Source organism: Aphidius gifuensis, linkage group LG6 (assembly GCF_014905175.1).
Source record: "Aphidius gifuensis isolate YNYX2018 linkage group LG6, ASM1490517v1, whole genome shotgun sequence".
Classification (NCBI taxonomy): Eukaryota; Metazoa; Arthropoda; class Insecta; order Hymenoptera; family Braconidae; genus Aphidius; species Aphidius gifuensis.
The window spans coordinates 5030804-5152699 of record NC_057793.1 but is presented as its reverse complement, the minus strand read 5'-3'; the positions used below and the strand labels follow the sequence as shown (position 1 = coordinate 5152699).

Sequence of the window (121896 nt, the reverse complement as noted above, 5' to 3'; positions counted from 1 at the left end):
TTTGTTCAAGTGTATATAGAATTTGTACCTCCCCATAACGAAGTCTGCAATAGACGGTTCCAATATATGTATACAACGAGGAAAATAATACAATGACAAACGATTTTGCGGGATTTAATATCACAAGAATATACGTTGATAAATATCATGTTGATTAAATGAAATACAGTGGATAAATATTTTTTATCAACATCATATCCGAGTCATATGCATTTTATACAATATAAAAAAAAAATAATAATTTTATATTTTTCATAACCGTTCGTATTGTAGATATTAACTTATCAAATATTTATTTGAAAAACAAAAAAAAAAATAATAATAAAAAGATAAATAATAAATTTAAAATAAATAAAATACAAAATTGTAAAATTAATTGATATATATTTCAATTGAATGATAAATTTCTAAATTTATTTCTCAATTTAATAAAATATATTTGGATAATATAGTCCAATGTAAATATATTTTTAAATAATAATTTTAACATTTATTTTATACTTATTTTGTATATACCAATGAAAAATTTAACTACATATTTTTTACGTAATTTAAAGCCACAAATGAGGACACTCAAGGACAGCAAGAGATGAAAAAAAAAAAAAAAAGAAATGTCAGTTGAGCGTTCAAATGCATATTCGTGTATGGAATACCTCTTCTTGCATTCAATTTATCTACCTCACTTTTAGTTTTTCTCCAACTCCTTGCTAACTGTGCCATCTTTTTTTTTTTTTTAAATGACCAAAAAAAAAAAAAAAAGTCCTATTTTTTGTGACAGTGTATATCCATCCATCTTCTGTCCTTTTTTTTTTTTCTTTTTTATTATTATTAAATACATATATTTTTATTTTTATTATAAAATAATTTTATTTATTTTTTACTCCAAATCTCATTTTTAATTTATTTTTTATTGTATGATAATAATTTTAAATGAAAATATAATTTTCATCAAACGCTATGAATTAATATAAAAAAAAAAAAAAGCATAAGTCAACACAAAATAACAAATAAATTTGAATACAAAAAAATTTAATATCTATTGAACAATTAAATTTGATGATTTTCAATTATCATTATATTACACAATAATAATTCATTTTATTTACAATGTTGCAATGTTTAATTTATGCACAAATAACATTGAATAGTATACGTGTTGGGTTTTAACCATTTAAATTAACGATTCATACACTCCAATGCGTACTCGTTCATTTGAAATGGTTCTCGTATACACTCCTCTACCGTTTTTGGCATCGAACTTTATCGTAAATCGTCGTATATTTACCAAAGTTAAAATTGTAGTAAATATATTCATAGATATTTATTATACGAATGAATATATATATAAAAAAAAAAAACCTTAACAAAAAAAAAATATCAAGAATATATATACATGCAAAACGAATTGTGGAATTGAGCAGATTGTTGGCTATCAGAGAGTGATAGGGAAAAAAAAAAATTATTGAAAGGGGTATGGTATTGGTATATACGAGGTTTCTATTCAAGTTGATAGTAAACAATTTTACACTAGGACATTTCTGATGGCACTGCAAATAAAGAACGTTTATTGTTGGTTAAGTGCAAGTGATATAATATTGGTAGCTGTTGAATTGACAGTTCCGCAACTCTTGACCAACAAAGATCGGTGACAGCAAACATGTTAAAACTTTTATTTAACTAAATAATTGATTTAAAAATAGTTAAACTAAAATACGTCAGTCGTATATAATTTTTATGCCATGCAGAAATATACTTTTATCGTTCGTAAGGTAATTTAAAAAAAGTATATATGAGAAGACATTCTGTGATATTTGCTTAGAAATAAAATTTTAAAAAAAATTGTAGATATAGTAACAATAAAATGAGACAATTTACAAATAGACAAGAGGAAAAAAAAACATATGCTCAGGACATAAAGAGAAAATGAGTGTAATTTTCCGGGATGCTATCCGTTGACGGGTCAATGAGTCAGATAAAACTGATGAAATAATACATCATAATTATTACATCGTAGTTTTGGAAAATATAATACTTAAAAAATATAAAAATAATTTTTTTATTTATATTTTTGTATTAATTTTAATGTTAAGGAAAATGAAGATATAACAGTAAAAAAATTTAAAAGAAATAGTCACGTTTTGTTTATGTAATTTTATTTTTTTTTATTTACTCTTGAGTCGAGTACTTTTTTGTTAGTATTAACGTGACATATAAATTGCACTAATGTTACTTGTAGAGAGCATAACGAAAGACGTTTTTCTCCAACATTATTTTCTTGTTAAGGAAAAAAAATAAATAAAAATAATGAACACAAAAAAAAATTTGTATAATTACTCAAAGCTTTAAAAGAAGTTGTCGTATGAAAAACATTGAAATAAATTCAGCATCATTTTAAGTATCATTGAATTTTAATATTATTTATATTTTATTAATATCGTTGAGAAATAAATTTAATATTACGATGCAATTTATGTATTTCAATTTATCTATTTCTATATAAAACCATATTTTACAAACTCATTAAAATTTTTAAGCTTGTTTTATAGAATTACTGTCGACATGAATATAAAATTTTTGTACAACTTGCTTTTACATTCTACATATATGCATTTAATAGAAGCTCCTTCATCTGTTCGTCAATTGATATGTCGTTTAAGTGAGAATCGTCTTTTCATTCTTGGAAAATTGTCTGGAATTTATTACATCTTGCTGACGAGTAATTACAATTTTAATTAGTCAAAGATATTTTTGTATAATAATTAATCTGCAATAGATTCTTAATGAATTTATTTTGACGTACCAAATGACATTTTTTTTTTCTCACTATATAAATAGTTTTGAATTTATTTTTTAATCTTTTATTAGTCTCACAATTGAGATATCAAAATTTCTAAAAAATTTAACAATTTATTATTTGATAATTTTTATTAATTTATTTTTATTATTTTTTTTATCGAAGATAAACTAAAAAACAAAAAAAAAGAAAAACTATTTGCTCGAAAAAATTTTCAAGTTGACTTTTATATTATTTCGTATGATTGTAATTTTTTTTAGATTTTGTGCTTGAGCTTATCCGTGTTCAAAAAGTTTGTACAACAAAGTTTTAATAACGACTTGAGTTTCCTCCTTCTTTTGTTCTCTAAGATAGAAGTGCTTTCAAAAAGAGGGTTCAAAATTTTTATTCTATTACTATGTAGGCCTCTTATTATTCTGCTGTAATAACGAGCAAATTTTTTCACCCCTATAGTTGTATTTTTATTTTTTTTTTTGTTGGCAGAATGTATTATGATGGAGAAAAATATTCATAGGCTGTGTGTCGATATTGCTATGTTATGCATACGCTCGAATTTACGATACCCAACATCTCAAACTGTTTTCATCGAAAATGCCCATCTGACACCAGATATTCTGAATTATATTCCACATGAATCCCACATCTATTCTACAAATAAATATATAGTAGATATCTACATAACAAATGATGGTATAGAGTATAAAAATAAAAATAAAATCAAATGAATTTTATGTTTGGTTTGCTGAACGTGAATTTTTTAAAACCATAAAAAAACTTTTATTTATTTATTTTTTTTTTTTTTGTTGCTATAGCTAAAATTTTAAGCTCTATTTAATGTTTTTTTTTTTTTTTTTAGAATAAATAGAAAATGAAAAATAAAATGTATAGGCAGATGATGAAAAATTAAGTTATGTAATTGCTTAAATTATAAATTATAAATTTATAATTCGCAAAGTAGTCTAGCAATGTAATTTTTTTAAAATAAATATAACAAATAGTGTAGAAAACTTGAAGGAAAAGCAAACAAAAATATTAAATATATTTAGAATATATATGTCTGAGGATTGAATATGAAATAATTTTAGCATAATTCAAAAGTAACAAAATAAATTAATAAACATGAAATAGGTATAAATAAAAACAAAATAAAAAAATTTGAACTATAAATGTATTTATTTTGTGGAGAAAAATGGTTTTAAACTGCTCAAAATATTATTGCGATCACAGTTGTTTATTAAACATTCACGTTGCTATTTACAGAATAAAATAAATATATTTTTTTTCAAAATAAAAGGCTCTTTATGTGAATAAATTTTTCATTAAATATTTTTTCCAAATAAATAGACAGCTAGTTCGATTGAAAAATCTAAACAAACATTATTCAAAAAATATTACAAATGTAATACTCGGGCATAAACTTGTTATTTGTTTTAACAAGGTTCAGAATAAAAATATCTTAGTATTTCCGAAAATATTATTATTAATTTTTAATCAAAAATTTTTCATTTGATTCTATGTTTGATATATAAAACTAGGATATTAAAAATATTTATTTGAAATAAATTTACAAGCGGAAAATATTCATATACTCACTCGGACTTTTTTCGAATTATTAAAAAGGATATGATAGCCTTATCATTGATAAACTTTTTTTTTATTTGTTAAAAAAAAGTCTTGTACCAAACAAGATCGAGATTCACAAACTTTTCCTTACAAGTTTCTGCTTTCAAACTGTATATATATATAATAAGTAAACGAATTTGTTCTGAACGAACAAAAATTGACTTCCTTATTTTCTAATTTATTATTTTCATGTAATTTTTTTATTTCTTATTTTTTTTTATAAAATATATTGCTTCTTGTGTTTTTCGTAGAAAGTCAAAGTATATATCAACCTGTATAGAACATGCTGGAGTGAGTTTTTGTTGATAGTAAAAAGGAAGAATATTTCAAGGGAAATAAAATTAAGATGCTCCAAAGAGATGCGCTAACTAAAAAGTCTTGTATATATCATCCACCTTAATATTTCGATTACAAGGTAAAAGAATAGTTAAGGTAAAATACTTAAAGAAAGTAATTTTTATGCTGCTTCATTTTATTATTGGTAAAACGTGCAAAGTGCCTCGTTATATTATATATTTTGTTCTTTTATCATTTTTATTGTACTCATCTCTTTAAATGATACTTTTTCATAGAATATCTCTTAACTATCGTGTTATTTAAATGATTATACGAACACTTAAATGATCGTGATCAAAATTCTGTACAAAATTCTATACAAATGACTGAAAAAGGATTGTACTTGACGATAACACTCTTCACAATATTGGCAACATTCCAATTTACTAAATTCAATCGTATCTTCATACTTTTTTTTTTTATAATTTTTTATTTTTGCTTGTTAAAATTTAGATGAACGTACATATATAAATAAAAATTATATATTATTTTTTTCAACGACTCTGCCAAGTCAAGCACACACAGGTGAAGTGATTATCTTGACTGCATTGTTTTCTTTTTTTTATTATTTAATTTATTTTTAAAATTTTATTTATTTAATAATTATATTTTCAATTTGATTATTAATATTTATAAATATTATATATTTAATATAATATCAACTTTATAATTATTTATTTGAATTTTTATTAACTGCAAATTGCGACATTATCGGCCGAAAATAAAAAATAAAATTCTTGACCTTTATTACCTACCATTACACGACTTTTTTAAATATATTTATTTATAATTAATAATATTTATTTATATGTATGAATATTTATAAATTATAAATATTTAAATTATAATATATTTTCATTTTATATTTTTTATTCGTAGATACATTCATAATTACATTAATTTATTTTATTTCAATTTTAAAATTTAAGATTTAAGATTATTTGCACTAGTTTTTTTTTTTTTTCGTTTCTCTGTTTTCTCCCTCTCCCACAACTGAAAAAAAAAAAAAAAAAGTAAAGTTGCCATTTGTCGTAGTCCACACTCGCATCACTCTGGAAGTTATTGTCATTATATCAGTGCAAATTAATTATAAAAACAAAAAAATCTCAGTTTTGATATGCCTCATAAATTCCGGATGGATTGATTGAATGCATTAGTGATTATCGACTTTTCATTTACAATAATCAATTATATTGTTACTGTGATATTCACTGTTGTCAGTTTTTTTTTCCCACGCGTTAATCCAACTCTGGCCGCAGAGTAAATAAATAATCCTATAACCGTCGTTATAATGTATAATTATTTGATTGATTGCGAAAAATACGTGTGCGTAATAAAATGTGATTATTTAAGTGACATTAATAATATTTCTTAGTTGTTTGAGTTCATCAAGAAAAATAAGGAGACAATTTGTTGGCCAAGCACGGTAAGAATTTTATTTTTTCTGTAATATTTATTTCAATCATGTTTATATTTTTCACTGAATAAATATCATCATTTTTTCTAATTAATCAATACATGTTTTATCAATTGTTTATTTTTTCTTTAATAATAACAATTGTGTTTTATATGAGTGTGATTTTTTTCTCACGCCATTCCCCACCATTTCGTGAAAAAAAAAAAAAAAATTGCATTGTCATCCGCCATTGCATCAAAGTTGTTTACATGTCGCGATTGGTAAATAAACAAACTCGCCCAAATACACACACACACACACGTCTCTATACATCATCATTCGTATGTTATTTTGGAGTAAAAAAAATATGATACAATACTGAGTGAGCTTAAAATTTTTATTTAACATTTGAACGTTTTATTTTACAATTAAAAATGAGATGAAAATATAATGAATAAAAAATTAATAAAAAGTAAATAACAGAGTAGATTGGAGTATATATGAGAAAAATGTGTCAATACAAAGCAAATATAATAAAAATAATATACACAATATAGTCATGTAAAAATAAAAACAATAATTTATTTTACTTTTATTTATAAAAAAAATATTAATTTGTTAACGAGAAAAATTTAGTTTAAACTTTACTAGTGACTTTGTTTATAGTTTTTTATTTTTTTTTTTATTTTATACAATGTTCACGTGTTTACGTAATATTTTTAAAACACTGCTGACAATTTTTTAATTTAAAAAAAAAAATATATATAATTATTTTCTTTATTTTTCATGATAAATTTCATTTTATTTTTTAAATAATTTATTTGTTTATTGAATATATATATTTTTTCTTAATTTTAAAATGTGAGTTTCGTATAATGTAGTTTTAGTTTGAGTGAACGATTTCTGTATAATAGCCGAGAGCCTTGTTGCAACTTGATCTCTATTTATTTTCATTCATCAACCTGACGAATTTTAATGTCACGAGTTGGCACATTCACTTGACACATTTCGTTTGAAGGTGTCATGGATCAGCGCGTATTTTTTTAATTGCATCTCTATAAATTGATATTGAACTCTTTTTCACTTAGTAAAATATTTAGTATAGATTTGTAAAGAAGGAACACTATAGAAACAAAGTATGTAATAATTTCTCTGTGTCTGTTATCCGGATTTTTGCCTGCATTTTTAAAAAATATTTTCTAGATTCAGGTATCAAACAATGAGCTTTGCATCTATAGATTGAAAACAATTTACCTTCATGCGATAATTAGCTTTGAAAAATTAAAAAAATTAATTAATAATAAAACTTTTAATGAAATTAAACATCAATTAATTTTAATATAAAATAGATTTTAATTAATTATCAATAATTAATTGCTTTTGTTCAATTTGTTTCAATTACAGTAGAAATCTATCGAAAACATTTTCTATTATTTATAATGTTTTTATATTATAAATAATTATTACTCGTCAAAATTTATTTTCGATAATTATCAACACTTTTTTATATCATTTGAAAAATAATAAATTTTTGATAATATCGGTTTACTATTATTATTTGTTTTTTCGATTTGAATAGAACAATAAAAAAGTGTAATTTTTGCATCATCCAAATCGGAATAAAAGAGCCATTGTAATGCAACGAGAAAAATAAAAAAAGGCTAGTGTAGGTTGTAGCAGATTGAAAATCACCATCAAGCTAGGTGGACAGTCGAAAAAAAAAAACAAAAAAACCATCTAAAACATTTTCAAATAATAAAATAAGAAAAAATAAATAAACTTTTTTCTTCTTGCATTCACTATTGAATTTTACTTGTCTCTGTAAATCGCCTGCAGAAGTTGGAAGCTGTTTGTTTCATTTTTTTTATTTTTTTTTCTTGATTATTCTTTATTTTTTTTTTCGTTTCACACGAACAATTGTTATCATATATATATTCTTTGATCTGCTGTTATAACATCAGTTGAATTTAATTAATCATCTGTCAAAAACAAAAAAGGACAATGTTAAAAAAAAATGATAATAATACTAAAATTGTGGTTCATATCCATCAATATCTTTTTTTTTTATTCGTATTTTTTTCCCTTCCTTTATTTTATTTTTTCTCATTTACTCTCGTCTTTTTGAAATAGAATATCACTGACGTAAAACAATGCTAAGACATGAATGATAAAAATAATGATAATAAAAAAAAAAAATCTAAATCATGGAATGACCCACTTGGGACCTTTGTTCATGAGTTTCTTCAATGCTCATTGATCATGTGTTTCGTTTTCTCTTTGGTCCTTAATCTTATTTCTCAAATAACAAATATACAACATCAGAAAAAAAATATAAAAATAATAATTTCGTTATCTTTTTTAATGTACAAAAAAAAAAAAAGAACAAAAAATAAATTATCAGTTATCTTTTCAAGAAGAAGAATTTTATAATTATTAATTATAATTCAATTTTAATTGATGAACATCATATATACTTAACTCATATTCAAATTAAATGTCCATTCAGCTTGATTATGCATTGTCTGTATAGTTTTGTATTATTTACAAATGTAAAAGTTGTTACATTGCGTATCTAAAACTATACCAATCTACAAATTACCATATAATTGTTGAAATCGAATTTATATTATAGTTGAAAATTACAACAGTTATCGTACTTGCTTTTGAAGATACGAGTTAAACAGCTTAATGACGGTAATTTTAAAGTAGGTGGATTCGTGATAGTAGCTGGCAGTTAATGGTCCCAGTACCATCCCAGTAATAACTGCCGGCTTCACAAGAAGCCTTTCTTGCTTGAAATTGTGTTGGTGCGATACTCTCTTAGCCAAGCAAACGTTGTCGTCGTTGACGATGAAATTGTATAACTTTGTCTCTCTATCTATGTCTCTCTATGTATATTCGAATATTGCATTGTGACTGGAATTTTCCTTTTGAGTGTGTATGTTGTGTTATCCACTGTAACAAAACTATGGAGCAACTGAGAAAATCGTAGAAATGTTGAAGTTAAGTGAGTTCGAGTCAGTGCTGAAGATGTAGAGAAAAAAATAAAATAAATAAGTTAAAAAGAAAAGAATAGGAAAAAAAAACCATAAAATAAAAGAAAGAAAAATAGAATGAGGCAGGATGAGTCAAAAGCACATTGGAAAAGAAAGCCAATTGGCTTTCTCAAGCTTGTAGAAGAATGTTGAGTATGAAGGGGTTGGGGGTGGTGAAGGAGGAGGAGAAAAGAAAACGTTAACGAGTAGCCAACGAGTATCCATTTCCTAGATGAATGTACCAGCACTGCCACCGATGAAAACTACTATGTGATTATCCCATCTTCCGAGTACCCTCATCGTTGTAGATTTGTCTTATCAAATTACTTGACTCAAAATATTTCTCATAATTCTTTGTTAACGTTCAACTTATATATATCCAAGTTGTTGATTACTTGAAAACAAAGAATCTCAATTAACAAAAAAATAATTAAAGATAAAGTAGATATTGATTATTCAGAAAAAAAAAAATAAAAAATAAAAAACAATTGCAATGTAATGATGTTTACGAGAATTCAGTGAAGGGGGTGAACAAATACTATTGTTCGATTCTCTTTGAAGAAAATGAAACTCTTGATATTCTATTGTGAAGAAAACTACAGAAAAACGAAAAATCATAGTATGCACTTTGATTTTATTATTGAACGGGGTATATATTATTACCCACTTTAATTTAAAATCTTATGTATCCAATGTATTAGCATTTATATTGAGAACGGTTTTTCATTGTTTTATTTTATTTATTCATTTTTTTTTAAATCATTCTGAATTCTTTTTTTTGTTTTTTGTAATGTTAATTGGGGTTTTTTTTGTTTTTATTTTCTTTGCTAGAAAAAAAAAAAATATATAGAAGCCTGAGAAAGAAAGAGGAGAATATGATTTATAGTTACAGCTTAGGGCCCAAAAATAACGAGTATCCCGTAGATGATTAATTTTAAGAATTAATTAGCTGTGACGGTAAAGAGATCCGTTGCATATAACTTGAATAATGAAATACGAAATTTCACAACTTCCACGAACGTGGCTGTTAACTTTAAAACATATTTGATGCATAACTTTTGTGAAAAAAGCATTAAATTAATTCATCCAGCTCATACATGTTGAAAAAAAAAAAGAAACAATAAATAAAACCAATAAAAAATAAAACCAATAATCATAAAAAAAATATAAAAAATATTAAAATTAAAATAAAAAAAATATTGAAATAGCTAAATACCAGTAAACTAAACTATAAAAATAAATTTTTTAATTTTCATTTTGTTGATATAATAATACAAAAAGTAGACAAAGTGTCGCCTATCACATTGTTGAATAAGTGTGCCGTAACATTTATCTCAATTTGCACATGCGCAAAATAAAATACATGGTTATTCTAGAACATAAAAAATAATAATATTTAAAAAAAAAAAAAAAAAAAAATTTGTCACTTTCATCAAGAGCTGTCTTGCTCCATAAACATTCATCTCATTTGTTTCATTTGACATTTAAATTTTCCGTGCTTTATTTACAGTTAAAAGCCAGAAAGAAGAGTGGTGGGGGAGAGAAGCATTTTAAATGAGATTTGATGCCACAATTATGATATGAATGAGGGGAGGAACAGTAGAGTACTGTTGAATACAATTTAGAATAGATTTATTTGAAGAGAAGTGCTACAGATAACGAAGGCTTGATGTGCGTCTGAAGGCTGAATCACACAAAGACGTTTACTTAAACTAGTTTTTTTTTTCATCAAAAGTAAAAAATTAACAACAATATAAATTTACAAATAAATAAGTAAAGTAAATAACAATATAAATAAATAAATTTTTAGAGAATTAAAGAAAAATAATTTATATTTTATATAGATAAAGATATAGAGATAGTCGGTCTACTGTTATCCCCTTGATGAGCTCAATAAAAAATATCTGAAAAATTAGTGACAAATGTGTGTATACAAAATAACAGTATACTGTTAAGAAAAATCAAAAAAAAGATTGAAAAAATACGAGTGGAAGCAAGAAAAAGAAAGGGGAAAAAAATTATAAGAAGAATGAATGATGAGGATCGTGTCTGTTGATATAAAAATGTAGTAGTCTAACGTTCACTGTCCCTCTTGATATCCTGAAAATATAGTTTTCATTGCTTGAAGGGAAGAAAAAATAGCGTTGCTTGTATATCTACCCCCAGCATATAAGTATATAACATTCTCCAAATGCCATACAGTCCAAAATATACTTATTCTTTGTTCAATTTATCCTCGTATATTTTTGCAAGAATTTTTTTTTCTTGATAAAATTAATGGTGACTCATCTGGTTGTATAAAAAGAATCAGAATAAAAAAATAAAAGTAAATGTCAGACATGATGCTCAAAAATTCTCTTGTTTATGCAAGAATCTTTTCTACAGTATTTTATCCATTAAAAGCAACTACGTCACTCGAGGCAAGAAATATTGCACTCTTGAGTATTAGGGTATATACAAAGCTTTATACACTTTTCGAGTAAAGTAATCCGGCTTGAAAACTTTTAGATATTTTTTAAATAAATTAATTTTCTTTTTTTTATTATTAGGGTGTTGATTTTTGTATTTGTTTTACTATTATGTTATTATTTTTTAAATGTTTTTTTTTGTTTATTTATAATTTATATGAGAAGAATGAATGAAAAGTCTAGCGAGTCGAAAAGATACGTACTTTTTTGTAATTGTTTCTTAGATACGATTTTGTGATACGTTAGCTAGGAAAAAAAGAAAAAAAACATTAAAAAAAAAAATTGATACTGATAAAAAAATATCAAGAAATAAAAGTAGAGTTCTGCACGATAAAATGTAGTGAGGATGAGTCAAAAAAAAAAAAAAAAAAATTAAATAGAGAGGCCACAGAGAATGACCTGGACTTGGCCAATCGCATTCTAACAAAAGTAACGAGCGGAAAAGTCTTTTCCACGCGTTGCAAGATACGAGCGTAAAAGACTCTTTTTCTCTTCGAGATACTGTGTATACCCTAGTTATTTGGCTGTAGAAAAAAATAAGGAAAAAAAATCAATAAAAAGTTTGAAAATACAATAAAATAAATTGAAAACAAATAGAGACAGAAAAATAACAATTAAGAAAAAAAAAAAAAAAAAACGAAAATAATTAAAGATAAAATATAAAATAAAAAATTTTGTCAAGAACAAGTCAAGTATAAATATATAGCTCAATGTGATTTCTTGAGGTATATCCCTGAGTTCGTTGACATAAAAAAAAAAAAAAAAAATTAAAAAAAAGTCGAAAAGGCATTCTTTGGTTTTATTGAAGACAACATAACGAAATAGAAGACGTCTAGTGCAGGTGACTTGACTCTGTGTTCTGTTGTTTCTATTTTTTTATTTTTCTTTATTTATTTTTTGCGTCAGTAAAATGTTTTGCAAGTTTTTTTATTTTCACCACTTGTTCAACTCACCACAGTCATGTTATTGCATTGACCCCTTGTCACGATTTGATCAAAAATTTTATCTCTATAATTCGTGTATCTCTTAACAATTTTGTAGAAGATTTAAAAGTAAATCCAAATAAGTCACTGTAAATTTTCATCCACCTTTTTTTCTTAGGGTTTTAAATTTTTTCTCTATTTTCCTGTAATTTATTTCCAACTGTTATTCATTTCAACGGTCCGATTTTACCAAAAGACTTTTATCCATGCAATGTTTTATTTTTTATTTTTTTTCTCACTTTAAAATTCATGGGCGGATATGTTTTACGATAGAAAAATAAAGTTTTGTGATATAGTTTGTTTTAAATAGAGAAAAAAAAAAACTGGTATATAGTAAAAATAATAAAAATAATAAAAAGAAAAACAATAAAAATAATCTGAAAACAGGTAGGATAAAATTTTATAGCATGTGAATGGTGACAAGAAAATACGTGTACGAAAATAGAGTAGCGTATATAGAATTCGAGTTTCTCGTAAACATATATTACAACATCGTCGTTCAGATAGTGATAGTAGTAGAAAATTGTGTACATTCATATTTTTTTTTTTGTCGTTTTTTTTTTGCCTCAGTTTGCTGTTGTATTTTCGCTTTGTTGACAGCGTGTCTCGTCAGCATTTACTTCATGTTCAATTTTTTCATCATTTTTTTATTTACAAATTTCATACAATAAGTCCTTCTTGACCAATCGTATACAACGTACAGTTTTATTAGCACTTATAAGTCATATTAAAAACCAATTTGTCAGTTATTTTTTCCCCTTTGTAATTTACTATCGCTTATGTGTGCTTTTTTAAATGTATTTATTTGCTTTTTTTGTTTTTAAGCTGTCGAATTTATTTATTTTCTTTGTGTCCTCTAAACTACACTCCACTTCTCTCCCAAATTGGATGGATATCGATTAAATGAATCTAGTTAATATGCAACACGTTGCGTAATAGCCTAGCAACACCTCGGTATCGAACGTGCTGAATGTGTTTTATATATGTGTGCATAAAATATATACATATGAAACAATCGATAGTCTGCATTTTACAAAGTTTTATAAACAGTTTGTAAATTTTGAGAGATCAAATCCACGATGCATACAAATTAATGACCAAAAAAGTAACAATCAACTTTTTTTTATTAAAGAAAAAATAAATAATATGGTTACCTCATAATATACAAATGAATGAATTGAGCTTATTGTTGTGTAAAAAGTCACTGCTTGTTTGGCAACCGGAATAACCAACTTACTGTTGTTGTTATATTGTTTTAATTTTTTTTTTAAATTTTTATTTTTGTTGGTTTAATTTAATTTAATGTTATTCTGCTTTTTAAAATTATTATTATTATTATTATTTTTTTTTATGTATAATTATTTGTTATTTTTTTTTTTTTTTTTATTCATGAAACAAAATTAAGCCCATCATCCTAGTCCACACCGCTTGAACTTTAAACCACACGTGGCTCTTGTGGGCAAAGGCGCGAAAGCGAGCCAAACCACTAAATTATGAGCGTAATTCCGTTCACCGATTTCAACATCTCTACACTCACGAAAGCCTTCCTAACTACCCTTCTCACTTTTAGACCAACTCCCCAGCTCTTTCATCATGTCGTTCGAATGAAAATTTTCGTGGCTATTGCGGACAATAATTTCTCAATTGAGAGCGTACAAATTTTATTTTTTATTTATATAGTTTATTATTAATATAGACAGATATAATTATTTTTAGTTGTGAGCAAATATTATTTATATACGAAAACGGAAATAAATAAAATTCACGGGCGCCAAATTGGTTCATTCAAAACGATAAAAAAGTCTTTCAGTAATTTATTTATTTAGTTGATATGAAATGCCAAATTCAGACTGATGCCATTTTGAATAATAAATAAACAAATAAATAAATAATAATTCCAGTAATTATATAAAGTATTAAAATATACAAATATCACATAAATTGACATTTTCAATTATGAAATTAATTAAAATTTAATTTTTTAAAAATATTTTGCAACTGGCAGTTTACATTAGTTAACCACTTTATCGTTGGCTAATTGAATTATTATTATTCATATGAAAATTGAGTTTATAAATTCAAGAATAAATCGATCTGTATACAATATTTTATATATAATTTTGTAAATTGTGTATATCATGCGATACCAGCAATATATTTAGTTAGAATTATATTATTGGTATATCCTTGAAAATTTTCATGGTTTATATGCTCATATATATTCATCTAATGAATTGTTTAATACCCGATAACTTGTATTTATGAATTAGGTGTTATATACATTCAACATCATGCAGAGAAATAATCTTTGTGATCTTTAGAAAATATGAAAAATAAATTTTATAGGATTAGTCTGAATATTTCCTATGAATTTTCATATTATATTGATGACATGGCTTATTTTATTGCTAATTTTCGTAAAATCTATATGATCGTTTTGTGTACTGTTGTATTTATTTAATAGAAAAATTTTATTAACATTTTTTTATTGACAATATAAATTAATTCAATCCAAGACCTTACGTAGGTAGCATTGTTTAGTAAATGTTTAATGATTGTGCGAGTACAGGAGAGTATTCATGGATATTAAAAAAAAAAAACCAATATCGTATTTTTGGTCATTTGAAAAAGTTGATGAGGTGAAATAAGAATCTGAAAAGCCTGGTAAAAATGTAGGTTGAAATGAGAAAAATGTTTACATACATTGAAGTTTACGAAGAGGTTTTTGCAATCAAGTGTCACGGCTTGTGGTGGGTGTTATATTGGAAATGTAATTTCGCGAAAAAAGGTAAAATAATTTGATAAAAAAAAATTACTTTTTTTTGTTGCTAATTCACGTATTTCTTTTTTACTGTCAATATAATGATACCATATTTATTTTATGGGTTTGTATTTTATTAAATATATTATGACGGGTGAGAAATTTAATTTTTCTTTGACTAATATTTATTAATTTTTTTTTTTTGCTTTTCTTTTCTTATTTTAATATATTTTTTATTATTTCGATTTTCTGGTTATACATGAAAAATACTCCATTACGAGGTATACGCTTGTCCAAGTTATAGTATATAAAGAAAAGCATCAGTCAGCTTCACTTGTCATAGTTGAAACGATGAATGGTGCTACGCTGGGCTGCGGACCAACGGACGGAAGTATTTACACAAAATTGCGCGGCAGAGCGAAACAACCCAACTCCCTTTTCTTCAACCAACTCACTTCCTTTCTTCTCTTGTACAACATTTTTCAACAACTTCAGAAAACGTCTCCAAATATATATTGAATATACTCACCAAGCATTTCGTCAGTCCAATGAAAGCTTGTAAATTTACTAAGTAAAATTTTAGCTGAGTAATTTGTCGTCATTAATAACAACTGTCGACCCCGTGTTGTCTAGACTGTTTATTCTTATGGAATATAGATATATATATTTAAAAAAATCTTGTTAAAAAAACTCAGAACAAATGGATAATATATGAAGAGCGGATATCTCTTGGTGTTGAAATGTAAAAACAAAAAAAAAAAAAAGTAATTTTCGTGAGAAATGACATCGCAGAAATATAAAAAATAAAATATTCCACACCTAGCATCGGGTTTTTCTCTTGTCATTATGATGCTCTTTTTTTTTTTTTTAATTAACCTTTATTACTATATTTTTTTTTACGACCAAAATTTATCAGATCTGTCTGTTTACGAAATTCTTGATTTTCTGTTAATTATTTCTTATCATCCTGATCTTATAATTAAGTCTATACGTGTATTGTAATGTTGCCGCGATAGACGATAATCACGATACGATACGATACGATAATCACGATAGACGATACGATAATCCAAATTTTTATCGTGACGATATGGCGAGACGATACGAGAATTTCCTCACGATAATTACGATAATGCGATAATAGCGTCAAAAATTTGAAATGAGCTATCCTCGTAATTTTTTTTTTATTAAATTGTGTAGGACCTCAGCAAGTCTAGAAAAAAAAATAGAAATTTTTGAAACCGTCAAAAGAGGGTAGGGAGTGGATTTTAAGGGTTTTTAATTTTTTTGTCAATGATTTTAAGTGTTTTTAATTTTTTTGTCTATGGCAGAGTTGAGCTATCCTCGTAATTTTTTTTTTATTAAATTGTGTAGGACCCCAGCAAGTCTAGAAAAAAAAATGGGAATTTTTGAAACCGTCAAAAGAGGGTAGGCAGTGGATTTTAAGGGTTTTTAATTTTTTTGTCAATGATTTTAAGTGTTTTTAATTTTTTTGTCTATGGCAGAGTTGAGCTATCCTCGTAATTTTTTTTTTATTAAATTGTGTAGGACCCCAGCAAGTCTAGAAAAAAAAATAGAAATTTTTGAAACCGTCAAAAGAGGGTAGGCAGTGGATTTTAAGGGTTTTTAATTTTTTTGTCTATGGCAGAGTTGAGCTATCCTCGTTATTTTTTTTTTATTAAATTGTGTAGGACCTCAGCAAGTCTAGAAAAAAAAATCAGAAAGCAACACTAGACTCACTGTATTGTTGGCCCAAATACCGTATTCTGTAAGCAAAATAATCATATGATAGAGGACTAGAGGAAAGAAGATGTTTTTTTAAGAGTGATGGTTATAAAAAGAAGGAAAGATGTAGCTGAGTTAGAATGCTCAAGGTTCTATTGTTCTCATATTCCTTTAAATAATTTTATTCCGATAATTTCCAACCTGGCGACGATAGGTTGCAAATTACGTCACTACTATTTTATTGCAAAATGTTCTCTAACCATGTCTGGATTATCTCCAACAATTGCTGAAATTTTCTGGCCATGTGAATTTTCTAAAAGTTTAATATATATCCCCTTTTATATGTTATCTATCTATATATATTTTAGAAGCAATTGCACTTCATAGACCTGTCTCTAACGAACATAGAAAATCTAAGCTGTTGAGAGAATATCGTATATTCTATAAAATATATTGTTGGAAAGCTGAGTTGAAAGCGTTTGTTTCGGCAATAAGTGTTCGTTGTGAATACAGTGAGGATTTAGAAATAAGTACGCTTTTAAACAAGGTGGTTGTTGATGCAATTCATGTGGCTCAGATATAAACTCTGATACCTCTTTGTTACACACTTGGCGAATATATATGGAGATTAACACAAAAATATATTAATAAAAAAAAAAAAAAGAAAAACGCTTGATTACTTTTGTATAAAAACAAATGAGGTTATATGGTATAAGCAATTTGCCAAGCAATTTTTTACTTTTCCCTATTTTTTATTTTAATTTAAATTATACAGATTCAGAAAACCATTTTAAAATTCATACCATCTATTACTGTTAAGAAGAAAAGTAACAAAAATAAAAGATAACAAATCTGATAGTAGTTTCTTATCGTTCACATTTATTACAGCGTCGATTTATTTATTTTATCCTCTTTTATTTGTTTTATTTGTTTTTTGAATGACGCTCCATTATGACGTAAATTTTTTTGGATAAATCAGATACTTGGATAGGAATATTCAATACTTGAGAAAATCCTTCCAAGCTAGAATCTCGCAGACTTTACAGTGATACTAACCAATGTATGAGGGAATATATATATCAAGTTTATATCTGTACCTCATTCACTCACTCTCACACTACGGGGCCATTTTCTCACGCCATATATCTTATTCTCATTGAAACTGCACAAGCTTGAATCCCCAACCAAGCCAAGCATCGAAAATACGAGCGTAAAACTTCACAACGACATTTACGTCAATCGAATCGAATCTTTGAGTGAGTTTAGGTGTTATATTTCTTGCAAAATCGGACCCAAGTTCAATTGGTGAAATATCTTCCAGGGTGAATGGAAAATTCGATTGAATGGTTACGTTAAATGAGCCTTCAGAACTCAGTGAAACGTTTGATTACTGTGATTGTTTCTAAGTGATGTTTAATGAACTGTTTTATGATTTAAAAAAAAAAAAAAAGAATAATTATTTTTCAATTATTTTAATTTAAACTAACTTTTAATTTTCATATATATTTTAAAATATTTTCTTAAAGCTAATTTAATTCTGTATATCGCATAAATGATATATTTTTCTTTTCTACATGTTGGATATTTACAAATCATCTCATTTAATATCTCACAGGAAAATAATATTTGTTTGATATTTACCATCAAGTTTTTGTATATTTGTACAACTTGAACAAGTAAACATACGCAATAAATTTTCCTGTTGTAATATATATATTTTGAATCATTGTTCATATGCAAAAGTAAATATTGTTTTAATTGCAATTAAACGCTTGAAAAATTTTGAGGTTTTCCAAGTATACATTATAATAGAAAATGTGTATATGAAATAGAATAATAAGGAATAAGTTTAGTTTACTTTCATATCACAAACTGAATAGAAAGCCAATAGAGTTTTCAACAAATAAGAGTCAATTTACAAGGGAAGCACTTGATGATGACACACGTTATAAATTTTATGTTTTATTAATGTAGTATCTATATACTTTGAGAAGCCATATAATCACAGTGAAATACATTCGGTATACTATTATGAAACAACCAATGAATATGGTTACTGTTTGATGGTTGCTATGAAATAGTGGTAGACAGGTAAACGCCACAGGAAACAAAGTTTATTTATCAGCTTGAAGGTCTTGTGAATAGATGTAGTTCCAGGCCATCAGTTTTACATGTATATGTATAAGTACACAAATGTGTTTATCCATGTGTGTTACAATTTACCATAGCTAAAGTATTTTCAGTATAGAGTCCTTTGGACTATCCAGCTACTCTATAACCAAAGTAAATAGTTACACAGTGTCAACCAGCTTTGTATATATATATTCTAGTCAGTTAATACTCAATCTCACTTGGAAATATCCCTTTACCCAAAATTACATTAAACTTACTTCATCATGTGTCTAATGATATGCATATCTCACTCAATGAAAAATAATAAATAACACAAAATAATGAAAATTCAATTATTACAGATTTATTATTTTTTATTTTGATATTTTTATTTTCATACACAACAATAAATATTGACATAACAGAAGTAGCAGTTTCTTAGTAAGTGTATTTTTCTTTTTTTTTTTTTTTTTACTTTTTTAAATATACATATGCGTTGTTTGAAGGAACTGACACATCGAGAAAGTTTAAATGTTCACTGAATCTCGCTTTGGTGTACACCTGAGTGTTGTATTTGTCTATGTAAGTGTATATAAATATATATATGTGTGTATGTGGCTGCTTCTTCCGGACTTTGAAACTCTGGCAGCATTACCGTATTTTCAAACAACGTGGTTTATACGTGCAAATATTCCAATAAGAACGTGGATGGGGCGTTGAGTGGTTTCAATTTGGTAAAAAAAAAATAAACCAAAAAAAAGAAAAGAAAAATGAAAGAAAAACAAAGTTTGAAAAATTTGCTGCACAGCTGGTGGTAGAAGAGTTTGTTTTACTCGGATATTTTCAACGCGTGTTTCTCATTTTAGCACAGACTGTCCTAATGTGAATGCGTGTATATTTATAAGTATGTGTGCACATTTCCCATTAGCGTTAATATCATATGAACTTTTTATTTCAATTAGATTATTTTTTATGTATTTTTTTTTTTTTCACTTGTGTCTAGATTTTTTAATTACTTTTGTTTTTGTTTTTTATTTGTAAATTTTGTTCCTTCAAAAAAGCTCTTTTTTCTCTCTCTCTCTCACACACCCACACACATACATTACGGTGTATTATCACTCAACGGCCCGTCTGAGCTTTTATACATTTGCCAGAATTTACTGGACAATATATCTACGTATAATTAATGGTTTTTTTTTTCAAAAGACACAAAGTGCCTGGAACACCCAGGAATGTCCATACAAGATATTTTTTTATACTTGTTTTTTTATTTTTGTAATTTTATTATAATTTTTTTTCTTGCATTTAAACTTAATTCAAATTTATTTTTTTATTCTTATTATTAATTAACCTTAAATTGCCGTATTATGACCAAGATTAAACGTTTCTATGTACAGTATATAATAACGATGAAATACACTTTGGTGAAAATTTATAAATGACAAAAACATAACGCAAATTTTAAGAATTTTTTTTGATTTTTGAAAATTCAAATTTTACTTTTTATTTTAATTTGTTTTTAATATTTTATAATGGCATTTAATTCAGCAGTATGAACAATTTTTTTTTTTTTTTTGAATAAATACATTTTTGTTTAGGTAAACTTTTTTAAATAAAAAAAAAAAGTGCAATTTGACATATTGCATTGTCAAGTATTGATAAAAAAAATTTTAAACAAATGGATTTTCTATAATCATTAAAATTTTCATACTGATTATATGTAGTTGTCATTTAAACAAATTGACAATAAAAAAAAATACAATTGATTTTGCCATTGATACGAAAGTGTTTGTATGTATTTTTTATTTATCGTTATTTATATTTTTAAATATTTAACAGAGGCAATGAAACAAAAATATATATACTTTTATTTATATTTATTTGTATTTTCTAAAAAATTTATTCTTATATCTAATTTTCAATGAAACTTATATAAAAAATTACATAAATTAACGTTTTTTTTTTTTTGTTAGTTTTGTATTACTTATTTTTATTTTAATTATGCCGTTTTTTATTTTTTTTGCTTTGTTTTGAAAAAAATTTTTTTTTTTTAATAATGCTGACAATAAAATCACATTGCTCATTAAGGATAATCAGCCAATTTTATTAAACTGAAAATTAACAGTTCATTTGCAATGTCATTTTTGTAAATTATATTTTTGACTAGTTTTCAACTTTTCTTTTGTGCTGTATATTATTTCATGAGAACTCAAACGTGCCATGACTATCTTAAAAGCATTTGCAGTGCACAGAGACAGAAAATTGTTAAGACACTCCCGTAGATGGTAGAGCTTCTTCCTCCCAACGTAACTGCAACAGATAGAAACAAAAGACGATGCTTGAAAAATGATAAAACTTGAGACATACATCTTGTATAAGAAGACAAAAAAAGTCTTGATGAAATCCTGTTAAAATTGTAATATAGTAAAAGCACAAAGAAATGAAAAAAAAAAATGAATAAAACACATTGACAAAGACAGAAGACAATAAAAAAAAAAATAAAAATATCGTATTTCATTGATTTTTCGATAAGAGTTGATCGGATCGTACGTCAAGTTGAAGATTTAAATATTTCGTGGGTAAAAAAAGAGAGTAAAGTGAAAAAAAAAAAAAAAATATTGAAAATACAGTTAGATCGTGTCATGAGGGACAAAGAGAGTAGAAAACTGTACAGAGAATCGGGTGATATATCAGGTAGTGAAAAACGATCTTCAATATTTTCTCGCCTGGGGGACATGTTGGCCGAAGCAACATGAAAAACCAACTGTTCAAACAGATGGTGTATGTTAAAAAAAAATAAAATATACATAATATTTTTATACATAAATTGATATACAAAAAAGGTATGAGCTACTGTACCATCGTTTAACCATTAATGTCAATTTTTCCAAGTCAATTTTTATCTAAGTAAATTGTTTTTTTTTAAGTGTCAATTTAAAATATCAAGATGATTAGACTGGCACATTGCTAACATTACACATTTGGGAATATTGCAAGAAACTGAAAGAGCTCCCATTGGAATTGAACAATTTAATGTTAAAATTAGGAATCGACCTCAAGTATAAATGTGAAATGTCCAAGTCTTGAGCCTAGTAAGATGCTTGCTATAATATACTTTACACCTTTGGGAGTTTTCCCATTATCATTATTGATCTTTAGTAAAACTTGATAGTTCTATACAGACATATATTATGAAAAAAAAAAAAAAGATAATGATAGTCCCAGTGGTGATGATAGTAGATCACACAGGACCAACTATAGTTGATTGTCATTGTTACAAACCAACTAAGAAGTTTCGATAAACGTATGACTGTATATATATATAGATTTTAGTTTGTTAAGTTGATGGTTGAGATAGATAATGTAAGATGAGAGAAATTCTTTTTTTTTTGTTTGCCAAAGGTAATATTGAAGGTAGTTTGTTGTAAAGAATAAATTTATTCTGTACATAGTTTTTTGAGAAGAACGCCCAAGTGTAGTTTACATGAGACTAAAGCGACCTGAATAATCAGGTATGCAAAGGTTTGATAACGAGAACTCGTAATACAGACAAGGTTTTACAAAAGTAAGCTTTCTCAGCTTTCTCATTGGATTCCATATACATTATACATATATAGTATTGCATAGGTGTATATGAACCTTTACATCAAGAGCATTTTAACCTTGGTTGTGTATAGTGAAAATTGTGAAATTTTCTCGTACACATGGAATATAAAGTCTTCGCGTCGCGCAAAATTTTCAATTCACAAGGGAGCATGTAGCTTGGGGATGATATGTATGCTTTGAAAAATATACGTATATATATGTGTGTAAAATATTGTATGCGCGAGAGTACAGAAAAGGGAGAATATAATCCCAGTCTGGGTCTTAATGGAAATATTATGGATTTGATGAATATATTTAACAAAAACACAACAGCTCTATTCATATATATATATAATATATATTTACATTTAATAATTTTTTTTTTCTTTTTTAAATTGAAAAAAAAAAATAAAACCTTTAGATATATTATAAAATTGAATTTGTTAACAGTATTTTTTCCCCCCCCTTTTTTTTTTGAATATTTTATCAATTTTTTTTTTATTAAATTTGTATATTTCATAATCAACATAAGTTTGAGTGTAAAATAACAAAGTTTGAGATTATTCAATACTTTAGTATACCTATGGGAGAGAAAGAGGATTAGTGATTCGGGATTTAGGTAATTCACGAAGCCAGCTTGGTAAGGGAATACACCTTACGTTATCCAAATGATATATACATATATATATACAACTATCTATGCAAGTGGTTTACGAGGTGGCAAAGTTTCGTAACATTGAGTCAGTCTCCAAACTCATTCACCCTCATCCCAATTTTGTGATAACTACCAAAACCTTTTTCTCCCTTTTCTTCTCTAGTCTCTTTATCTATCTCTCTTTATATTCAAAAGCTTGACGTCTTTACCAGTATACGTCTTTGTTTTCTAGCATCACAGCCAAGTTTGAAACAAGACTCTAAATTTGGCAGGTTGTCTGTATTTTCCTGTCGCCCGTGGGCATCGTCCAAAACACTTTCTTAAGACTGTTCAAGCAATCTCCATTTTAACATGACAATTTTACTTGTAACATGCAGACATCTATCTTGTTATTATCAAATTTTCATTGTAATTGTTTTTTTTTTTTTTTAAATCATAAAATTTATATTTTCATTTATTAAAAAAAAAAATAAAAAAATAATAATTTATTTTCATTTACTTTACCTCTTTCTGGCACTGGTTCTCTGAGGCCTGTTCCAAGATAACTTGTATCACTGACATTCCGATATATTCCTGGTATTTGTGCAATACATCGTAAATTCAACTGGCCATTTTGAAAATGAGATTGTTTTAGTTCAATACTCAGTTCACCCAACTGCAATTCATAATCATCCATGTATGCTGAATTACTACTGCCCACATAGTAATCTGATTTTATTTTTTCCTGTCTTGCATTTGTCTGGCCAACCTGAAAGAAGAAAAAATATATTTCTTTTTTAATTTTATATATTTTTTTTTTTTTGCTAATTATCACTATTACAAAGTAAATAGACGTTTTTTAATTTTTTCTTTTTTTAATTATAGAGAAATATAAAAGAACGAGAAGTCAACAGAATTAATTAAAAAATTAAAGAGCTACATTTAGTTTTTTATCGTAATTTTTTTTCCTTTTCTCCCTTTCTTTCTGTCTCTGACGCGTAATTTTTTTTGTTCTGTAAATACATAGCATACTACCCTTATTTTTTCTGAATTTAAATTTCGCTTGCGTAATCATCTCACTTATACAATGTGTGATTGTGTATATATATATAAGTATGCATACAAACTAGTCGGCGGAAAAAAATATGTAACGATCGCTTAAAAAAAATTGTATAAAAAAAAAATGATGAGAAAAAAATATATATCTATATTTTTTTTCTTTTTTATCTTTATTTTATTTCCCTTGCGATATTGTACAAAAATGATGAGCTTAAAATACACAAGGCACAATATAAAGTCTTATGTTTAATGCAATGATTTTATCGATCCTCGGTATAAAGCCAAGATAAAAAAGGGGCAAAAAAAAATAGTGAAATTATTCACCCCGCAGTTATAAATTCTCCATTCATTTTAATCATTGACCAATGGTTATACATAGAGCAAAGTATAATCTTGATTGTGGTTAGTTTGTGTGTATGTACATGCATGTGTGTATTTAATGAGACATGATAGCTAAGCGGATGTGCCATAATAGTCTTGTCTTTGAGTGATTCTGAATGGAATACGTCTGTCAAAGTGTTATGACTGACCCTTATTATGTGTTTTATTCAAAACTGTAAAAACATGCTTTTACATTCAGTAGTAGTATTCACCTGGATAAAATTTAATTCCCAGTAAACTTGCACCAAAGACAAACAAAGATCCTAGTTAAATTATTCTGAATAATACCACTTTCTAAACTGTCCTTCTATTACAAAATAAAAAAAAAAACAAAAATATAGTAAAACTGGGTATATTGGTGCACTATGAAAATAAATGTGAGACAACATCAAATACTTCAAGGTCTTTTGATCCAATGAGTACTTGGGTATATATATTATACGTTCAATGGTTTGTATTCGATGAAACGTGTATAATTATACAAACTTGGGTGTCTGTAACTGGAATCCTTGCACTCAATGGTGTATATTCACTGAAATGCACTTGAACCTTGAGTATATTCTAGGCTAGTGTTGTATGCTTCACACCACAAAGAATTGTATATATATATATTTATAAAAGCTTGAATATATATTATTCCAAGCTTCACTACAGAGAATATACATCCAGACAATATATGTCCTTTGCACTCTCTCATTCCAATTCTACAATACACATATACACATTTCAGTTTTTTGCAAAGAAGAGTGTCCCACAATGTCGTTTTCTACCACAAATTTATGCTCTTCCGGGTCTCGTGAATTTTGCCAAACGACGGAAATTTCTCTTCTGCTTATTTTATTTTTTATTTTATTTTTTTTTATATTTTTTTTCATGTTTAAATTTTTTTATTATTATTTCAAAGGAAATTTTTTATTTTTTCAAAGCCAGTGAAAAATGATGACTCGTAATACATACGTATGTTTTTATAAGGAAAAAAAAAAAAATATAAAAAGATTTATTATATTGTTTATTTATGATACTTAATCTTTAATGATATATATAAATAAAATCTTTGACCAAGTGCAATTGTATGTAGTTGTAATATTGAGAGTCCAGTTTTGGTGGTTAAAACTTGGAGAAACATCACGCCTTTTAGTCTCTGTATCATTGGAGTTTGATAGTACATACTTGAATAGTTATCTTAGTTGTGCCAAGTTGCATTGAGTTTAAAGGGTGAACTCATTTTAGAGGACTTGAGGGAGTGGTTGGCCAATCCACCTTTTACTGCTGCAAGCGCATCCACTTGAAACCTTGAAACTTCGTATACATGCAAATTTAAAATGGGAAAACGAGTAGACGAATTTCAATGCTTTTTACCGTTGAGGCTCATTCAGCTTGTAACACTCGCGTATTCTGGTCTTTGTTTTTGTTTTTTTTTTTTTTTTATTTTTATTTCTCACTCTTCTTCGTTGTACTCATTCCCCAAATACTCTTCGAGTTTTGCATTGCTCTACACTCTGTTATCCTTTTTTTCATTTGTTTTATTATTCTGTCATTTCTTTTTTTTTTTTTTTTGTTCTTTGTTTTTTCGTTTTCATCACTTGAATTTCTACTCACGTTGAGATTGCATTTCTCTCACTTTTTAGTGTGGTATATTTGAGTGGTTTTTGAGCTTGCTTTTTCTATTCTTATTTGTTTTAATTTTTTTTTTTTTTTTTTGATTATATGAGATAACGTTTACATAGATGAGAATTATATACAATAAAACAAAAAAATAAAACTAGGTAAATTGAGATACATATATTTTAGTGAGCACTTGCCACAATTATAAAAGCAGTAATTTAAATGTTGAAATACTTTGACATATATAATTATAGTTTGGATTAAAATTTAGAATGTTTTTATGAATATATATGATTTTGTTTAATTAATTATGATAATTGATAACACATGATAATTTATCATTCGAAATAGATGGTACTTGAAAATGATGTTTTTGGCCTTGAGTTGACTATATATATCGTAGAATTTACAATAACGTGAATTGCAATATTAGTGTGTATACATATATGCATGTACTTTTGTAAATGCGTGAACCCGAAAGTGCAGTATCACAATGCTGACTCAATAAATCATGTCATGAATATGAGGCGCGAGGTTGGTCATTCGAAACAGGTTGAATGTCCGTAATAACCACCGATGGCAATGCCACTTCAGTATCACCATAGCATGTGTGTGTTTACGAGCTTCAAGGGGCATATAACTACGACTATAACATACTAAAAATATTCCCGTATTCTCATATATATACAATACAACCAACAGAATATTCAATTTAGATTCCACCTCGATTCTGCGTATATATACTTACTTTTATTGTTTGGCAATGCCTCAGAGAGTAAGAAAGAATATAAAAAAATAAATGGGGATAACAAAAAAAATAAACTAAATAAATAAATAAATGAAATGTAATAACCAGCTGAAATTGGTAAATATTGAAGCCTGGAAAAACCTATCTTCTATGATTTAAAAATTTCACAATCTCATATCATTGACTGACTCAATACATAAAGATACAAACATTTGATATTGATATCAGCTCATTTTATATTCACTTCTTTATATCTGCCTTAAAACTTTTGCCATTTAAAGAAAAAAAAAAAAAATGTATATGGTGATCGTCATCTTTGTCGATTCTGGATTCATATCGCAATTTTTTTACTGAAATTTTTATGGTCATCGATTAAAAAAATAACGAAAAAAAAAAAAAACCCGATCTTTGGTTATAAAGCTTACGTTCATGGTAAAAACAAAATAAAAGAAAAAAAAAAATTTTGATGGATTTTACTGGCGATACTACTTTTTTTTTTTTTTTATGAGCATTTACGAATGAGCGTTTTCAATTCCAAAGTAAAAAGCTTGCTCATGAATGGCCAATTATCGACAAAGCTTCTGATTCACAGTGTAGAAAGTGCAGTCGATAACAGACTGTAAAAAAAAAAATAAAATATAATAAAAGTTATAATAAAAATAGTAATAATAAATAATATAGGAAAAAAATAAAAAAAAAGTAGATGTTTCATCGACGTACCTACGGCTTTTTCAGTCTTAAAATCGGTCTAGATTTATGCGCATCAAGATATCCACTTTTTCTGAGATTGCTACTCAACATTTTCACTAGAAAATATATTTCAGGTGCGAACGAGCCAAGTAGAAATTTGTTACACTCTCCAATAAAGAAAGAAAAAAAAAATATACTGAAAGTATTTTTCTAAAGATAAAAAAAAAAAAGTTTTTTTTATTATATTGCTTTTATCTACACCATCTATCTTTCACGTGGATTAGTGGTGTCCAATAAACAATGACCTTTATTTATTCTTAATTGTTATCTTGAGATCTCATCCATATACATTTTTTTTTATTTTTATATTTCACAAATATATTTATAAATAGATTTTTCATTTTCCAAAAGTATATAACTATATACAGTTGAATTTAATTAAAAAAAAAACATAGAAAAAAGTTTTCAATTTATAAAATAATAATTTACTTTAAAATTGATAAAAAAGTAATTTAAATAAAAATTTTATTTCAGTACTTATAATATTTAGTGCACTCAAAAACCATTGAGTATCACTCAACATATATACGAGTGGTGCTCTCGAAAATTTTGATATAATATTTGTGTTAATTTGTACTTGCGGTGATGCATGGCAGAGAATGAGAGAAAAAAGAGAAGAATCAAATGCAGGAAAATGAAATGTACATTTAAAAAAATATAGTTAGTTTGTAGAGCAAAAGCAAATAGTGTCATGGAAAACCAAGTGACTATGAGGTTGTAAATTTCAATTTTGCTATCTCTATATGTATACATATATTGCTTCTTCTGTTGGCCAATGTGTGGATAAGCGTTGGATTTGAGCTTGTACGATAGAGTTTTGTAGATTACTTGTCTCTAGTCTATCTAGTATATATATAAAGTTGGTTTTTGCGCGTATCCGGTTACAGTGTAATAGCTACGATTAAACTTTATGAACTCGATCGGACTGGCAAGTTCAAGCTCTCGTTGAGACAGACGGCCGACTGATTGCGGATGCTTGAATCCTCAACGACCGACAGAATATTCCGCAACGATTGAGTTTTACAAGCATCATTCTACATGAATAAATTTACCTAATATACAGATTAAATATATCTATATTTAAAAAATAAAAAATAAAATATATCAGCAAAAATTTTTATTGCTAAACTTTTTTGAAATAAATCATTTCAACTAATTCAATAGTCGAAATATAAAATTTTAAATGTATTCACAATGTATTTTGTTGGTTAGTCACTGATAAAATAAAATGAGAGAAAAATTTTATACATCTATACGTTCACCGGTTAAATATTGACATGACAAACTGACGCTCCGATTTACAATAGACGTAAAGGCCACATTCAGTTATGCAATTCGTAATCATGACTGTCAGGAGAATGTTTAGAAGCCCGGAACGTTTGGTAAATGGCAAACTAGAAACTGGTTTCATTGCTGGAATGCACTAGATATCAGAGAGGAAAGTGGGTGAGGAGGGTTGGTTGACGTTCAATTCACGCGTCGAAACGTAGAAATATTTGCTGCAGAAGCATTGCATCGCATCGATCTTCCCACAATGTTTTGAATCTATGTATGAACAGTCATACCATTTTGCATACTCAGTGTCATCTCACTTTTGTTCGATAATAAATATTCTACAGTATACATTTTTTTTTGAAAATATAGTTTCAAATATCTCAAGATAATTTAAAATATTATTTTAACTATTTTTTTTTCAACTCAAAATCACTGAAACATTACAAAATGTAAATTATCTTATTATTTACATACTTACAGTAGTATGAAAAATAAAATTAAAGAAAATACGATGAAATGAATAAAAGATTGACGTGAAAAAATAAAAAGTATTTCATTTTCAAAAATACTGTGATTTTAGTTGTTTATGGTTATTTATATAAAAATATAGATATAAAAGGTGAATATTTTTATTCTATTTACATGAAGTGAAGAAAAAATTTGACTTGCAAAAAATTTCATTTTGCCAAAACATTTTATGAAAAGTGAATTTTTTTTTTTTTTTTTTTGTTATAGAGTTATACGTGTGCAATAATAAATTTTGCATTTATTTGTAAAATTTTAAAAAGCATTTTTCCATATTAAATTGTAAGGTAAAAAGTTGACTGTACATTGTCAGCCAGATTGTTTTGTATCTGGATGGCAAACAATATTGTAACGATCTGATGATAATGGTGAAAACGTTTAGGGTTGGTTGGAGCAATCTTTTTACCCCTCAATATAACCCATAAACTTCTTGCATCTTGCCCTGACTGTTGCTATAGAAATAATAGCATTTACGTGGTACACCGAACGAGACTAGTAAAACGCATCTTTGGTTTATATCTGTATATATATAATATATAAATAAATCTGATAGAGAACAAAGCCATTTGATGAAGATAGAACACATAAACGATATTCCATTTGGCCCTATCGTATTTTCTTAACACTATATACTCAGTGAAATTTATAAGTCAAATCCTCACGTGCTTTAAGGATTTTCAAAATCTTCTTTGCCTTCTTAAAATATAGGAAACTCGTTGTTCTCATTTCCTTCAGCTTTGTCTATTGTCTGTCTTTTTCATACTTTATCATGCAATAATACCTTTCAGTGTTTGCAAATAGTGTTTCTATAACAAAGCGATCTTTGCACTGAATCCATCAAAATCTTCAAACAAGTCTCTTGCCATATTCAATCTCAATCGTTCTCTGTGATCAAAATTGTTTGATATAAATATCTGACTTATTCATATTGTTTCTATTTTTTTTTTTTCAACATTTTGATATTTTATTTTTTCTATTTTTTAACGCTTGAAAATATTTATTTTTTGTCCATTGATATTTAAATTAAATCAAAATATCAATTGATTTTTTTAAAAAAAAACCCTGCTCCCTTGATATAGTGAATAATTAATTTTGAATTCAATAGAGTTTTTGATGTCACTTTGATATTTTGTTTCATTATTAATGTATTTGTACTTTGTTTAAAAAATGTCTATGATATCATTTCACATATTTCAATATTTTCAATAATGAAATATTATTATTTATAAATTGAACCAATTTATTCAGCAATTTCTCTTGTGTTCACCAACTAAAATATTTTCCACTAAACCGCCCAATTACAGAGACAATAAATTTTACTTACCAATAAACTCAGCAATGCATTATTTGTCAAACTAGTTGGAAAACAGAGTTTTATATAAAAGTTAAATAAAATTTTATTTGAAAGTAGAAACACGCTAAAATTTCTACAAATTAAACTTCATTTGTAAGTATATATATATACACACGATATCCGACTATTCGGTAATGTAGCTTTTTCGTTTGTATACATGAGTTAAACCAAAAACCCCGAACCAAAAAGGTATAGTAGACAACAGAGTATTATAAGCGTCTGTGACGATGAAAATACATTGAAATACTACATAACATTTAAAAGCAGGCCGAGTTAGATGAGGTGAAATATAACATAAAATTTACCTCAAATATTAGCAAAGGGTAAATGCGTTTGCTAAACATAAAAGATGTAAATAATGCTAGGTCTAGCTTAAAAGCTCTTGAGTAAATTTTAACTATTTAACTTTTAATATAAAGATTTATAATGTGAAAATATACACATATACAATTTACAGAAAATTTTAATTTCAAAAGATATAATATAATTAATTATTAACTCAGAGTTTTAAAGTACTCTTGAAATAAAATAGTAAATGAAAATGGAAATTGGGTTATCGATAAGATCAAATGAAACAGTGAAAACCGTTGATGAATTTGAAATGAGATAGCCTTTCTCATTTGTCATTTGAAAATGAACTTGACTTATATATCTATAGTAAAATGCTATTTAGTTTTGTTGATAGGAGAGTAAAACCAATTGAAATTGTAAAATAGAAAATGATTATATATATAGAATTTGCCACCAATGGTTTCTTCACGTGAAAACAATAGATTCATCTGCATCTAGCTTCCATTATTCGATCAAACCTTGTCTATATATATCGAACTTTGTCTTGATAAGTAAGTTTTGTCATAGTGTCTATAATGGAATACTAGTTTGGGTTAACAAAGTTCTTGGATGAAGGACCAAACCATATCCTCAACAACGAAAAGCATCAGAGTTGCCAGGATCACTCAACTTCAACTATGCTTAGCACCCATTTCGCGGTTTCCTGCTGTTACTGTTGTTACTCTGTTGCATCCATCTTGTCTCAACATCTATTTATACTAACGTTACAGCTAATAAACGAGAACCACGATTTACCCAAAACGTGATGTGGTTCATGAATACGATGTTGTAAAATGTATATATATAATATATTTTATGGAACCTCAGCAGCCGCCCTCTTTCCCAAAATTATCTCTCTTACAATTTTGTTGCTGTTTGAAATCGATGATCAAATTCATCTCAAATGAAACTTGACCACAATTAGGGTGAGCTGATTGTATGATATATATAACCAATATACCCTTGTATGGTTCAATATAACCAAGGCTTCATATACGTGTAAATGATAATAGCTAGTTACTGGCAACTGAGTTACCCCACTCTTGATTTCTCTGTGTGGGGCTTTGGCAGAATAGTATCATGATCCTCAGCCAGCACATACTATTCATGAAACCCGAACATTGTTGGATATGCTCTAGTTCAAATGGCAATTACATGCTGTTTCATTTGAGGTTAATTCCGCAGGGGCTGTTTGCCATTAATGAAAATCTATTGGTTAATGTTTTTACTTTTAGTTTTATAATAGAAAAAAAAAAAAAAAACATTTCAAAAAATAGAAGAAAAAATATATAAATAAAAAAAACTGGCAAACAAATCCACCAGCTAGAAATAAATTACGATAACGTATATCTATATTGAATGTCTTTCATTTCTCATGGATGTTAAATGGCAAAATGTCGCAATGAATGGATCTATGTGGTGGCAATAAGCCACGAGAGAGAATCTACGAATGAATAAATATATGTATATAGTGAATTTGATATAATCGTAATTACAGTGATCAAAGGTGTATATGCGCTGTTATTTATTTCATATCATGGAAATGAGTAAAATTTATTTTCATTAAATGATGCTTTTAATAAAGATCAAAAGTCAGGCAAATAAATAAATGAAAAAATTAAATTAAAATGAAAAAAAATAAATAAAAACATTTTTTCTGTTGGATATCAGGTGAAATAAAGTTAGTTTTCTTGAGACATCTTGAAATTGTTTGTTATAAGATCCTGCGTTGAATATTTACTTACTTGAAGTAAACAATGCATTCAATTTCTCAACTCAACACAATGACCAAGCACATTGTATCATAGTATCTCTCTTTGAGTACGAACACACAGTTGAATACTTGCTTGTCGACCATGCTAATTCGTTACAGGATATACACTACAAAGTTGGGTGTAAGCTTTCATTATGTTGTGTCTACGAATTTAATTATGCTACTGTATATATAGTGGTGGTTTAAATGTGGATACTGTTTATATGTATGATAGTACTGTGTGATGGTGTTGAGAGATTGGTGTTATGCGAGAAGGTTCATCTAGAGTTTCCAAGTGAAAGCAAACGACAATGTCTTCTACGTGTGTACGCCAATGTTCAGTGAATTTATTCTTCTCTCATCTAGTCTTGATGAATGTATCAAATTATTCTCTTTACTTTTACATATATATATATTTTTTTTTTAAGTTTATTTTTACACTTATGTTTTCATATTTCAATGTTACTTTAGATTCAATTGTTTAGTCGACGACAATACAGTCCTGGTTATTTGATATACTTTTAAAAATAAAAAAAAATATCTCAGCCAATTATTTACAAAGCTTCTGTAAGTCTTCCCCTCCTTCCCACATTAAGCTATCAAATATTTAATTATTTTTAATTCATGTTTTGATAAAATAAATATACAAACTTATATATTTTTCACTTAAAATTCAGTGTCTTCCATGTTTTCATAACATGCTATAAACATTAATTTTTTATTTATTTTTATTTTTGTATTTATTTTAAAACATGCTATAACTTTTATTTTGTTATTGCATTAACAAGATCCCTAAAAGCCAAGGCCATTAAAATAAAAATTATTTGACACTTGATCTGTGTTACTATTTTTCCATCACGTACAAAAACTTGATGAATATTTTTATTTTTCTTATGTAAATATATATTCATATGTTATTCATTTATATAAAAGTAAATATTTTTAATCAAATTAGTATAGTAGAATAGTAATTGAATTTTTTAAGAGTTATAAAAAAAAAAAATAACACAAATAGATAAAAATAAATTGAAATAGAAAAAAAAAAAAAAAAACGACATCATACTTCAGGGAATAAATCCAGAATAGGAAACTGTAAGCTTGCACCCAAGAGCCATCCCAGTTGTTGTTTTACAGTCTATCAAGACCATAAGACTTACTTGGTGAACCATCACCAAGAAGAATCGTATCGTTCATAAACTCATACATCTACAAAACGTATAATCTCCAAGAAAATACGTGTATCTTTTGGAGTAACATGACATCGTCAAGTCTTGGGAAAATTAAATAAAATGAACTGAAAAAATACATCCTAAACCCAAATAAAAAATGATATAAAAATAATAATAATAATAAAGCACACAAATAATCATAATAAAAAAAGAAATAAAAGCGAAAAAAAAAAACATTCTGAGCAAATAAAAGCAGTGTTAGTCTTGTGTTGAGCTCAAGGTGACGGGAATAAGACTCATGTGTTTGGTTCCCTACACAATCGTTACCATCCCATCAAATTTATCACGAATATATGTTGTCGGTGTTTTTCTCTCTTTAGCCATGAACAAATATATTTGTTCACAGCTAAAGAATAAAAAAAAAAAAAAGGGCATAGTTTGCAAGTACCATAACCAATATGACTCATTCGAGGGGTAAATGTTTTTGTTAGGGTCAAAATATATTTACGTCGATTAGGACTGGGATGTTGTAATCATTTTTATTTTATGTATGTTTATGGCTTATGTGTTATTTGACTATCAATATACTATAAAAAAACAAACATGTGTGTAATTGACATAATCCAAGCAATTTTATGTTGACAGTTGTGTCTATATAGAAAAGAAAAAATATAAATGTGAATAAAAAAAAAATATGTATACATTTGTATAATATGAAATAGAAATAATAAAAAGATAACATGAATTTGTTAGCTCGTTTACTTGGTCAGAGGTTACTTGTTTATCGCATTTGTATGGCTACTTGTCTGACTAGGTTGTGCAAAAGGGGATGCGACTAATGGACACTGCTTCGTAGAGCTGATTACCCGAGCAATAAATAGACTAAATGGTCGTTAAAGAACGGCAAAGGGTCAAAAGACTGAGCTTACAAAATTCATCAATGTCTCATAAATGATTTGTTATTAAAACACTCAATTATTTAATAAATTTTATTCATTTTTTAATATATACTTTTTAAATTTCTATTATAAAATTTAATTGATTAATATTATTATTATGATTATATTTATAAACTTAATCAATACTTTAATATTTTATCAGTGTATTTGTATTGAAAAAAATTTTTGAGGTTAAATAATAATATTTCATAAAATTGAACAAATACTGTGGAAAATCAACTGGACTTAATTTCCGCAGTGACGTCAAATATGTGTCTAGGAATTAGTTGAGTCAATATTGCATTTTGTAAAATCAATTTAGATCTCATTTTGATTTAGATTTTATATAACATTTTTTTTTTTTTTACTTTGCTTAATTTTTTTTTATAAATAAAATGTTTCCAATTTATTTTTTTTTCGGCTTTTTATTGATTGATTCATTTTTTTTTTTTTTTTTTTAATAAAAAAGTGGTATTCTTTTTTAATCTAGTTTTACACACCCGTATATAGATATAATATATATTATGACAGCAGGTGGTACTAGTGGGATTGCGTGGATATAGGCAGTTAAAGAAAATACAAAAATATAAACTCGGATCACGAAGGAAAGTAATTTTCTCTCATGATGACGGTCGTGCGGAACAGTCCGCGATGAGATGAAGCAAGGGAGGAAAAAAGGGGGTAGTAAGAATAGGGGTGGTTAGGCTGCACACAGTTGAGTCAAAGGAAAAAGTATCCGTAAAAGCTCAAATTGCTTGGATAAAAGCTTGGCGAAAAAAAAAAAAAAAAAAAAACATTTTTCAAACTTTTGGTCAGGACGTTTATTAGATCTGAGTTTGATGTCTAATTCTTTTTTTTTTCCATTATTATTTCGCTTATCATTCAACTCGCAAATGATGGCAAGAGCAATCTAAACATTTCTCATCACCGAACAGTTCACAAAAAAAAAAGAAAAACAAATAAAAAAAAAAAATCAACATCAAACAACTAATTCTTTGTTTCTGACGTGAATTAAATACTATTATACTTGCAAATACTTTGTTATTTGTTTTTTTTTTTTTTTTTCTCCGAGAATAATTTGTTTATTTTTATTTTTTTTTTTTTGTGTCTATTGTATGTATAATAAAAAGAAAAAATTCAGTCACAAAGTTAAGTGACGAAAGAAAAAAAAAGAAAAAAAAAATTGATGCTTACCGGAAAGTTGTTGAGCGTAAAAGAGAATTCAACTGGGGGCTTAGAAGGTGGCACACTACAATTTGCTTTGAGTATGTCTCCAGACTCGTAACGGCTTCGTTCAGATGCGAGAACGGGCCTCGATGATGGCAGTGCTGAAAAACAATAATTTTATTCTAATTTTATTATTATTTTCATTATTGGTAAACACAAACTGAGAACATAATTTTTTCATTAAGATACTTCTTGTTTCTTCTATGTTTTATAATTTTTTTTCTCTTTTGTTTATTATTATTATCATTATTTAAATTTGATATTCCTTTGCAGCAATACAGATATTATGTTAGCATTGAATATATATATTTATTTATCTTCAAGACTTTGGTACGCGCTAGGAACTTATCCAATTTTCGACACGGCCAAGTTGAGGCGTAGAGCCGCGTGTGCAGGTTTTTGGATTTTGGCCTAGAATTGGATGTGAAACGAGCCAGCAGTTATGCTTTTTTCGTGCTCTGGCACTTGTATTGATATCAAAATATTCTATTTTTTTTCTCTTAATTTATCTCTTATCCTTCATGTTACATTATAATTTTTTTTTTATTTTTTCATTCTACGCTTCATCCCCTTTTTCTGCACGTTTTCAATTCTATAAAAAATAAGTTAATTTAAATTTTTTTTTTTTTTCGTTTTTAAATTGTATTCTAAAAGAGATGAGCTCATCGTCATGTATGTATGTATATGTATGAACAAGTAATTTTATGTTTTGCGGTGAATTAAATTCGTTATTTGAACAGTATGTTGGAGAATCCCAGTATGATTACACCATCTGAACGTCCACTAGATATTTCCGCTCATGTACCACAACTGATGAATTCAATATGTTATATGCTTCACGTAACTTTGATTTAGTTCAGAATTAGAGTTTCATTTTAGTTAGTTTTGGAATATCATTGAATTGAATATTGAGGATCAAGTGATGTATGAAAAATAATTAAAACTAAATATTTTTTAATTTTCGTAAATTTTTTTTTTTCAAATAATCAAGAGAGTGTGTATTTTGCCAATTCATAGTTTGAATAAATAAACTTGAAATTTACTTGACAGTATAGTTGATCAATCAAACTGAATTTCAGTTGGTGATTACGTTTTTAAAACTTTATTTTACATGTATTACTATGCCCAATGCAAGTGTTACATGAAAAATAAATTTGCTCAATTTACTCAAGTTAAAATTATTTTTATTTAATGATATTTATTTATTTTTTTTTCTGTTATTTTATATTTTATCCATCACTTGATACTTTATGTATTTCTATGATTTTTTTTGTTTTAAAATTCAATCATGGTGAATTCATACAGCGTGTCTATTGGATGTTGAAAAAAAAGGAAAAAAAAAATGATACAAGATTGTCCTAGATGTGAATTCATCCCCCTGTGGTTAATGTGGTTGCCACCCAATGTTGTGGTGTTGCATAAAATAAAAAAACTCAATGGCTTTCGTGATCCTTTGAAAAGCTCTTATACAGTCTTGTTTTCTGTCTCATCTATTATCTATTATCATCCTTCTTTCTGTCCATTTCGACATTTATCTATCTAGAATAAAGGTATGTAATCTGACAGTGATGCAACACTGTATATACCAATACTTAATTAACGGTTCAGTAATGTAATCTTCATCAGTTTTGTTGTTGTATGCTTTCCTCATATAAACAACTTTCAAAGTTGGCCTTAATATATATACATATACCATAATTAGCCAACATGTAACAGCACATTAAAATTATAATTTCGTGATGTGATGTATGTTAAGATACCTTAAAATCAAAACTTTAATCTTAAAAGCAAAAAAATATAATAACATTAACTTACAAACAATTGTAATTTTCTTGATGGCTTGTTCTGTTGAAAATGTTGGCTCATCAACAGTGACTTCACATGAAAAATTTCCACTCAATCCAAAATCAACATTTGTTATTGTCACTTGACTTTGATTTGAATTTTTGTCCTGTAAACAAATAAATAATTAATCATTTCAATTGATTGATGTTTGTTGTATTTATTTAATTTTTTTTATTTGTATTAAATCTGTTGTATATTTAAAAACTATTTATGCTTTATTTTATCTGTATATATCAGTTTGGGTAACAGTAAAACAAGTATCTATATTTGTTGAAGCATTTATGAATAGTGACATTTCAAACTGATAGAAAATAATCCATAGAGAATATAACGTTTACAAATTGTATAACAAATAACAATTTCATTTGGATATAGCACTGCCACTACGTGTACAATACAAATTCTGGATAAAAAAAAATATTAATTCAACATTTATCTTGATTTTGTATATATTGAAAATTTGGAAAATTTAACTGTAATTTAATTTGAAATATTTATTTATTTATTTATCTTTTATATATATTTTCAGTTGCATTTGTAAATTATTTATATGAATATTCATTGATAAATATAATTTGTGATAAATTTGTATAATTAATTGTTTAAAATTAAGAGCATTACTATTTATTTTTTTTAAATTATGTATTTTAAATTGATGTCAACTTACATCAACATTAATTCCTGTTATGTTAAATTTTTTAGTTGCAGGATGTTCACTTGGTGAATATCGATAGAATTCACGTGTACCACGATACCACTTCAAAGAATATATAAGTTCATTGGCATCAAGTATATAGTGACATCGTAGAGTAGCTTGCTGACCACGTTCAACCAACTCTGGTACTACATCCAGTGTCACATTTCGTAAGCATCGTACTCCTAGAAAAAGAAGAATAAAAAAATTATAAGGTAAGTGAAAAAAGCCGTAATAATATGAGATAACAAAAGAACAATTATTTTTTTTTTTTATTACAAGACCAAAGAAAAAAGATGTATGTTGAAGAGAACACAATTAAAACAAAAAAAAATATTTCGTAAATATTAATTATAATAAAAATAATAATAAAATAGTAATTAACTTGACGAACAGAGGCGACAATATATTGAGTCTAGTGTGCATCATTATTCTACCTTGGGTCACAACAAGTGCAAGAGTAGTTAAAATGAAAAAAATTTAAAAAAACTTTATAAAAAGTAGACGAAAAGCTGATTTCACGTCAGCGAGAAATTGCAATTTTGGCAAATGACTTTCTTGATGGTGTTGAATAACAATGATTCGTATGTAACCTCGGTTTTATATGTTCTCTCTGTGGTCTATGACCCATTTAACCACTACAACAAATGTCAACGCGTGACTTTTCCCTATCATATCCATTCGGATTATCGACATATTTATATTCAACTGTACAAACACACACACAATCCGCTGAGCCGAAAAATATTGAAACACGCTGATATAGAGCTTTTTTTTTTTTTTTTAATTCAGATAAATCACTGTTATTTATTATTGACATAAAAAAAGAAAAAAATAATACTATGAACATTATTTTTCAAGGTTTCATTAGATAAATAATTTTTAAATGAATTTTTTTTATTACAAATATTCTTCAAATTTCAATTTTTTTAACTTTTTTTTTTTTTTTCCTTTTTCTCTACTCGTTGAATACTCAAACAACTTATTACCTCAAAAGTGCAAGTCATTACAATAATTAAGTGCACTGAAAAACTTGACTCTTAAAAACTTTGATGGAAAAAAAAAAAAATAAAATAAAAATTACTTATACTTTAGATTTCATGCTGAAAAATCGATTATAGTTTTTAAAACACTAATTTTTTTTTTTTTTTTCTCATTTCTTTTAGAATATACTTTTTTTTTTTTTTTTAATTTGTAAGCATGGATAAAGCTGCTTTTGCAATATTTTTTTAATAAAAAGTCAGATATAAATTTATATCTTGTTCAATAAAATAAAATAATAATAAAAAAAAGTATTACAAAGTTTGCTAAAAACTTGTAAGTTGTATATCTAATTAGAATTTTCTATATATTTTATTTTTTTTTTAATTTTTCAATTTAATTTTAATTTTTTTTTTCTGTTCTATGTGATTGTTACGTTGCTCATCTAAAATAATATATAGTCTTTTGCGTGAACTTTAACGTAGTTTAATAGGATATTTTTTTTGCCGCCAATTGCTTTTCCTCTTGAAAATAATAAAACTTTTAGGACTTATGAATCAGTGATGCCAGAGATGAATGAAAAGTTTTAATAACCGTTTCCTTACAAAATTCACGATACACCTTGATTTTACAAGTTTACGTCAAACGTTTGGGACTCATTCAAAGTCATTACAAACTCGTATATTTTATTATCAGTATTTTTTTTTTTTTTTTTTTGTAAATTTACACACTAATAAAAAACAAATGCACTGATAAAGAAACTAAAATTATTATAATTTATTTTAATAAAAAAAGTTTCAAAGATTATATAACAAGTGTATTTATAAATGCAAACAAATTTTTCAAAGCGATAGATATTTAAAAGTTTCAACTTTAATTAATTAGTGGTTTCATATATGAAACGAATAATTATAACTGGTAATAATTTAAAAATAACTCAGTTTGTCATATATATGAAAGTAAAAAAAAAAACTAGATGTTTACTTTTCATCTATAACGCATGAATTTTATATTTCTTGTTTTCATTCATTAGCAGAAAAATTAATTGAGCATATTTTTATTTATCCAACACATTTATTTGAAATTTTCACATAATATTATTACTTCTTTACGTAAAAAAATTTGTCTCTTAAAAAAGAGAGAAATAAAAAAAGAAAAACAATTTTTGTTTTATTTTTTTGTAAATAAAATTTACGATAGTTTGTAGAAAAAGTATTTTATGAGTTTATATTGTACGTGTTTGTGTACTTAACCCAGGTGCCCGCATTTGCAACGTTCTGGTTTAAACTACCCTTAAAGTACTTATACATATCGTGAAACTCCATTACTTACAGAATTTTTGGTTATCTTCTTGGACAATATATAACGAGCCAATATTGGAAAATTATCTATCCCTGATTACAACAGGCAATTGTTGTGTAAAAATTACAAATATATTTAATAAAATACACAAATAAATAAATAAAATAATAACAGCAGCACATCATCAGTTATCTACAATTATTACGCGTCATTGAATTCCAGTTGTCGTGTTTCACTCGTATGTTATAAAAAAAAAAAACATTCAGAGAAAATAACATTCATATAGAATTTATATCATTTGTATGCAGCACGAAAACACTGACAGAAGGTGTGAAGGAGCATCGTGTCTCTTGCACGCGATTCGAATAAATACGTATATAAGTAAGCATCTCGAAATAAATTTATGCGTATATGTCATCTGTAAATATATGTATATTCCTAATTATACACTCAATTAGAGAAAAAGTAAAAAAAACAAAAAGACAAATGCATTTTTAATTTTTTCATATAAAAAAATTATCATTATTATTATTATTATTGTTACTATAATAATAAAAATGAATAAACAAGTTTTTATTTTAAATTATAAAAATTAAAATAATATATATATTTTCCAATTTTTGTTTACAAACTTTATTGTAAAAAATATAGTCTGCACAAAATGTTAAAATAACAGTAAAACTATATATAAATTTCCCTTTTTTTTTAATATAAATTTTTTTTTTATAACTTGTTCAGTATATATGTATATATTGTATCCTGAGAATTTGAGGATTGCAAGATGGGGAATGAGCTCCCAGAAACTTGAAACTTCCGCACTGCAGCGACTTTTGTAGACCATTGAAATACTATATGTATAAGGCTCGAATTGAAAAAGGACAAAAAATTTAAAATGACATATATATATATTGTAAAAGAAGATAGAAAAAAACAAAAAATAAAAATAAACGAATAAAATAACTAAAAATGAAAAACAAACAAAATGAAAAACCTCGATTTTTCTTATAACTTCAGCAACTTAAGTCTTCTAGTTTCTGCTCTTCAAACTACGATGAAACTATTGCATTTTCTTATGACCAGTGAACCAGAAAAAGTCCCAACAACCCTTTGTTCAGCACACTTATGTCAGTGCTTATTTCTACGACCAGTATATATTCCTTCTGTTCTCTTTCTCTTACCCTTTTATTTTTATATATACACATAACATATACTAAACTCCCGAGGGCCCATTTTTTTTTTTTTCTTACTCTATTTATTTTATTTTTTTTTTGTTCTATTCCATCGTTTTGTCATACTATATATTTTATCTCTTTTAAACTCGGCCTTCGTCACTCTTGTCTCTCTACAGAGAAAAAAATAAATAAAAAAATACGTTTGGATAAAAGGCGGAATTCATTTAGTTTTAAAAAACGTCTTGGCATTTGCCAAAAGAAGACCTCTCAAAGGGTCTCAATGTATGTATACACTTAAGTATTTCCAAGTCTCCAGACGAATTGAAAGAATAGCGTAACTTCAATATTTAGTATACACACACAAAGAGAATGAATTGAAATAAATATCAACTGAGACAAAAAAAAAAAAAATAATAAAAACGAACAAAACCCAAAAGAAAAGATATTTGGTGAAAAATAATGTTTTTTTATTATTTTTATTTATTTATATATTTTTTTCAATTTATTTTTATTTTCAAAAAAAATTTATTATATGTGTAGTTGAATATTTTTTTCAACAACCTCATCTTTATTTTCTATCAACATTCAACGAGATTCATCGTTTGGAAATTTCTTGAATATACCGTAATATTGATGCTCCAGTGAGTGGGTTGATATGAGAGGGGAAGAAAATATCTCTGCTCATTGAGAAAAAAAAAAAAAATGAATTCCAATATTATATAATGCTGTCGATATAGATGTACAATTCGACGATCATTGAGTTTATATAGCGGTTTATTTTTATATAAAAATTTGTCATGCGTTATGCTTTAAACGTAACAAATTTTTCAAAAAAAAAAAAAAAAACGATACAAAAAAATAAGCTTGTATGAATAAATAAAAAAAAAACCCAAAGATAAATAACATTATACTAGAATTCTTTAAAATTATTTACAATATCTTTTCAATATTATGAAAAATATATTTTTCAATTACATGATAAATTGTATTATCAAAAATTGAGAATGAATCGGAGAGAATTAATGCGAATAAACAACCATCACGACAAATGTAATTTGAATTCTGGAGATTTTTAAACAACAGCATGGATTTATCATTGAAATTTCCAGCTCCTTTGGTTTTGCAAGAAAATAAAAATAGAAACAAAAGATAAAACTGAAAAAGTAGATAATTTATGGCAAGCTTTTTGCTTAATTAACAAACATGAACCACTGAAGAATGAAAATCAAAACGAACATAGGTAAAAATAAAAAAAAAGAAATTCCTTTTTCAATATCCCTCGTGAATGCGTCTGTTATTTCGTCTGAGGCGTCACATTTGCGTCCATTCACCTGCTTCCACATCTTTGTTTTTTTTTTTTTTTTATTCCCCCCATATATAGAAAAAAAAAAAAAAAATTAATAAAAAAAACCCAAGAGTGAGCAGAAACAATAAATTATGATAAAACATAAAACAATGAAAATAATAATGATAAAAAAAAAAAAAATCAGCATGAACGAGCTCAACTGCGGACGCAATCATGCGTAAAAATTTTGTTTTTCTCTACAAGTTTTATAGGTATAATTATGTATAAAATGTCAGCATGTAAAATAACACAAAATACATATGCACTCTATGCTCTGATCATTTTTTTGTTATGAGAAACGAAATAAAACTTCCAAAACAATGGAAAAAAAAGAATAATAAAAACGAAAATTATCTGGAAATTTCAAAGTGTATAATGATGAATATTTTCAACTAAAAAGTCAACTTGGTAGTGAGAATAACATGCTGATATTTGTGATTTCAATGAAACATACAAAGTAAAACTAGTAATTTCTCTAATGTTTAAAACCAAGTTGAAACTCACTCAGCATTAATGAATAAGTTTGTTATGTTATTTATGTATTACATGTGTTATACAAAACCTGTGTTTCAATGAGTCAAACAAGTTTTGTAGTGAATTACGTGTTGGACACATTAAGATAATTATAATGCTACAAATATTTTGAATTTGTGCCAAGTAACATCTTGGTACTCGTTTGCTTATAATCTCAATCATACATTGGCTTAATAATAATAATAATAATGAAACATATATGTGTGTAACCTAGTTAATGTTATTAAATTATATTTATATGTAAATTTTGGAGTGGTGAATGATCAAAAGCAAAGCAATCAGGGGCTGAATTTGAAATTAATAGCATACTGTCGACTTTTCCGGTGATGAAACCATGCACATATCAAAATTACATGCTTCGAGTAGAATAACAAATATATATATTATAAAACAAACGATTGATTAGGACAAAACACGCAATGTTTTTCAATTTAGTAGAATTTATTTTTCTTTTTTTTTTTGTTAAGTCAATTGAATTCTTATCTAAAATTTAATTTGTTAACTTTTTTTATTCATTTAATTTTATCTTCTTATGTCTTTTTTAATTTTTGAATTTATTATTTATTCTTTCAGTTTAATAAATTTTACAGTTGAATATTTTCATTTAAATAATAATAAAGTTTAAGAAAATTTATAAATTTGTAAAGTACTACTTACAAGTTTACTAAATTTACTTGTTCAGTGTAAGTCAAGCATTTGTATTATAATTTCTCAACTGTTGTGAATAATAATAAGCTCAATTTTGGTGGATAATAAACTTATGTTACAAAAGCTGCCTGAAGTGATGATTATATTCAATCAATGTTATTCAATCACTCAACAGCCAAATAATACACGACCAATTAGAGAGATAGAAAAAAAAGTTGTTTTTCATTTATTACAAATGAAAAATATATATATACATATTCCAAAAAATTTCATCAACGAATTGTAAACAAAATTTCATTAGTTTCCATTAGTCAATTCCATTAATTTTTTTTGTAAATTTGTAATTCGTTGATTTATATCAGTATTTATAAAATTAATATTTAATTAATAAAAAAAAAAATAAATCAATTTATTAATCCATTTATCTCTTGCTATCGTAAAAATCTATATTCAGAATATAAAAAAAAAAACCCAGAACCAATAGAAAAAATTTAAATTGTAAAACAGTTTAATTAAAAAATATATTATCTAAAATTAAATTATAATAGACAAATATTTACATGGTTTTTTTATTTTGAGTATTATAATATTAAATGAAATTATTACTCGGTATATACATTAACACGAACCAGCTATAGAGTGACATGGGTTGATTTGCTTGTTGTGAATGAGTACAACGTATATGAACATGTAAAGACTTCTTAGAAAAGATGAAAAAAAATATGGGGTGCACGTATGAGAAAAGCTTGCGGCTGCGCATGTACATGGTCTTAAAGAGAATAAGGGTTCACTTCACCTTGTTGTCACAAGCACTGCTGTGGGGTAAAATAGAGTATATATATAGTAGTTATATAGTAGATGATGAAGAAAAGAGTATAGACTACTCAATATCATTGTAAAAAAGAAGACAGAAAAATAAATGAGGTAAATGAGAACGAGAAAGACTTGAATCAAGCTCGTTATACTGACTTTGGTATACTTGATGGGTAGAAAAGAGCTGATTCTCATGAAATTTAAAAAATACGTTTTAACTATATATTACTATACTGAAATTTGTCCTTTTTTATTACAATTGCAAGTCATGCATATTATTTTCATTACTATTATTATTTTAATTTTTTTTTCTTACTTTATGGTATTATTTTAGGGTTTTTTAAAGTACAACATAAAGTCTTTAAAAAATCTAAAATAAAGTTCAAACTATTTTATGACTATTTTTTTATTTTTTCGATTCTTTTTTTTTTTTTTTTTTGGTTGGATAAAGTTTTTAAAATTGCAGGCGTTGGGCACCTCACGCTTTAGTTTGAAATTCACTTTTCTTTGTATATATACAAGTTGAGTTCAACTGACCAGGTCGAATTGAATCGTTTGAAAAACTTGCAAGTAATTGCTTTCAGCGCACTAGACCGCAAATTCAGTTTATTCGAGTTTAATGAAATATCACAAAAAAAAAAAAAAAAAAAGATCTTCAAATGATAAAAAATTTATGATTTCTACATATAAATCAAAATCAACACGTAATTATTTTTATAGCATTTTTAAAGTGGACTTTATCATATATGTATTTTAAAAATATTAAAACGAGTGACATAGTTTGTTACATGTAGAAAAATTTAAAATGATTTTTTTTTTTATTTCTCATGTTGTTATGTATACATAGTTCTTGTTCGTTAAGACTCACGAAACTCAAAAACATGATAAGAGGTACATGCCTTGACCGCATTATATTCTTCAGACTTATACACATTGTATGGTTAAAGCTATCGTTATAACGACCAGGCGTAGACCAAACTCTCAGAGTTTCTGAAAACTCGGTCGAGCTGTATATAGCTCCCTTAACAGTTGTATGAAGTGGATAACTCTAGTACACTTTTGCGACCACTGTACAGTTCAAAAGTGGTGTGTTTCCATCAACGAAATATAACTAACCAATTGTTAGAGTTATCTACGCTTTCGCACTCGAGTATTATGAACAAACAATTTTTAACTAATTTATTTTTTTTTTTTTTTCATTTATAAAGTTCACTTATATAAAATAATTTTAAAAATTAAATATTTTTTTTTTATGTTTTTAATTATTCAATTATAATTACAAAAGCTTTAAATATGTCATTATAAATTCGATGTAAATTTAGTTTATATTTTCCAGCAATAGCGGGTGTATAAATTTATAATACATGTACTAAACCGCACTCGAATCTTGAATATGTACTTTGGGTGTATATTGCGTATTTAGGTAAACCGGAATAGCTATAAATTAATAATTAAAATACACAATACGTTGTATAATCAAAAAAAATATTATTTGATAAAGAAAAAATATAATAACAAACAGTGTTAATATTTGATTAAAAATAAAGATATTTGACAATGCAATTGGATTTTGACCCTTGGCCAATTATTTTTCCCTCCAATCCTGAACGCTATAATCACTTTGGCAATTTATCACTGTCTTTTTATTTAATTAATGATGATTATTTATCATCCAAATCATTTCTGTTATTTTTATATTCATATAAAAAATTGCTTTAAATATACGAAAGAAAAAAAAAAAAAAAACGTTATTTAAAAATAGCTCTCTTAATATTTTTAAACGTTTATAAAACATTTAAATATTTTCATTTGAAAAAACCATCGTCTCGCGATAAAATTTCTAAAATACTAAATAAAATATATATATATTTCAATTACCATAAGTGTCAAGTGAAGATAAAATTTTTATAAAATGAAAATTCAGACAATTTTACAAAACGTATGTTAGCTCTTTTGTCGCAGTATGGTGGTAATATTTGGCCGGCTGGTCTTCGTCATTGGCGATGATAAAGTGTAAATTCCAACCGATGGTAGAGTGTGAGTCATACAAGCGACGAGAACAGAGTTGTATATATTCATATATATATATAAATATATTCGCTGTTCTCGCTTGTGCTAGTATATACAGTCTGGGCTTGCTGGTTTTAACGTTGATTTACGGTCACAAGTACAGTCGGCATATTCATACAATCTTTAGAGCACTATGTGCCACTGCACTCTACAGTCGAATGGCTATCCTTGTGTTTCATTGATCCTATACATCGTTTTGGTTGCACACACAATACCTCGACATGGCTAGTACGTGACCCAGATGCCCACTCTATACGAAGTAACTATTTTGGATTAAACGCATGTCTAGTCATCCGAATGATTAAGAGTGTATATGAGTTTATTGTATTTGTTATATATTTCATATATATATTTTTTTTTATACAATGTTTTTCAGTATATAATTTAATTTATTTATTTTTTTTTTGTTTTCAGTTATACAAATTATTATATTTTTATTCAAATAAATTTATTCAACTTCAATTCAATTTTTTTTTTAAACTTATTCATTTTTTTTTTTTTTTTTTGTATTCATTCATTTACTGACCATCAACATATTTATGATTATTTTTTTATTATGTTTCACACAGTAATTTTTAATCCCGTCACATCAACTATTTTAACTGCAATATTCATTCTGCCGGATGTTAATCCATAAATTTTTTTTTCCGCTATTTCTAATTCTCTAGAGAATACAGTGTTATACATAAATATTCATATGCGTTTATATTTGTTTTATTTTAAACTTTAATTTCCAACCAGTTTATAACAATAGACAAAAGTTATATTTATACTTGAATCATCACACACACCATACGCTTAGCATATGCTCACTGCGTTTTGTTTGACTTTTGTATTCATGACCCTTTGAAGATTAAAACCTTGGATAGTGTCAAAACTGAGCAAAAAATAAATAAAAAAAGTGTTGGTTTTTCGCTCGAAGAAACCAAGTGCCCTATGGCGATGAAGCTTGCAAAAAGCTACAACTTTTAAAGGGTGCGGTAAAAAAAGCGCATGTACTTAACGGGATGTATTGCCCTTTTTTTTTTTTTTTAATCTATTTTTTTATTCTTTTTATTTGCATTTCCTATATCCTTTTACATTTTATACAATGTAAAAAAAATTGGAAAAAATGGTTGTGTATAAAGAAAAAAAAAAAAAGGTCTCATTAAATAGAAAATGAAGGGAAACGAGGTATAATGTAAGCTAAGTGAATTGTTAACCTTTTTTCAATTAAAGTTTCAACATCGTATGAATTATATGTTTATCTTTTCATATAAAATAAAAGTACATAAAGGAAATGAGAATATGAAAATTCACTGTGTCAGTTATTTAAAAAATCATTTTATATTTTTTTATTTTCTCAATTGACGTATGATATTTATTTTTATACGGCCTTATTGTTAGACTGAAAATCAAACTTTCATTAAATGAAAATCCTAATGGTATAATGAAGGGCTAGTGAGCTTGTTACAATGAGACGATTTTTATTCTCGCTGACGTATTATACTCTCTTTTCCTTTTCCGATTTTTTTTTTTTTTTCCATTTCAACCCTCGTAATTTCTGGTCCGAGTTTCCGCACTGCGGGACAAACTTTTTTTTTTTTCAATGCTTTATATTGGTTAAAAAAAATAAATAAAATGAAAAAAATAATCACCGAGAGTTATGAAGCGAGAGTGAATAGCCAGCGTCATATGAAAGAATATGCGTGGACATGTATACAGTAAGTGTCACTCTCGATGCATATTTTTTCTCTCTACTTTGATATTACGAAGCATGAAGTGGAAATAAAAATAAAAAAAAAATTGTCAATGGTTATTCAAAGCGATAGTTCCATACTCGTCAGAGGCAACTTTTAATTACGCAAATTGAAGTGTTTTAGTTCTTATTTGAATTAAAAGCAAAAAAAAAAAATTGATAAAAGTCCAAAGTTCAAGTAACTTGAATATAATTTTATATAAAAATCTACAAAGATGTTGTAATAAATTAGAGTATTAAAATATACCCCTTAGTATAAATGGATAGTTTTCCTCAGTTGCATTCAAATGACAATTTTCAATTTCAAGTTAGGGTTTCACTGGTCGAAAATAAAAGCGAGTTTGCCAATATTTTTTCAACTTCTGGTGTGCGCATTCGCTTGATGATAGTTCCAACTTCTCTTTGCCATTTCTATGGCATATCCTCTAACGATAAAGAACAATCCATCTTCTCTCTGATTCACCCTACAGTCGTTTGAATCGTTTTTCTACTCTTCCAAACCCGTTCTTTGCTCAAAAAAAAAAAAAGTAGTGAAAGAAAAAGATGACGAAAAAACCCGCATCAAAAGAACTTTCCGACAAAATCTTCGCTAACAATAAAATAAAAATAATATAAAGTTTAAACTTCCAATTGGAATGGAAATATATATATGAATAGTCCACGTGTGCACTTCCTAGTTGTCCTTCTGCATAAAAAAAAAAAAAAAATACTTATGTGAATCTAAAAAATATATTTTCTTTTTCTGGTTTTTATTTATTACTAAATTTCCATATTATCATTTTTACTATTATTTATTTTTATGTGTAATATACATGTACGTGCATGTCCCACAAAGTAATTTTATATCTACAAAATAAAAAAAATAAGAGATAAGTTATATATATATAAATTTAAAGTAAAATACAGCATGTATGTGTTTGAATTTTTTTATAATATAAAAGTCTTATTTTCATTTGTAGCATTTACGTATTATTTGAGTCATCTGTTTTTTAGTTTTATTTTTCTCAGCTTCCTTAGGGTTTACTTCATTTTATTTAATTTTTTGATTTTATTTGCTTTCTCTCGTCTGATCGTATTTCTCGGCTGATCTAGGATTATGGAAGGGAGAACCCGAAGAATAAATTCGATTCGCAGTTCTACAGAAAATTCAACAGTGAGAAAAGGCAATCGCGTCAGATCCCGTGCCACTAGTTTCTTTCACTTAGTTTCGTAATATTTCTTTTTTCCTATTTTTATTGCATTTTTTTTTCCCTCTATTACTTTTGTATAAGAACCCCATTGGCATGAAGCTATATCTACCACTATTCGTGTACTCAATATTACAGCTTTATATAAGTATATCTACGCTCCACACACAACGATTTTTCTATCAGCTTGCACGGAGATTTTACTTTCTTGAATCCCATTTTGTAATCTTCATACAAAACTTGCCAAGAAAAACATCTCACTATACCAGATTTTAGAGTAGAACTTTGAGTCCAAGTAGACGTAAAATTCTAATTGATTCATCATTACAAATTCAGATTCTTTATAAACTAAGTCAAAAGAAAATTATTTATTTATATTTTTATATTTTTTCTTTACATCCACAGCTTAGCCACATTTATATTCAATAGGTATTTTATATATATATGAAATTGTATTTAGATATCTAATGAAACGAAAGAATAAAAAAAAAAAAATAAAAAAAATCGTTATATAAAAGTTTATCAACCTGACCCGAGGCTTGAAAAGCAGGGTCAATGCATACATTAACCATGCCAGTATGTCGTTAATTTATTTTTTATTTTTTATCTAGTTTATAAAGTTTTGATTAAAATATACAAAATTTATGTAACACAATTATATCGATTTCTATTAAAAATTTAATTATACGTATATATAAAAACCATATACAGTTTAAAATAAAAATTAATTTCAAAGGGATAAAAAAAAAATAAAATAAAAACGTTAAAAAAAAAATTATTATATTAAATAATTTGTGTCGTAATTAGTTGACAATTTTCCAATGATATCAATGGGAGCATAAAGGAAAAAAAAAAAAGAAAAAAAAAGCTAATAAAAATAAATAAAAAAAAGCTAATTACCGGTGTGCTTGGTAAGTTGAATTTTACAAGGCACTCTTTTGGTTTTCTAATTAAAATGTAGATCATGACACTGTGCGAGCGAGTGTTTCTATCATAGTAGTATGTTACATTTCATATATGGCACATTATTGCTGGGTGTGGAGGTGGAGATTAAAATCTAATAACCTAATGGCCAGTAGTGCTACACTATAATTGAGTAAGTCATATATTTTCTAGATATATTAGTTCATGCGTATGTATTAGCAGGTGACTGCACGTGATGGTAGTTGAGTCATTAAGATAATACGTGTATATAAAATACTTCATCAAATTAATTGCAAAATAAATACACCTGCTCACACACAGTAATATAAAAGTATTATTATAATTTTTTTTTTATTTATATTTATCTGCTTGTTTATTAATGTATTTTTATATTATCTGTATTTCATAAAATATTAATAAATCACTAAAAACATATGAGGACTGTATACTGTAGCATTTTGAATGATACATTTATTACATTAAATATATAACATTTTCATTAATCTTGGGGGTGAGGTATTTTTTTTTTATTTTATTTATTTATTTTATATTATTATTCTTTGCCTCCCCTTTTTCACATTTCTTATTTTTCTTTCACTATTTATTTTGCCAATTTTGTTGGCACGCCTGGGGAAAAAGAAAATTGCACGGTTAAAGTCTCAAGAGAGGTTTGGCCCTCTTCAAAATAAAGAAACTGGCTGAGACCAAGAGACGAAAGAAAAAGGGACAAGGAAAACCATTGAGCCATTGGAGAATGGGACGGAAAGTCATTTATTAGATCTCAGAGAATGTGTACTTCTAGATCAGTAATACAGCCAGGTCAGGAAAATAAAGTCAGTTGAATTGAGAAAGTGGTTATTTCAATTGAACGAGCCAATGCAATCCAAGGGTGAAAAAGGGGGTTTATAAAATAAAGAAAAAATTTTAAATGAATAAAATGAAAAATGATAATAAAATATGAAAGAAATTTTTTATTTTTTTCTTTATCATTTTATTCATTGTACATGAACACAATGAAGAACATGATTTAAAATAAATGCTATTAAATAAAAAAAAAAAATTATATTACGAGATGAGATATTTACGATTTGTAGATTGGAATTTTAAGAAAAGAAAAAAGAAAATTAAAAAAAAATCTTGGCATTGCTTGGTATAAATATAATACGATCAAAGTTTAACAGAATGAATGAAAAATTGGATGATGAGTATAAAAATAAAGAATAAAATTTATAAATAAATAGAGAGCTTGTTAATTAACTGGTTCAGAATAAATTGACCATTTTGTTTTTTGATACTGAAGCCAAATGAAAGAGGTGTGGTAGTTTTTTTTTCTTTTTTCACAATGCACGATCTTTCACAATTTTTTTTTTCCCCAGTATTTTACAATATTACATGTATATATACTTGAATACACTATAGTGAAGAAGATCGATCGATGTGTTACCTGATTTCGTTATCGGAAAACATTTTCTCGGTATTTCCATCTGACGATCTCTCGCAGAGAAAAATAATAAAACATGAGAGAAAAAAAGAAAAAAAAAAACCAAGATAAAAAGTAATAAAAAGAATTCTTTAATATAAAAAGCACGTAGGTGTAAAAAAAATAAAATAACATAAAAAATAAATAAATAAATGAATATACATCGATAGTAGTAAAATTGTTGTCGTGAAAATGTGCACTGTAGCTATATAGCTTAGGAATGAAAATAAAAAAAAAAAAAATAGAAAGGATGAAGTAAAAAAAAAAAAAGTAACGCGAAGTAATCTGAGAACGATGGCCGACATAAATAAATCACAAAGGGGTGGCTTATAAAATAGGTATAGAAAAAAAATGCAATGGAGCAGTTTGGTGAGGTTGAGAAGTGAGCTAAGCGAACGGTATAAGGCTGCATAAGGGGTGGAAAATCGACAAGTACACACTCTCGTTTTTCTGATAGAGAACCTCGAGTGGACAGCGAATAAGAAAATAAATAAGAAAAAAAAAAAGATATTAAAAAGAATTTTGTCTCCTACGGTCAACGAAGAATTATATTCACTGCGCGTTCACCAGATTCTTCTTGTCGTTGAAAATCGTCTGCAGGAATTTACTATCTATTTTTCATTATTTTATTTATGTCGATACATTTACTTGAAAAATAAAAAAAATTACACAATTATTATTATTCGACCAGTAAATTACATTATCACAATTATTATTTTTCTTTTATTTTTATAATCACGAGCACATTGGCGCGCTACGCGCGCCTGTATCTATACCTTCTAAAAGGTTCATTGTTCATTGATTTTATAAACACAAGTATTATCATAAAAAAAAAAAAGAATGAATAAATTGACGAAAAATTTTTTCAATTTATTTATTTACACATAAAAAACACATAATTCGCACAAAATTTTAAGCCCAATTGCATCGAGATCCGATGATTATTAAAAAAGTTGTGCTAGCTTAATATGTCAATTTTTGAAAAAAAAATATAGAAAATATTTAAAAAAATTTTATACCACTCATGCATTGTCTTCACAACATAAAAAAAACGACAATTCGAAAAATTTTTAAGCTCAATTTGCATCAAGATCCGATGATTATTGAGAAAGTTGTACTTAAGCAATATTTGAATTTTTAAAAAAAATTTAAAAAAATAAAAAATTTTTCTTTCAAATTTATTTCTTAACACATAAAAAACACAAAAATCGTACAAAATTTTAAGCCCAATTGACTCGAGATCCGATGATAATTGAAAAAGTTGTGCTAGTTAAATATTAGAATTTATAAAAAAAATTTAAAAAATAAAAAAAAAATTTTTTTTCAAATTTATTTCTTGATACATAAAAACACATCATACATTTTTACAAATATTTTAAACTTTAAATATTTTTATTGAAATATGATGATTATTAAAAAAGTTGTGCTAAGCTTAATATATCAATTTTTTAAAAATAAAAAAATGTAAAATAAAAAATTTTCTTTCAAATTTATTTCTTCGAACAGAAAAACATATAATTCGCACAAAATTTGAATAATGATCGGATCAATTGATTATTAAAAATTGTACTATAGCAATATAATTTTTTTAAAAATAAAAAAATTTGAAAATAAAAAAAAAATTTTCTTTCAAATTTATTTCTTCACACATCAAAAACACATAATTCGCACAAAATTTTAAGCCCAATTGCATCAAGATCCAATGATTATTGAGAAAGTTGTGCTAGCTTAATATTTGAATTTTTTAAAAAAATGTAGAAAATATGTAAAAAATAAAAAAAAAATTTTCTTTCAAATTTATTTCTTCACACATAAAAAACACATAATTCGCACAAAATTTGAAGCCCAATTGCATCGAGATCCGATGATTATTAAAAAAGTTGTGCTAGCTAAATATGTCAATTTTTTAAAAAAATATAAAAAATATCAAAAATAATTTTGTTTACTCGCTTTTTTTTGTTGTTTTTTCGTTGCTAACGAAATAAATAAAAAAATAATAGAAAAAGGCAAACAGAAAGAAATTTGTATGAGAGTAAGTGAGAAAAAAACAATGACCAATTAAATGTCCGGAAGACCGATGATGTTTGTCCTTTTTATATTAGGAGAATTAAAAATTTAATTATAAATTTTTTAAAAATATAATAACATAAATAATGAAAAGAAAAAATAATTAAATTAATATTTAATCAATTATCGTGCAAATATTGATAAAAAAAATTAATTAAAATTGATAAAGTAACATGTATTCAATTTTCTGGTACTTGATAATTGTTGAATAATTTTATTAATGATTCTCGTAATTTAATAATTATATTTGTTGGCAATAATTTCACATGCGATTGGTAGAAACACATTTGACACTTAAATCCTCGAAAATCCAATTAACTAATTATCAACACACTTAGCAAGTAATGCCTCTCAGCATCAATTGTTACATATAACATACCCAATTGCATTGTTGAAGATTTCAATTTGTAAATTATTTGGAAATTCAACATGTGCATATGCATTGTGAATAATAGTAATTTCTCAAAACCGAATATGTCGTATACTCAATGTAATGCAAGACATACATGTCGTTAAAGGTTGGATGAACATATACTAACCCAAACGAATATGCAGACCACGTAATAACCATGATAATTGAAGCGTCTATGTTATTTCATCTGGCATGTATAACTGCTTTGCATTTTTTATTATTCTAAGCAAATAAGATGTGCATTCGACTATTCGATATAAGTGAATATAAAAAAATTAATTAAAAATTTAAAAGAAAAAATTAATGAGGATGCATATGTAGGCCAAAAAAATAAAATGACTCTAATGACACATCGATTTTATATGTGCATACTTATTTCAATATTTAAAACATATTATTTCTTTTTTTTTTTCAAATTACTAAGTCATTACGTTATACAATATATACCTTGGTTTTTTCATTTTATTTTTCCATTGAATCTATATTTTCTTCGTATAAAAAGATGGAAAATTTAACAGCATTGATCCCGGATAAGGTATATTGTTTGTGGAAATATTTTTTTTCTTTTAGTATTGATGTTGTAGTAATGAGTTACACTGTGACAGTGTAAGTGCATATTAGATAGCTATATATAGTATAATACTTGATGCAACGCACGTTTACTTATACTACCAACAAAACTGATCAAACTTTTTGAATAAAAACTAAACATGAACTGAGAAAAGTAAATGCTTGTTGGTTTTTATCACAGAGAGAAACATTAACGAGTATCTCCATAGCAACCAAACATCTGACAATTTTCTATTCAGTTGAATTGAACAGTCAAGAATCAGGTCAACATATACAAAATTATATCTTTTTCATTATCTTATAATGGAATAAATTATTCTTCATAATTATTATGAATCATGATTAATTTATTCATGACAAATTTATATATAAATACATATAGATTCTTGTACATAATTATACTGTTAAAAAAAATATATTTATAAAAAATAAAATAAAAATAAATATATATAATTATATATACTGATAGAGAACAATAAATTCAATTTATTGGGTAAATTTTTCATGTCCCAATGGTGTAAGTCACGCGTACAATTCCAATTAATTTTATTCCCAAGTGTTTTGAGTTGTCAAATATAGACTGAAGGGCCAAGATCATCATCAAGTGCATTGAGTACTCTGTGTGAAAGCTCTTATTCCCCTTTATGAATATATATATACACAGTTGTATTCCAGTGAAGACAAATGAGGTAACAGGAAAAAATTCAACTCCTCCTTCGCATCATGTCGTAAAGCAACGTGTCCAAGTGTCATAGACTATTTTTAGGGTGGCATAAAATGTATACGTGCCTAATACATATATACATCTTAATGTTGACGAGAACGTGAATTGATTTGTGGTCGAGCATATGTGCGACATGATGGAGGAAAAAAAATATATATATGTATATTGTAAAAATAAAAATAAGAAAAAAAATAAACTGGTTATAAAGTGAAACGTCTGTTTTTAACATTAAGCACGTGGCAATTTTTTGATATATCAATTTCAAGTTATCCGTCATCAAAATTCACTGGTGATTAAAAAAAGGATCAACAAACGAGTGAGATAAATATATATCTATATGTGTTTTGGGCTTTTCAAAAGCCAGAAGAAAATCTTCACGTAAATCCCTGCGACTCTAGCGAGAATTAGTACGACTTAAATCCTGGAAAAATAAAGAAAAAAAAAATTCGTAAACCCTTTTGCCACATCTGTATCCAGCTGCCAAGTCTATTCTTAAATTTATTTTAAGCTTTCATTGACGAGATTTAGCATTTGCAAGTTATTTTATCTTTAAATTTTTAACTTGATGAGAATACATATGTTTATTTATTTAAATATATATTTCAAAATTCTTATGGCTAAAACATTTGATAAAAATATAATCAAAAAATATGTTGATGTCTTTGTTTGAATGAACACAGTGATTTTTACATTTTTTAAAATTTTTTTCTTATTCTATTTTTTTAAATGAACAGAAATACGCTAAAGCCCAGATGACAGAATGTGTACACAGGCGCTTTAACGTGTCGGGTTTATCTACAGTAGAAAAAAAAAGAAAAAAAGAAAAAAAACAATGAAAAAGAGAGATGCCACCCTTGTGACTGTTACACATAGCTCACATCCCAATGGCAATTACAAGCGAACCGTTCATGTAAACTGTCTGTTTTTCTCATTCCAACAAAACCATCTCGACCAGTTCCATATGTGTGTCTATACGTCAGTTGAGATATATATCAATATTTCGAGAGTCGTCATGACTCTCACTCTTTCACTCTATTTTTTGTATGTTTATCCGGAAGAGTCCTAAGTAGCTCTTACAAAATCAGAGAAAGAAAAAAATTGAAATAAAAAACAAAGGCGTTTTTTGGGCTAGACGAGATACACAGTCAAATAATTCTTCAACATCTGGATGATTAAAAAAATCACTGTTGATAAAATTCTGTTAATCAGAGAGTCAATTTTTTTTATTTCATATAATTTTTTAACTTTTTTTTTATTCTGGTAATGCTGCTTCTGTAGTAGAAAATATCATGGACTTGAAGCGCTTGTGAAAGTTGAAGAGGGTAAGGTTGCGGAATGGAAAAAATTTGTGTGAAGATTACGGAACAATAAGATAAAAAATATTCCAGCTCAGTGTATATAGAGATGCTTACCAATTTTTTTACATTATCAATGCTTACTTTATCTTCTTTATTAATACTATTATTGTTATGTTATTCAAGTTAATTTTTTTTTCCTTTTTTTATATAATATTTTGTGAATGTCTCTGAATGACATCCCCTTGGTTTTTCTGAGTATGAAAAGCGGTAATTTAACAAACTCTTGACTACATTTCTTCCGCTTTTGCTCTGATTCATGACATAACCAAGTCAGAAATATTTCCCTTGGTTTTTTTTTTCATGAATAGTATAGTTAACTCGTATATCCGCAACCACATTTTTGTCCGCGTTCATTTCCTTCCCATTGATGCAGAGTATTTTTTTCTATCTGCGTTTATCTATTTATTTTTCATATCTTTTATTTTCTCGTTTTTTTTTTGCGCAATTTTTATTTTTTTTTTCATAAAAAAATAAAGTTTGTATATGGAAAAAAAAAAAAAATAACTTTTTCAACTCGTCGAATGGATGAAGAGAAAAATATAAACATATCTTTCTCTTTGTGTATATATTGAAAAGAAGATGGATAAAAAGAGGTAATAAAAAAATTATCATCGTGACAAACCAAAAGTTTTAAAAACTTCGCATCGACGACAGTAAGTAGGAAGAGGATGAGGTAAATAAGACGAGTTTAAAAGAGGGCACGATGGTTTTAAAATAAAAAAAAAAATATAGAAAAATTATTATTCGAGATGGAAAAAAAATAAGGGCAACAAAAAGTTTTGTTTTTCTCGAACTGTAGCTTTGAAATAGTATAGAAAAAAAAACCTATTAAAAAAATATAGTTAACATTAAATTGCATTGAACAACTTACTATAACTCATTTAATTTTTTTATTTTTATTTTTTTAAATTTATTTATTTTTTAATTTTTCATTAAACGAAGTTGTTTCTGGGTTCTCAAGGTGTTGTAGATGACAGAAAGAAAATAAAATATAAAAAAAAAATATTATAAAAATAAAACGTTTGCTGTGTACAATGTGAAATGTATGGTGAATGAAATTTGAGCATATGAAATGTGGTTTCTAGTAGTAATCAACTAATGTAATTGAAAAAAAAAAAGCAAAAAAAAAAAATAATAATATATTTTCTACGACCTTAATCAAATTAAAACTCTAATTTTATTAATCTTTATAAATTAAATATCATTTTTAATTAAAAAACCTGTCAATCAATTTCATAAATAGTGGGAAAAAAATTTAAAACGAAACAAAAAATATTTTTAAATGATTATTCCCGAGGTGATTTAGTTTTTAATTTAATTTATTTTACGGTTTAAAAGGAAAAGTATACAAACGAATTAAAAAAAATGACATGTTGTCATAATATGAGTATTAATTAATGAAAATTAATTATTTTGAAAATTAAACAAAACTAAATATACATGGTGTATAGATGAATATTTAATACCTTGATGCAATGATAATAATAGTGTCTAAACTGAAGCATGGAATTAATGCGAGACTAGGTTTAATATATATATCAATAAAAAATAGCAAGAGAGAAAAAATATGGGTTCATGTCGATGTCACGCGTTCAAGTGTTGACATCGAGGTTAAATATTGAGTTCGATCGATTAATAGTAGTAACCTTTTGTTGCTGATGCTTCAGATTGTATAATATCTTAGTCAGCAAGTATCAGCCTGAATTATTAAAAATTATATTTTAATGAAAAAATGCAGCCTCAATGATCCCAAGATTAAAAAAATAAAAATGATAAAAACAACTATATATATTGATCGATCCTCAATTTAAATTAAATAAATATTTTAATGTTGATATTTATTTTTTTTATTCTTTATCGTCACCATAATCTTTTTTTTTCTTCATGCTAGTTTAAAAGTAAATAATGTTGACAGTTATTTTTATTTTTCAATTTAATACAATTTTGAATAATGTTAATATATATACTTTGATTTATTGAATTCAATTTCCGGTTTATAGGATATATTTTACAGAAATTGTGAGAGAAGAAACGATTATGTTCATGGTTATGTTCTATTTGATGAGTGGTCGGTAAGCTTTTCCAAACTGCTATATAATACCAAACGAAAAATTTTATACAACCGTTCTCAATAGAAATAAACTGTCTCGAGTTATTTATAAATTTAAAATGAAAAAAAAAATAAAAACAAAAGTATAGTATTTATTTAAAAGTTCAATATCATAAAAAAATCTTGATGGTGTTAAAGGAGCTCAACGGTTTAGTGTTTTTTTTCATTTTATTTTATTTTTTTTTTTATATTTTCATGGGTAAAGGGGTTAAGAGAAAAAAAAGACGAGGGTAAACTGGTTGGGGAAACAAGACTGATAATCATATCGGGTGTCACTTATCTATGATCCTTGGGATTTCCAATATAGAGCAGATATATAGAAAAAAAAAAATAAACGTATATATAGAAAATATAGTAAATGATAAAAATAAAGTACAGGCAGATGATAGATGTGACGAATAAAACAGGCAGTAAAGTTAAAAGGGTTCAGATAGAATTACTGATGCCTCTGCCCAATTTCTCGCTCCATGGTTGGTTGATTCATTTTTGCATAATTCAACTTAATAAGAGCTAATGAATGATACACCTCAACCACTTTTCACGCTAGGAAGCACCTTCGTATGCAACATGTATCATCATATAATATCAGATAATTAATTTAATACAACACTTATTCAAGTAGACTGTCTACATTCATTAGTTTTTTAATTTTTACTTTGTATGTTTTTTATTATTTTAATCTATACAATTATATTAATTTATATTTTTTGATTCACTTTCAATAATAGCTACAGTGTATTTTTAATTATTTTAAACACACTTAATATTCAATTGCATGGTGCAGTAAATATTCTTATGTTTACACAATTAAATTACTTGGATTTTAATTTTTATATATTTTACTTTTGTTTTAGTTTTAATAATACATTTTTAAAGGTTTTATGTTGTTACAATTATTTAAAGCAAATAGAAAGAATAAATAAATATGAAAAACTAGAGCTGCAGGGAATATTTATACAATGTAGCTTTTATTTTTTTTTATTTTATTTTTTGACTACTGAGTGAATTGAAAATATTTTTAAACTTAAATAAATTATAATACTAAATATAAAATATTTAAAAATAGGAATAATAGTTATAATTAATTTAGCAGTTCTATTTTAATTATTTTAACTGGAAAAATCAATTATAATAATTATTGAAATCAATTAATAAAATTATTATAAAAATATACTAATTATATTCAATTTTTTATTCACAATTTTATAAAAATAATTAAGTATAAAAAAAAAATTATATAGCGGAAGAAAAAGAAATTGAAAATAAAGAAAAAATAAATTTAAAAAATAAAATATTAAAAATTTACCACAAAATGAATAGAAAGCCATTTTCATTTCCTATTTAAATTGATGAAAAATTAATTTTCAACAGAGTGAACAGATTAATATTGAAGTGCACAGCTAAACTAATTTTTGTGGGGTTGAAGTTTCGTTGCTAAAACTACCTAGTTATACTTAAATACATATATTTATATACAGTAATAGTAGACAGATGTGTACATTAAATATATTGATGATTATCTACGTTATACTGGTTACTTGATGCTCATCAGGATCACATTAATAATCTCATTCCCCCTGAATGTTGATATCAAATATAACAAGGTACACATAATACAAGTCGGCTTATCGATATGTTCGACTAGCAGTAACTGAGCAGCAAATTGCACTTTACAAATATATATTTATATCATCATAATACAGGTGCTTTGATGTTGACTATTTCAGTGATGATACATGTTCAGGCACAAACATATCCTGACTCACACTCGGAATTAATTAAAATGAATTAAATTTTTTATATAATGATGTACTGTAAAAAAGTTTGTTCAATATAATCACCATCATGATTAAAAAAAAATAACTCAAAGTATTTATAGAATATCGAATATCATTTAGCCCCATTATTCTGGGTTATTAATTAGTACATGGATAAAATTCAAAAACTATATATATGCTTGAATGAAGTTGAGTTAAATTTGCCTCAATAAATTATGTCAATGAAATTTTCTACATACCAATTTTATGTAATATAAAATAAAATTATTTCAAAAATATTCATTTAGCTATATATTTCATTGACATTTGATACTATTTCAAACGTTTTTTAATTATCTATTTATTTGTTTATTGACAAATGAGATATTTCAAGTGGAAAAATATAATTTTTATGTTTCAGAAATGTAATTTTAAGGAGTTGAAAAAAAGGGAAAAAATCAATCAAACTAATGCTATACAAATATCAAAAACAGAGTGGAAACGGTTGCTGAGTGAAGCTGTGTTTATTATGATTGTGATTCAAACAGCTGGGCACTTGGTATGTATATTATTGAAGCCATCATTTAGTACTAAATAGTCATCTAAAATTATTGCTTTTTCCCACAACCCTTGGCCAGAATATTTATTTAAATCTTTATTCTTTTTTTTGCTTCTGCTCAAACAAAACGATAAGAAAATATTTGATATAAAGAGAAGAAAAAAAAAAACAATAATAAAAAATAGATATGAAGACTTTTTCTTTTGTCTTTTGAACATTTTACTGTCAGTCTTGTGGAAAAGAGGATGTGTCCTGAGTATATATCACTGGCGCAGTTGTATGACTGGTGTGCGACGTCAGCGCGTCGACTTCGTCATAGCGTGAAATTTTGAAAGAGCAGCATCAACCTGACTCACAATCTGTCAAGAGTTAAAATGCTACTTTTTTTTTTTTGCATATTTTTTCCTTCACTATTAAAACTTAGACACTCGGATGACTAAATCCTTGGCTTTATCCCTTTTTTTTTTTTTTTAATTCTGTTATTTACACATATTTTTTATTTTTCACTTTATTTTTGTATGGTCCATAATTCCAAGCGAAAAACAGCTTTCAAAATTCTTTATGTATATTTTTACGTATAAAATTGATGATCAAAAAATAAAAAAAATAAAAAAAAAAGTAAATAAAAAAGCTCGGGTATTTTAAAGAAGCTTTTGACAATACAAACTTTAAAAAATAAAAATACTCATTTTTATTTTTCCGTTTCATATTGTGTAAAAGAGAGTGCATCAGGGTCACAGTGTTAAATCCATATATATTATTTTTTTTTTTTTTCTGAAAGCTGTGAAAAATCGCGGGTTATACGACATTTGACATTTCGTGGGATGGAAAAACGTTTATGTCTTTTGTACTTTTCGTCTATTTTGTTCTTCATTCAAAACTCGGAAAATAAAAAAAAAACAAAAAAAAATAAAATAAAAAAATCAGTAAGACAGCAAAGATCAGCGTGTGTCTCAGACAATTGTGTTTCTTTGGTACCTTTTATCTTCAATTGGCCCAAACTCTGGCACGAGTTTTCTGTCTCAGTTCTATATATGACTAAGCAGAAAGATTTTTTTTTTTCTATATTTTTTATTCACTCTTTTATTTCTCGACATTCACACTTACTATCTATCTAACTTTTCTTTTTTTTTATATATTTTTCTATCTTTCTTTTACCCTCTCTATCTGTCTTGGTTTCCCACAGTCATATACTCAGTCCCGTGTGGCTCGCAGCAAGTCGAAAATTGACAAAAGTTCACTGTGTGTGACTTGAGCTTTTACTGCTTTTTTGCGACCAAGCATTTACGCTTTGCTAGAAAAATCTAAAAAAAAAATGTAGTCCATTCAAAGCCCTTATTTGCCCTCTAGTATTTTTTTTTATTTTTAAACTTTTTTTTTCTTATTTCTAACGCTTTATTTTACTTTTATTTCCTCCCTATCTTTTTCTCTTTGGCGTTTTATACTGGAAGCCCCAAAGAGGAAGCTTTACTGAGACTAAGGTTGTGTTTTACTTGAGAATCGTATTCAGTTCAGAGACCAACTATTTTATACATGTATTTTTTTCTTTTTTTATCTTTTTTTCATTGTATTATATATATTATGTATATGTGGATTTTTTTTTCACAAAGTAATTTATGATTCGTTAAAAAAACACAGCAGTTAAATGGAGCTTTTCAGCATTGCATCAAAGTATTTCTATTAAATTGGTTTGATTTTTTTCCCTTTTATTTTTGTGCATATATGTATATAGATAAAAGTGTGTGATGTGGTTTTTTATTTTTAGTTGCAAATCCTTTTGAATTGTATTTGCATATTTATGTATTTCATGTTAGTTAAAATATTGTATCTCCATCATATTGTTGATTATTGTCCCCTTGGGGTTTATGGTAATGTACGAGTCATATGATTACGATCAGACCAGCATATTGAAGGGGTAGATGAAGCAAGGGAGGTAGGGAGATTATGTATGTCTGTTGTACATTTTGACATTCCATGTCTGATGTTGGCATCCGTGGTGAAATCACCAGGGTAGAACTGTGGGTGGCGTGTCGCCATTTCCTTCACTAGACCATTTGCATCATGGTGAATTTTTTTTGTCTTATTTTTTTTTTTTAATTTTTATTATGGATAAATTACAATATGAGCCAGGTCTATTTTATCATTCTTTTGTTTCCCCTTTCTGCTCATTAGTTTGATTCAACGAGTCTTGTGTGTTAATTTTTTTTTTTATTTCTTTTTATTCTTTCCGCCAAAAAAGGGTGAAAGTACATACAAATGACTCACCACAATTCTTTTTTTTTTTCTTTTATAATTTTGAATTACCAGCTACTACTTGTATTTTGTAGTTAAATAATTTTGCTTGTTTAATTTAATTTTCGTATTTTTAAAATGTAAAATAAGCGAAATATTGATTCGTGTTAATTAAATTTTAATGGTTAATTATAATTTCTAATAATGGGTATTAAAAAAAAATACTTTTAATTAGAATAAAATTAATTAAATAATAATTATGATTATTTAAACATTTATCAAGTTGGTATTTTTTTTTTTTTAATTTAGCTGTCATGATATAATATGGAATTACATTTTCGATTACATATACGACAATGAGAAAATTGAGTTATTCGATAAATCGTAAAATCTAAAGTGGTTCAAAGAAAATATCTTTTATATTTGAGATGACTTCTTTAGTGTTTTCTCGTAAACCTGATGCTGGCTATAAATGGAAAGGGACTAGTGTATATAGACTATGATGAAGACGTGATCTCTCCATCATTTCAGCTTATACACATATATATTTGGTAGTATTATATATACGAAGTTGTGGACTATCATAATAAAGTCAATCTCATTAACAGTTTCGGTCTATATTACATCTACGAAGTCATCATTAGACTATTATCACTATCCAGAGAATTTTGCAAATACTGATAACAGTGTTATTTAATAATCTATCTATTTACAAACGAAAAAATTCAAGTGTATAAATTACATATGAATATTATTTATATATAATTATGCGTAGTTATGTTTTCATCATTATTATAATTTACCAGTTTATTAAACAATAATGCAAAATTCGATAAAGAAAAATAAAATGGACTTTTGATTTTGATTAAGTTCTTAATTTAAATTGGAAATAAATTTTTTTAGGCAACTATTTTTTATTTTCTGGGTATTTTTTTTTCTTTTAATTTATGAATGTCTGGTTTTAATGAACTTATTTGATTGAAATATATAAAAAAAAGATTTTACGCTGAGTTGAAAGATGAAATTAGATCACAAGCTTACATGATTTTGCTCATTAATTCTAGAATTGTTAATTAACTCTTTGTTGGTAACTGCTTTCGACATTTGGATTGACTTACTTGAACAAACCGTGACTTACTCCCCTACAATCGTTGTTCAATTTTATTTTATTTTTCTTTTATCAGGGTAAATTTTTTTAGTTTGGTTATATATATAAACCTCTATCAAGTGTTAAAAGTATCTTTCAGCAATAAAGTTTTTCATTCAAACGAGCAAAAAGTAGTTTAATAGTTAAAAAAACAAAAAATAACATTTTTATCAAATGTCGGAAACTGAAAGAGAAAAAAAAAAAATTAAGCAAAAAAGATAAAAAAAAAAAATCAAATTAAAACGAAAAAAAGCAAGCTTTCATTTGGTAAAAGTTTAATCAAGGCACCCAGTTATTTTAGCCAATGGCGATACGTATCAAGTTGAAAGAACGCCTTGACGATTTAAATTTCCGCGCAAAGAAAATACACTCAATTTGAGTGTATATATACAGACAAGTGCGTTTACATAAGGACCAAAGTGTGATGCAAACAAATAGCTGAGAATTATATTGGGTGGCGCATGCTATTGTAATAGAAAATCAACTAGACCAGACGACGCCACAGCCAATTGAAATATATCACAACTTTTTCACGCGCCAAAAAAAAATTCAACGAAAAAAATAATAATAAAATAAATAAAACTATATGAAATATAAAAGAAAAAAAAAAAAAAAGTATTCATAAGATTATCTGAAAAAATTTTCAAATATAAACTTTTCATATTTATCAGTCAAGCATGTATTTGAAACTTGACACAGGCGATTACCCACGATTCATGTGTTATTCACTGAGTGAACTTGTTAAATTGAAAACTCGACAATAATTTAGTATGTAAAAATTATAGCTTGCATTTAATAAATAAAAACATGTATTTTTTTTTCTTTCAAATTACATGTTTACACGTTTCATACAAAAAAAAAATTTAAACATCCTTTCATGAATCGTACTAATGAGACTTAAACACTCATTATAAATAAATTAAACTCACCTGCAATGATAGCAAAAAGCACTACTAGATTTATCCAATCTAAACGGCCCATTTTAACTTTAAATGTAAATATGAAATGTCATAAATCACGATGGTTTAAAAAAAATCATATAACTAATATTGTTATTAATGTACAAGTACATTAAACGTCATACACAATTTTCACAATTTAAAAAAAATAACAAAATAATACATTATTGTTATTTAATTTAAAAATAATTATTTGATCATTATTTAACTTATTTTATTAAAATCAGGACAAATAATTTGTTTGATATTTTATCCCCTAAATTTAGTTTCGATCACAGCAAGATTAACGTAAGCCCCAAGAGAATTGGTCCACAGGGTGTACTATTTCCCTTAAACTGTTTAAGTTTTTTTCACACCCCTTCACACCACTCTCTCACTTATCACTCTTTTCACACTTATTTTATTTTTTTTTTTTTATCAATTTTTATCATCCATGTGTTTTTGAGGGCGTCAACAATATCGAAATCTTAAAACACTCATTTTTCGTTTAGTTTTCTTTTTTGTTTTCTCAATCCATAAATTTTACCACACTTTTTTTTTTTAATTATAAATAAATTACAAACAAATAACCATTGAAATAATAATATATTTAAAATAAAAAAAAATTATTTTTTGATTTATTTTATTATGATAAAATTAAACTTTTAAAAGAACAAAATTAAATATTAATTTATTATTAATTATAATGACACCTGTTTAAATATTTATTTATTTATTTATTTTTATCTAATAATTTCATTGACTGATTAAAAATGTTTTTTTTTTTTTTTTGAAATTAAAATAATTTAGATGAGATAATTAAACGCATACAGCCGCGAGATTGGAACAAACGAGACTGAACGTCGCCGCGCAAAGCTAGTGTAATAGAAGTCTCATTTTACTGGTAGCACATGCGCGGGAACTATACGTATGACATATAAACGTAACCACTGGTGTTTCTTCGCGCACACTCGTCTGTCCAATCCACTAGTCCCATCACATCCCTACCCCAATATATATTTATTTATTTATTTATTTTTTATTATTATATTATTTTTTTCTCACTTTATTTTGTTGTTCTTTTTCATTCTTTCTCATTCCATTTCACTGTGTATGCAATTGGGTGGCCCTTACTTTTTGCTCCAGTCAGGCCATGTGCTCTCTTGGTGATTTTATGCAGTCAGTATAGCATTTCTACATTTTTACCCTCTGGATATACATATATTTATAACTTTTTTTTTTAGTTTACTTCTTGTGTATAGATATGTATACAAATGGTCAAGCAAAACGATGTGATCATGGTACTTTTATAGAAAGAATATCACGTACCAAGGATATGAACTATAATATTTTTATAACACAATTTTTATTTACATTTTGCTTTATATTTTTATAAATATGATATCTCAGCACGTTTTGAAAGTTTTTTCATTTTTTCAAATTAAAGTTTATTTTATTTATTATTTTTAACATTTATGATTAAATAATTTTTACAAATTATTTATTTTATCGGGTGACAAAGGTAACCTTGAGGACTCTTAAGTTATAGGGCCTCATATTGACGACCTGAACATGATCCCACAATTTTTGAAATTTTGTAATACAACACAAATACGTAGACCCAGATGTTAAACACACATAACACGTGTATAAATGTTTCAGGAAACAAAATAATAAAATTAAAAAAATATATGTGAATATATAAATACACGTCAAGGGCACAAAACTGTTTTTTTTTTTTATTTTATTTCTCTCACTATATTGATAGAACAATATAAAAATGAGAAAAAAAAAAAAATATATGTATGTGTTTTAAAATAATGAGAAACAATGGTAATAAATGTAGGAAATTATCATATTACAAAGCTTAAGTATGTGATTAAAATTTTCAAGAATTTCTATCTTTATATGATTCGATAAAATGTAACTATTTAATAAATCTAGTGTTTTTTTTTGTCCTGTTTCTGGGTTTCTCCCGCTGGGTGCAATACAAACAGACTATTTCCATTCTTGTTTTCCCGAAGGTGCAACGACACGCAGAGAATTGCTATATAATTTTTCTCTTTCATGACAGGTCAGCAACTATAAAATAAACATAATGTTGAGGTTTCAAGCTTTAATAGGTCAAATTCAACTATTTACAAAAGGGTGTGAAAACTTTTGGTTCTAGAAAGAAAATCTTTATGACATTTTAGTTTATTTATTTTTACACTCGTAAAAACATAAAATGAATATTAAAAAAAAAAATGTGATGGTGAATTTTATAAAAAATTTTAAAAAATTAAAATGAATTTTGAATATTGTACAAAATATATATACAGGAGTAAAAAAATAAAAATGCAGATATAATTGATTTTTTTATCAAATGGAATATATTGATGTTTGATAAAAAAAAAAAATATATAAAAATAAATAATTAATCAAACTAGATAGAAAAGCTGCAGTCCATCGAATCATGGAGTATTAATTTTGTCATTTTTTTTTTTTATATTTTTATTTCCAACGATAGTATATATAATAAAATATTTTGGATAAAGGGCATAGTCACACGTTCGTTTTAGAGACGATGGTAGAACGAAAAATTGCCGGACGTAAGAGGAAAAAAAAAATAAATTCCATGTGCTTCATGTACGTGACTACAAGCCAAAAACAAGAGACGAGGCTTATACGTGGCTATAGGCTATATATATTTCGTGTCGTTGACCAGGGCAATACGAATAAATGTGCTGTTAAAAACGTACCCTTTTCTTTAAAAATAAATAATATAAAACAATAAAACTAAAATAAAAAACAGCGCTATAAAACGATAATAGAACCTTAAAAAAAAAAAATTGAAAAAAGAAAAACAATAGCTTGACCGATTGCAATAGAAGTTTTTTAATTTCCGGTCAACGTTATAATTTTTATTTTTATTTTTTAAAATACTTATTTCTTTATTTGTTATTTGCATTATTAAAAAAAAAAAATATATATATATGAAAATAAACCTCATATATTTTTACAAAATGAGATTTCTATTTTCTGTCGTTGACCTTTTGTGGTTTGTAAAATTTTAATTGATATATGGTTTTGACATATTCTTTGATCAACCATTTGAATATTATTCGTCGTCAGATGATATACCTGCGGACTATTTTGAAGTCGGTGAACCACAACATACATCCATTTATATGTTTATATGTATTATGATCTCGATGTAATATAGGGGCATGAAGAGATCATCCACTCTGACATAAAATTTAAAAATAAAAATAAAAAAACAAATAAAGGAAATGTATATATAAAAAAATATATTTCAAATAGATTTATTATCATGCAAAGTTTATCTGAGGGAATGTATATTGAATGTCGAGAGATCAACTACATCATGTTATTGCTTATAGAACAACTAATGTTCATTTGTAGGTGTCCTTTATTATGTGACAAAGTGCTCTTTCAATGCTTTCAACTTCACAATATGAAATGACGCACCCTCTTATTTTTTTAACTTTTTTTTTTTTATTGTTTTTTTATTTTATTTTTATTATCGTCCTTTTTTTTACTTGTACTGCTGAATAGAGGGGGAAAATGGATAGATAGTAAGCATTGCTCGGAACGCAAAGGTTGAGGGTTGCCTTTTCTTACCCCGCGCATAAAAAGACATCACATTTCACTCTTGAGGCGCCGGGCTCTTTCCTAGACATGTTGATATACATCCGATGCTTGTCTCAAAAATTCTCTCGTCACGCCTATAAAAGTTTCCTGCATTTTTTCTTTTTTTTTTTTTTTATGTACATCTCATTGAATTGTACACATGAGTAAAGTGTTCTTTTGAGAATACTGATAATTTTTTATCGTTCATCTGTTTATTTCTCACAAAAAATAAAAATTATTAATTTTTTTTTGTCATTTGCCATCACTGACTCATCAGTGATTCAATAGTTTTATTTTTCATTACAAGTTTATAATATTTTATTAAAATATTATTTATTTTTTGGTTTGTTTCGTTATTTATTTTTTTTGTTGACTATTTTATGATAATTATCCAGAGTAATATTTTTATTTTCATTTAAATGTTTAGAAAGTAAAATTTTAAATTTTTCATGTAGTTTATCGTTACAGTAATGAACAATACTAGAAAATGTCATGGCTAAGGATAAAAGAAAAAAAAAATTCATTCTAATGTCAAGCAAAAAATAAAAAATAGTAATATGAAAAAAAAAAAAATATATATATTTTTAACGACTTCTGTATGCATTTCCTTTTTGCTTTGACTTGTCCTAATTTTTTTTTTTTTTTTTTTTTTTTTGCATCATGAATATGACAGTACACACAAATATACCCGAATGTTCTTCTTTTGATGCTGAAAAAAATATTTTATATATATAACAATGATAATTATATTGTATAATAGCAACTCAACATGTTTTTACTCTGGTAGCAGTAAAAAACCGCGCCAAGGTTTCTTGGCATTTTAATTTTCCTTACCACAAATTATTATTAGAGCCCAACATCTACCCTTTACAAACGCTCGTCATTGCAGTATTATATATATATTTTATACAACCCGCTAAGCCCCATCAAGCTTGGTAAACGTAACACGCTTTTTTTATTTTTTTCGTCTAATTGCAAAGTCTCCTCCCACCAGCTTGGATGAATAGAAAATTGTTCATTCAAAACATTCACTCGATTTACGTCAAAAAAACCAACGTTTAAATATACATTAACAATTTTTACCGCTTTGATAATCTTATAATTATCACAAAAAAAAATAATTAATAATTAAACAAAACAAAATTGTATTCACATGCAATTTTTTCACATATATTAATTAACGCCATATAATTTTTTTGTGGTTAAACGTTATTCATATTTTTTGAAACTTTTGAAAAAGTTATTTATTCAAAGAAATTAAATTAAAAATTTTTATAATATTATAAAACAAAACTGAATATATATGAATATATATAGAATATGTATATTTACGTAGACATATATATTCCATATATATTCCATATATAATATATATTTGACACTAAGTACATTATAATTAAGTGATTGCTACAAACTAATTATTCATTTTATGTTAATCTTGTATAAATTCATTCATTAGTATATGATTCATTCATTTATAATCAAATTGAAAATTTATAAGTTTAAATGTATACATTATATCGAAATATACAAAATATATAAATATATAAAATATATATAAAAAATATATAAATGTAAAATATATATAGAATATATATGAAATATATATGGAATATATATAAAATATATATAAAATATGTATGGAAAATCTACGTCCAAATCCATACATATTTTATATATATTCCATATATATTTTATACAAATTTTTTCCACTTGGGATAAAACAAAACTGAAAATGTAAAAAAAAGTTATATAATTATTATTTAACCTAACAAATAATTAAAATAATAATAATCGTTATTATTTTTTATTCAAAATAAAAATTACATGATAATTCAATTAACATGGCATTTTGTTCGAAATGTAATCGAATGTTATCGATAACGAGGCATTAATTGAATTATAAATTCGATACCTGACACAACTTTTAGTCCTGACATCATTCAATATTTCCATTTAAATTTGTGAAAATTTTTTCTCTCTATTTTATCATCGAAATTTTATTCATTTTTTTTTTTTTTACATATTTTCAGAACAATCACTTACACTTGATATATGCACATACGACAAGATAGAATGTAATTTATTTTTACAGCCTAAAGTTGAGTTGTAATTTTGTCGTTCACTCTTCGTTAAATTTCGTCTTCATCATTGTGTCAAAAAGACTTGAAATTCCAGAATGATTCTATATGCATACAATGTTCATGTATATGTATATATATATAGATATAAACAGAGAGAAAAAGAGCGAGAGAGAGATAGACGAGTTATGCAGTGACGTGACTGTATATTAGAAAAGTAAAAGGGCACCACGCATCAATGCCGAGAAGAGAGATTTTTGCCTTCACCAATAAAGCTACAAAGAAGATGCTCATGTTCACACACGGTGCATTTAGTTTCACGTATGTGTGTTCAACTTCGGCATGCCGTTATAACGTGTACAATATATACGAGCAAGACACATGTGGTTGTACATGGCATGCACAGAGAAAATAGGGAGGATATTGGCTTGATAGTGGTAGTGTTTTGGAAGGGTTTTGTTATAAGATATATAAAGCTTGAGGATATATATCTATATGTTAAGGTCATCGCCGGGAGCATTGTTAAGCTTGGTTGTTTTGGGCACATCGTTCATGTTTGTCTATCCCTTTCTTGTCGTTCAATGATTCCTTATATACGCTTTCCCCCAGTTGTCATAGGTACATATCATTCCTTCGAATTGCCAAACATAACCTTGTGTATTCTACAGTAAATACTCTCTTTACTTTATCACACATATAAATATCTAGTAATCTTCACAAATGTAAATCTTCATTTTGTAGATTGAAATTCTCCATCAACTTGCATCCCGCATACAAAAAGAGGTTTATTTTAACAAAGATGTATTTAACAATATTTTTATTTACTTATTCCGCAAATTTCACATGAAATTTGTAATTACATAGAACTAAAGAATATAAAAGTTTTATTTGTTAATTATTATTATTTTATATATCCTAGTTAATTAATTACATCAAAGTATATTCTGCATATGATGTAAAGCAATTATAAAAAATGTGAAATTTTTGTGACGTGCGGCATTTAATGTATGTGTGCGTATATAATATTTGTTTTTTCTGGTCTAGTGAAAATGAAAAAATTAATAATAATATCACAGTGGAGCTCTTTGATGATGGTAAAACTAAATGAGTGAATGAAAAAGTAAAAAAAGATTAAAAAAATATAAAACCTTAAATGTCAATTAATTTTATGACGTGTAATTATATTTTATCAAAAATTAGACATCTCAATGCAGCAGTAATATTTATTAAATTTTTTTTTTTTTTTGTTATTTTTATATTCTTTATAAATAAATATAAATGATAATATATTATACGGAAAATTATTTAGGAATACGTGAATTGTATGATTCATCATATTCATTGAAGCATTTTTGAAATGTTGTATCACGTAAAATAGTATTGATTGCAAGTTTTCATAGAAGCGTGATTCGATATGGAACGAGTAAAATGGCTTATTTATATTTTGAAGAAGTCGAACTTTTCATATTCGATTGGTGGTTGCATAAGTATATCTATGAACAGAGTAAAATAAAGATGAAAAAAAAGGAGAAATATCAGAATAAAATAAAATATATAAAAATTTATAAGAGAAGGGTTTGGAAGATAGAGAGAAGGGAAATGGACGCCGGAATGCCGGAAAGACCGACTCGCCCGATTGCCTCTTCCTGTTATTGAAATGAGAGTGTATACATACAAAAAAATAAACTTTTGTACACATTCAGTTGGCAATAATTATGACGATTCTCTTTCCGATTTTTCTTGTTTTTCACTAAATATATATGTATGTATATATCCTCGGCAGACTTTCAATTTTGAAAAGTGAATTATCGTATATTTATACGGAAAATTACAAAGATTCAGTCTACATTATACTTTCTGATTGAATTTATTATTATTTAATGGTATTTTTATTATAATATTTCTTTTCTCTTTTATTTGTAGATTGAAAATATACTGTGTATATATGTAAATATATAAAAATCCAAGAGCCATTAAAAATTTAGCTATTTGTTTTTTTAAATATATTTAATCACAAATTATAAATTGAAATTTGAAATATAAAAAGTTTGATTTAAAAAAAATTAAGGCATATACTTTGCTTTAATAAAATTTACAAAAAAAAATAAATTAGCAATATGAAATAAACAGGAAAATAGTGTTGTCATAAAATGGTGTAGAAATAGGGTGAGGGGGGTTGTGCCCTTCTTGAAGCTCGTGTATCTTTAAAATTACTATTTCCTTCCTGGCATTAACGCGCGACCCCATCGTTGCTTTTCATACTATCGCGCTATTATTATTTTTTTTGTTTTCCTTCCTTTTCTTTCTTTATTTCTCTCGCACTTGGTTTTTATTTTATTTATTTTTTTATTTATTTTTATGCTATAGTTTTTTTTATTTTTTCATTTCTTTTTTTTCATCGTCTCCCTTCTAGTGTCAGCCTTGGCCCCACTTGGAAAATCGTAAATTACGATCGTCGATAAAAATAAGGAAACCTCATGACGTTTTTGGACCTCTTTACCCTCGTATTCTCAATTCAGTATCCCACCTCTTTTTTCGTTCAATTTTTATACTACAGCAGTATCCTCTCCAATGGATATTTCAACTTCGAAGATCTCGAAAAACGATACAGACTCTAGTGAAACTGGACTTTTGTGAATTTATTTTAACAACCACAAGTATAGTTGTAGGTGTATATTATTTATATTGTATGTATATATAAATGTATATAGTATATTATATATTTATATGTATAAAAAAATACATGAATGACCCTCTTTTTGAATTCTTGGACGCACGATTACGTGCTTTCTGCTGATTTTTTTTCCGCGTATATATATATCCGTAGAAATGCCGTTGCTAAAATTAATGGACACTTATCCTATGGTAAATCTGAAACACGGTTGCTCTATATACAATGATAGAACTACAGTAGAAGGGAGAAAAGTAAAGTTGGTTGGATAGTTGAGAGGTTGTGGAGAAAATAGGATTGGTAGGTGGTTGAATTTCTGGTCTCTAGAGAGTAAAAGCTCCGGATAATTTCTACAGTTTATCCTGGAATACCATCCTAGATATTTATCTTGTGTATTCCATATTTACAAGGACACCCTAAACGAATAACTTGCATATGAATTAACCAAAAGTACCTTCTACCTTTATTCATTTTTTAAAAACATTTTTGTTATTATTTTGCTTTATCATTCGCTACATTGTTGTTTGTTTGTTTTTATTTTGTTATTTATTCATTTATTATTTTTTTAAAATTTTTTTTCTTTTTGAGACTTATTTTAATCTACTGTGAGTATTGTATTGTATTTTTTTTTTATTTTTAAATTTAAAAAAAATTAATTATATCCATTTTTCATCTGCAATGTATTTAATTTTTTAATATAAATGAACACTGGTAGAAAATAATAATAAAAAAATATAATTAATGAAAATGAATTATGCTGTTAATTCATTTTCATGATCAAAAAGATATAATTTTTAAATTATTAAATCTTTCAAAAATGATAAATTTCACTATCATGTATAAAAACAAAAAAAATTTATTTTTCATTTCTCAACTTTACGATAGAATGTTATTACAAAATGGCCTAGAAGCTCTATTCAAACTTTTTTAATATTTATTTTAAAAACTTTTAACCATATCATCGAAAAAAAAAAAAAAAATTGGTGAAATTTTCCAGTAAATCGAACTCAAAGTAATAGTCGGTAATTTTGCGATAAAGTAGAGTTTGATTTTATAAATTTTATAAATTAAATTATGCACTATCACATCAGTAAATTTAAACAGATTTTCTAAAATTGTAATGAATGGTTTTGATTGATACAGTAAATTAAAATATATGACAAAATTTTGTCATTTATTGCATGCTTAAATTTTACTTTTAAAACAATCATATTCAAACCTGAGTAAACAATAAAACCAGGAGGAAATAAAATTAAATTTAAATAATATATCAAAATATATATTTACTGTATATTGTTATAGAAAGCTACGTACATTGACATTCAAAGACAGTCAAATTGATCAACTGGAAACAGTTTCCATACCTTTGTATCTTTGAGAAATTCAAAATAAAATAAAATAAAAAATGCAACCTTTTGTTTTTGTCTTTTGTTTATTTAAAACATTTGCATTTTTTTTTTTATTTTTTATTTTGTACATATATTAAAAATTATTTCACCGAAAACAAAGAGAAAAATATTTGCAGTAAATTACTTTCTAACAAAGGGGAAATATTTTTTCTTTAAATTATAATTTGAAAAGCTTATTAGTTGCAAAAAAAATAAAAAATTGAAGCCAGAGTATAAACGTTTTTTTTAACATTTTTAAAACGAAAACCGTGTTGGGTGAGCATGAAGGGATTTCGTCTGAAGGATCCAATATCAAAAGTCACCGACGTTATTTGAATTTTTTCCCGGAAGAAAAAGTTATTTTATTATTTTTTTTTTTCTCTTATTTTATTTGATTCTTATTATTATTTTTTTTTTTTCATTCTCCAATTTGCCAGCACACCAGTCTTTATGACAAACAGGTGGTTTTAAATAGTTCTCTTGGATCTATTTTAACACCGATAATACTGAAATTGTTTCATTGTTGGATTGAAATTAACTGGTCCAATTGTTCTTAGATCACGTCTGTGTCATGGGAATGAGTATACGAGAATTCTGGTTCAATCGTGTTCAAAGGATCATGAAGGATCGAGTTACATGATTGAATCTAAATGTTTTTCTCCTCTAAATCCCTCAAGAGAAATGATAATATCCATAATCCTTCCTATATTAAAAATCTTAATATTCAATCAATAAATATAAAATAAATAAATAACAGAAAATAAATTTGAAGAAATAAAAATTTACCCTGTATTATTAAAGTTTCATGATTTAAATATTCAAAAAAAAAAAAAAAAAAATCACTATCAAGGTTCTATCAGGCAAGTCTGCTGATCACAAAAAAGATGATACTTATCGACATACACCAGATACTAAACTCATCCTGCACACGAAATTACATTTTTTTTTTTTTTTCTTCAACTTGAAATATATTTTTACCACGATCAGAAAGTAGCTTGAAAAGTTTTACCATTCGTTACCGACACCCTATTCCCTGATGACGCATTTTCCTTCTTTTTCTAAACCCACTCCAAAAAGCTCACTCAGTATAAGGATACTTTTTTTTTTTCTCCCCTTCAAACTATGTCTTTTCATTTTTATTTGATAATATATATACATACATTTTTTTTTCCCTTGTATAGTCAAAAATAAAAAAAAATATATATTTAAAAAATAAAAAATCTTTTGAAAAATATTAAATCTCAGGGGTGTTGAATTTTATACGGTCATCATAACGAATTTTCATAAAAATTTGATGATATCGCTTTTTTTTTTTCCTCGACATTGCCTAGACTTAACGTGATAAGATAATCTTTTTTTTTCTTATTTTTTTAAAGAAGCAGGCTGTCGTGGGGTATAATAAAATATGGTGGTATATATATATGTTGTAATACACTGAAAAGTATGAAAATGGAAAGTGCAATCGCGACAGAGTAGTATGAGAGCAATAATTTCAGTAAGATAGATTGAACAGGGGTTGGTTCAGATGTTAGGCGATGAGGGTTGAAACGAACAAAAATTGTAGTGGCTGAGGAAGAAATTTATATAGTTAAAGTGAAGGAGAAAACAAAAGAGGAAGAAGACGATGATTTTGCCAAATATTCTGTGTTGGGGTATAAGAAAATTAAGCGGGTGCCTCTACATAAGAAGAAAGATAGAAAGGAAAATGAGAAAAGCGGTTACTAGAGAAGTGTAATTAGCACTGAGGGTAAAACTTGCAAGAGCACTTATACATAATCGTGATTAGCGTACCGTAAACATTTGTTGTTTTTTTTTTTCGTCTCTCAACTTGTTCATCAATATACTTGAATATATTTAATATTTCATTAATTTCTATCTTGCATATATTATATTATACATTTTTCAATATTTTTTTTCCTCTTTTATTTTAACCATTACCACTTTAGCGTTCTGGCAATGATGTCATGTTGAAAAAGGGAATAGACTCAGATATTTAATATTAATAAAAATGAAAAAAAAAAAAACTGTACTTACTGAAAGGCTGAATGACGTCAGCGTCTTCCGTGAACAAAGTTTCTTGGCCCATTACCATTTCGATTCGTTCCAAATACAATTTCAACAAAAATATATATACGTATTTTTTTTTTTACGTCGTTGATGGAAAATGTATATATCGCTTTATGAATATCTTCATCAATCTTGAGCATCCTGCCACTATATATATACATAAATTATATTTTCAAAAGAGAAAAAAAATAAACGAAAATTGGAAAATAAGCCAACGCATACAAATAATATATAAAAAAAAATTATATATAAATTTTTTTTATAAATTGTAACAGCTAAGAATTTTGTAGATCAAACTTTGAAAAGTGTGGAATTTAAGACGTCAGTACTAGAGAAAATGAAACATACACTCTACATCATATTCTCACCAAAAGCCCAAGATGGTAGAAAAGAATAAATAGTAGACAAAAAAACCTTGGATTTTTTTTTCAACAAACAAAAAGACAAAAACAACAAACAGTAGTAACACAAAAGCTGCAGAATTGTGTACACTTATTGCTGTATATATCTGTATATTTAGTATACACACATGCACAGAATAATATACAACACAAACAAGCAAACAAACAAACCAAGATATAGTTTACTACCCACTGTTGCTATTCTTCGAAGCGTTAAAGTCCTTGTGCCACGGGGGAATGAGCCACGAGTTGTAGTATGAAGTAGTGAAAAGTTTTGTCGTCTATGCACGCGGTATTACTGGTAAAAGAAGGACACTAAAATATTACTTGAATCATGGAAGAAAAAAGCCACTTTTTTTTCGGTAAACTTACTACACTCAACGAAAAATAACGCTTTTGTTCAACTTCAATCTTACCCACACCATTTATATCTTATTGCTATTTTTTTTTATTTTAAAATTTTTCTTGATTTCTTAAATATTTATTTATTTTTTTTTTTACTTTTATAAATTTCTTGGAGACCAGTATACTACTTTTTTATATTATTATTATTATTATTAAATATAAAGTTTATATTGGCTATAAAAGTTTTGATTGAAAAACAATCAGACGTATTTTTAGAAAATTTTTTTATTTATTTATTATTTATTGTAAATAAGTATATTTGTATTTTTTATTTTTTTATCATAACATGAATAAGTTATATTTTATATTTTTCGATTTGTTTATGTGTTCGCAGATATACAAATGATACATGGTTATATATGTATACCACAACGAGTGATTTGCACTAGACGGCTCCAGGATTTTGCAATGGCATAACAAATAGGTGGTCGTCTCTTTTGTAACATTGGATCCACAGCTATAATATAGAAAATAAATGGGAATTTCAGTGCTTATACATATACCAGGGGTCTTCTTCTTTCAGAAGAAATATGTATTTCCGTGAGGGAAGTCGTGAATCGTTGTCCTTCGAATCGATGACTCTCCAGCTATCCACCCATTCTCAACAATTTTTTTTTTCCCAAAGTAAATCGGGTAAGTCTATTGTTAAGTCAGCAACACTTTATCTTCATGTTTCAAAAACTATTTTTTGAATTTCATGAACACTCTTCTATCTTACATAACTTTAAACGTCCACCTTTTTTCAAATAAATGACTTTTCTAATTTTATATCTTTATTTTTTATTTATACATTTATTTTTTTCATGTATATTATTTTTAGCTTTTCGATGCTATTTTTTTTTTTTTTTTTATAATTAATTTTTTGTTAGTTGGTTGGATGGGTTTTTTTTTTTTTATATACTTTAATTTGCACTATTTTCTCATCATTCTGAAAACAGCCACATTCATTTAGCACTTTTTCACATGGCTTCATCAAGTGACAGCAACCCTTCTTCAAAGCTGTCGAAAGTGATACAAATAGACCGTTACAAAAAACGTAAAAACTTGTATATAAAAAGATTTCATGAAATAAATAGGGAAAGAAAAAATAAAAAAATAAACAAATAGTCTTGCCCCCAATACCACAAGATTATTTCTCAAGTGAAAAGAAATCGATCTTGAGTCTTTGGTTGTTATTTGCCATTCTAGGCAGGGATTACCCACAGTATAGAAACAGTAACAGAAATGGCAACAACAGTAGAATTGTTGTTTCACGCCCCCTCAACGAACAAATGATGCCGTTTTACAATGTTGAATGAAAATGCTTGATACGAGCCACGGGATACATTCAACGTTTGTTGTACCAGTGGGGATATTGCTACGTAGAGAACTTGAGTGATAACTTTTTTTTTTTTTTTTCATCCACCTAGAATTGTTCAAATATACTCGTGTAGTTTGTCAAGTGAGTTTGCATGTTTTCGACTGACTAGTGTCCTGTTTGTTAGTTAGACTAGGCTATTTATTTTTCGTCTCCCTGGAGCTTAAAAATCCATATATATATATTTAAATAAATATTTATACTTTGAACATTTTATTTTTATTTTTTAATTATAAATGACGATCCACTGTTGACATGTAAAGAAATCAAAAGAAAAAAAAATAACAATCAATATTAAAATTACAATTTGCAAGAATGATTTTTTATTTTTCTTGTGTAAAAAATAAAAATTTATATACAAAGCACAATTTTAAATAAAAAATAAAAAAAATTAACCTTTAGTAAATTGATTGATTAATAATAATTGGACTTTAATTGACAATAGAAAATTGACTTTAGTGTGATTGTATCGGTTCATTCGGTCAACATAATTTATCGTATATAATTGAAACAAGTCACTCAGTTGCAATAATAAATGATCTCAATACTCAATTTAAATAAAATAAATAAAACCAATAACAGCTTAAAACAATTAATAAATTCTGGACATTTAAAGAGTATTATTATTATTATTATTATTATTTAAATATATATTTATATTAATATTTTTTTAAATTAAAATTTACTTAATTATCTGTCTTATCAAAATAATCAAGTATTCTTTGATTATCTGAATGTCAAAGTGAGGTATCTTGATTGGTCACAATGTCGTACTAATGCAAATCGAATATTCTCTCTCTAAAATCGTATATATTCTCAAATAATAATATTGTTTTTGGTACGCGTACAAGGTATATAGTTGGTGTGTAACTTAATGTCATAGTTACGTGTCGTGTGCTTAGTGTAGTGTATGTGCAAGGATCTTAGGATAATTACATGGTCTGAAACCTATGGAACAACCATAGCGTGTACACGGTCTTGCATTAGCACAGATTCAATGCAATCCGCACATTTAGTACGGCTTAATACCTTCAATGAAATTGGTGAGAGATAGAAAGGCTATGTCACTGTGACTGAACATACACAAATATCACTAATGAATATATACAATCATATATGTTCATAAAATATATATGTGGTATAAATTAATTTATTCATATATATATATTACAAATTTACAAATTTCGTCTGTATTGTTAGATGTTTGTGATGCTCATTTATTGTTATGAATGCCTCAATATACAAAACTTGTTGATAAACTAGTTTCATATTAGCAGCTTCATTCAATGCTTCATATTGTTTTAAAATTTGAAACTTTAAAATTATTTGTACAGTAAAACCATTCAAATTTTATTGAGTAAACTTTTTAATTCAATAGACACTTGGTCACACTCAACAAACTTGGTCATGGCAATTTATAATTATACTATTTAATTATTTAAATATTTATATTTTGTTTGTTAAAAAAATAGAAAAATAATATTTTTTTCTTTGATTGAATCTAGTAATTGATAAAATAAAATTTTTTTTTTTTTTTTATTGGAAACTCATTATTTTATGTTTGAATGAATGCTTGGGTTTCTTCTTTTTTTTTTAGAAGAATTCTTGATGTAAGAAGAAAATAAAAAAAAATATTTGAATTTGTTCGGTTAAAATTTCTAAATCACTGAGTGAAAAATAAAAAGCTTGATGGTATTATTCCATGGTCTTGCTTGCAGGTTTATTTTCAAATGTTTTTTTTTTCTTTATTAAAAAGCTTCGGGTAAAAGTTTAAAACTTTAACGGTTTAACCCCCGTAGAATTATTCAATTGACTTTGAATACTATCTTTACGAGAATTTAGTGGGAAGGTCGTGGTACTCAGCTTAGAATACGAAAGTAAAAGTCAAACTAAATCGTATTGGGAATTAAAAAATTAATCCCACATCGACTTAAATTAATAATGAAAAATGAAAAAGGTACAAATAATTGATAACTTAGAATTTGTTATTTTTGACATTTGAATATGTATAGGGCAAATTGAAAATTAAATGATTTTTTATTCATTTTAAATCATTTAATATTTTATATCTTGAAAAAAACAAAATATAATTTTTAAAAGTATTTTTCGCTTAGAGTAATTTTTTTATTCCATAAGAAACTGATTAGTTTTCCAATTTGATTTTATCTCAAAAATTTATTACTCAGATATAAAATAAAAAATTCATCGTAAATCAAAATCGAATAATTAATAAATTGTTATTATGTGAGATTACAAGTCATTGTCAATGTCTTTAGTAGACACGAAAAATTTTTTATTTAATTTTATTTAAACACTCGATATTAAGTGTTATCTCCAGTTTATTTTTAGAGCTAATAAATGAGTTATTTTGCTTCAGTCTCTAGCCAACTGCCAACTGCCACTTTTAAGTTAACAAAAGTCAAAAAAAATAAATAAAATAAAATAACCAAAAAATGAGTAAAGTAAAGTTCATGATAAATAAGACAATCGATTGGAAGACGTGAATATTGTCGATAGCAATATTTGCTCTCTAAATATATACCCCCAGGCAATATAAAATATCCATTATTATTGACTTTTTTTTTGCATTCTGCTCGAGGTAATTGACATAGTCCACTTGCCAATATCCTATTAAATTTGAAAAATTTATAAATACTTTTATTTATAATGCGATTAAATATTTATTTTATTTTTTTTAAATAATAAAAATAATTTTTTTATTTGTTAAAAATTAAATAACTTGAAAATAAAATTATTCATACAAGCGTTGTATTTTATTTATCAATTTTTATATCATAAATAAATTTTTCAATTTTAATATTTATCAATAATAATAATAATATAAATAGATATATTTTCGTTGAATGAATAATGATAGTGAAAAAATATGGAATAAATAACAATTACATTTTATAAACCATTGACGAACACCTTGTGAGCATACATAATGATTCAAAAAAAAATTTCATGGTATAAATTTATGTCTTCGCAAGCGTTACTTTAAATTTTATATGCCGTTGGACGTTTTATGAAATCACCAGTATAGCTACTGGTAGTAGGTACAGTTGGTAAACGAAATTCATAAAACTTCTCACGTAATGAGGAAGGCAAATGGAATGAAAAGAGAGAACAGTGTAAATTTTCGTAGAGAGTACTGAAGAGTGACAGGAGAATGGCAAGACTACCTGCACAAGTGACTGGAATATAGAATTGCTTGAGGCATCCAATTGATTAGCTTTGTCAAAATATAAAAAAGACTTTGATAATAAAAAATATTAAAATTTAACTTTTTTTCAGCACTATTATCAATAAAGAAATAATAATATTCACAAACAGAAATATTTATACAAGTACTACTCAGATATTTAAATAATTCTTTTCAAGAATATTTTAATTTTTTTAACTGGTAAATTAGTAGTGATAATTCTTTTAGGCACATAAAGAGAGCCTTCCTTTCTCTCTCTCACTCTCTTTTATCATGATAGAGCTGATTGCAGAAAATAATACGAGCTTAAGATGAGAGAAAGTAACTTACCAAGCCTTCAGTGCATCATTCAGAAATTTTCTTTTGTCTGGTTTCAGATGAAGAAGTAGATATTCTTGACGTTCTAGTCGTTTATGCATCACTAAAAAATTTTCTCTTCTCGTGTATAATATCAGTTAAATAATTTTTTTTTCTTTTTTAAAGATATGATTCTCATGAATCGTAACAATGAATTAATTAATTAATTTGTTTTTCATTTTTCAACTGTATATAAAATAATTAAAAAATTCAAAACACAAAGTAGATAAAAAAAATTAATTATAATATATTTAATTATAAATTTTTTTTACAAATTTTAATATTAGAAATTAAAAAATTAAAAGAAAAAATTTTTACTCTAATTAAAAATGAAAATATCTTTTGAGAAATTCCAATACTTTGATAGTGAAAAAAAATATTAAATTTTAGTTTTTTTTATCTCTTATTATCTTTAATATTTTATTTTAACTTTTTATTGAAAAAAGTAAAAAAATAAAAATAAATAATCAAAAAAATGCGACATCATACTCTTTGTATGCCAAGAAGGGTGCTTTAAAAATTTTATCAAAATTTTTTTCTACCCTCTACTAAACCCAGACTTAAATGAGTAAAATTCTCAAGGACTTGTGAGCGTCTACCATACCAAAAGTACTAGAATTTTTATATTTCTATTATCTTCTTAAAATTATTTTCTCTCAAAAATGAATTATCCTGAAAAAAAATATCAGTATAGTAAATTTTTTTCTGAAACTTTATATATTTTTTTTTCAAACTTTTAAATCAATATAAAAGGAAAAAAAAATAATAAATTATATTTTCTATCAATCAAAACAATTTATTAATAGAAAAAAAAAAGTCTCGATTTTATCAAGTGGACTTTTGTTATTACAGAAAATATCGTTCCAAAAATGTCGCTTCAAGTTTTGGAAGAAAAAATAAAATAAAATGGACAACAGTTTTTATCAATATAATGCCTTCAAGAGACGACTGATTCAACCTGAATTTTATGTAGTAATGTGGTCTTTGAAACTTTTAAATCCTCTTACAAAAAATATATATGTATACCCATAGATATAATGCAATCGTATTGTATGGTTTAAATCCCCTCTGGATGAGGTAAAGCCAAGTTATATATAGTTGTTGTTGAAATAGATTGCAAGCCACAAGTCATACAGTGCTGATAACTCTCACCCTCTGTCGTCACACCTAGATATTTATCTGTCTCTCTCATCGGGCCGATGTATGTTTGTGAAGTCGCAATAGGAGGTGATACCTCTGGGGTCTTCATGGCATCAACATCCTACATGACACTTGGGAATTTATGTTGACACATAATTACGCTATTTACTGTCATCTCTAAATGACCATTGGGATATGAATACTCAATTTTTATTATATACAATTTTTTTTTTTCCATATTTATTTTCATGCTTTAGATGATACAGTTGTTATATTTTTTCGTATAGATTGCTTCTATGTATATATGTAGTTGAAATTTATTTTATTTATAAATTTTAATATACTTGAAAATATTTTATTATGAATTTAATATATTCATTTAAAAAATGCCAAAAGAATATTTAAAATATCTACTATAAATAATAAATATACAGAAATTTAATAAACTTTTTTTTTTAACTATATAGATATATAGATATAAACTGAGAAAGAAATGTTATAACAATTACCACCTGTAGAAGTTTTTTATCTTATTTTATTTGAGCAAAATAAATTTTATATGGTCAGTTTCTTTCTTATTCTATAATTAAGTTTATAATAAATAAAATTAGGAAATATGTGGTGGATTACTAGATACTAGTTGGAAGAAGCAAAGGTTGGATAAAAGTTCTTGAAGCCACTCACGACACCATCTTACATGATCCAGTAATGAAGAAATCCAGCATATAGAAGTGAAAGAAAAAAAATAAAAAAGTATGAAATAAAAGGAAAACTTGAATTTTCTGTTCACGTAGCGAAGTCTCTCTTGCATGCGTGAACTCAGAAAGTGTCTCTTTTTTTTCTTATCTATATAGATGTAAGCATATGTCTTTTTTTAGTTGGCAAGAAAGAGATCAATTTAAACATATAAAAACAAAAAGATACTGAGAAAGATAGTACATCTTGACATTGTCCTCGTCAAGCTTATTCTCAACTCAATTTAGTCAACCTCTTTTTTCATTCTTTATTTTATTTTTTGTTTGTGTTATTTTTTTGCTACAAAACAGTAGCATTGTAGGTATATGTGTTGGTACTTATTCACTGTGGTCCAACTCTCTTTTTCTCTCTAGTGTTTCACCAACTGGAGATGCTGCTTTACAGTCAGCTCGGCAACCAACCTCAACGACCCGACTATATGTGAGGAAGATTACCTTATTTGTTACGTTCTTCTAACAAACCACAAACACGTTGCCTTGGAGTTAGTACATTTTGTATAAAACGTGAACCATACTGCGTTAGTTTCGTTTCAACTTTTCTTTTCTTTACAGTGACAAAATTTTCACAATGTATATATTATATTCACTTTTTGAGTGCATTTTCTAGTTTAATCATAATACTTAAACTTTTACATTTCAATATATATATAAATTTTGTTAATTTTGCTTAAAGAGAATTTAAATTAAATTAAAAGGGTAAAATTAAAGGCGCTTGGAAAAAAAAACGAGTCAAAAAAAAATATTATACAACTGCGCACAAAGCTACAAGTATTTTAAATAAAAAAAAATAAGATGCTAATTTTTCAAATTGTTCTGGCTGCACCACCACTCACAATATCTATTATTTATTTTTTATTTTTTAAACAAAATCATCATCTAATTTTTACTGACCATGTTTTCCATGGATTAATTGATTAATTTATAATCAATTTGATTGTTTAAAATTACATCCGCTTAGCGGCATTTATCATGAAGATTATTTATCTTAAAAAAATTCATTTTTCTATTATTATTATTATTTCTATAAATATTATTTTTATATATTTGACTTTTTTTTTTGTTGTAAACGAAAGAAACTATGCTAATGAAATTTTCGGTGGCCTCAGTTGTTCTCCTTGAAAATATAAAGTTGAAGTTAATTGTATGCAACAATAAAGTAATACGAAACTTGAAACACTATATTGTACATTCCAACTCACAAATTAAGTTAACAGGTAATTTATATCAAAATGTTCACTTTAACTTTGACAAGTTTTCTAATTTTTTAAAATCATTTTCTTTTTTTTTTTTATTTAAGTCAATGTCACTTGGAAATTGTATTATTTTATTTACATAAATACTGTTAAGGCAGATAAAAAAAAAAAAAAAAGGATATACTTCAATAATGTTTACAAAGGTTGAATATTCATTGTCATTTGTCATATGAATACGTGGCGTGTTAGTTTAACAATTAATTTACGATTCAATAAACTCATGAATAAAATATACTTATATTTTTAAAAACATACTTGTAATTTTTCTGAAATCTCAAAGTTTATCATCAGCATTAAATTAAAAATTGATGTAAAATTTCTAGTGCACATATATTTACTTTGAAATAAAATAACAAATATATTGCCACGTAAAATCATAGGTGATAAAAAATAACTCAGCAAGACATTTAATCACGTTAATGGAAAAAAAAAAAATAATAATAAAATAGATAAAAGAAATCGGGGCATGCAAAGTAGTAACTTTGGTCGACCAACTGGAGCTTCTATATGTGACACCAAGGGAATATTGAATAGGAAAAAAAAAAAAAAAAAATGATGTCGAATAAAAAATAAAAATCGAAAAAAAAAAACCGAAATTCCAAAGAGGATTGGCTGAGCATACACAATTCTCGGTTTCTCTTGTACACACAACATGAGTTAACATGTTGCGTGACTTTTATGCGTAGTTACATACGTATACAGAAGTCATGACATTACCAGTTTATATAGTCGACCTCATCATTCACAATTTTTCCATCAATCCATTACTGTAATTAAACATGAATTTAACTGATTGTGCTTTCATCACCAGTACACACGTGATCCAAAATTGACTAAAAGTTAATTAAAGACTTCTTTTCTATGATCACACGAAGAAAAAAAAGCTTCTGATTTTTAATTTTTTTTCTTTTTTACTTTTTCTCATAGTGGTCTAGTTCTATCGAAAGCTAAAGTCACCAATAAGCTTCTATAACGCTGTCCGTTTTGTCGACCCAACTTTGTAAACCTAACTCCTTAAGACACCCTCCACTAACACATCCAAGAGTTTTCGTCATCAAATGAAACTTTGATTCTCCATCATTTCCTTACTTTTTATATGAGCATATAGTTTTTCCTTTTAATTTATTTTTTTTTTTCTTCGATAAAATCAGAAATAGATCAATGAACAACTTTGAAAAAAAAAGGAGTCTTGTCAAAGCAGCTGTTGTGTCAAGAGAAATTGCCTGAAAATAAATGGAGGAAAAAAAATATGTGTGTTGGTAGTTTAACAGTAGATTCACCAACAGATAAGCAATAATTAATCTAAGCTTGTAGTAGATTATAATGGTCAGGTTGGTAAATCACTTCTTTGTGATTAAACATATAGATAAAGTTTATAATCTGATTTTACTTCAATACTTGAAAACAAAATTGTGAAAGTTTAAACTGATATTATGATGGTAAATTGGGACTTGGTTACATGCAATCAGAGGATGTAGATATATACAATATAAGTTTGTGAATAAATATTCATGTATAGTTTGTTCATAGATAGGGGTCAGTGGAGTGTAAATGGTACATCGTATATAATAGCTAAAATTTATAACGTGATAAGTTGTTAGTTACATCAATATATATTTGACGGTTCATTGCTTGAAAATATATATATAATATATGTTTGATACATGTGCTGCATGTATTATATTACTTGAAATTATTCAAATATTTTTAATTTTATAATCTTAAGTTTAAACACGATATCAATGTACATCGTTATGCTCAATATACAAAGACACTTTCGTGTGGAATTTTCAATTTACTGCGTTGAATGTCTGATTTGTGAAACATCTACAGGTTGGTCTTCAACGATGAATTCTCAATGTTGCACGATAAATTTGACTTGAAACTATCTTCGATCTGTTTTCCTTCATCGCATCGTTCACATGTTAAACATTCTCCACTCAGTATCAACATAAAATGACGACAAACATTGCCAATATAAAAAAAATATGTATATTTTTTATTTTTTCAATAAACTTATACACTGTCTCAAAAAAAATTCAAGTAAAACTTTAAAAACCAGTCAAGATCAATTTGTGAAGAAAAATATTCTTGTCACATTGTCGATTGATTCGGCCAATTATGAAAATTCACTTTCCAGCTCGTATAACATTTAACTTTTTTTAAATTGAATTGAGTTTGAAATTCAGGAAAACGTTTACCAAGTAGTTTTTTTTTTTTTTTCTACGAACTTTGTCTTTTTTTGTTTTAAAAAAATAAAACTTTATTAAAAAGAATTTTTTTTTTTTTATATTTACATCGTTGGTTGACTTGAATTATCAAGTATGTTTTTATAAATATTATTTAAAATATTAATTGATATTCTGAAGTTCAAATTTTGGATGTATAAATATTACTGATTAGTTGAGATATGTTGGATAGATGATTATACCTTCCGATCACGGTCCAGCGTGGCAATGTGTCTAACCTAATTTCTGGATATTCGAGAAGGCAACCGAGCCTATGATTACATAGCCCGAGGTGATGAGCTGATATTCTGGTTTACCGTTGAAATAATAATATTTCATCACGTACCAACATGTGGATGGATGATTGACCCTAGTATCACTTCTAAAATTATAAAATAAATCATCAAACTATTCATAGATATATTCAACAGTTAATTTTCAAATAAATTGGATATTATATTTGAAAAAAAAAAAATATTATTGCAATACATTGTCATAGGATGATTGAGTTAATATTTTAAAATATTCAACCAATAATTTCATGAAATAAAAGATCATTAAATTTAATATATAAAACGAAAATACATTCATAGAGAATTGTTCGAAAAATAATAATTTTTTTTTTGACCTGACATTGTGTGATTCACAAAGATCTCATTTTTATATACTCGTTACTATTCTATTGACGCAAAAAAGTACTCCTGGCTTTTCTCTTGTCATATTTTCAGCAGTGAAAAAAAAGATATTGTATATACTGTTATCATAATTTTAGATAACGAAAAAAGTCAAGTGCTCCAGTCACAGTGAGTGAAGCCAGTTGAATACAAAGAAAGTTTTTGAAAAATACACTCGTTAACTTTTACTGGAGTTTTTAATAAATATATATTCAAATTTATAAATATTTATTCTGTTTTTCAATTTATATTCTTTTTAATCATATATACTGTAACCACGAGTAAGTCGTTGGTAAAATAGTGGTCGTCTTGTTTCATTTTGTGACCAAATCGATCAATTCTTCCAATCACAGTAGTCGAGTGATTTAATTTTGACAATGGTTATTCATGACGAATGGTAATAAAGAAAGAGTTGAAATGAATGTGGTTAAATCGTTGAGAGAAGGGATGAAAAATAAAAAAATATAATAAAAAATGTATATCCACGTTGAATTCTGATCGATCAATTTTACTCCAGTATGACACTCGAGTTTCTATCCCTCGAGGGATTTGGTACGGTACTTTGATGACTTTGCATGCGGTAGGTCTGCAGAATAGTAAAAAAAAAAAAAAAAATGCAAGGGTGGTTCAGTGAGTTGAGAATGAGAACATCATATCAGCGTCACTGAAAACTGGTTTGAATCAAGATTGAAATTGTTTTTCATCTGAAAGCTTTTTCACAAATATTTTTCTCTTTTTTTTTTTAATAATAATAAAAACTCGAGCTGTATAATATCGGTAACATCTGTATAGTTAGTACAGTTAGATGTATCAATTTTTGTTTTACAAATGATAAGTTTCAGAAGGACAGATTCCATTTATTTATCTGGGGATATCATGCTTAACTTTAGTAAATTATTTTCTTCTCTAACTTTGTTGTTGTTGGTAGTGTTTTCTATCTATTATTTTTTTTTTCTTTTTTTTTTTTTTCTACAAATTCAATTTGTTTCAGTTCTCATTTGTTTTAACATTCTTTAATATTACATTAAGAATTTGTACTAATAACGTTATGGCTTTTAAAACTTTTACACTAGAAAATTAAAAATTAAAAATTATAAACACATAATAATAAAAACTAAAAGCTCTGTTTTTATTTTATTTTTTAATACAGAAAGATTTTAAATAAATCTAGTAAATATAAAATCAAGATATAAATATGAAAAAGAAATGTTTTTTTTTTTTTTTGCAATAAACGTGCCAAGAATATCAAGAAAATTTTTATAAAATTGATCTATCGAGTTTGTGATTCTGGTAATGCCACCAGATTGTGGATACGTAGACACCGGTTCATTACTACAGAATTCTGGACCATTGATTCTCTCGGTGACGTTATTCTTCATGTTGTAAAACTTCTGACGAACTATTGTATATATATTCCCATGGCTGTAGTTTGCACAATGCGACGACCTCACTCATCTTCAGTGTATCCTCACTTTTCGTCTTTATAAAAATGTTGGTAAATTTAATTTTTATCTCGTATATTCCATTGGGGCTTATACATATGTACATTAACCTTTTCATTCGTATGTAAGTGAATTAAGCTTGTAGGATATATATACATCTATACATTGAATTCACCGGAAATGTGGTGGTGGACGAACGGATGTACTTTTAGTGACTACATATTTTTCAATACTTTCTTCAACTTTTTCTTCACTATGTATACGTCTTTTTTTTATATTTTTTCTTCATTTTCATCTTTTATTATTTTATTATATAGTAAAAAAGTAAAAAACAAAAAAAAAAAAAATTCTGCGACCAGTATAAAGAACAGACTTACTTATTGAATATCAAAAGTTTTAAGAAAAAATTCGTACGGTGCCAGAGAAGTTCTCTCGAAAACATAACTTTATGAGTAAGTTCAAAATGGGTGTATTCACATGTTTGTGTGTATGGAATTTCAAATGTTAAGTTTACAGTTGAGGCTGATATCTATATTGCATTAACCAACAGCAATGTTATTTTTATTTTTTTTTTTTTTCGCGGATTGGTCAGTAACGCCAAAAGAGTAGAAAAAGAAAAAAAACAAAAATATGTTTTAAATAAATAAATAAAAAAAAAAAACAAAAAGTTAATACGGTCAGAAACGGAGAGAGACATGGACTACTGCGTCCACTCATTCGTTTGCACTCATGTACGGAAGTTGGACCATGCGAAGAGAACAAACTTTGGTATGTCTCCAAGACCGTTAAAAGGAAAAGAGTATATCGGAAAAATATATAACAAAACTCACCCAATCTTCCGGCGTTTTTTTCTTGTTTTTTTTTTTTTTTTTTCTAAGGACAAAAACCTTTGGCCGAGTGGAAAGACCATCAAGCCAAAGGAAGGATATGACCATCGTATGTTTAAGAAAAAATTTAGTTTAGATGTTTCGGAGTAGAGATTCTTGTTGTCCGCTACAAACGAACTTCTTGAGACAACAATGAATCACTAGACGATGACTTTTGTCCGGAAGAAATTGGAGTGGTACAAAAATGATTTCAACATCTCAATTCAAAATCAACACAGATATAACTAAAAATAAAAACAAAAATACATACCCCAGTTGTTTTTATATTTTGTTATTTTGCAATAACAATTTTTCCTATTAAAAAATTTTAAAAAATAAATAATAATAATAATCGAAACGAATTTACCACGAAACTAAAAAAAAAAAAAAAAGATTTTTTTTTTTTAAAACTGATTGGAAAGACATAGGGGTATGGCGTAATTGGTGAAACCTAAACGAGTCTGATGGCTTCGATGTCGAACCACTCTGCAACTCATTTGGTTTGTGTATCGATTGGTCTTTTATATGTTGGCATACAGCTACCATTGATAATAACGAGCCATCGTTGACCGAGCTTAATTTTTGTTGGTCATTCGATTTTGTTATATATTAATTGATGACTATGATCGTTATATCATGAATTAAAAAATAATCTATAAAATGACAGTGTATGGTAAAATTCACATTAACTGATCCCAACGATATCCATTTGGTTGTATCATAAATCAAATCATCATAAATTAATAATAATTGACGAACATCAGCTGAGCTAGGTTTTAAACAATATATCATTTGTCTGCATCTTTTATTTCTTTTGTTTTTTAATTTTATTGTATAAAAATATTGCGAAGAATATAGAGACACTTGTAAACATGAATTTTCCAATATAAATATACATATAAAAGAGCCAGTTAACACAAACTTGGGCTCTTTTGACACCAAGCAAATTCAATTTCTCTGTTCTTTTTTTTTCATGTTGTCTTTCTTGTACCATCTATACTATTCAATGCCGTTTGTCGTCACTATATCGAAGTACAACTAGACCAGTTACGTGCACCATTGCCATTTGAATCAATACCTACTTGTTTACTGGACCGTTGCCAGATTTCAACAAGAATAGTATATAATTCTCTATTCCTAATTAATTTTACCTTTTGTGCTGGAAAACGATATGCTAAAATTAAACCAATTATCAAACACTTGAAGGATAAAATTAAAAAAAATATCAGTACCAAATATATATATCTATAGATTATAAAATAAATTAGGAATTTTTTTTAAAATTATAAAATGTCGATTTAAAAAAAAATTTACTAATTAATTTATGGTTTTTAAAAGTTTGACAATTTGTCTGTCTTTATTCTTGACCAACATCAATAAAATCAATCAACTACTCGTGATTTTGATGATGCTTTGTTGTGGTTGATTAAACGATAGCTATTGATGTGAGAGTAAACGCATTCATTGACCCGTAAAGTGACGAATTTTATCACTCAATTGGAAATCGTCCGGTGGCGTTGATCTCCGGTACAGAAAGAAGAAGTTAGTATATACAGTTATATCTGTATAGACCAAGATCTTTCCAACTGACCAAGTGCACAATTGTGAACGTCGATAAAAAATTAATCGTTTCGTATAATCCATATCCTGAGTAAGTATAATGTCGAACAATAATGGGTTTTTTTATTTATTTATTATACTCTTTTTTTTTTCTTCAAATATATAAACTGATTTTTTTTTTTTTTTTTTATAAATTTATTATTGAAAATTTCTATTTGAAATTAATTAAATGGAAGTAAAATTAATTATTTGAAAATTATTATTCAAAAAGATAAGCAGCAGACATTTTATTGTTTTATTGTTTTTAAATATTGAAATTAATTTTTTTTGATTATTATCATCTTCTTATGTATAAAACGATTTGCAGTTATGACAATTGAAATCTTAAAATTAAATTTTAATAGCAGAAAGAAAAAAAAATAAATAAAAATTGAAATAATTCGTCGGTTTTATTTTTATTCTTCGAATGAAAATATTTATGACTTCATTCAAGTGTAGATACTTTGTGCACTTTATATTGATCTACTCGAAATTCCAGCTGAGTTATCATTTTACATACAGAAAAGTTTAAATTATCGAGGTAAATTTAAACAGAACGATTCTTGATTCCTTTTTATGTATGTGTACACTTTAACATATAAAATATATATCAAGATAGGCCAACTTGAATTTACCAATGTACATGTACCAATGTGAATTACGAGCTGTTTTTATGACGCGTATATCGGCAATTTCCGGTTCACTGAAGTTCCTTGAAATAATAGATTTAAACATGATTTTTTTCTATATTTCTAAAACACCATGATAATAATTGTTTTAAATAAAAATAAATAAATAAAAAATTGAAAATTACCTGTCAAGAATTGCGTCGATAAATATTATTTTTCATAATAATTTATGAACAAATTTAAAATATAAATAAATACCTGAAAAAGTATCTGATAATCTTGTGATTGAATCCAAGTAAAATATATACTCAGTAAATAATAAAATTTTACAGCAAATTTTTATCAATATATCTTTTTTTCTTTCTCGAGCTCTAACGTTTATGAGCTTGTGACGTGACTCTGTGTGAACATAATCTGCTGATAGGTAATCGATTTTCATTAATGGCTGGTTACTTGCCTAACTTAAAATGTTCTTGGATAGGTAACTTACTTGATATCCTAATATAAAAAGGACAAACATCATCGGTCTTCCGGACATTTGATTGGTCATTGTTTTTTTCTCACTTACTCTCATACAAATTTGAACTTTCTCAATAATCATCGGATCTCGATGCAATTGGGCTTAAAATTTTGTGCGAATTGTGTGTTTTTTATGTGTGAAGAAATACATTTAAAAAAAAATTTTTTTTTTATTTTTTACATTTTTTAAAAAAATTCAAATATTAAGCTAGCACAACTTTCTCAATAATCATCGGATCTCGATGCAATTGGGCTTAAAATTTTGTGCGAATTATGTGTTTTTTATGTGTGAAGAAATAAATTAAAAAAATTTTTTTATTTTCTATATTTTTAAATTGACATATTGTGACAACTTTCTCAATAATCATCGGATCTCGTGCAATTGGGCTTGAAAATTGCGAATTGTGTGTTTTTATTGTGAAGAAATAAATTTAAAAAATTTTTATTTTTTACATTTTTTTAAAAAATTCAAATATTAAGCTAGCACAACTTTCTCAATAATCATCGGATCTCGATGCAATTGGGCTTAAAATTTTGTGCGAATTATGTGTTTTTTATGTATGAAGAAATAAATTTGAAAGAAAATTTTTTTTTTATTTTTTAAATTTTTTTTTAAAATTGACATATTAAGCTAGCACAACTTTTTCAATAATCATCGGATCCCGATGCCATTGGGCTTGAAATTTTGTGCGAATTGTGTGTTTTTTATGTGTGAAGTAATAACTTTAAAAAAAAATTTTTTTTTTATTTTTTACATTTTTTAAAAAAATTCAAATATTAAGCTAGCACAACTTTCTCAATAATCATCGGATCTCGATGCAATTGGGCTTAAAATTTTGTGCGAATTATGTGTTTTTTATGTGTGAAGAAATAAATTTAAAAGAAAATTTTTTTAAATATTTTCTATATTTTTTTTTAAAATTGACATATTAAGCTAGCACAACTTTTTTAATAATCATCGGATCTCGATGCAATTGGGCTTAAAATTTTGTGCGAATTATGTGTTTTTTATGTGTGAAGAAATAGATTTGAAAGAAAATTTTATTTTTATTTTTTAAATTTTTTTTTAAAATTTAAATATTAAGCTAGCACAACTTTCTCAATAATCATCGGATCTCGATGCAATTAGGCTTGAAATTTTGTGCGAATTATGTGTTTTTTATGTGTGAAGAAATAAATTTAAAAGAAAATTTTTTAAAATATTTTCTATATTTTTTTTTAAAATTGACATATTAAGCTAGCACAACTTTTTTAATAATCATCGGATCTCGATGCAATTGGGCTTAAAATTTTGTGCGAATTATGTGTTTTTTATGTGTGAAGAAATAAATTTGAAAGAAAATTTTTTTTTTTGATGTCAAAAAAATATAACAATGTGATTCTCATTATCAATAACGATCATTAAAAATTAAAAATATTCATCATTTTGGCAGGAGATTATTATACATAATATTACAACAAATAATGAATTTTTTTTTTTCTATTTTTATTGTTGCTTCCATCAAATGTTCCCTCAATTTTAAAAACTCAATACGACTGTTATCAATATTTCCAAAAATTAAATATAGTTACTATGAATATCACCGTTTTCCATTTTAATTTATACAAAAGTTTTGAATTTTACAGGTTTCAATAAATTTCAATTACTTCAGTGTGTTAATGATACTGTTAGACATAAAAATATACAAATAAAAAAAAAAAAAAAATGAACATCAATTTTAATGAGGATGCTGACGTATGTGTATAAATGTTCATATTTATATATACAGTCCAGCAAAACAATAATAATAATATTTATAAAGAAAAAAAAAAAAAAAAAAAAAAAATTGTATGACACAGTTGAGTAAGTATGCTCGTTATGTAAGTTTCATTTGTAGCTCTTTTTATGATAAAGCATAGAAACTATGTCGTCATGTACTACGCGGTGACCATCCTAGATTCACTAATTGGTAGAAGCGAACTCAATTTTCAGTTTAGTCCGCTTTTCCCGAGGTTTCTCTCTATACTCGAATCCCAACATCCCTCTCCATAGCATTTGTGGTTTGGTCCTTTTGCCTTGTTCGACAACCCCTTTTTCTCTGCCTAGATATATAAACATTTTCCTCGATTGTCTCCCTTTTTGCATACATCATTTGAAACTTTATTTTGGTTGACTCTCTCATTTTCTCGTATATAATGATGCTTACCAAAGTTACCAGAGTTTTCATTTATCCTTTGTGTCACATTTGTACATGAGTTGATGCTCAGTTGCTTTATGATTGTCATATAATTGTCACAATTGAATTTATTCATGTTGAGTAATTGCAGAATATATTTTTGTACATTTTTTAAAATGACATTTTCAATGAAAGTTATGTGATAATTACAAAAACAAAAAAAAAAACAAATTAAAAATTGACGTTGTTGTTGTTGATGAGCTATTAGCATTTTGACAACATTATATTGTTCACCAATAATCAGGAAATTGAAGCTTAATGCGTATTCAGTCATGTAGGATGTCCCAATATCCAATAGGTACATGAGCTAATCTAGAATTTAGATAATTGTCACGTTCAGTTCGTTTGTGTTGGATCAGCACCTTAGACAGTGACTCACCAAATCTAATCAGGATACGATTTGATATAAATCAATTTGTATGGTAAACTTGTTGAGCTTACTAAAATTGCCAATTGCCTGACAGATGATTTGATGATCAATCTTAAAATATATATATCCACATAATTTTAATTATTATCAAAAGAAAAGCAAAAACATTTAACAACTTAATTAAATATTAGCTGATATCTGTTGCGATTATTTTATTGTTCATTTTGTTGTTATATATAAAAAAGTAATAAAACTATTATGTTGTCAGTATACAAGGATAAATGAAAACAACCATTATCACAAAATATATTGAATCTAATCTGACAGTTGAATTCAATGGTAAGTTTTCATGTGGAATTTACAACACTTAGAGTAAACAGACCACTTTCATGTTCAAGCAAGTGAATCGTACAAACTTAAAGAGAAGACTCTATTCTCTGTGTATATTTATGTATGTCTAAAACTTTTGGCGCTCGTTCATTTGCCTGGCTACTTTTTTATAAACACTTGTATTCTACAAAATGTTTTTCTCAACGTTATATACAACATTGTCACCACATTCTACGCTTGAATATAAAAAGAAAAAAAATTACAGCTAATTTCTTAAATGTCTAATGTCATTTGAAATTAATATGTCAATTTTTTTTCATCAAATAAATTTATTTTATGTCAATTATTAAAAAAATTTATTAATTTATTAATATAAAAAATTATTAAACAGATAAACAAGTTGTACTTGACAGCAGGTCAATTTTAACAATAAGCATCTTTATTGCGATTTCAAAAAAAAATTACTTTCCTATGTCAAGAGTCTCGTTAACCACCCTCTGAGCTTCAGTGTAGTTGTCAAGTACTTAAACATGAGAACTGTCTTTTTTTTTTTTTTCTTTTTTTTTCAAATTATCTAAATTATAGTTACTTGTTGTTAAAATAAATAATGAACATAAATTCAGAAAATTTAGCTATGTAATTTTTTTTTTAATTGAAATAATTATTATTTTTATTTTATTTTTTTTTTCAAGTTGAAAATTTTTCAACAAAAGCGCCAACAGTTTGTTGTTTTATAAAAAAAAAATTACTATTATTAATATAACAAATATATACATATAAAATAAAGGTTGATAGAAGTCTTGAATTTAATAGTATTTGAATGACATTTCATTATACCAAAAGGATTACTGTATAAACTATAGAAAACTAAGAAGTACTGTCAGAGAAAATATTATTCAAAATCTAGAAGACGTGCATATACTTTTCATAGCTTTTGTGCCTTTTCTCCCTTGAGTCCTATGCCAAACCAATTCAGTCACCTTACCCTCTGGCTTTACTCTCTCGTCTTCTAGCTTCGTTGAGTTGTCGTGCTAACTTCATTTAAGTTCTGATCCTTTTACAACGTATTCTACCTCAACTTTCAGCGCAGAGCATTCAAGAAAAACACTTTTAAATCTGAAATGTTATAGCACCATTAAACTCGTTGGGCGTGGTTGAATAATATTTTATTTTTAGTATTTTTTATTATACAATCAATGGACCACAACATTAGCGGTAAATCAAATTTTCTCATTCATTATATTGATTGAACATAAAAAAAATAAAAATAAAATAAAACAATAATGCAATTTTTATTCGCAGTAAATTATTTTCTTGTAAGTTACATTAAATATTTATCAACATTGATGTAAGAGCTTTAATCAATTTTTCATTAGGAGAAGTTGATGCTTCATTTCTCAGTGCTGATTACCAGTTTTCAGAATACAATGAGAATAATAGAAAACGCTATCATCATGGTAACAATGAAATAAAAGATGACGAGAAATGAGGCTTTTGCTTGTTGAAGAAAATGAAATTGGTATAGTCATATCTTTCAATGTTTATACACAAAGACTTTTGTTAATTAATTTTCATCATTTATTTGTGATTTTCATATACTAGATATTTTAGAGTATATTATTTATAAATAAAAAAAGACAAATAAAATGAATAAACTTTATGAGCTTTTTTATATATACATTAATAAATATTTGTTGAAATAATCTATTATCAATTTTATATCAATTAATAATGTTAACTTATCATAAGTTTGAAAAATATTTTTAGTTTTTTTTGTTTGTATCCAGTTATATATTTTTTTTCATTACGTTTTTCCCAATGGAACACGACTGATTAACTGTTGTCTCCTGGAGCGTGACATACGTTCGTATTTCACACTCTCACAGTCACAATAAACAAGTTGGATATTTTTTTTATGTCACGCTCGGAAAATCTGAGGGCAAAAGTTTAGCTTTTTTCTTTTTTTTTTTTGACCACCGAGAAAATGAAATTCTATATATGCGCCTATAGCCAACATGATGAAATCGTGTGGAGTCGAGTGAGGAGATGGATCCTGAACCACAAAATTAGAGTGTCTGAATAACAAGAGAAAAAAAATAAAAAATAAATAAATAAGATGAGGGAAAAAAACAAGGTCACTCAAGGGTTAACCTTGAATTTGTCTAGATAAAATATTCTATTGATATTGATTTACAAATGAAATATATATATTTCACATTTTTATATTCAACTAGTTTCACGTATTTTTTGTTTAAATATTTTTTATAGATTTTTCTGAATGGTGTTTATGATGTTCACTGTTGAAAAAAAGAGTATAATATTTTTTTTACCTAAAGGTATTTTTTTTTTGGGGGTATATTTACGCACCTTGAAATATTAAGCATACTCAAAAATTTTCAAAAGCCCACTGTATACATGACGATGTATTTCAATATTTTTATCTGGTGAAATATTTTCCCTCTCTCTCTTCAAATACTGCATCATAATACAGTTATATATTTTTATTTTTATTTCATTAAAGTAAAGTAAAATAAAATAAGTAAACAGCTGTGGCTATGTATGGTTCTTTTCAAAAGTTATCAACCAAGTCACTCAATCTTGAAAACAAAAAAAAAATTCACCGTGAGCTTTTATCTTGATTAAATTGGATCAACATATGCATTGCTCAATATACTGTTAACATTTACATTGAATTATAACTACATTTACTATAGTTTAGTTTTATTCATTAATGATTATTATTATTACTATTTTTTTTTTTTTATTGTTTTTTAAAACAATCAATCTCTCAACAACAAATTCTAAATTTGTCACTCGATTTTGTATGATGACAGCGTATTCTTTGCAGAGTTTTCACGTAAGAAATTTATTTTTATTATTTTTATTTTTTTTTTTTTCGAGTAAAAGTTCAGGCAATATGGAACCAGTGGAAAAACTTGAACGCGACTTGCTTGGAAAGTTACATACATATATATATAAAAGTTTTTTGAAAAAGACCGAGTGCATTCAAAGTTTTTAGGCAATCTTGATATTGATATATCGTTGTACTGCGTCAGCACCCAAAATCTTATATTGCTTCCAATAACGATGGTCTTGATAAATAGATGTTTTAAAAATTTAAAAAAAAAAACACCTACTCGAAACAAAGTATAATTTATTTATTTATTTTTTTTTTCAAATTGATAAAGTTTTTTTCAATTTTATTGTATCTTCAATTCGTCATGTGGTAAATGCAATATTGAAAGAAAAATAACACATGATGATAGTATAAAAACAAATAGATACAAGTCACAAAAATATCTGGCACGCGACATATTGTAAATTTGTTGGCTATACAATGGAAAAAGGTTCTGGATAAAAAAAAAGCTTCAGTACAAGTTGTCGCAACACGAGGATTCGTCGGAAAGAACGTGTCGAGTCACTCGTTTTCACAGTTTGAAAATACTAAAATTCTTTGGTTTTTCTCAAATCTTTATTTACAAATAGCCAATATATTTTTCTATTTTAAAATTCAAAATATTTTTTAAATCACATCACACATATTTTATATTTTATATATAAACAGATATTTATATATTTATTTTTAAATATCAATATTGACATTTATTATTATTGACGCATTCAATAGAGAGTAATATATATTTATAATTCATTATTTGACATATAAAATTACTATTGATTTATAAAGTAAATTTCAATATTGATGACACACAAATATTCAAGAACGGATGTGCATCCTCTTTGGCAGCAATTTCAACTGAGAATAAGACGTTTCCTGTTGGCTCTTTTGATCGTATAAATTAAATAGCTATAAAACTTGGACTCAACTACTTTTCGCTCGGTTAAACAATGACGTTTTCTTTTCTACGTTATATGTACCGTTGCTTCATCTCATACAAATTTATAGTTGAGATTTGAAAATTACGAAAAATAATCAATTTTAAATTACTAACAAAAATTTAAAAATAAATTTTAGTATTATTTTTTTCTTTCATTTAATACTGATGTAGCTTGTTCCGAATTTTTCATTAAAATAATATTGTACTGTTTTAATGAAAATTGATTTATAAATTCATATAAAATTGAATTAATATTTTTTTTTAAACTTTATTTATTTATTTAGTTTTTTTTTTTCATTATCGCAAATGAAAAAACATCAAAGTAGACTTTGATTTGATAAAGAAAAAAAGATGATCTTCATGAAAAAAAATAGTTATCACACAGCGTAAAATCTTGTAAAAGTTGAAAGTTGGAATAAAGTATTTCGCAGCAAAACTAGACTGTGCTTTTACAGTACATCCCTTTACCGGAAGACTAGTCCGAGCATAAAGCCGTCTGTTTTTCATCCTCTGGTGCTCTATATTTTTATGTACGACAAGTACAAGAAGAAAATAAAGAAAAAAAAAATAAATAAAATACATACATATATATAAAAGATCCAAATATCTGAAAAAGTCTTTACGAATGATGAAACTTGAAAAAAATGAGGATTTACAAAATACAAGGTGATTTTATATGTGAATTTTTTTTTTCTTTTATCATTTTTTTATTATTATTTTATTTTTTATTTATTTTTATTTGTCATATATTTAATATATAAAAGAAAATTTATGATATTCAGAGAGAATATTGATAAAATTTGATGATAAAAGAATAAAACAATACAGGATAAAATAAATGGGCGCGTGTAACATATATAACATACACATATATACATGAAAGAGGTGGAAGTACCAGTTGGTTTGAATCCGGTAGGTTTGTGCAGGAAAAACGATTTATGCGAGCTAAGAGGGTGGCAGGCCACTGGCGCCATATAACCATCATTCATTTTGTCAATAGAACGCCTCCCTCTTCCTTTATATTTCAAACCCCTCTATCCTCTCTCCACAACCAAAGCATCAGTCCTTCTCCTCTCTTCATCTCTCTTCTACTGGCATTCGCTTATCCGACAATGGATTTTGTGTTACATATCAAGAATGTAACGACTCAATTCCCCCTGCCACAACCAACTAACTTGGTATTTTTATGCTAGACACGTTGAGCAAAGATCAGCAACACTTTTATTCTTATACATATATTTTTGTCTCTTTTACTGTTATTTTTTATTATTTTTTTACTATTTATATATTATTATATTACCAAGTTATTATGTTTATCATATGTCCATCATATTATTGAGCAAAACAAATTGCTCAATTTGACAATTGGCTATCAATCATCACATCAGACAACATCGAGAATACAATGAATGATAATAAAGTTTGATTATATCACAAATTGAATTACTATAATTTGTCTCATTTCATTGTCACATATTTATGATAGCTGAGGGGTTTATATGTATGTATACCATTCAATATATTGATAAAGTTCAAAATATAATATATATTATTACATTCAAATATATAGTACACAAATTAGATTGTATTTTATTTTCTATAGACTGAAGCCATGAAACTATTTGACGGCGTAAATTTAATATGAATGACAAGGCTCGTATAATTACAGCACCAATTACTCAAGTGCCATTATCAGGCGAGTGAGCTTGATAATTTATGCTTGTCTATTTAATTGGTAACATAAAAAAAATTTAACTTCTTGTTATTTTAATAATTGTCAATTGTCTATACGATAATTTATGAAGAATGCAATTATTATCATTTAAATAATCCCTATATATTTTTTCAATGATATTGGTATTTTAGAAATAATTGGTATTATGACATTCATGTGACTCTCGTGAGTTTTATATGAAAAATTATTTTATAATTACAATTTTTTTCTCTGGAAAAAAATATGATCAAAGAGAAAATATATTCAATAGATTGAAATGATTCTCGTGACGTTCTGCAGGTTCTCGTGAACCATGGTTACTTTGAACTGGCCGACTGTTAGTCATGATGATGAGAGCGTATCTTCATGTTGCCCTTTCATCCCCTTGTCACTCACGCGTATTAGTTTGATCCATAAACTTTCACGTATATATATGACACGAAACAGAATATCCTGTGCCACGCAATATTCTGGATGTTTACTTTTTCTCTCTCTCTTGCAAATTATTTACAGTTGACTTTAGAATATATATGTATATGATTATTATGCGTATGTATATTGGTAGTCGATATGACGGGTTGAATATTGTGCTGGGTTTTGAACGAGTTACACTATATAGTTCACTGTAAATTGCATATCAATGAATAATTGATGAACAATAGATTCTAGAATATTTTAGGCAAAGTCGCAAATATAGCCAACAATGAAATTTAATGGTAAGCTTTGTTGAGCCGTTAATTATACTGCATAGTAAATTGGTCAGTTTAGGGCTGACTATTCGTTGACTCTTCAGTATTTATTATTCTATTTTTTCATCTTTTCTTATTTTAAAGGTGTTTACTTTACAGAATTATATAATTATTATGAGAATAATTTAAACTTTTGTTTTATGGTAGCTTTGGAAAATTTATGTTAAGCTCAAAATCATAATAACAATGTTTGTTTATTTCTTAATTAAATTATAATTTTTTTTTTTCTATAAACTGTAATTTTTATATTTTATTGTATATTTTTTTTTTTAGCTTTTATCTATTTTTTAATCAGTTGACAACTCGAAGAAAAAAAAAGAGCAAAAAATTAAGGAAAAATATTTTTCCTCTATTATAAATTATAATGGTATATTCGTGATGGTAGCAAAAATTCTAAAGTAATTTAAAACTACGTTGAACAAGCTTGATAAAGTTTATATTAATAAAACAAAATTTTATTTTTCTGTTTTTCATTTAATTTTTTTTTTTTTTTCTTTCTTTAATCTTATTATTTTTATTCTCTTATATACTAAAGTAAAATGTAATAATGATACAATAGTATAAAACCTAGTTTATGTTTACTCAATTTTATTCGTAAAAAAAAACACTATTACATAATTAGTTTGTATCTAAAAACTATTTCGAAAAGTATACTGTAACATACTAACATAGAAAAGAAAATAATTTATATGTATAAAATAACAACTAGAAAGAAGGAAAACGATGAGGACAATCAGCCAGTTGGACTATGTAGACAGACAATTTTCACCCATCACTAATTAGCCTTTTGTCAATCACTAAAATTAGTCGACTGATTTGTAACGTTGTCTCGTCGTTTCTCGACACTTCGTCAAATACACTGGCAAACGTTCGTACGTACAGTTTGTTTTGTCCTTTTTGAATGTCCTCTTGTACATCACTAGCCGGAAGTTACGTGTTTCGGGTCGAAGCATACAAAACCTCTCTACCATACACTCACCAATTTTTTTATTCTCTCTATTTTCGTATAGTATTTTTATTTTTATACTTTTTATTCTCATTGCTTTTTGTTTTTTTTTTTTTTATTTTTCATTTTCTTTTCTATATATAGGTATTTCCGTGTTTCTAACAGACTTTTTTTTTTTTTCATTCTGTTTTTAGTTTTTTGTTACCACGCGCAACGTAACGGCATTGTTTCCGACCTCGATGACAACGAAGAAAATTGATTATACTGTTGGTCCTTCCCTCTTGCACAGCATCCCAGTTCTCTCATCCTTAACTAGACTATATATATATACAAGTAAACGAGCAGTTAAAACGTTAAAATATTATTCCGTTGTCGTTGAGTGCACGATATACACATGGAATGTTCCTTGCTAGAGAAATTAAGCGAATTGCCCTTTTGCGACAAACGTTAAGATCGTAAATCCGGCTAATGTTTTTTGTTCACTTATTTTTTAAGAATTTTTACAACAGCTAATTGCTTTACAACTTTGAATATAACACCAAGTTAAGTTGATATCAACACTTGACATTTAAAAATTTATAATTCACATTGACTTAATTATTTTTAATTTTTTTTTCAAATTTTTTTTTTTTCATCATGAAACATTGTCTTTAATAAAATAATGCTATTAATTAAATTTAAATTAATCTTCATTTATAACTTTTTATTAAATTAAAATATTATATTATTAATTATTTGAATTATTAAATTAAAAATAATTAAATTGTTTTATAATATTTTAATTATAAAATTTTAAATTTATCAAAAGAAAAAAAAACGTTATTAACACATTTAATTTAATTCACCAAAAATTTTGTGTATATAAAAAATTTTTTTCTGACTTAAAGTTTCTTGACGATGGTAAAAATGAAAAAATATCATTTGAAAATTTATGATGATGATATAAATTTTAAGTACGATGACCAGAACCAAATGTATTTGCAGTAAAATATTTTATATCACTTTATCTATATAAATTCATGTGTACGTCAACGTAAAGTGAATTTTTTTTATTTCCATTTATTCATTTATTCATTTATTTTTTTATATAAAGTATCGTCAAGTTTACAGTATTGTATATTTCATGATGGAATGAATTCAATCAGCTCTACAGATTATTGACAAGAAAATAAAAATCTATATTCTATATTCAATATACATCATACATCAATAACAAACTCTGATGAAAATAAAATTGACATAATAATAATGATAACAACAATTGAAACATAAAATAAAATGGGGAAAAAAAAAATAACAGAAAGAATAAATATACTGAAGAGTTGAATTTAAATCAACGATCCGTGTTGAAAACTAAAAACTAAAGAATAACTAAAAAGTTAAATAATCATTGGACCATTCCAGGACTATATTGATGTACATACACAGAGACTGATAGACAGTTTGAAAAAATAAAATATATATAGAAAAAGAAGGATGATGTTGAGATCGAGTATCAGTCGAGCGTGAGGCTGTGGTCGAGCTGCCGAAATGAAATATCGACTTTCAATCTGGCATAGTTTAACGCCTAGTTGATTTCGAACAGAATAGCTTGACCGAGGCGGGTTTTGGTCCATCGAATTTCAGTCGTCACAAGTCAGCCGATGCATATACACATATTGACGCAGTTGATAGATATTGTATGAACGTTGTTGCAATATCATAGTGAACTTTCATATCGTGTTTGAAAAATATAAAAAAATGATATTATAAAATAAAATAATTGAAAAAAAAAAAGCAACATTCACAAAGAGTCAATTTTCTACACATAGAGGAATACTTTTTTTTTTTTCAAAAATTATTCGTTTGTTTTTTTAATTAATTCATTAGTTTAAAAAATGTCGTGTCAATTTTTTTTATTTACATCTATAACCACATGTTAAATAAAAACAATAAAAATTAAAATTAAAAGTTTCTTGTATTTAAAACTAAGGCCAATTAGTTATTCCACGTATTTTACTAAACGTGGTTATGAATTAATGAGGTGACTTACTGGATGAACATATAATCCACTTGACGAAAATTATAGAACTCTGTATTTGTATATGCACATAATCTTAAAATCTTCTTATTTAGTAGAAAAATAAAAACATTATTTTTCAACATAATAACTTGTTTTGATGAATTATTTAATTATTTTTAAGCTTGAATAAACACATAATTTTAACAGTACTCTTTTTTTAAATATTTTATTTTAAAATTATTCATATAAATTTTCTATTGTTTTTTTAATTTGAAAAATCAATAAAGATTTTCTTTTCATTTTTTATATAAAGAGAAAAATGATGAATAATATTGTTCAAATAAAAAAAATTTTATTTTTCAATATATTCTTTTATTTCTCACACACTTGATGGTTGCTGAATGAATAATTTTTTTTTTCATATTGCTCGTTTTCGTAGTAATCAGAATTGCCGGAATTTGCAAGCTTTCAAATTTTAGAAAGAATTGAACGAACAATGAGAACACGCCTCGAATATGCGTTCGATGACTCATATATCAACAATTCACGAACGATAAAATTCTTTTTAATGTCGATCACGTTTCTGGGGTAGTTTATTATTATTTTTTTTTTTTTTTCAAATTCTGTTTTTATAGAATTTATCGTATGAGCAAGCAGTGTTTATATATGATGCAAAAAAAAAAATCAAAATAATAAAGAAAATTATATTATATTGCTTTTTCAAAGTGGATTATGCATTTTATTTTTTAAAACACTTTTCAAAAATAATTTTCATAAATAGCATCTTAAATATCGTAGTTTAAAAAAAAAAAAAATTCCTGTTATAGCTTATTCAATTAACAAGTTGAATATAGTTTTCAGTAATTCCTTGATACTCAACCTCAAGTACCTTCACTTGGAATTTCCTCTCGTATACCATAATTAAACAAAACTAATTAAGATCATGTTTAAATTTCTTAGCCAATACTATTCAAGATAATTGGTACAAACTAAAACTATATGAATTAATTCGTTGAACTGTTTTTGTTTACGTACGAAAACTTTGGTCTTTTTACATTTTAAATAATAATTATGATAATAAAAAATAATACAATGGAATTTTTTCAGCTCATTGAATTTACCAAATATAATTGAATATCAATGTTAAGTATAAACAAAAATAAATGGAAATATCGTGCTAAATAAATTACATACAATGAATAATTTAAAAGGCTTATGTAGTAACAAAAACAATTAATTATAGTCTTAACTAAAATGTGCTTTATTGTTTTCAATTCAATGGTGATAATTTATTTTGACTGGTTATTTTTTATTTCATTAATCAAAATGCATCATATGCAATAAAATTAAATTCATATATTCAATTGAATTTTCAGTACATAAAGATTTTTTTAATATTGTTATTTTTCATTAAGAAAATACTCAGTTAAATTATTTGCCATTTTTTACTGCATGAAAACAAACAATGTAATATCATAAATAAAACTGTGAAATTTTCACTCTATACAATACAAATATTTTCATGTTTTGACGCAATATATTTATATATATATACAAGATACATATGTATATTTTATAAAATCATAACGACACGTTTTTCTCGCTTCATTGTGAGTCGGTATACACTAACTCTGCGTCAACGGTGCCGAGTTCACAATCCACTGGGATACAAGGAAAATTGAAACTTTCCTAGTGCCTTGTACCGCAGTGGGACCTTATAACGCGCGCGTTGCTCGGATAAAATTTCCATGCTGAACTAGTACCATTGAAATGTAAAAAAATCTTCAAATAAAAAAAAAAAATTTTTTGTTTATTATAGAATATCGTGGAAAATAAAATAAAAAAAATTTATATATGATCTCTGGTTTTGAATATAAAAATATTCGATAAATAAAATATAACAATTTTTTAATTATCTTATTTTTCAAATATTTTTTTAGTTCGTATATATCCGAGATGTCTGAACGGGCGATCTGTTTTTTTTTTTTTTTTAAATGATGAAAAAACATGTATCTATTGAGTAAAACAATGTTCTTTTCAATTTGTTTTTTGTTTATTTTTATTTATTTATTTTTTTATTAACTATTGATTGTGTATGACGGTTATTAAGTTGTAATTTATTTATTTATTTTTTTAGTGGCTACCATAAATGGAAAGAGCAACACAACGAATTCAAATCAAATGGCTAGCATAACAGAGGTGGAACGAGGTGCAAATAGAATGGGTAATTGGAAAAATTGCAAGCTCAAGTTAACTGAGGTCATGGTGTGTATGTATTTGTGTTGGTGTACGATTCAAGTAACCTCACGTACTGCATCAGCGATTTCTACTCGGCAATGTCTGATTGGTGACTGTATACCAAAGTGACGGAAAGAAGCTTGGACGTTGTCCACTTGGCAGCAAATAAAGATAAAAATTTCAAGACAGAAGCTCCAATTGGCTTTCCCCTATGCTTTGTTTTTTCAATACTTTTTTTTTTTTTTTACAAATAGAATTTTTTTGTGAAAAATTTATGAATTTTTCATAGGTTAATTTTCCATTTATAATTTATTGAATACATATGGCTCAATGGCAATCATTGATATGTGCAAATATCGATAAATTTCAAAAAAAAAAATAAAGAATGAAAACAAAAAGCCCTGCGATCAAATTCAACTCGCATTCAATTGATATACTTCATTTTTCTAGAATTAAACGAGTTAGAATTACATGGAAATTTGATAATAAACACTTTAAATAAAATTAATTTAAAAATTTAATATCATTTGTTATTGGAAAAAAATAATTATAATTATAATCAAGTATAAAAATAAAAGAATCAATTGATTTGTTATTTTTTAAGATTTTTAAATTTACCACTTCAATCTGCTGACATTGTTTTTTTTTCAATATGTAAATAAAATATCAATGATGCTTTTGCTATTTATCGAGAATAAAAAAAAAAAATAATCAAGATTTTATTTTACATTGGCCCTGCTAATATGTCATTTTTTTGGATAGTTGCCCGTTGAATTCACATCCGGCATCTGGCCAGGTCTCCAATATTTTTGTACTCGACTAAATCACCTACATTTATTTACGAATATATTTACATTATTGACCGATTAGTTTTTTATAAATTGTAACTAATGAAATGAGCAATTTAACTGTGAAAATATATTTGATAAACTGTAAATTATTTCGGCATGTGTACAAGGTAAAAAGAAAGATAAAAAAAAAAGTTTAATAGATAAAAAGCGGAAAGAAATTAAACAGAAAATTGATAGTAATAAAAAAATATATTTTGATGACTAATGTGTATGATAATATACGATTCATTGGCCTAATATTGATATTGAAATGTGAAAAATTGGACACCCGTCGATAACACCCGGTGTTGATATGCTCGAAGTAAAGCTCCTCAGTGAAGATATCGACCAAACTTTTCTTCTTAGTTAAAGAATAAATATTTTTTTCAATGGCACATCTTCCATCTACTGATTCAACTATTACTTTACTTTTTCTACTTTATTTTTTTTTTTTTTTACTCATATCAAGTTTCCTTCAAACTATTGAATTTTTTATTATTTTTCTTCTTATGCTTCAATGCGACCTTTTATAGAGTAATCTCAAATATCATTTTTATAATAACAAATTCTAATAGTTTAATAATAATAATAAGTTTTTTAAAATATAAATTATTACTTTTGATAATCATAATCATTTAGAGTGTTAATTAAATTTAGGTTGTTGTATTATTATATTTTTATTTATTAAATTTTTCGTTCATTATTTGAATGACACAGGACATCTGTTGTCTACATATATTCCAGACAATATCAAAGACGTTCGTTTACTGTTGTTTTTGAACTAAAAATATAAGATTTTTTTTGCTGTAATATAGCAAAAAAAAAATATATATATCTGCCATTAACTAGTTGAAGAAAAGAGTTGGCGTGAAAATAGTCACTCGCAAAGTTATAAAATTACATAACAGCAGTCACGAAAACTTTTGCGTACCAATAGCATACAAGTCAATAAGCAAAAAACGTAATTTTATTTCACGGTATTAGTTGTGTTTTTTCAAAAATGTTGCAAGGTATATTTTTTTTTTTTGTCTGTTAATTTATTTTGATGAAAACGAGATATAAAAACGCTAAAAAAAAACTGACTCTTTTAAATTGATTGAATTCCATCATATTGATAATTTAAAATGCAAAATTTGACCTGCTTTAAAGTTTTTATGAATTCTTTTTTATTTGTGAAAATTTATTAAACAATTCATAAAATTATAGTTGCATTATTTAAAATTTTTATCATAATTGAAATGTAAAATATCAATGTAGTAATATTTGATATTTTATTAAACAGAATTTAAATATAATTCAACTTCAAAAAATGTTTTACGTGCTCAGTGGAATTTTAAATATTAATACTATAAAATATATATTTAAAAAAAAGATAGGTATTTTCAAATTTGATCAATTCTATAATTACAGAAAATTCAAAATCAAACAAAATGCTTCATTTAATGTGAAAAAAAAAAAAAATAATAATAATTTTAATTTTGATCAATATATGCGAACAACGTTTGACAATATTAATAAAATAAATTAAAATGTTATTTCAAAAATTACAATCTCCGATATCAATAAACTCGAGTTCAAAAAAATATTCAATTAAAAAAATTATAAAAACAGTGTTTCAATTTTATAAATAATTTTAAAATAAACCATATTGATTATGAAAATTAATTATTACTTCAAAAAATTATTAACATGATAATAATAAAATTTTATAATATTATAATATTCATAATGTATCTACATTATCCATAATGTGTCTTGAGAAATAAATTTGAATAATAAATTTGCTTTTATATTGCTCTAAATTAAAATAAATTAAACTTTGGATTAACAAATTATTATAATTACATCTTGATATTTTTGTGTACATACAATTTTGTCTACTGTAATATCTGTATCATCAAGTAACCATAAGTTATATATATTTGAAACATTTAGAAATAATTATAAATACATAAAATGAATGTTTTAAGGGATAAATTGTGTTGAAAAGTAAGGTCTATTTGGTGGTCAGAGTCGTTGATGAATATACGGTACGGTCGAACAGATGAATATTAATTTACCGTTGACCAAAATAGAGATAGCACTATACCAAAGAGACAGCCTCGTTAAAAGCTTCATAGTTACTATAGGTGCTGGGAAAGTGCCGATGGAGTATAACACATATTTCAAGGATCCAGGTTTGAGTTGAGCAAATATTGACTAACTCCAGGGACCGTAATGTCGTCGATAATCACATGCTTTAAATTGCATGTTACACTGGTTGCATATTATTAAAATATTATAGTTTTGTTGAACCAAGTCAATCACTCCAACTAACTAAAATTAAAAAATAATAAAATAATTTAATTTTAATAAATTTCAAGAAAATTAAATTCATATTTTTAAATATATTTTATAAAAAAGTAAATATATAATAATAAATAACTAATAAACGTATAAGATCTATGTAGTGATTTTATTTTTATTTTTTTTAATTTTTTTTTAGCGTCATTGATTAATGTCACTTTTGTGGCTGGTGGTTACACTTCTTGGCTAGCCACTCCTGTACGTATATATGCATATTGAAAGCACAAAGCCACCATGAAAGCTTGTGCACCTTTTTCTAAGGACATCATATCTCTCTCACTTTTTCTCTCTCTCTCTCGTTTGTTTAACGAGGTAATTAATAAATGCTTCAGCGTCATTAGCGAAAAATTTGAAATAATATTTGATTTCAAGATTTTTCAGGACTTGCTACAGTATATAATTTTTTTTTCATTATAAAAAATTATATTTTTCATTTTAAATAATTTATGTGTAATGAAAACATTGAAAATTAAATATTGTTGGCTTGAATTTTTTTTAAATTTTATTTGCTGATATGGTATTTCAATCTATCTACATACACTGAGAGAAATTCATTTGGGAATTCAGCAAGTTTTTCTTTTTGCTCAATTTTTTATAAAATATAAAAATATACCTACATGTTTTGAAAATTTGAGAAAAAAAACTTATTCAATTCACGAATGATATTTTTATTATTTTTTTTTTTCAGTGTATATGAAACATAAAAAGTATGTATGTATAAAAGTAAATAGAGGTAGCTGTAGGCGTGTCAGTTAATCTCACCCAGTTGTTATTTATTTTGCCCAAGTGAGTGTAATTTTTCAGAAGTTGCATGGTCCACACACACTCATATATTTTTTTTTTTTTTCTAACTTACTCTCACAACTTTTCACTCATCTCAACACCACTGTATTTTCTAGACAAGTCGTCTTTCTATAACGGAATACCACCTTGTGGCAGCATCGAAAATTTTGCAAGGCTGTTTTTGACGTCAAGAGAAATACGGCGACAAAAATTTTCCACACTCTAGTTTACGAGTCACGCCGCTGACCAAGCCAGAACTATTCAGCAAATAAATATAATAAAATATCAACTTTTCATTTTTCATCGTCTTATTTTTTTCTTCCTATCTAAATTTAAGAAATAAAAATTATTATTATTTTTCATAAAATAAAGATTTTTTTTGAAATATTATATTAAATCTATTTAAAAAAAAACAAGTCGTTTTAAAATTAAATTATACATAGTGTGAAGTATAATAAAAATTATGAAACATGTCAGACAAATATAGTTAAAACTATTTTATAAATTTTATTGAGTTGTATGATGATGTCCGTTGAATTATATCTATCTAAATATTTGAATTTTCACTCACAAAAATTGTCATATATACGTCGAATTTATTGACTATTACGAATTGATTAAATAGATTCGTTATAACCTATTTGTATTTATGCATACAAATAGTGTATTTCATTGTATCTTTGTTATTTTTTTTTTATTCATTCATTCATTTATTTTATTCAATTTTTTTTTTTTCATCATTTTTGAATTATTACAAGCTTCGTTTGTTTTTACATGTTTGATTTAATTTCGTGTCAGATATCGTGTGTACATGGTATAAACACGCACATCGAATACACAAAATATGGAGCTTACTAAAGTGTCAGTATTGATTGTAATACATGCACCAAATATTCGATTTTTTGACTAATAGTGTTGGTACATCGTTACACGTTGCTATATGAATATTAACGCAACATGTTTAATAGATTACAGATACATTTTATGAAACTTACTGTGTCAATATTAATATACATATAAAATTTTATTTTTCCAAAAAAATATTTATCGACTATCCACGACGTAAATTTAAAAAATTTCAAATATGTCAATTATGAAATATAAATGTTCATAAAAAATATATAATAATCAGCTGAAAAAAAAATTTAATTTGAATGAATCAATATCCAAAAAATTTATGATATAAAAATTGAAATAAAATGTATTCATCACACACAGCCAGTCTAACAGCTTCTGAATTTTTCTGAGTGCAATGACATAAACGCACGAATGAATTTTTCTTTTTGACATACCTAAGTGCATGTTAAGCACATGTCTATCGAGAAAATATTTTAAAATCTTTCAACTTTAAATTTTCTATGATTTTTTATTTACATTTTATTATTTTTATATTTTTCCTGATATATTCTAACGATAAAAATAATGATAAAAACAATTCTTACAATTTAAAATATAAATGGAAATAAAAAATTTAATTTATCATGTTTTTTTTGTTGTTGTATAGTTTGGAATATCTTTTAATAGTTTCACGTATATTTTACTTAAAAAGACGGTAGAATATAAATCAATCGACGACGACATGGTACTCAAGCATTCGACTCTCGACATTTTCGTGCTTAGTGAGCCTCCAGTCATGAATCTTGAACAAGAGGAAACTACGTTGATCACATCAATCGAAGGTCAACATATGTCACCGTATTTTCTTTGTTAAATTTTAACATACTGTTTACCAGCTTAACAATGTTAATTATTTCACATCAACGACGACGATGCTCATATTATAATTTCAATAATAATTATAATATCATAATTATTATAATTAATAATTTCGGATGATGAATTTGTAAGTTTAATATTTTATATATTCGATTTTAATAATGCTTATTATATTATTAATTATTAATTATATATATATACAAAATTTAAATTTAGATAAGTGAAATACAAAAATTATTATTTCAAGAATAATGTTCAAGGTTAATCTCATATCTCATGACTATAAGAAAAGAAAAGAAAGAAATGTTTGAAATAAAATATAAAGATAATAAAAAAAACAAGGGGATTTTAGTGAGAGCTAATGAAAATAATGGAAGTTGCTTGGAACAAAGTTACGGAGGTCGACGCTACTCTAGAAATTTTTTTCTCACAGTAAACATTCATTAAGAGTTGCAGAAACTCGATTTTACCTTTTTATTTAAAAAGTAATTTCTTTTGACGAACTGTTTTTTGTTACGTATATATTTTTTTGTATATACGAAAAATAGAAATTTTTATATGTAAATTTTTCTTTAGCAAAGTATTTACTTTTAGTACCATTCATTTAGATTGTGATTATTCATCTAATTCACTTTGGATAACTTATCATTTTTGATATATATGAAAAACGTGCTTTATCATCTTAATAATTTATATGCAAAGACTTTTTTATCTACATCAGTGAATCTGTCTATCAATACAATGTAGATACTCTAATAAATGACTCTTTGAAATTTGCTATTATCATCATGAAACACCTGATCATTGCTCGCAAAAATAAAAAAATTATCTAATAGTAAATTATGATTTTATTGATTCAAAAACTACTACATATATTTATGTATTAAATTGAATTTTTTATATCAAAGTTTCAAATGAAAATATTATAAATTTATACCCAACAGTTTTCAATTGAGATTTAAGGTTAATCGTAAATCCAAGGAGTGAATTTCAGATCATAATTTAGCGGCTTGGCAATAGTTACTGTATGGTGTCCGCAAATTCTATTTTTGTGGCTTTGTATTTCGAATAATTCTTCATAGGTATTGAGAGACAAAACAATGACAAAAAATAAATGATATAAAAAATATACATACATAAAAAATTCAATGATGAATATAAAGATAAAAAAATTTAATATATTTTTGTATCGGTTGCTTTTGTTCCAACATTAGCAGGCATTCGATAAGCTTTTCAAATTCTCATTATCACTTCTCTCCTAACCCTCTTATCGTTTTATAATTGGATGTCGACAAAAAAGTGATTTAAAATTAATTACCAGTATTCAACTAAGAAAAATTTCAATGTAATCTTTATATAATTTAAAAAAAAAACCAAGCATGCTCATTTCATTCTATTTTTTTTCCCCAAAAGCGATGTGGTTTTTTGTTTATATATTTGATTTAAAAATCCGGCGAAAAGTGAGCCTCCTGTCATCATAAAAAGGAAATTCTCTCCGTGTGTAAGTAAATTTATTATATTGATTTTTGTATTATCACTGGTGGAAATTTTTCTCCGTCTATTCTGCACTTTTTTCCGAAAATGATCCATGGTGCAGAAATGACGGACAAATTTCTCCGATCTTTCTCCGTCTTAAATTTATTCCGACTTTTTTTCTCAAATTCTTGTCCATAAGCTTGAGAGGCCTTTTACACGTGAAATTTTTGTTTTTTCTTTTTTTATGTTTTCATAATGCGTCGGAATTAATAACTTCTCTTTTAAAACTAGCTACTATTGATTGTAGTAATTTTTTTTTAATAGTAGTTTCATAAATTTAAAAAAAAAAAAATAATCAAAAAAAAAAAACAAAATTTTCAAAATATTTATAAACTCATATTCCGACATGAAAAAATGAAAATAATTTCGAAAATTTTGTTGTTTGAGCAGGCCTCATTTGTATTAATATTAGTAAAAAAATATTTGCCACTATTTGACTATTCAAACAATGACGAACAGTCGAATTATTCGTAGCTATGAAACTATTCGAAAATTTATTTACTTTTAATTAGTTAATTATAATTTTATCGCAAACTCATCATTTTTTAACTCGAAAAATTATAGTTTTATTTTATTATAATATGTAAAATTTGTAATGAATATATTTTTATAATTATATTTGTGAAATAGTAGATGTTTGAATGAGTAAATTTTTAAGTTCTTTGACAATCTATGTATGCAATTTAATGCAAACCGGAGCCTTGCGGATGCAACTGCAAACAGCTAGCTCATCGTCAGGTCTCTCTTCCATCTCCTTCAATCTCTCAACCACTGTGCACTGTATACAGCTCAACTATGGCATACACTTGATTCCCGCCACGAATCTTCTTTACCTTCAGGCTATTAAAATTCCCATCCTTATATATACTCTTTCGATCTTTTCTATATACATCTACCCTCACAAATTTATGCAGGTCAACCTATTCTTCAATTTTACATACACGCGACCATTATCATGAAAGTTTAGTAAGATACTCTCCACACACAGTGTTTAAATTCCATCAATTTTGATTTTACATTCTTGGTTGTTTTTATTTTTTTATAAAAAATTAAAAAAAATTACATATTAAATTTGAATTTCAAAAATTTAAATACAGAAAAATTAATAGAAATAAGAGAAATTATTCGAGCCATCGTAGGATAAAGACCATCGGGAGTCTAACCAATGTCCCAATGGACTCTCAAGTTGGCTCAAAGTTCAAGTCTCAACGTCGCCTTCTAAAATCATTTAACCAAGTAGAATCCTTCCAGCTTAATAAGTTTTTGTGAATGAGGTCAAGCAAAAGTGTAAAACAATTTTACAGTTTACGTGAAAACGACATACTAAGATATTTGACCCAAGAAAAAGTCTTAGTGTGATGAAGCAAACGGACTTTAAATTTACTTTAATTAGATTTTTCTTTTCGTATACCTCAATTCGTTTCTTCATCATGATGGGCGTTAAGAATATTGAGAAAATGAATTTATCGAAAAAAGCTTCTGATGAGCTTCCGTCGACATTCGTTATTGTCAAGCAAAAAAAAAAAAATTAAAACGCAAAAAAAAAACTGACGAAATATATAGCGATGAAATTACAGAGATACATTTCGAAATATATGTATATAAAAATAGTATTAAGTTTCGAAAATTTATCTGATAGCAATTTGCAAAGTCATCAGGCAATTTTTTGAAATGTTTAACTCAACTTGTTCAGTCTTTCGTCCTTGGATGATGGATTATAGTAGTTATAAAAAGTTTTTTTCCATATCTATGCACTTGAATAAAAATAAGAAATAAAATAATAATAGTAAAATAACACGAAAAAAAAAAAAAAAAAAAACGAAATTGAACAAAAGAATAAAAAAAAGAAATATATAAAAATGAATTCTTATGAAGGTAAGATTGTAGAGTGACAAGTAGAATGAAAAGCACTCTGGGTAAATTCTTCAGTTCGTGAAAAATGAGATGAAGAAGAATGATAGAAATCGTGAAATCTGAGACCATTAATGGTGTCATTAATTTATCGGATAAAATTCAGTTTATATAGTTGGTGTGAGTGACAACATAAAACTATATGAAAAGTCATTCAAACTAAAATAATTGATATATTGAAATTATTTCAATAGTCGCATATACATGAAAACATAATTGACATTGTATAAGTGAGTGATAATAAGAAGTTTATATTTATCACCGTATAATCGCCAAATAATTTGACTGATTAATTGCACATATTTTTTTTCATACATTCAGCCAGATAAATGGACATTACTTTTTTTACTTTGATGATCATGAATTTAAACCACAAAATAAAAGCAACAAAAATCAATAATGTTGATGGAATTCAGCTTGTTTTTTTTTTTTTTTGCAGGTACCTATGGAACGTATTTATTTTTTAAAAAGAGAAAAATTTAGATACTTTTAACGAACGAGAGAATTACTAGAGAGGGCTAGGGCAAATCAATACATAGTTCAACAAAACACTCATGAAATTTCAATTCAACTAGTCTTCCAATTTTATTTCTACATTATATCATTTATTTTTTTTTTTTTTTTGCATATCTGCATTTACTTTTTTTGTCATTTATATTTTCTACCCTTCTTCAACACCATAACACTGAACTTGGTCGGCCTATTGTATGGAGGGTCCCTCGAGCAATGTTTAAGCATATAAAATTGGAAAATATTGTAATCAAATACAAGCCATAATTGAATTACAATTTTTTTTTTGACTTCATCAGCCTGTTGATTTATTTTACGTTTTATTTTAGAAAACGTAATTTTATCATCTCGTCACTGGAGAATTTCCAATGGTAGAGAATGTATTTAAATGCAGAAGGTATTTCATGAAGCTTTTCCATGGTTATGCTTGTATACAACTATTCGTATTCAACAATAAATGGATTATAAAAAATTGCATTAAGTTAGCCTTGTCGTTAAGTGCTTGTGCGAAGGCAAGCTTTTGTGACGATTGAATTGTTAGGGTATTGCATATCGTTTATTGCTTGAGTACCATTTAAATCAGCATTTTATATGCATTAAACAAAAAAAATAATAACAATAAGTATATATTTATTGGTACATGTAATATATATGTAAAATTTACAATTATATTTATGCAAATACATATGTGTGTGCACTTGTATAACATCTATATAACTGCATATATTATTTATAATACTTTAACGTAAAAAAATAATCGTTAATCTTGTTGGATGCCACGAATTTGTGTGCTGCAAATATATTCACGTTTGTTAAGTTCCATTGGAATTATGCAAGCAATTTGCATTTGTGGTGACCACATGAGCGTGTCACTGCGTAAGTGTGCCTGAAAGTTTTGTAGACATAATAAAAGATACAGTGTATTTAATTTAAATAACGAAAAAAAAAATAAATGGAAATTGAAAATTGTTATTTTTATATTTTCACCGCAAAAGCCATTTGATTGATTTTTAAAATTTAATAAAAAAATCTAGGCCATTATTGAAACAAAAAAAAAAAAAAATGTGACAAGAGAAGATTTACGTTGTTTGATATGTTTTTTTTATATATTTTTAAAACTAAAACGAGATAAAAACGAGGCACACGACATGTCCGGACGCATTAAATGCTTTTCTCTTTTTTTTTATTTTTATATTTCTATTTTTTATGTTTTTTTTTTATATGATTGTGTATTATCGTGAGAATGATGAGTTTTTACGCAAAATTAAAAATAACGGTACGACATACATTGGACAGTGTGACAGTTTGTTGAAGCTAAGACAATAAATTATTCTAAAAGCCATTTGTAATAGGGTGCTTTGTTAAAAATAGTTTTTTATTTTTCAATGGTAACTATAAATTTTTAAAAACAATTAATTGTTTGCTATGCTCATCACTAGAAATTAGTTTATTTTTTATAAAAAAAAAAAATTTTATTATTTTAATTATTATTTTTATAGTTACAAAAAAAAAAAAAAACGTTATGAATATAAATTGATGTGTATTTTTGCAGGTATATTTTCATTTCATATTTGTACAAAAAAAGTTAATGAATTTGATATTTATCTGGATGAAAATGAAATAAAAAATATAAAAGAGAAACTATTTAAAAAAATATTTTTACTTTAGTAATTAAGCTAGATAATATCTCTGAGTTAATTTATTAATTTTTGTCAATTATAAAGTTATCATTTGACACTTCAGTGACAGAATGTGTAGGAATTTTATTTAAATTATCAAAAAATTTCTCACGACCATTTCCAGAAAATGGAACATAACTACAGTTGCTCATCACGATATTTTTCAATGATAAATGGTGAAGCTTTTAAAGCTTTCTACGTTACCAAGAAAAGCTTCATACTCAAGTTGATAATATTCCAAAAAGTCCCGTTTTTACCGGCGCAGCTTGCTGCCAGTGACTGGCAAAGTGTCTGACCAAGTTAATGGCTACTCCACTGCTACATGCTCTCTGCAAATC

At 26.2% G+C, this 121896-nt stretch overlaps 1 protein-coding gene across 1 annotated transcript; it reads right to left on the bottom strand.

Annotated features, from left to right (window-relative positions):
• Positions 1-19801: 19801 nt before the first annotated feature.
• Positions 19802-68032, bottom strand: LOC122858998. Its single transcript, XM_044162309.1, has 6 exons — positions 67165-68032; positions 39079-39290; positions 38382-38517; positions 36534-36667; positions 23978-24221; positions 19802-21543 (listed from the first exon to the last, which is right to left on the bottom strand). The coding sequence occupies exons 1-6, from the start codon at positions 67214-67216 to the stop codon at positions 21458-21460; spliced, it is 864 nt and encodes a 287-aa protein (XP_044018244.1). The 5' UTR covers positions 67217-68032; the 3' UTR covers positions 19802-21457.
• Positions 68033-121896: the final 53864 nt, after the last annotated feature.

What these genes read in the sequence shown, in the direction of transcription:
- LOC122858998 (XM_044162309.1), bottom strand. Translation starts at nt 67,216, where the DNA reads ATGGGCCGTTTAGATTGGATAAATCTAGTAGTGCTTTTTGCTATCATT. An exon ending in GCTTTTTGCTATCATTGCAG is followed by an intron (nt 39,291 to 67,164) that starts GTGAGTTTAATT and finishes TTCTTTTTCTAG; the next exon opens with GAGTACGATGCTTACGAAAT. An exon ending in TAACAGGAATTAATGTTGAT is followed by an intron (nt 38,518 to 39,078) that starts GTAAGTTGACAT and finishes ATTTGTTTACAG; the next exon opens with GACAAAAATTCAAATCAAAG.